We start from the raw sequence: 144,179 nt of genomic DNA, 5'->3' as shown, positions 1-144,179 counted from the left end.
CTCTCCTTCTAATCCTTGAATGGTTCTGATTTCACCTGATTAAAATGGATCCTCAGAGTTTAGCTACAGGATTGTATAATCTCGCTATGAAGGTTCAAAGCTTACAGGATTTCGTTATTCATGCTCCTACATCTGAACCTAGAATTCCTTTACCTGAATTTTTCTCTGGGGATAGATCTCGCTTCCAGAATTTGAAACATAATTGTAAATTATTTTTGTCTCTGAGATCTCGCTCCGCTGGAGATCCTGCACAGCAGGTCAGGATTGTAATTTCCTTGCTCCGGGGCGACCCTCAGGATTGGGCATTTGCTTTGGCACCAGGGGATCCTGCGTTGCTCAATGTGGATGCGTTTTTCCTGGCTTTAGGGTTGCTTTATGAGGAACCTCATTTAGAGATTCAGGCTGAAAAAGCCTTAATGGCCCTGTCTCAAGGGCAAGATGAGGCTGAAATATACTGCCAAAAATTTCGTAAGTGGTCTGTGCTTACTCAGTGGAATGAGTGCGCCCTGGCGGCGAAATTCAGAGAGGGTCTCTCTGATGCCATTAAAGATGTTATGGTGGGGTTCCCTGTGCCTACAGGTCTGAATGAGTCCATGACAATGGCTATTCAGATTGATCGGCGTTTGCGGGAGCGCAAACCTGTGCACCATTTGGCGGTGTCTACTGAGAAGGCGCCAGAGATTATGCAATGTGATAGAATTCTGTCCAGAAGCGAACGACAGAATTTTAGGCGAAAAAATGGGTTATGCTTCTATTGTGGTGATTCAACTCATGTTATATCAGCATGCTCTAAACGTACTAAGAAGGTTGATAAGTCTGTTTCAATTGGCACTTTACAGTCTAAGTTTATTCTATCTGTGACCCTGATTTGCTCTTTATCGTCTATTACCGCGGACGCCTATGTCGACTCTGGCGCCGCTTTGAGTCTTATGGATTGGTCCTTTGCCAAACGCTGTGGGTTTGATTTAGAGCCTCTGGAAGTTCCTATACCTCTGAAGGGTATTGACTCCACGCCATTGGCTAGTAACAAACCACAATACTGGACACAAGTAACTATGCGTATTAATCCGGATCACCAAGAGATTATTCGCTTCCTTGTGTTGTATAATCTACATGATGTGTTGGTGCTTGGATTGCCATGGCTGCAATCTCATAACCCAGTCCTCGACTGGAAAGCAATGTCTGTGTTAAGCTGGGGATGTCAGGGGACTCATGGGGACGTACCTTTGGTTTCCATTTCGTCATCTATTCCCTCTGAGATTCCGGAATTTTTATCTGATTATCGTGACGTTTTTGAGGAGCCTAAACTTGGTTCACTACCTCCGCACAGAGATTGCGATTGTACTATAGATCTGATTCCGGGCAGTAAGTTTCCAAAGGGTCGTTTATTTAATCTATCTGTGCCTGAACATGCTGCTATGCGGGAATATATTAAGGAGTCCTTGGAAAAGGGACATATTCGTCCTTCGTCATCTCCCTTAGGAGCCGGTTTTTTCTTTGTATCTAAAAAAGATGGCTCTTTGAGGCCGTGTATTGATTATCGGCTTTTGAATAAAATCACGGTTAAATATCAGTATCCTTTGCCACTGCTTACTGATTTGTTTGCTCGAATAAAGGGGGCCAAGTGGTTCTCTAAGATTGATCTTCGTGGGGCGTATAATTTGGTGCAAATTAAGCAGGGGGATGAGTGGAAAACCGCATTTAATACGCCTGAGGGCCATTTTGAGTATTTAGTAATGCCTTTTGGTCTTTCAAATGCCCCTTCAGTCTTTCAGTCCTTTATGCATGACATTTTCCGTGATTATTTGGATAAATTTTTGATTGTGTATCTTGATGATATTTTGATTTTTTCGGATGACTGGGACTCTCATGTCCAACAGGTCAGGAGGGTTTTTCAGGTTTTGCGCTCTAATTCCTTGTGTGTAAAGGGTTCTAAGTGCGTTTTTGGGGTTCAAAAGATTTCGTTTTTGGGGTACATTTTTTCCCCCTCTTCCATTGAGATGGACCCTGTCAAGGTTCAGGCTATTTGTGATTGGACGCAACCCTCTTCTCTTAAGAGCCTTCAGAAGTTTTTGGGCTTTGCTAATTTTTATCGTCGATTTATAACTGGTTTTTCTGATGTTGCTAAACCGTTGACTGATTTGACTAAGAAGGGTGCTGATGTTGCTGATTGGTCCCCTGCTGCTGTGGAGGCCTTTCGGGAGCTTAAGCGCCGCTTTTCTTCCGCCCCTGTATTGCGTCAGCCTGATGTTACTCTTCCTTTTCAGGTTGAGGTTGATGCTTCAGAAATCGGAGCTGGGGCGGTTTTGTCGCAGAAAAGTTCCGACTGCTCCGTGATGAGACCTTGTGCGTTCTTTTCTCGTAAATTTTCGCCCGCTGAGCGAAATTATGATATTGGTAATCGGGAGCTCTTGGCTATGAAGTGGGCTTTTGAGGAGTGGCGTCATTGGCTTGAGGGGGCTAGACATCAGGTGGTGGTATTGACCGACCACAAGAATTTGATTTATCTTGAGTCTGCCAGGCGCCTGAATCCTAGACAGGCGCGCTGGTCGTTATTTTTCTCTCGGTTTAATTTTGTGGTTTCTTACCTACCAGGTTCTAAAAATGTGAAGACAGATGCCCTTTCTAGGAGTTTTGAGCCTGATTCCCCTGGTAATTCTGAACCTACAGGTATCCTTAAGGATGGAGTGATATTATCTGCTGTTTCCCCAGACTTGCGACGGGTCTTGCAGGAGTTTCAGGCGAATAGACCTGATCGTTGCCCGCCTGGTAGAATGTTTGTTCCTGATGATTGGACCAGTAGAGTCATCTCGGAGGTCCATTCTTCTGCGTTGGCAGGTCATCCTGGAATCTTTGGTACCAGGGATTTGGTGGCTAGGTCCTTCTGGTGGCCTTCCCTGTCGCGAGATGTGCGAGGTTTTGTGCAGTCTTGTGATGTTTGTGCTCGGGCCAAGCCTTGTTGTTCTCGGGCTAGTGGATTGTTGTTATCCTTGCCTATTCCGAAGAGGCCTTGGACTCACATCTCCATGGATTTTATTTCTGATCTCCCTGTTTCTCAGAAGATGTCTGTCATCTGGGTGGTGTGTGACCGTTTCTCTAAGATGGTCCATTTGGTTCCCTTGCCCAAATTGCCTTCCTCATCCGAGCTGGTTCCTCTGTTTTTTCAAAATGTGGTGCCCTTGCATGGTATTCCGGAGAATATCGTTTCTGACAGGGGAACCCAATTCGTGTCTAGATTTTGGCGAGCGTTCTGTGCTAGGATGGGCATTGATTTGTCTTTTTCGTCTGCTTTCCATCCTCAGACCAATGGCCAGACCGAGCGAACTAATCAGACCTTGGAGACTTATTTGAGGTGTTTTGTGTCTGCGGATCAGGATGATTGGGTTGCCTTTTTGCCCTTGGCGGAGTTTGCCCTCAATAATCGGGCTAGTTCTGCCACCTTGGTTTCTCCTTTTTTCTGTAATTCGGGGTTTCATCCTCGTTTCTCTTCCGGTCAGATGGAGTCTTCGGATTGTCCTGGAGTGGATGCTGTGGTGGAGAGGTTGCATCAGATTTGGGGGCATGTGGTGGACAATTTGAGGTTGTCCCAGGAGAAGACTCAGCATTTTGCCAACCGCCGTCGTCGTGTTGGTCCTCGTCTTTGTGTTGGGGACTTGGTGTGGTTGTCTTCTCGTTTTGTCCCTATGAAGGTTTCTTCTCCTAAGTTTAAGCCTCGGTTCATCGGCCCGTACAAGATATTGGAGATTCTTAACCCTGCGTCCTTTCGTTTGGACCTCCCTGCATCTTTTTCTATTCATAATGTCTTCCATCGGTCATTGTTGCGCAGGTATGAGGTACCGGTTGTTCCTTCCGTTGAGCCTCCTGCTCCGGTGTTGGTTGAGGGTGAGTTGGAGTACGTTGTCGAGAAGATCTTGGACTCCCGTGTTTCCAGACGGAGACTTCAGTATCTGGTCAAGTGGAAGGGCTACGGTCAGGAGGATAACTCCTGGGTGACTGCCTCTGATGTTCATGCCTCCGATTTGGTCCGTGCCTTTCATAGGGCTCATCCTGATCGCCCTGGTGGTTCTGGTGAGGGTTCGGTGCCCCCTCCTTGAGGGGGGGTACTGTTGTGAATTTGGTTTCTGGGCTCCCCCGGTGGTTTCTGGTGGTACTGCACTTGCGTGCTTCATCTCCTCTGTTCACCTGTTTCCATCAGGATGTGGGAGTTGTCTATTTAGCCTTGCTCCTCAGTCATTTCTATGCCGGCCAACAATGTTACCAGAAGCCTTTCTGTTGCATGTTCCTGCTCCTAGACTACTATCAGCTAAGTTGGACTTGTAGTCCTAAGTTTGCTTTGCATTTTTGTTCCAGTTCTCTGTTATTGAATATTTCTGAGGCTGGAAGCTCTTGTGAGCTGAAATTGCCACTCTGGTGTCATGAGTTGATATTAGAGTCTTAAAGTAATTTCAGGATGGTATTTTGAAAGGGTTTTCAGCTGACCGTGCAGTTCCCTTTTCTGTCTTCCTACTATCTAGTAAGCGGACCTCAATTTGCTAAACCTATCTTCATACTTCGTATGTTAATTTCCTCTCAAATCACCGCCAATATATGTGGGGGCTACTGTCTGCCTTTTGGGGAAAATTTCTCTAGAGGTAAGCCAGGTCTGTATTTTCCTCTGCTAGGGTCAGTCAGTCCTCCGGCTGGCGCTGGGCGTCTAGGGATAAAACGTAGGCACGCTACCCGGCCACTGTTAGTTGTGCGGTAGGTTTAGCTCACGGTCAGCTCGAGTTCCCATCTTCCAAGAGCTAGTCCTTTTGCATGCTTTACTACGTTCTCTTGCCATTGAGAATCATGACAGGGGGCCTATGTCAATCCAAGATTTGTTTAAGTGTTTTTAAATGTTTTTATAGTAATGTTGGTCTGCGTGCACACTTTAATAAAGTTTTCATGGTTTACAATTCTGTATATCGCACCGCACTCGCGTGATATCTGAGTGCTGTGCGTTGTGTCACTTGCATTCATAGACTTATATGGGTGAAAGTGAGCCGAGACTGCTGTGATTCGGCATGCTGAGAATGTTCTCGTATGCCGATTCGGCATGAAAAATAATTGCAGTTCTGAGTTGCCCCATAGAGTAACACTGTTCCGAGTGCTATGCGATGTTTTATCATGTTGTACGATAGCGTAACTCAAGCATAACTCCTTGCATTGTTTGTGCTTGTATGGTTGAAGTAAAGCTAAACTTTCGGATCCTGAAAAATGCAGCAAGAAAAGCAGCAAAAAACAGCATTTTGGCTGCAGATTTTTTACAGCCAAGAGATCAGGTTTTGGCTGCAGAAAAAAAAATGCATCAAAAAAGCATCGTGTGAACCTAGCCTGTACTTGGATGTTCCAACATGACAATTATCCAAAACACAAGGCCAAGTTGACCTATCATTGGCTACAGCAGAACAAAGTGAAGGTTCTGGAGGGGCTTTCAAAAGGAAATTCAGAGTAGTAGAAAGGGCAAAAGTGGATTTTCACATAAAATTATATGAATCCTTTATTGAGATGTTATTAAAAATTCCATGTACACATCAAGTAGAGAACAGCAGTATAGATTCAGCTGCCAGCCAGTCTTTGCCGTAACATGTGATACAAACAGAAAATTCATTATGTAAACATAAGCCACTCCCGTTTTTGATGATGTCATGAATAGCCAAATAAAGAAGCATTAAATTCTAACATCTATCATCAAAAAAAAATGTACTGGAAAAGTCAATATCGTCCTTCTTTAGTATAAGTCTTCTATCAATGTGGCTACAAGATGCTGACACAATGATGACCCCCGACGGCACTTAAAATCATCTAGGTAGGGCATTAAGGCATTACTACCAGCTATCTCCCTTATGTTCTACTCACAAAACTGTCAAATGCCTCAAAGTACAAGCAAAGACTAAACCTCAAGAAAGGCAGAGATTGACTTGTCTTGGAAGCAACAAACAGCACCATGAACATGGAAAGAACGCTGCCTACACACCCACTTTGGCTATCAAAGTTCCCAGTCCTGATCCTTCCTAACCTTTGAGGATAAACGGATGATTTATCCTCATGAAATTCCCCAACATTTTCTTTAGGGATATCTGCGATTCCTGCAGCAAGGAGTGCCATAAAAGGTCCTACCATCCTCCCTAATTCGATCTCTGCCATCAGAATTTCCAGGTTACGTCTGAGTGGTTTCTGAATTTAGATTAACTGGGAATTACTCATATAGAACATCCCCACTACCAGAATCTTATGTCCTTACTAGGAGTGTTTCCAAAAAGAGCTGTATGAACCTTATTTGAGTAGAGGTCAAGCTATAAGGCCATCACATGGAAAGACCCCTACCGACCATTTTTGGCTCTACATGTAAAACATATGTGGATGTACAGTACATTGTCTAAAAGACAATCAACATTGTTTTGTTCTATTCCTACAGCGACCATCGTGGTATTGCCAATAAAATGAACCTTTTTTATAGCCACCTGCCAGTATTTGGCCTTCCAAATGCATCACTCAGGAAGAGGGTCAGCCTTAATGTCACCATGAAATGCATCCACAGACTGAGAGGCATTTGACCTAAATGCACTGCCAGAACATGAAAATGGCCTGTTATATCTCAACCCTATAAGTCTGATGAATCTCCCAGAGTCCACAAAGGAACAAAGGAACAAATGAACATGTAGGCACTGGAATTTCTTGTGTCACATATTCTAACAAAAATACGGAATGTCCCTAACCAACTGCAAAATGTTTTTGGATCTTACAAAATCTACAACCATGCTTGCTTTCTCTTCAATTTTTCTATTGTGTCAGTCTCCCTTGTTTACAGAAACTCTTAAATTCTTCCAGCTCCAAGAGAGAAAACTACTACACAAATTCCCTCCCTCCTTTCTATTATTTTCTTATTGCATCACATACATCCTAAATGAGCCAGAGAAAACCACTTAAGAGTCCTGCCCCACAGTGGCCAAATTCTGCGGGAATTATGTACCCACCTAACCTGTTGAATCAAAAAGGAAAGTATTGTACCTTATATCCAAAAGCTGATCCAAACCCCCACCTAGAGATACCCTCTCCATACATTTCTGGGCCTAACTACACATGGGCAACCCTACCATCACTACTATGAGGTATTTGCTATTACCTGATCTTGTACCTTGCCTATCCAGCTATTTCTACAATCCTTCCACTTAATTCGTACCATTTCACATGACACACCAGTTCTTTTTTAAATACATCCAGTACTGTGAACTGTTGTCTATTTGAAAGTGGTAAGTTGACCTAATGTCCCGGCAACACACCAAGGACCTTCTAGATTCTCTGTCACCGATGATAGGATTCAAAACCAATGGAGAAATTCAACTGTTGATCCCAGCCACACCGGTTATCCATACCAGTAATCTATATCTCTTCAGTACGCAACTTACTCTGTACTTTCTCAAAGTGGCACAGGCCTTCCCATCAATGTTCCTCTATAACTGCTGTCAGAGGGATGTGTGAGGTCCAACCACGGATTGGAACATCAGGTCCTCCACCTGCTGCAGATGTGGAAACAAGACACCTTGTTCTAGTTACTGTTCTGCAATCTGAGAGTTTGATTTATTGACTGTAGGCTCACTCTTTCCTCTCCTAATTAAATCACTGCCTGATCTCCTTACCCCAACCTTCACAATTTTGCATTACCTCAGGGCCCTACACCTTTTCCTTCCTGATGCCCAAACAGGACTCAAGCTCAGTCTGAGTTCTTGCTGAACAGGACCTCCTCATTATTGATCCTTCTCCACTGCCACAGCTCTCACAGAAGAAAGACTTCCGTTGTGCATCTCTGTAAAGATTGAGTACGGAAGTTATTGCAATCAGTTTTGTTCTGCGTTTGCTTATGATACATACGCTCTAAAGGGTATTTTTCTTTCACACTACCTTTTTATACAAATGACTTTTCAGCAATCTCATTATTATCACAGACAGAATTTATAATTAAACATAACATTTCTTTATACAGTGGAAAACACTGGATCCATATACACAAAAGGTGATGGTTATAGCTCACCTCCTTTTCTTCCTTCAGAGTGACTTTTACCTAGATCAAATCATGGGTTGAAACTAATTTTATACAACTCAATGAGTCAGAGGCAGTCTATTGTGGATTATTTCCATGTCTCTGCTGAAAAGAACAGGAAGTTTTAGCCTAGTATTAGGGTTAGTGGCCAGTGTAAAAATTGCAAGATTTCTGGTTGTTTTTATATAGATAGTAATATGAACAATTTTAACAAAATTATCCTTTTTTTTTTTTCAAATAAATGCATTCAATGGACACCTGTCAGGTCACCTGAGCGGTTCATACTGCCATTATGCAGTCCTATATGATCACTTTGTCCTAGTAAGGTCTTTTATGTTGCAGACAAACTAATGTTTTAAAAATGGACAATGTTAGTAATAATCATGTGCTAATGAGACAAAACTAGTCTGGCAGGGCATCTCCTTGACAAACTTTCATGCCCTGGATCCTCTAATCACACGTCCCTGGGTATGACAGGGAGAAATCTTCTGTAATGTACCTCCTCGAGTGATTTTATGATTGGTATAATAGGTTGTTAATCACACACAGGGAAACATTATTAGAAGACTAGTCTGAAGAAAGAATTGCACTGCCAGACTAGCCCTGCATCATTAGCATATGGTGATGGGCAAATAAAAATAACTTCTTAAATATGGCAATGTTTATCTGCTACATAACAAACCTTATTAGAGCAAAGTACTTGCTACATAGGACGCTATAGTGTCGGCTTGGAACGTTAGGCGGTTCCCTTTAAATAACCTAATTTCCACAATAGGTAATTATTTTCTGATGACATATTCTTTTTAACAAGTGAATATTGCTGAATACTATTAAGAATACAGGTCATTTTTTTGCAAACTTTATGTCAAAATAAAATTTACTGAGATACTACTTAAAATCTTACCTAGAAAGATACTAATCCCGATTCATCATTTTTTATTTTTCTTTGACAACTTTGCATATCCAAATGTTACAGACAAATTCACAAACTGAGACTTTTACCAAATGTATTTATTTTGGCATGTCTCATTCCAGTCCCTTTAAAAGGTTTCTGGAGGAGTTCCTAATTTGATACATTTTTAGACAAACATGCCACTTTTTAAAGGATTTGTGACTTTTGGTGCTGAAAATCTGCAAAACACTGGCTAAAAAATAACAAAAGGCATTTTTTATTTTGCTTCAAATTCATGAACCACAGGTGCCATTTTGAAGAGTCTGGTGCAAAAAATGTATGCAAATTAAAAAAAACTGTGACGAAACAGTATTTAATCTTAATTATCCAGATGTAAATTCAGGAGGCCCAGAGACATTGGCTATTATCTTTATGTTGACTTTTGAATTTATGTGCTTTTCTTTGATTGGTCAACATACACAGACTATTGTTCGTACGAGCCTGGATTTGACTTTTGAGTTGATGTTTGTTATAACATATTGTCTTATCTCTGGAGGACAGGAACGCAGGGTAATTGAACAATAGATGTTTGCTGATTAAATTCTCAAACAATGAAAGTTAAACTCATCCCACCTCCCCCTTGACCTGTGGATGATGACCTGAGCCACAGATATGGGTATAAAAAGAGATTACTATCGTTCTACAAGAAGAATCAAGAGACTTGACAGAACAACAGTCAGGACACTATAACTCCATAGAGGAACACTCTACCAAGACAACATGGCTCCATCAAGGGAACACAGATTTTGATTCTATAGTGTGCCAGCTTGAGGGAGAATAAAGATCTGCTCTATTGATGATCACAGAACCTATGGATACCTTTGGAAAAGCTAGGTTGGGACCATCCAGTTACTTCGCCTCCATGAGGACATTCGGAGAATCCAGGTTGTGACCCTCTGGTCACCTAGATCCTATGGACACATTTTGAGAAGCCAGGTTGGAACCATCTAGTCACCTGGCTCCATGGAGACATTCGAAGAAGCCAGGTTGGGACCATCAAGTCCCCAGACCTCAATGGAGAGGTTTGGAGAATCCAGGTTGGAACCTTCCGGTCACCTGACCCCCATGAATACATTATGAGAAGCCAGGTTGGGACCATCCGGTCACTTGGCTCCATGGAGATATTCGGAAAAGCCAGGTTGGGACAATGTGGTCACCTGGCCACATGCCTCAATAAACTATCAGCTTCCTAAGTTTCTTACCTGCTCTCTGTGGGTGCCCGCCAAAGCAGGTTGTCACAGGTGGGGTTAATTGGTCCTGAAAGCACCAAATTGCAGCTGCTCTAATCTCGATGAGTAAGAGGATGGGTAAGACTGTAATTTTGCACCATCTTGTGTATTTTGCTGGGACTGTTCTATATGTTGTCTGTAGGTGGTTCAGTAAAGTATTGCCACTCTGTTTTATCCTCACCCTGTGTTGTAAGAGTAGTATTAAGCCTCTGGGAAAGGAGGGCGGGCGTTTAGTAGGATGAGCCCTGATCCATGCGGTCTTGGGCCAGCGGACTAGAACACTGATTCCCTGTGTATCCACAAAGAGAAAAAAGAACATTGACTTCAAGAAATTGCAAATGATGAATTGGTCCCTCTATCCCTGTTTAAAATACAAAAGGTGAGTATAAACAGAAAGAGATTGGATACTGATAATAATAATAATAATTTTATTTATATAGCGCCAACATATTCCGCAGCGCTTTACAAATTATAGAGGGGATTTGTACAGACAATAGACATTACAGCATAACAAAAATCACAGTTCAAAATAGATACCAAGAGGAATGAGGGCCCTGCTCGCAAGCTTACAAACTATGAGGAAAAAGGGGAGACACGAGAGGTGGATGGTTACAATTGCTTTCGTTGTTTGGACCAGCCATAGTGTAAGAATTGGGTGTTCATGTAAAGCTGCATGAACCAGTTAACAGCCTAAGTATGTAACAGTACAGACACAGAGGGCTATTAACTGCATAAAGTGTATGAGAACATGATGCGAGGACCCTGATTATGGTTTAAGTTTTTTTTGTTGTTTTTTTTAATAGGCCACACAGGGATAGTTAGGTTAATGCATTGAGGCGGTAGGCCAGTCTGAACAAATGCATTTTTAGGGCACGCTTAAAACTGTGGGGATTGTGGATTAATCGTATTAACCTGGGTAGTGCATTCCAAAGAACTGGCGAAGCACGTGAGCCAGTGATCGGATGTGGGGGGTGAATGAAAGCTCGGAATCAAGTATGACCCCAAGGCAGCGGGCATGTTGCTTGGGCGTAATGGTGGAACCACACACGGAGATGGCAATGTCAGGCAAAGGTAGGTTAGTAGAGGGAGAGAATATGAGAAGTTCAGTTTTTTGACAGGTTCAGTTTCAGATAGAGGGAGGACATGATGTTAGAGACAGTGGTAAGATAATCACTGGTGTTTTCTAAAAAGGCAGGCATGATATCAGGAGAAGAAGTGTATAATTGGGTGTCATCAGCATACAGATGGTACTGGAACCCAAATCTACTGATTGTTTGTCCAATAGGGGCTGTATACAAAGGGAAGAGGAGGGGACCTAGGACTGATCCTTGAGGAACCCCAACAGTACTGATAACATGATATAACTTCTCTTCATTCCGCCCTTGCAAGATACTTTAAATATCTATTTAATATTGACCAATGTGGTGAGTATCATCATCTAGTGTGCTTATGCCCTAGAATGCCCTATGTGAGCAGGCAGGTGCAGTCAGATCATGGCAGGTCTACAAATTTTATATCCTCCAGTAAGAGTTCTTAGCAACCTTTTTTTAGATACATTAATTCTATGATGGGATATGCTCTATATCTGGATTACTGTCTTCACTATATTTCTTTGTATACTTCTAATCCTTTTTTATTATTCTTAAATCCAGGGGAATGATGTGCTGGATTGTTGTCACTTTTATGTATTATACCTGTAAGAGAGAACAATTCTATTCCTGGAAGAACAGCTGGAACATTTGAGGAGCAGTTTTCCTACTGGCCCCTAATGTTCTTGCAGGTGTAAGTCCCCAGGGGAAGATTACTGGCTTTCAACTAGGAAAATGAAGATGAAAGACATGAATCAGACTCACAAGAATATGGAGCTAAATATGACTTTAAGCTGTAACTGTAAATGCAAAGGATATATGATTTTCTAGGGGACCAAAGGTTTAAGAATTTTAATAATTCTTGAATCAAAAGTATAACATGATTCACATTTTAGTGACAAATGTTAGACCTGTTTCTGGGTGTATTTAAGCTTCTGATGCCCAAAATAGTGCCAGTTTTCCCCTCTAAGGGCTCATTTCCACTTGCGAGAGACAAAACGGTCCGATTTACGGACCAAAAAAACGGAGGAAAATCATGCGATTTTCATGCGAGTGTCATGCGAGTGTCATGCGATTTTTTATCGCAACATCCATATGACATCCATATGACATCCGTATTGCTGTCCGATTTTTACGCACCGGTGTCCTTTGAAAAGCCGGCAAATCAGTGTTGTGTACAGTAAAATCACACTGACAGGTTAGAATAGAATAGATATATACACATAGAATGTGTATATATACATATATATATATGTCAGTGAGACACCTACATATGTATATTTATATTTAATGCAGCGCTAGATAGCATAAGAGCCGCTAATTCAATTGCCGGCTTTTGCTTTCTCCTTCACAAACCCGACAGGATATGAGACATGGTTTACATACAGGAAACCATCTCATATCCCTTCTTTTAACACATATTCCTCTTCACTAATGTAAGAAGTGTCTGTGTGTCAAATTTGGGGGCTCTAGCTATTAAATTAAAGGGTTAAATCGCAGAAAAAATTTGCGTGGGAAGTGGAGTGGGAAGAGAGTGGCCAAGTGCCAGAATAGGCGCATCTTCCAGATGTGCCTTTTCTGGGGTGGCTGGGGGCAGATGTTTGTAGCCAGGGGGGGGGGCAATAACCATGGACCCTCTCTAGGCTATTAATATCTGCCCTCAGTCACTGGCTTTACCACTCTGGCGAAGAAAATTGCGCGGGAGCCCACGCCAATTTTTTCCACAATATAACCCTTTAATTTAATAGCTAGAGCCCCCAAATTTGACACACAGACACTTCTTACATTAGTGAAGAGGAATTGTGAAGGGACAAATTAAGAAAGATTCTCCATTTTGTGCTTTTCGACTCCATTTTGCTGTTTTAAGATACATTTTGTTAGTAGGCTAAAGTTTACAGCTCTTAAGAGACCTTGATTGTTGCAATCTAAACAGAACATGAGACTGAGGGTGTATTGTTCTACGAGACTTTGACGTACAGACTGTTCCTGCATTCTTATAGGTTAAGAACTGTGAGCGTGTTCTTATGCTGATTGGCTGAAGTATAATTTCTATGACTATGAAAAGTCATACACAATAAACGGGGGCCCAGAGATCTGCTTGATCCCCCCCAAACAGAGACACACGTCTCTGTCTGGTCATTTTCAGTTGCCGGCAACGCCCTGTAGATTAATTTGGAAATTACTGAGTTAACCGTGAAGGATCACTTTAGATCCTCCCTCAACAGTTGGCGCCCGAAAACGTGGGGCTCCAAACAGGAACGCCTCTGCCCCCGGAGGACAACAAGACAAAGGACCCTCGGACCGGACACAGTCACTGGAAAATTGGGACTGATCATCCCCCACAACAATCACGGTAAGTTGGCAGTTATACTGTTCAGACTGACCGTTTGGTGTGGTTTTCCTGTGTTTGTTGCTGCAAAGAGGATCTGAGGTTTGTCCCCGATGGTGGGGTGATTCTTGGGTGGAATCATATAGAGGTGTAGTTCCGTTGGGAGCCCAGTGCTCGAACCGTACCTCATAAGGGATGGACACCCCGGATTGACCAGTGATGTAATTCTCTTTATAGTCAAAATATCCTGAATTCCTGATCACTGTTAGAATGAGGTGATCGAAGATGGGTAGGATGCGTAACTCAGGAATATATAGATATATATGTGTATTTCCACAGGTATCCGGAGGGAAAGTCTGAGACGCCCTCCTCCTTTCACTGAGTACCGCGTTTTTGGGTTGTCCCAGAGGGGGACAGGTAGACCCAGTGGAACAAAACTAATACGGCCGCTCTGGTATTGTGCACGACTAAGTAAGGATATTTAGCTCTAAAGGAGAATCAGTTTCCGTGGATGAAGAAAACTTTGAATTTGTGTGATGAATCTGATACTGTTAGTGCAGCGCCCCAGAGTCCTGGTCGTTGCAGTAACGTCGCTCTACCACTAAGGAGAGTGATGGCACGTCTGATTGCACTAAAAGAGTTCACCTGACCAGGTATCACAGTCACACATTACACTTCACACTCCGGCCACCAGGGGGAGCAAAGGGTTCTATGCATTAGGCCACTCCTCACACTCTGGTAAAACTGGGGGTTGGATAGGAAGTTAGGGAGAAGCTGACTGGGTTTTGCCCAGGTAACATCTAGTGAGAGGAGAGCGTTACTTGGGAAGATTCAGGGGGGTCCCTGTCAGGGGTGGGATCCTGACAGAGGCCTAGCGAAAGGACAGAGCGTTACGGAGCCGTGCCTGCACCTCATTGCGGCGGCATCTTAAGAACGGATACGAAGCGAAGGATATTGTGGAGAAGTGAGAAACGAGATTACAGCACAAAGGCGATAGAACCAGTAGGAGTCGTGCCCCGAGATCGGCAACATCCTACTGAGGCGCATAGCCGGCGGCCAGAACGCCGAGGAAGTAATAGGCTCTACGCATTACTTCGAACCAACGGCAGGGCAGTTAACTTTAGGTTGGCTGTCTCACCTTTTACACCTAATGAAGACAACGGAGGCAATTGTGGGAGAGGGGCGTCTCTAGGGTCCCTATAAAATAACTCCAGGCCTACCCCGTCATACGGGTGCGTCCTAGCCATATCATCTGGGGGACGGAGAGAAAGAACAGAAACATACACGATAGTTGTGAGGAGTATCCCGTGGTGCTCAGCAGGGAAGTACTACAACACCCAGGCGCTAGTGGGTAGGCTACTGATATCCACCTGCAAAGGGTACTCTGGATGTGCCTTTGGACCGGCCGGTCTCAGCCAGCCCAGTTAGCAGTGCTCTGGATTGCGGATGCCGAAGCCTTCAGTAAAGAGGTAAAGAGACTGCAACCCTGTGTCCTCGTTATTTCTCGCCACCTACACCATCACCTACACCTTTTGTTGGGCGCCCCTTAGCAGGGCCACGGACCGGGTTGGGCCACCGTGACATCCCTAGAACCGAGAGACCCTGTACCGGGTATCCCGCTGCCCTGCGTCTGGGGGCCGCTCCATTAGCCCAAAGACGGGGAAAGAAATCTGTCAGGAGTGCAGGGACAATATTCTCAATCATTGGTTGTTCTAAGGTGTTCTGGCATGTGAATTGTGTGATGAAGGTTTTGTAGAAATTAATTAAGTCTGAGAACTGCTGTATTCTGTTTCTGTGTGAAATTTCTAAAATACCAGATTGGAGGGGTCAAACAGCTGCGCGATTGCTTTCTCCTTTCTGTGCTGAGGAATGCTGTGATTTTCTTATCTCTGCTGTGTCTCTGGTATGGAGGGGGCACGTAGCTGCGTTCTCTCTGTATTTTCTTGGTGTAGTACGCGCTGGGAGATCTGTGTTTTGTTTAAAGCAACAATATCGTTTTGCAGTACAAAGAAATATTGTAAGTTGAAGTTGGAAGTTGAAAGTGAAATATGGTCCCTCCCCAGGAAATTAAGCCTCTACTCCTGACTGTAAGCCTTATGCCCCTTAACCCCAAGGCACCAATATATCCTGGACTGCCAAGAAGTTCTATGGGCATCTTATGGTAGTATTTAAAGATCTGGGATTCTCATTGTAACAAAAAGCCTATACACACTTTTTTGTAGTAGCTTTAATGTCCGGCCTTAAATCTGAATTGAAAGAGGCAATAATGTCAGTCAGACCCGATATTGAGACTTCCACTCCGGATGATGCATTAAAAGTAGTAAAAAAAAAAAAAGGGTTTTCAGAACTTAGCCCATTCTGCATCAGCAGGGGAATCAAAAGGTTAAGCCAGTAGCCGCAGCGAATCCTGCTCCAATCTCAGCCCCCCCCCCCACAGTTACAAGGACGCAGCTCCGTTCCTTATCAGTGGCACACACAACAGACTTCAGCTCCAGCCCTCCTACCCTACGCAAATTCAGTTCTCCAATATCTCTTTTAACCCTATGTCTGGGAATCTCACTCCCCAGCCCCGCCATGTCAATTCTCAGATCAAGAGCTTGTTTTAATTAGAGTAGATGGCAGACCCAATAAATATACTCTTACAAAACCCATCCCATTGGGACCCTTCCCTGAAGTTACTGCTCAGTTCGTAATCTCTCCCGTATGTCCAGTAAATTTACTGGGGGCGGATTTATTACCACAGGTCCGCTCCAGAATACAATTCCAAGATGATGGTCAGATGGTCCTTACGTTATATAACCCCTATGCAGATGAACACAATGAGATGTGTATCTTACATGCCCTTCCCACGGTTATGATGGCCCTGATAGGCCCAGATCCACCCCCAATAATGCCTGTAGAACCAGTAAAAGTGTTTCTCAAATCTGGTGCCCCTTTTCCCAAAGTCCATCAATACCCTTTGAAACATGATCAGGAGCGGGGCCTCAAGGGTTAAATACAAACGTTACTCGATAATGGTACCGTGTTTCCCCATGTAACACGCCCTTGTTTCCCGTTAAGAAAAAGACCCCACCCGGCCAACCACCTGTGTACGGGCTGGTACAAGATCTACTGGCAGTTAATGCAGCTACTGTTCTGCAAACTCCAGTGCCTAATCCACATACTCTTTTGTCACAGATACCTCAGGATGCTGCTTGGTTCACAGTCATCGACCTTGCCAATGCCTTCTTCAGCATTCCATTACACCCAGATTGCCAGTTTCTGTTTGCATTCACTTATCAGGGACGACAATTGACGTGGACAGTTATGCCACAAGGGGCCCAAAAGAGTCCCAATCAGTTTGCAAAAAATATGGGCGAGTGTCTTTTACCCAGGCAGTTAGAATACCCCTATGTCACGCTGTTTCAGTATGTGGCTGATCTTTTGTTGTGTGCACGGACAGAGCAGGAAGCCATTGTTGCCACTGTTAGCCTCTTCAAGTATCTGGCAGATCTGAACTGTCGGGTTTCGGCCTCGAAACTTCGGTTCTGCCTTGGTCAAGTGATATTTTTGGGTCACTGTCTCCTTCAGGGTGTCAAGACACCTCACAAAAGAAAGAAAAATAGCCGTCAGCTCCCTTACTTTTCGAAAAGATGAGACTGAACTCCAGCGTTTTCTTGGACTATGTACTTATTGTCGTCAGTGGATACTGGATGCATCCTGTATAATGCAACCTCTCTACGATGCCCTGAAAGACGGTTCAAGATATGCTGATGATTTTGGCAGATTCCACACCGGATACGCTGTTACGACGGAAGACACTGTAGTGCACGCAGCTGCACTCACGCCCTCACAGTCAGCACAAGAAGCAGAACTTCAGGCTCTGTCTACTGCATATGTTCTGGCCAAAGACAGGCGGGCTAATATATACACGGACTCACAGTATGAATATGGTATTGCTCATGATTTCAGAGCCCTATGGGCCAATCGAGGGTTTATTACTACCGCCGGGACTCCAGTGAAGAATGCTGAAGCTGTTAAAACCCTCATGGACTCAATCAAATTACCTACCCAGGTGGCCATTATCAAAGTTAAGGCGCACGGTCCTAGGATCAGTCCACAGACTGTTGGTAACGCCTTTGCGGATATGCAAGCAAAAGCTGCTGCTCTCCTACCCATTGAAATGATCATACCAGCTATGGTGACCACATGCTCTCAGCGTAAACAGTTACAAGAAACACTGACTCTACAGGAACCTGATGATCCATGCCAGACTGAGGTTTTCTGTCCCCAAAGGAAGAAGTGAAGCAGTGGAAGGCTGAAGGAGCATGTATGGACAATGGTCTCTGGAAAAAGGACCAACTTGTGTGTCTCCCGAAGCGGATGTACCCTGCTATTGCCATGTGGGCACATGGGCCCACACATCGAGGAAAAAACCAGGCCCTAGCCCTGGTACAAAAATTCTACTTTGCTCCAGGTATTTCTACAGTCCTGACAGCACTCAACCGTGCATGTAATATCTGTCAGACCTGCAATCCCGTCAACTTCAACGTGTACCCCCGAAGCACCTTGCTAAGCCCGACTATCCTTTCCAAAGGCTCCAGGTGGACCACATCATGTTGCCTAAGTCTGGAAGGTATGAATATTGTCTGGTGGTTGTCGACATATTCTCCAGTTGGCCGAAAGCATTCCCCGTTACCAACATGACTGCAAAGACTACAGCGAAGAAACTGGTGATGGAAGTCATATGCAGATATGGTGTTCCAGAAGTCGTCGAAAGTGACCAAGGTCCGTCCTTTTCTTCTCATATGTATCAGGAGGTTCTGACAATGCTTGGATCCACTGTAGCTCTCCATACTCTGTACCATCCACAATCCAATGGGAAAGTTGAGAGGCTGAACTGCACACTGAAGGGACAATTGACCAAAATGATGCAAGAGACTACGGCTCCATGGCCAGAGCTCCTACCCATTGTACTGTACCACATTCGTACTACCTCTAAGGCAAAACATGGCCTGTCCCCATATGAGATATTGTTTGGTGCTAGTCCCCCAGTTGCAAATTTCCAGCCTCAGTAGTTATCAGAAGAAACTGACCGTGCTGTTCAATATGTTATTCAGCTTAGTAAAAATCTTGCTAACACCCATGTTTTAGTTTCTTCTTCCCTTCCAGATTCAGCAGAAACCGACACTTGTCACAATTTAAAGTCTGTTGGTTTTGTGGTCGTGAAAAGCCATGTCAGAAAACACAGACTAGAACCCTTGTATGACGGTCCCTACCAAGTCCTCCTCATTACTCCTATGTCAGTAAAGCTGGAAGGAAGGCCGATGTGGATCCACGCATCGCACTGCAAGCTGGTCCAACAGACTAGTAGCAAATAAGGGGACATAATGTTTTGGTTTTTCGTATTTCCATATAATAATATTGGTAACCGCATGGGACAGCCTAAATTCCCCAATATCCTTAAATAATAAGTTTGTACAATATCATGAAAGATTAGTAGTACAAATGGGTATAGCCAATAAAATTGTCAGTTCTATTTTCATTTACCCTATGATTACACAAATGTGGGATAAATTGCTTAGGGCCACATACTTTCTAGATGATCAAATTTGGAATATATTGGATATACTTAATACTACTGTTGTTGTCCAAAGCCAACTTATCATAGTCACTCAGAGATTAATATAATAAACACAATGACCGTAATAAGGACAGTTGGTGGGCAGACACCTTCTCCTTTCTCAATCCAGCCAATTGGTTTAAGGGACTTGGGGGCTGGATAGCTGGAATCTTGCAAAGTTTGTTATATATTGTTGCCTTTTTCCTTGTCATGTATGTAATACTAAAACTTGTTCTTTGGTGTATTGCTGTATGTATTAGGAAATTCTGCACTAAGACAACTAATGATGAAACCAAAAGCGTTGCCACCCCTGCTCTTCTCTACACCGATTTCACAAAGTTATCTGATGAAGATGTTGAAGCCAAGCGCATGGCTATCTTCAAAAGATCCCCACCACTGTTATCAATAATTGTTATTCGTAAATTCTAGTATACAGGGGGGACGGGTACGCCGCAACAGCCATGGCTGGTAACAAGGCACCAGCCATGTGAAGACCAGTACCCCTCGAGCTTATAGCTTGGGATAGTACCTCTGATGCTGGAAATTAATTAACAAAATTTATCTAGGGGGGAATGTGAAGGGACAAATTAAGAAAGATTCTCCATTTTGTGCTTTTCGACTCCATTTTGCTGTTTTAAGATAAATTTTGTTAGTAGGCTAAAGTTTACAGCTGTTATGAGACCTTGATTGTTGCAATCTAAACAAAACATGAGACTGAGGGTGTATTGTTCTACGAGACTTTGACGTACAGACTGTTCCTGCATTCTTATAGGTTAAGAACTGTGAGCGTGTTCTTATGCTGATTGGTTGAAGTATAATTTCTATGACTATGAAAAATCATACACAATAAACGGGGGCCCAGAGATCTGCTTGATCCCCCCAAACAGAGACACACGTCTCCGTCTGGTCATTTTCAGTTGCCGGCAACGCCCTGTAGATTAATTTGGAAATCACTGAGTTAACCGTGAAGGATCACTTTAGATCCTCCCTCAACAGAATATGCAATAAAAGAAGGGATATGAGATGGTTCACTGTATGTAAACCATGTCTCACATCCTGTCGGGTTTGTGAAGGAGAGAGCAAAAGCCGGCAATTGAATTAGCGGCTTTTATGCTATCTAGCGCTGCATTAAATATAAATATATATATACTAGATTGTGGCCCGATTCTAACGCATCGGGTATTCTAGAATATGCATGTCCCCGTAGTATATGGACAATGATGATTCCGACTGTGCCCGTCACTGATTGGTCGAGGCAACCTTTTTGACATCGTCGCCATGGCAACCATTATGACATCTACGTCGATACTGTGCCCGTCACTGATTGGTCGAGGCAACCTTTTTGACATTGTCGCCATGGCAACCATTATGACATCTACGTCGATACTGTGCCCGTCGCTGATTGGTCGAATCATCGAATGAATAAACGGGACAGACAGACAGACAGAAAAACCCTTAGACAATTATATATATAGATAGGTGTCTCACTGACGTATATATATGTATATATACCTATTCTATGTGTATATATCTACTCAATTCTAACCTGTCAGTGTGATTTTACTGTACACCGCGCTGAATTACCGGCTTTTCAAAGGACACCGGTGCGTAAAAATCGGACAGAACTCGCATGGTGCGAGTTCTGTGCGATTTTTTTCTTGCACCCATTGACTTGAATTGGCGAGTCTCGTCCGAGAATCGCAGCAATACGCAGCATGCTGCGATTTTTTTTCTCGGTCCGATTTCGGCTGAGAAAAAAATCGCAAATGAAAAGACACCTATTGAATAACATTGGTCCGAGTGCAATCCGATTTTTTATCGGATTGCACTCGTCCGTTTTCCTCGCAAGTGGAAATGAGCCCTTAGTTCTAGTTTGAGAGGTACAGAACATATGCCATATACCACTCTTCATTCTGCCTTCCAATACAAAAAAATCTGGATAGTTTAATGCAGTGTTTAAATTAATGTCTTTTAAGCATAAAAAAAAATATTAAAGATGAAAAGAAAATGGTACTACAAGAAAAACTACTTATATTATACTAAAAGCACAGATTTATGATACAACCTTCACAGTCATTCGATACACAAGAAGCTCCTTTTATAAGACTTCTGCATGTGGGTCCTTTTTCGTCTGGAAAAAACGTTCAATGTAACGTTTTTTGTCTGCGTCGGGAAAACGTGTCGCGACAGATCCTGCGGCATATGTCGTTGACTAGAATGGAAGCCAATGGACGCAGGATCCGTCGTGACACGTCGTATGACGAAATCCAGCGCTGGAATCCGTTTTTTTACACTGAGCATGCTCACAATCAGGAATTTGTAGCCAATTGGCCAGACAGGCCCCAAATCTATATAAACCTGGCCTGGGGCGTCACCCCCAAATGTGCCAGCAAGACTCCTGCCAGCCAGAAGACAGCCAGCCAGTCAATATATTGGTTTCCCTATTTTCCAGTAGCCAATCACATTTGGGAGACTCCCATTTTAGGCATGGAGAACGGATCCGTCAAAAAACCGGATGAAACGGATGGTAAAAACGGACAAAACGGATGCAACGGATCCAGTTTTTCGACTGAACCGTCTAGTGGATCCGTCGAAATACTGGATGCGTTGCATCCGTTTTTCACTATTTTTGATGCATCCGTCAATACCTCGAGCCGACGCATTGTGACGGATTAAAAAAAAAACGGAAGTGTGAAAGTAGCCTTAAAGAGCACCTGTCATCAAGAATTTGCATGTTAGATTAAAGGTATGGCCATAATGGCGCGGTTATAAATATTAAGCCTTTGATGAAGAAATCTGAAACTCAGTTCTTTAATCCACGTGAATAACGAACTGAGCTCTATGTGTGCACATGTACCACCACTGGTGCCTTGTTACTGAAGCCCGCCGGGAGATGAATCTGAGCAAGTGTTGCCAGCAGCAAGGAGGCCAATACAGACACCTAAGCCAAACACCCTAACCACAGTCCTGCCCCTATCCACGGAAAGTGTTATGGACTGACCTGAGTTGGATAGTGGTATTGTAACCACTAGGGACAGCAGCAGGTAGCATAGTCAGGAAATAGCCAGAGGTCAGTACACGGAAAAGAAATGTAGTTGAAGAATCATCAAGTTGCATAGTCAGGAAATAGCCAGAGATCAGTACACGAAGCAGCAGTACAATCTTGTAATGAAAGCAGCAGGTGAAAAGGAAGCTAGACTAAAGACTGGAAGCTCAATAATCTCTCAAGGAAGGAAGTGCAATGCCCGGTTTAAAGGGACTCTGTCACCTGAATTTGGAGGGAACAATTTTCAGTCATATGGGCGGGGTTTTCGGGTGTTTGATTCACCCTTCCATACCCGCTGGCTGCATGCTGGCTGCAATATTGAATTGAAGTTCATTCTCTGTCCTCCGTAGTACATGCCTGCACAAGGCAATCTTGCCTTACGCAGGCGTGTACTATGGTGGACAGAGAATGAACTTCAATCCAATATTGCAGCCAGCGGGTAAGGAAAGGGTGAATCAAACACCCCCAAACCCCGCCCATATGACTGAAAATTGTTCCCTATAAATTCAGGTGACAGAGTCCCTTTAAGGATGGTTTTCAATCAGGGTGGAGCCAATCAGGAACTCAGGGTGGAGCCAATCAGGAACCACACAGGTTCTAGTATCTGGGATAGCAAGGAAGTGTCCAGCAAGCTGAATAGCTCAGAGAGAAGAGTTGCCGCCTGGTGCGCAAAGAGCTACTGGGTTCCAGTCCTGACAGAAAGGTTATTACACCCAAACTTCAAATGCGGATTAAAGAGCAACCAACATGAAGATGTCTTCACTAAAGATATGGTCATGCCTTCACATTAATATGCAAAATATTGGATGACAGGTTTCCTTTAATGAGACTCTATCAGCACATAATGACTATTGAAACCAAGTACAGGTGCTCCGTGCTTCATGGCAGGGCCAAACAAATAGCTGCACCTTCCCACCAGATTGTTTTCCCTCCATCTCCACCCCCTCTTCTTTGATTGATAGCTACTCACTTCATAGAGCCGGAGGAGTGTGGAGATAGATGGAGACAGTCAGAATCTGTGAGAAGAATTTTGCTGTTTAATCTGAGAGCATAATAGTGTGTGGCAAGAAAGACTGACTCCAGAGATGTGTCACTTATTGGGAAGTGTTGTAGTATCAATACAATGAGTGTTTTATCAGTTGGAGATTATCACTATAGCAGTACATCTCACGTGCACACCAATTAGGCTAATCTGTGTAACCTTAACCCCACCAATGATTGGCAGATTGCTGACAATTCATAGAGTGCAATGGAAAATGCCAGTCAGGGATGCGGGTGGAGTAATATGCAGAGCAGAAGACTTCGCTCCACTACATCTACATCAGACAAGACAAGGATTCTATCAAAACTACATCAAGCAATCTAGTAGGTGAAACATCCTTGGAATCAGGCTTTCTTGTCCTATATTACACTGCATATATATGTGTGTATATATATATATATATATATATATATATATATATATATATATATATATATATATATATATATATATATATATATATATATATATATATATATTCTGATGCAGTGACCCCTGTTACAGGTAGGAGGCGCTGCATGGTCTTCCCAGAATACGCATGGAGGCGTATTAAGGCTATCGGAATGCATGGCAGTCGCAGGCATAACTATGGTGATGAGACAAAGTCCGGCATTATTGTGAATGGCGGGTATGTGTGTCGCAGAGGAAGATACTCTGCGCTGTAAGCCTGAAGTAAGGTTGTTCTGGGACCTGTAGTCCTACAAGTAATTTTGTTGTTTTAGAGGGAGTCTGGCAGGGCTAGTTCTGAGATCTGGGAGGGTGGAACTAGCCACACACACACACACGCCACCCATCTATGGGAGTGGTTACAGCTTGATAATGTGAACAGGGTTTGGGTCACATGGTTCCTCTGTATGGATCTGAATTCTTCTTGGCTGGAAGGTCTTGTGAGGGGAAAGGCCTGGGTGTTAGGAGGTCCAGAGTGTGGACCGGATCCTTGAAGAGCACCTGGTGAGGCCGTGATTATGAGTGGCCTGGGTGATGGGAGGTCCAGATTGTGGACTGGATCCCTGAAGAGCCCCTGGTGAGGCCATGGTCTTGAGTGGCCTCTGTGTTGGGAGGTTCTGTGTGTTGACCGGATCCCTGAAGAGCACGGGGTGAGGCCAAGGACCTTCAGAGCTGGTGACGGCTACTGTGTTGGGGAAGATACCGTCCTTCAGTGGGTCTGGAACTTACTGGTGTATGCCTGTCAGGCAAGTTGGTGATCCCCATAAGGCAGCTTTCCCAGGGAGAGAGGACTGACAAGGAGTCAGCAGTTGGAGCAGGAGCTCCCGTAAGGTACCTCCACAGACTGCTGAAGCTTATTATGTTCTATGAACTGTGTGGTCACTCAGGGCAACTGGTCAGAGGAGGACCAGCATGTTTAGTTGCCGCAGACTAATGATGTGACACCTAATGTCATGTCCCGATACAGTGTGTAATGGACTGTTCGTGGTATGGTTTATGACTAGTGATGAGCGAATATACTCACTATATATATGCGGCACTAAAAACTAAATCTCCGAGTACTTACAAATACTCGGAGGATGTCCGAGCGTGCTCGGGAAATCTCGAGTACCGAGTACATTCGCTCATCACTATTTATGACTCTATAATATACCGCATAGTCTGTTTAAGTGGAAAAGTATTCCTATGTACCTTGAATCCCGTTGCTATACGAGTATTCCCCTACCCGTTAGTGAGTGCTATTTCACAATATGTTGTGAGGCATTGACTGGTGTTATATGCGAGGGTCGCTATGTGTCCCCCAACATGCGCACAGAAGCGTATTGAGGCCATGGGAGTGCATTGCAATCACAGGCATATCTGTGATTGCAGTGCAAAATAAAAGTAAGAGTTGGTCTTGGGCAAGCTATTTTCCCAAGGCAGATTTTAAAAAACCCGTCATGGACTTTTATTTTTGAAACGGACTACAGGAAGGTAGTGGGGCGGCCAGGTCTTGCAAGGTACCTATGGCCACAGGCTTTTTTGTAAAAGCCCTGTAGCAAAGGGTGGGGTGTGTCAGTTTTGGTTTACAAGCGTTCAGAGCAGGAGACTCTGCAGAGCTCAGCCTGTGTGAAGCAACACGGAGCCAAAAGGCCTGGCACCCCTGAGCGGATAAGGCGGTGCAGTCGCCCATGGCAACTGGTCTTGGTTGCGGACGGATGTGTTTTTCCCTGCTGCGATCCAGAGAATATCTGAGTTCCAGTTGTAAGTTTTCTTTGGACATTAAAAGACGTTCCTTTTGAACTTTCTGTGGTCACTGCCTGTCTGTCACACTGCATCAACCATGCTGCACTACAATGTATACACACACACTATATATCTATCTATATCTATCTCTCTCTCTATCTCTCTATCTCTCTATCTCTCTATATATCTATATATCTATATATATATATATATATATATATACATACACACATATGCATACACATACACCTGGTGAAATAAGTATATAAGTACTGCACAAGTCACCAATCTACTATATAATTGTCTAAGGGTCACTTCCGTCTTTCTGTCTGTCACGGATATTCATTGGTCGCGGCCTCTGTCTGTCATGGAATCCAAGTCGCTGATTGGTTGTGGCAAAACGCCCACGACCATTGCCACGACCAATCAGCGACGCGCACAGTCCGGAAGAAAATGGCTGCTCCTTACTCCCCGCACTCACTGCCCAGCGCCCGCATACACCCCTCCGGTCACCGCTCACACAGGGTTAATGCCGGCGGTAACGGACCGTTTTATGCCACGGGTAACGCACTCCGTTACCGCTGCTATTAACCCTGCGTGACCAAGTTTTTTTTACTATTGACGCAGCCTATGCTGCGTCAATAGTAAAAAGATCTAATGTTAAAAATAATTAAAAAAATAAAAAATGATTATGTACTCACCTACGCCGCCTTTCCCGCTCCTCGCGATGCAAGCGGCACGTTCTGGTGGCAAGGATGGTCTGGCAGAAGGACCTGCCATGACGTCACGGTCATGTGACCGCGACGTTATCACACCCTAGGACCGGAAGCTGCCGCCTGCACCCCACACAGGCGACAGAGCTACAACGCGCCTGCGGAAGGTGAGTATATGTTTATTTTTTATTTTTTTAACCTGTGTCATACGTGACTGGGCAATATACTACGCAGCTGGGCAATCTACTACATGGGCTGTGCAATATACTACGTGGCTCTGTGCTGTATACTACGTCACTGGGCAATATACTACATCACTGGGCAATATACTACGTAACTGGGCAATATACTACGTAACTGGGCAATATACAACATGGCTGGGCAATATACAACGTGGATATACATATTCTAGAATACCCGATGCGTTAGAATCGGGCCACCATCTAGTATATTTATAAAGGTGCTATTGAGATGGAATTCTCTCCAGATGTCGTTAACAACTCGTCCAATTCACACAGGCAAAGAAATCAAATAATTGATGTCTATAAATTAAGTTATGTGCAGTACTGAGAAATGACACAGGAAAAATGATTTAACACAAAGAGAGCGGTGCAAAAAGCCATGGAAAGTCATTACAGCAGCTGAAATCTATCAACAGTTAGAAAGCAATCCTGCCACTTGGGCTACTTTCACACTAGCGTTAACTGCAATACGTCGCAATGCGTCGTTTTGCCGAAAAAACGCATCCTGCAAAAGTGCTTGCAGGATGCGTTTTTTCTGCATTGACTAACATTAGCGACGCATTTGCGACGCATTGACACACGTCGCAACCGTCGTACGACGGTTGCGCCATGTTGTGGCGGACCGTCGGGAGCAAAAAACGTTACATGTATCGTTTTTTGCTCCCGACAGTCCGCTTTTTCCGCCCCCACCTCCCCGCACTTCCCGGCACCTCACAATGGGGCAGCGGATGCGCTGGAAAAATGCATCCGCTGCCCCCGTTGTGCAGCGGAGACAACGCTAGCGTCGGTGACCTCGGCCCGACGCACTGCGACGGACCGAGCCCGACGCTAGTGTGAAAGTAGCCTTAGTCAAAAATAAGTCAATACTGTCCCAAAGGCTTAAAAAGCAAGTATACTTTGTGTAGCCACTGTGAGAGCTGAGGTGATATATCCAATGCAATCTTCTGAATCAGTGAGCCAAACAACAGCCAGTAACAGGCCTAAAAACCAAGATTTTTGTTGTTGTTGTTGTTGGGATGCATTACAGCTTTATTTTAATAGGGTACATTTCTTAGGGTAACGATAGGAATCTTCTGGTTCCATCTAACCATGTTTACATGGATGTGTAGAATCTAGGGCTGCAGGCTGGTAGCACACAAACCACCCATTAATTTAATAGAAGCACAACACTTTTTCATTTCTGGTGCATCCATCGCAGTGAGGTGTTCCAGGCAATAATGTAGTCTAGATTTTTCTTTCTTGGCATCCTAGGTCACATGTAGCTAGTTGCACAGTGATATGTGTAGTGCCCGCACTGGAGTTGCCCTCCTAGGTGGATACAGACCAGAAATTTGAGAAGGTTCATGCCTCTGAAAACTAAACCATGTTAATGGACATTACGGTAGCTAATTTTTTTTTTTAGCTAGTGAGAAAGTCAGTTTGCCTGCCTGCCTGTTTCTAACCCTAGGAATCTCTATTAAACCCTCATTAGGCTACATTCACCCTTTAGTTTTTGCTTTTGCACACATGAAACGTGATAATTTTTTTGACAAGAGTTTTGCATCCTTTTTTTCATCCATTTTTTTTAAACTCAAGCCAGGAGACGGTCTGAATTTGTTTTCCATTGACATCTTCTTTTATCCAATTACATTATCTTAGCAACGTATCAGTCAAAAACGTAATGAAATAGGGATAAAAAACACAAGTACAAAGGGCGTCCTCCGTTTTTAACAGATCCCTGTAGACTTTTATGTCATAGTCTGATCCACAAAGCTGATCAGAATAGGACATGCCCTGAGTCTGACAGATCAGACACAATCCTATTTAAAGGGACACTGTCACCTGCATTTGGAGGGAACAATCTTCAGCCATAGAGGCGGGGTTCAGTTTTTTTCCCTTCGTTTTTAAAAACAGAAGGCAGTAAAAGGGACAGATTTAATAAAAAATCATAAGCTGTGAAGCCCATGTTTCCCATCATATCCGTACCCCGCTCTGTGTGCATGCTCAGGTAGGCGTTGTACACTATCTGCTGAGCTGCACACTGTTTGAACGTCTATTGAAAGATCACAGAAGCTGGAACCCCATTTATCAACAGGCAACTAAAGAGTCTGCTAAATATAGAAAAACAAAGTTTAGCCACTGTTTCAAATCTTTTTAAAGATACGGACATGTATTACACGTATTGCAACAATTATACAGTAATTGTGTCCCTTTAGTGTTCTAACCTACTACAATAACTCTGTCATGGTCCCCATAAAGCACATATGTTAAACTCTGGCCCGCAGAATGCGTATATTTGGCCTGTGACCTCGGCCGGGTACACCGAATATTTTTTGTCCCTCAACGCAGGGTAAGTTCCTCGCCTGACATCGCACTTTAAACGATAATTGGCATTCTGGATGCCTATACAGTTGAAAGCAATGATGTAGGAGAATTAGCTGACACTCCCTCACCCATCATTCCCCCTCTGTGTTTGATGTCTCAGCGCAGCGGGCGCAATAATATTACAACTCAACCGCTGTGCTGATATGTGCAGAGGTTCTAAAGACACCATGAAGAAACCAGAGAAGCGGTGGAATAGGCAGAGGTGAACAATTATTTTTTAAATGTGTGGCCCATTATACTGTATGGAGCACTAATTGGGGTGCATTTTAGTGTAAGGAGTTCTATGTTAGACCATTATGCTGTACACAGCACTATATGGGCTCAATATACTGTATGGAGAACTATGTGGGATCCATTATAGTGTATGGAGCACTATGTGAGGCCATTGTACTGTATGGAGCACTATATGGGGCCCTTTATACTGTATGAAACACGATGTGAAGTCATTATACTGTACGGAGAACTATGTGGGATCATTATACTGTACGGAGAACTATGTGTGGCCATTATACTGTACTGAGCACTATGTGGGCCATTATACTGTACAGAGCACTATGTGGGGGTCATTATACTGTACAGAGCACTATGTGTGGCTATTATACTGTACAGAGCACTATGTGAGGCAATTATTCTGTATGGCGTACTATGTGAGTCCATAATTCTGTATGGAGGAGTGTTCCGGGGGTTAATGTGCCAGGAGCGGTCCGTGACTGCTCCTGGCATAGTGCCGGATGTCATCTGCGATAGTCAGCTAACACCCGGCCGCGCTCCCCCCCGTGAGCGCGGCCGATCGCATATGACGTACTATCCCGTCGGTGGTTATACGGGCCCACCCCACCTCGACAGGATAGTATGTCATATGGGATTAAGGGGTTAAAGACTCCATAATAACAGGGTCTGTACCAGAGGACTGGCGTTTAGCAAATGTGGTGCCAATATTCAAAAAGGGGACAAAACTGAACTCGGAAATCATAGGCCAGTAAGCTTAACCTCTACTGTGGGTAAAATCCTGGAGGGCATTCTAAAGGATACTATGCTGGAGTATCTGAAGAGGAATAACCTCATGACCCAATATCAACATGGGTTTACTAGGGACTGTTCCTGTCAGACTAATCTGATCAATTTCTATGAAGAGGTAAGTTCCAGACTGGACCAAGGGAACCCAGTGGACGTAGTGTATATGGACTTTTCAAAAGCTTTTGATACGGTGCCACACAAAAGGTTGATACATAAAATGAGAATAATGGGGATAGGGGAAAATATGTGTAAGTGGGTTAAGAGCTGGCTCAGGGATAGGAAACAAAGGGTGGTTATTAATGGAGCACACTCGGACTGGGTTACAGTTAGCAGTGGGGTATCACAGGGGTCAGTATTGGGCCCTCTTCTTTTTAACATATTTATTAATGACCTTGTAGGGGGCATTCAGAGTAGAATTTCAATATTTGCAGATGACACTAAACTCTGCAGGGTAATCAATACAGGGGAGGACAATTTTATATTACAGGATGATTTATGTAAACTAGAAGCTTGGGCTGATAAATGGCAAATGAGCTTTAATGGGGATAAATGTAAGGTCATGCACTTGGGTAGAAGTAATAAGATGTATAACTATGTGCTTAATTCTAAAACTGTGGGCAAAACCGTCAATGAAAAAGACCTGGGAGTATGGGTGGATGACAAACTCATATTCAGTGGCCAGTGTCAGGCAGCTGCTACAAAGGCAAATAAAATAATGGGATGCATTAAAAGAGGCATAGATGCTCATGAGGAGAACATAATTTTACCTCTATACAAGTCACTAGTCCGACCACACTTAGAATACTGTGTACAGTTCTGGTCTCCGGTGTATAAGAAAGACAGCTGAACTAGAGCGGGTGCAGAGAAGAGCGACCAAGGTTATTAGAGGACTGGGGGGTCTGCAGTACCAGGATAGGTTATTACACTTGGGGCTATTTAGTTTGGAAAAACGAAGGCTAAGGGGTGATCTTATTCTAATGTATAAATATATGAGGGAACAGTACAAAGACCTTTCTGATGATCTTTTTAATCATAGACCTGAGACAGGGACAAGGGGGCATCCTCTACGTCTGGAGGAAAGAAGGTTTAAGCATAATAACAGACGCGGATTCTTTACTGTAAGAGCAGTGAGACTATGGAACTCTCTGCCGTATGATGTTGTAATGAGTGATTCATTACTTAAATTTAAGTGGGGACTGGATGCCTTTCTTGAAAAGTGTAATGTTACAGGGTATATACACTAGATTCCTTGATAGGGTGTTGATTCAAGGAACTAGTCTGATTGCCGTATGTGGAGTCGGGAAGGGATTGGAGCTTACTCTTTGCCACATGGGTTTTTTTTGCCTTCCTCTGGATCAACATGTTAGGGCATGTTAGGTTAGGCTATGGGTTGAACTAGATGGACTTAAAGTCTTCCTTCAACCTAATAACTATGTTACTATGTTGGAGTTCAGATTTTGCTGGAGTGGTTTGAGGGTGCCAAGTCACATTGGCAAAGCCCCTGAGGTACCAGAACAGCAGAACCTCCCATCTTACAAATTACACCTCATTTAATTCATCTACAGGTGCAGTGATCATATTGACACCATAAGTGGGCCACAGAATTGGGCAGTGAAGAAAAAAAATTAAATTTTTACCACAAAAAAAATGTTGTTTTAGCCTCAGATTTTACATTTTCACAGTGGGAAACGGGTAAAAATTGTGCCAAAATTTGTCCCACAATTTCTGCTGAATCTAGAAATAGCCTATATATTGCTATACAGTACTGCTTCGCCACACGGCGAGACTCGGGAGGGATGGACAGAGCACCATTTTCCTTCTGTAGAGCAGATTTCCCTAAAAAAAAAAAAGTTTGCGGACTCCTTATACAGAGCCCTTAAGTGCTAAAAGAAGAACCCCCTAAAGTTACCGCATTTTGTAAATCATAACCCTTTGGGAATTAATCTACAGATGCAGTGACGATTTTGACTGCATGTGTGTTGTCCAAAAACAAGCAGCAGTGGATGTTGCCGAGTGGAAATTGTGGTCACCAGTATGTTGTAGTAGTGACCAGTACATTATGCCCAGCACATGCTTCTAGATACAGGCACCCATAAATTAGGCGGACTTCATTGCTACAGAAATGCCAAACATGTGTACGCTAAATGTGGTTTAGGCACACAGGGCTCGGAAGGGAGGAGGACATTTGTATTTGGTGATGAAGAATTTGCTGAATTTCTTTTGGGGTAGCGAGAAGCCATTTTGCTTTTCCAGAGCCTTTGTGCTACCAGTAATGTCATGTCCCATTTGGAGAGCCCCTGATGTGCCTAAACAGTGGAAACTCCCCACAAGTGACCCCATTTTGGAAACTACACCCCTCAAAGATTTTATTCAGTGGTATAGTGAGCATTTTGAAACCACAGATACTACAAAGAATTTGATAACATTAGGTAGTCATATTGAAAATGTTCACAAAAATGATGTTTTAGCCCCAAATTTGTAAATTTCACAATGGATAATAGGGGAAAACGGACCCCATAATTTGTTATGCAATTACTCCTGAAAGTGAAGATATCCCATATGTGGTCTAAAACTTCTATTTGGGCACAACATTTTAGAGGTAAAAAAATAATTTTTGTATTTGCTGCAAATTTGTACACAAGGGTTAGATGAACCTGGCCCCCATAATTTATTACACATCTTCTTCCAAATGTGGTAATGTCATCAAATTACTGTTTGGTCACACGTCAGGGCTGATAAGGAAAAAGCGCTATTTGGCTTTTGGAGCACAGATTTTGCTAGAATAGTTTACTGGCGACATTTGCAGAGCCCCAAAGGTGACAGAAGAGCAGAAAACCCTACAAATGACTCCATTGTGGAAATTGCACCTCTCAATGAATTCATCTATGGCTGCAGTGACTATTTTGTAACATTCACACCAGGCTTTTTTCTGGAGAATTGCCACTACAATAATACCAAACATATGGTCACTTATGGTAGTTAAGGCACAGTGGGGCTCAAAAGGAGGGAAGCATTTGGACTTGGGAGCACAGAATTCGCTGGATTTAAATTGAGGGGGTGGGAGCCATGTCACTTTTCCAGAATCTTTGTTCTAGCAGTAATGTGGGAGCCCACGATAGTTCCAGTGACAGATGACGGATATGATTGGGTGCTGGTATTGTGCGGGATAAATTAGAGTTTTTATTGGTAACATTTTGGGGTAGATATTTTTCAATCGCTTCCAGAATAAGGCTGGCTCACAATCTTGTGTTCTACGCTGAGCACTTACGTCTGGGTTTTCGTGTACATCCCACACAAATGCAATTCAGACGAAACCCCCAGCGGAACCACCCACAATAATGAAGCAGGTGAAGACACTTTGTACTCCATTTGGCATCTACTCCAGTAGTATCCATCTTTTTAGGTGTGCACAGATCTGTGGTGGACCACACTTGTGCGCTAAAAGGACGCCGAAAATGATGGGACATCACTGGAACACAGACCTGTCCAAAGTGACTTTATCTGCGTCATAAATGAGTGGTTCCATATGGGGTTTTTTTCTGAATCGCTGTTTTGTGGACTTTACACAGAAACCCCAATGTAAGCGCAGGATAAATTTAAGCCGATCCTTATTCAGATTTTTGGGAGGTAGAGTATAAATGATAAGGTGGATTTATTCTTTGGGTCGGTGATTCCAGAAATACCAGTTGTATATAGGTTTTTCTTTTAGGTTTTGGTACTATCACACAGTAAAAATGCTTTTTATATAAAAGTCTTTTTTTTTCATCTCCATATTGTAATAGCTAACTTTTTATTTTTTTGCAGAACAGAGCTGTATGAGGGCTTATTTTTTGCAGGACAAGTTGCTGATTTTTGGGGTACCATTTTGGGGTATATAATATTTTTGATCACTTTTTATTTATTTTATTTCAGACACAGAATGAACAAAAACAGCAATTCAGTTGCCCTTGGTCATCCACCGTGCAGTAAAAGTGATGACTGATTTGTCCGTCAGGTCGGTTCGATTACAGCGATACCAGATTTATATAGTTTTTTTATGATTTGCTATTTTTACACACCAAACAAGATATTACTAAAATGAATTTGTTTTTGCATTGCCATATTCTGAGAGCTGTAACTTATGTATTTGCCGAAAAGGTCAAATATAAAGGCTTGGTTTTTTGCGGAACGGTTTGGCTTTTTCGTTTATACCATCTTTTTTTTTTTTCATTTCTTCATACGACTTTTAGACCACTTTTTATTCACTTTGTGAGTCAGTATGATGAAAAAGTGACATTTTCGGTATGTGGTTTTGTTTTTTTTTACGGCGTTCTGACATATGGAATAACATACCAGTTTTATAGAGCCGGTTGTTCCGGACGTGGCGATACCATTAATGTATTTTTTTTGTTGTTTATTTTTGTTTTGATCACAAACGCTGAGTTTTGAGTAGCTAAACAGATTTGTGTGAGCTTTAGTTTTTTATATATGTTATTTTACTTTTTATCTTCGGTACTTAGTCTCACTGTGGGATATGTATAATTTTTATTTTGATTGCTGGTCTCATACACTGCAGTACACAAGACCAGTCAGTGAGACCTAGCTTATAAGCCACCGTACACTGGGATCATCACATGATGGTACCATGGTAACCATCAGCACCCATGATTCTCATTGTGGGGGTCCGATGGTTACAAAGCGGGTCTTGTAACCCCCTTGCAAATAATTAAATACCCCCGTCACGAATGACACCAGCTGACAACCGAGGGAATTGCGGCTGCAGGGCGGCACTGTACCCTTATAAAGCTCCTTATTTGCATTAAAACAGCGGTCGTTAATGGGTTGAAAAGGAAAAGTAAACAACAGTACCTAACCATGGTCCAAAATAGGAAAACATCTCAAATGTTGATACTAGTTTGAATGATGTTTTTTTTGCATGTACACAAAAAAAGCAAAACAAAAGCTGGGGTGATTTACATTTTCTTACAAACCTATTAAGTTCAAGAAAAAACTCAAGAGCAATTAACTTCACAGCAAGATTTATTAATACATCCAAAAAAAGAAAGAAAAGAATCATTTGTCACACTATATACAGATAATACACATTTTTATACACATATTACATTGGGGATTGTATCTTTTTACCCATTTTTCCTTTTTTCTTACACAAGAAAATATACATAAAAATGTAAACTTCTGTATACAAAAACCCTTAAACGACTAAACAAAGACCATATAACAAAAGGATTATTTTCAGCTATTTTTGGGATTCACATGGCACGATGGTACATTCGCTGCCAGAATAGTCGTGAAATGGTCAATAACTTGCATTACAAAGCAAACTGTAGGAAGAATATTTCACACTTCCTTTATGAACAGTGTTATGCAGGCCAGGTGCGAAAATGAAAGAGGACACAATTTACATTAACCCCATTCACTGTCTGCAGGGAAACTAACCATTGTCCAACAAAAGAGGCCAAGTAAAGCCAAATGAAGCTTTAAAATCTTTAAGAATTATTTACATTATACTTAATGCAGTTATATTTAAAAAAAAAAAAGGTGCTTAAAGTAGTTCCCCAAAACGCCAACATAGGCCTCTTATGTTTCAAGACGCAGAATGCTACAACGCCAAGTGGCCCAGCCAGGTCAATACGGGACTCGTGTGAAGGATGTCTGCACACGTGCGTCCATACATAAGAGGGAATCTGTATGGAGAGGGTCTAAGCTTGTACGCCAGAGGCCTGGAAACCCCTTTCATTTTAGTTTTGTGACCCACATATTTCTCATTACAAAATTAAATCACAAAACCTTGTGTTAAAAAAGTACATAAAAATATATGTATATATATATCCTAAAACGCCATCAGTGAATGGGTTAAATAAAATATAATCCCCTCACTTAGCCATCTGTATACATGAGTCTTTGTTAGGAAATGAAATGTTTCAGTATATGAGCCTATCACACACCGGTGCGTCATAGGCTATATCTGGAAATTGAATGGTTAACACATTAAACTGCAGCAGACAAGTGTGACATTAAACAGAAATGTGCTGTATCCTTGCTACCATGCAGCTTTTTCACAGAATAATAAAGTCATAGGAGCCCATCAGTGCCACTTTCGGTTATGTGTCCCTTTCAGAGGAAGCCATTTTTCTGCAATATATATATTGGATGAAGTGTTGGACAATGACAATCCCCATAGGTTTCTGAATGTTGTATTCTAAGAAATGGGGAGATGGTCCGAGAGTGCCACATTGGTTTCCGCCTAGAATCGAACACTACGATAGACTTCTTCTTGAGGCACAGGAGAGGCCAACCCTCCATCCAAAACCCTTTCCCTGGCGTATTTTTGAATAAACATTGACTAACCAGTGAAATCTCTCCAAAAGACCACCTTCAGACCAGACTGTGATGGTTTTAGTGCCGCCATATAGTTTACCTATGGCCATTGCCCTTGATAAGACCCCCGTCCAACCTTGGTAATTTACACAAAGTAACATTAGGACTCATTCACATGGCAGGAAGCCTGTACAGAGGCACACTCTCCATGTGCTTTTGTAGCTTGCTCCTTAGAGTGGTTCTGCCATCTCACCAAGTGATGGTATAGTGCCAAGATATGCCACCGTTTAAGGATCGTTATTCACCTGAACCCGGGGACCCTCACCAACTGGGAGAATAAAGGGGGCAGTTTAAAGTTCTACTGTGCAGGTAAAGAGGGTAAAGGGGAAGCAGTGCTGCCTCTATTTTTAGGATGAGACCTAAAAGGTCAAAAACCCATGAGCACTGAGGGGAAATCCTAGCAAAATGCCATAACTTTCTAAGATGAGAAGCCCCTTTAAAACGGCATATGATGGAGTTATTCTTCTCTAGAAACAATGCACCCAGCAGAGACACGCTCCAGAATACAGCGCCATTCTGAGCGTGTCACAATTACTTTCTGACGGATACATAGAAAATCTGAAAAAGCCCTCAGGGTGAAAATCAGAGGCTTGTAAGATGGTACAGCAAGGTCCTGTAGAAGCACATGGATGCCGTATTATGGCTCTGTACAACTTAGAGACGGTGCACCATGTGCATGAGCCTGAATGTGACTGGGCAACAATGGCGCTGTAACCTAGAGCAGCCAATCCTTTATACATCTGGAATGAAGGATAAAGGCAGTTTATATCCAAGCTGATGCCACAGATTAAGGCACTTCTTTCTGCAGTTAAATGCCCCCGCTCTCTTTAGATTGCTAGAGAGAACCTGTGCACTGAATACTGCCGTGATAACATGGGATATTTCAGGATTTGGCACATCTATTGAAGGCCGTGCTCTGGAAATAACCTATACATGTACAAGTCACACATACACCCATCAGCTAATACTCTCACTACCGCACATACGCACAACACATTAGATCTACTGTTTCCAATACTTGTCACATACTCTATATATTTTGGAGTTTCCAATGGAACACAACACATTCTCACAGAGCTTCTATAACGGCCTTTATACATTGCATCCTTCTGCGTCTAAACCCAGCTGAGCCCCCGACAGATGTGCTAAAAACCGATATAAGCCACATAATAATTAGCCCATTTTATCTCCATACATAGTGACAGGTACGGATTTCCCAAGCAGATCTGCAAGGTAGCAAGGAACGCATTTACACCTTCAGCACGGTATTCCGGAATTCCAGTGTAAAATTCTCTCTTAAAAGTAAAATAAAAGCTTGTATATAGATATTTTTATTATAGCTATCAAGTACACATATGCAACATAATTCGGTACATCAATACAGCTTTAGTATAAAATGTATAATTTACGAGGCAATGTTAGCATAAATTAATATAACTTTTCTCTTAAAATCTAAAATTTAGGATATCAGAAAGCTTAAGACAGGGGAACATACAGGGGAGGGGGATCATTAAATTAAACATTAAAGCTCAGAGGGGGGAAAAAAAAAATATAGAAAACTTTACTTACATGTTAACCTGAAAAAGAGCAGGGGTAAAAACACAGACACGCAATGGACACACTCATACGATTCTTAATAAAAGGACTTGAAAGATTTGTGTTAACTTTATAACTGCCCTTGTTTCCACCAAGGGAATCCCTGAGACATACGAAATTCTACGGCAGCTACTGGGGCACAACAGCTGGACCTTTGATACCCTGGGAAGATGCAGATCATTGGAAAATGCAGAACACGGCGCTCTGGCCACGGACAGACAAATCAGAAGCGACTCAGGACCCCAGTCGATTCACCGTCAGACATAGTAAAGAAACACTCCACATAACTGCCGCAACCCTTCCTCCTAAATGCTGTATCATGCCTATATGACGTTCCTTTTCCGCTGAGCTGTGATTGGCTGCAGCAAAGTCAACGTGACATCAGCGCTGCAGACAATAACAGAGACTGGGCGTGCAGAGAGTAGGTGCTGGACCAGGGGAGGGTGAGTAAAGTACAGTTTGTTATTTTAGAACAAACTGCAGCAGGGGACAAGGGTTTTCCGAAAATGGAAAAACCTTTTAATAGTAATAAATATACGGTATCTTGTGCATCAGATTTTACTGTTATCTGTACCACACTGGAGACAAAAAGGGTGAAACGTTAATAAAAATGTTCAAAGTGAAACAAACTAGTGTCTGCTGCGCCTCCATTCTAGAGACAAAGCGATGTTGACATCTGCATCATAGGCGCCAACGAATGAAGAACCAGATGGACCCCAATTATAAGTCAGTAGGGCACTGATGCTCTGCATAGTATAAAAGATACAGCATTGCGGTTTCTGTTATGGAAGCCATGATGAAGATGTGAACAGAGCCTTATCTTCATTTCATGTGATAGCTTTATATAGAACACACAATATATGTTCAATCAAGTGAATGTAAAACGCATTGTTGTCTTATCAACACGGCCCATAAATTTGCATGTCATATGGTTTCCAAGCTCCACATTCTACACCAAATTTTTAATTTCCTTTAATAAATGTATAATTTGCAATTCAATTAATCTCTTTAGTCTACAATCTCTTCTATCTGTACATCTGCAGTAGAGAGGATCAGTGCCTCCAACCTAATATTATCGCATTATAAACTGCTGCCTGTCTACAAGAAAATATGTGCACGGGTGAAGTCACAAACAGAGCGAAAGGGTCTTATGTGCCAATAATACAATATTGGTAGTCAGTCTTCGGTTGTAGTTGCAACTAGGACTCAATCCAAAGTCATTTATACTAACTATAGAGTAAAAATGTGTCTGAATATTTCTTCCTTACACCTTCTAGAGTACGCCACTTCTGCTCAGCGAGGGCTTCCTCCACTATACAACTCTCTTAAAAAGGAGTACCCGTCAGTGGAACAAGACTGTTGAAACCAGGCACAAGCTCTTTCCGTCCCTTTGTCCTACAGATCAGTGCCCCCTTGCCCTAAGTGAAAAGATCTTCAGGTAAGGGCATCACCATTAGATCAGAGACGATTTAACTACCAGTATGCCAAGAGAAGAGCTAATAAAAAGTGCCACAGGACTTCAACGTGGGCTAGGTGCACATTGTAGTATACGTCAGGAGCTTTTCTTTCCGACAATACTGTAACGATCCCATAGACCCCCATTTTTAAGACTGAGGCTTCAGTCTTGTAGGTTTGATTAACAGTATAGAAAAGTGTTGCAGACTGTGCTTTCATATACAGAGGTCTACCGGAAATTTTTTATACAGTCAGTCCCTATGATGGACAGATACCTAGACATCCATCCTGACAGCTGCCACCATTGGGCGCATACCTCCATGCCTCCTGAGAGTATGCACCTGATATAGGGCACAATAATGCAGCTCAGACCCATTTACTTGACAGTGCCTTAGTTCATGAACAGAGCCGCAGTACCTGACACATCAACCCCTGAAATGTAAAGCACTGTGCCTGGTAAGCAATAACGTAGGGAGCACTGTGCCCTCTCCTGCTGATTTTGATGTTCTGGATTGTAGAAATGAAGTGAATCCTGGTAATTCTTCCGCATTAATCACCAGTTCTTTTCCTAGGTTATCAATCAAAGACAATCTGGGGCTGTAATATGTGACTGTAGCCTAACTGAGCAACAATGGTGATAATTATAGAAGAAAAATTCCTTGAAGGAAGATCTAAGGGTACCGTCACACAGTGGCATTTTTATCGCTACGACGGCACGATTCGTGACGTTCTAGCGATATCGTTACGATCTCGCAGTGTCTGACACGCTACTGCGATCAGGCACCCAGCTGAGAATCGTACGTCGTAGCACATCGTTTGAAACTTTCTTTTGTCGCTGGATCTCCCGCTGTCATCGCTGGATCGTTGTGTGTGACAGCGATCCAGCGATGCGTACGCTGGTAACCAGGGTAAACATCGGGTAACTAAGCGCAGGGCCGCGCTTAGTAACCCGATGTTTACCCTGGTTACCAGCGTAAAAGTTAAAAAAAAACAAACCGTACATACTCACATCTGATGTCCGTCAGGTCCCTTGCCGTCTGCTTTCCGCTCTGACTGTCTGCCGGCCGGAAAGTGAGAGCAGATCACAGCGGTGACGTCGCCGCTGCGCTCTGCTCTCACTGTACGGCCGGATCTCAGTCAGAGCAGGAAGCAGACGGCAAGGGACTTGACGGACATCAGATGTGAGTATGTACGGTTTGTTTTTTTTTACTTTTACGCTGGTAACCACGGTAAACATCGGGTTACTAAGCGCGGCCCTGCGCTTAGTAACCCGATGTTTACCCTGGTTACCCGGGGACTTCGGCATCGCTCCAGCGCCGTGATTGCAACGTGTGACCGCAGTCTACGACGCTGGAGCGATAATCATACGATGCTACGACGTCACGAATCGTGTCGTCGTAGCGATGTAAATGGTACTGTGTGACGGTACCTTAATATGTAAGGATTCTCAATCAGTAACGCTTACTTTACTTACTAGACAAACACGACCTTGGTTACTTTGTTCATCTACATATCGTAAGTAGTGATGAGTGAATGTGCTCAGTTAACATGTTGTCCGAGCATGCCTGGGAGTTATGCGCACATGCTCGGATAAGGCTACTTTCACACTAGCGTCGTGCACTGCACGTCGCTATGCGTCGTTTTGTAAAAGTGCTTGCAGGATGCGTTTTTTCTTTATAGACTAGCATTAGCGACGCAGTGTGACGCATTGCCACACGTCGCAACCGTCGTGGGACGGTTGCGTCGGACCGTCGCCACCAAAAAACGTTGCATGTAACGTTTTTTGGTGCGTCGTGTCCAGCATTTCCGACTGCGCATGCGCGGCCGGAATTCCACCCCCGCCTCCCCGCACTTCACAATGGGGCAGCGGATGCGTTATAAAACTGCATCCGCTGCCCCCGTTGTGCGGCGCATTCACTGCTAGCGTCGGTACGTCGCAACGACGCAATTCGTCGTACGCTAGTGTGAAAGTAGCCTCATATGTTCAAGTCCCTGTGGCTGCATGTTTTGCGGCAGGAGACAGCCACAACACATGCAGGGATTGCCTGTTTGTTTGGCAATCCCCACGTGTGTTGCATCTGTCTACCACTGCAAAACAAGCAGCCACAGGGACTTGAATATGTTGTCTAAGCACGTTCGCACATCACTAACAGTAAGCAATGCCAAGAGGCATCAAAAAGGAGCATCTGCCGTACAACACAGCTTTTATTTTGGTGTACCTACCACACTAAGTTTAGAAGCCAGTATGTAAATCATCAGAAACAAATAAGACACTTCAAGAAATTGCACATAGTCCCATAAGCCTTAGTATATGACAACACCTCAAAGCTGCTGCTAGGTGTAAACTAGCATATATGGGATTCCAAAGAATCCACAAAAATAATAATGGACAGAATACTGTGGATGCAGTTTTATCATTGTAGGAACCAAATTCATTTTTCAAGTAGCAGGCAATGACTTTTATACCAATAGAGAACCATACAGAATCATGGGTGACGGGAGAGTTTTCCATCATACTGGCTGCATATGTAAATATTAGAGAAGTACAATAATGCTTTTATCTGATTCTCCTCATGACCAACGAGGCCATTGACTGACTGCAGGGTAAGGAGACTCACGGGATGGGGTATCATTACATCCAGGTCTCAACAGAGACCACTGGAGCAACGAGGGTGGTACTCATCTCCTTATTTTATAATAAATCCTGGAAAACCTCAGTTTTTTTAGAAATGCATTTCAAATTGTAGTTTATTTCTATAATTTGCTCAGCATCATCAGAAAGAGTAAACTTTTTTTATGGGGACAGTGTCAGATTTAGTTTCTCACATTCCAAAATGTGGTGCCATATGCACACGCTGCGGATTTTGCTGCGGGTCCGCAGCGGTTTCCCATGTGTTTACAGTACCATGTAAACCTATGGGAAACGCAATCCGCTGTGCACATGCTGCGGACAAAAAAAGCGCGGAAACGCAGAGGTTAATTTTCCGCAGCATGTCAATTCTTTGTGCGGATTCCGCAGCGGTTTTACACCTGCTCCATAATAGAAAACCGCAGGTGTAAAACCGCAGTAGAAACCGCACAAAAACCACAGTAAATCCGCGATAAATCCGCAGGAAAAAAGCACTGTTTTTGCCCTGCGGATTTATCAAATCCGCTGCGGAAAAATCCCCAGTGGACATTTCTACGTGTGCACATACCCTTAATGTTTTGTTCAAATTACCGTAGTTTTCACTTTTGCCTTGTGAAATGGCCTCCAGCATGCTAAAAAAGCATGAATGTCCCCAAGCAAGAATGGGTTGTTATGGTCTGTCATCGGTCAGTATTTGGCCGATATCCAGCTGCCAGGGTGAATTGCAGAAGTCTTCAAAAATAAGGGACAACACTGTCGAGTCTGTGCATAAACTTCATATTCTTGCCAAAGAAAGTAAAAAAAAACTTCATTAACCAGAGAAGAATCTAATTCAGTTGGATTACTCTAAAGATCGGTCTCTTCAAGAAATTCATAATTTACCATATTTTCCTCATATCATATTGTTCAGGCTTTCACATAGGCCACTCCCTTCAATATTCAAGTTGTATAGCTTGCTACTGCTAATTTACTGGGACAGTCTGGAAAAGGTTATTAACCCTACCTCTTGAGGAAAAAAAGTTTTCAGAATTTTAAGAAATAAATTGAGCTCCAGTAAACTACACTGAGTGCACAATTATTAGGCAAGTGAGTATTTTGACAATTTCATCATGGTTTTCCAATTCCAAGCTGTATAAACTTGAATACTTATTGGTTGAAGCCGATCAGGTGACGTGTATTTGTGCGATGATGGAGTGTGAGGCCTATGGTTATCAACACCCTTTATCAAGGTGTGCAGAATTATTTGGCAGCTTGTTTTACTCAGGCAAACTGAAGAGAATGATTCTTGAAGAACCAGATGGATGGGCCTGTGGCTGGATCAGTAACGGGCACAGACCTCTGCTTCGACAAAGGCACCAGCAAAGTGCAGGTCGGGTACTGCTATGGGGGCTGCTATTATTAAAGATGAGTAGTTGGACCTTTCCAGGTTGAAGATGGACTGAAAATCAACTCCCGAGTCTACTAACAAATGTTAGCAGACACTTTTTTCAAGCAGTGGTACAGGAATAAGTGAACATCATTCAAGAAAATCATGATTTTTATGCAGGACAGGTCTCATCACATGCATCGAAGTCTCCACTGCTTGGCTGCCAGTAAAGGCCTTAAAGATAAATAATAAGTACTTGTGGATCCTTCTTAAAAATGGGAGATTTAAAGTGAAGGAAACCAGTCTCACCTCTGAACAGTGTCCTGGAGGCTGTGGTTGGTGCTGCCCAAAAAGCTGATCATCAACAGATTAAGAAACTGACAGATTCCATGGATGGAAGGAATAGGACCATTAGTGAAAAGTAGGGTGGCTAAACTGGTCACTGAGATTTTCTAAGAAATATCTGAAATGTATTTTTGTATATTGAGTTGTTTGGTTTGGTTATTCTCATTTTAACAAAAGAAAATAAATAACTGTTATATTTTTTAATTTGGTTGCATAATAATTCTGCACACAGATATTCTCCAAAGAAAGACAAAACCTCACTTTTACTTTCTTAAATATACAGGTTTCAGGTTTATTAGCCTTTTGGAGTGACCGACAGTACTGCAGTAATTCAATAATAAAATTAATCATCAAAAATACAAATTGCCTGAAAATTGTGCTAAGTGCGTGTGTGTACACACATTTATTTATTTTTTTTAAGTCGAGAAGTTCTGTGTAATTTGAATTTCAAAGTGAATATTATAAAAATTACTTCAAATCATAAGCATCTGATCAAATTGAAAAAAAAAAAAGCAATCTTGATTGGTTCAAAAATGACATTTTAGGATCAAATAGGAACTGTATTTCATAGATATGAACAGATTTAAGATTATCCAAATATTCTGACACAAAGCGACCACCAACATCTGTAACCTGAGAACAGGCTTCATCACATCTACCAATCTACCATTCGACAACCAATACGTTTAACCATCGACACCATTAATCTGCAATTGTATCCCCCCTCCCCTCCCCCATGCAGGAAGTCCACCTAAAAAGATGGATTGAAGAGCCAAGGTAAATCATTGTATCCTTCCATCAACTGAATTGTTTACATCCTTATCTCATTTACTAAAAAATTGATGTGGGCTAATGGCAAAAATCATAAAGCAGCCCCCATGCCAAATATCGTGGTGGAATGAGAACTAAAAATCTTCCAATGCATCGGCTCCTAGTTAATGGAACCAAATAGGACATACTCTGCGGCTCTTACATCTTTTCTGCCCTGTCCATACAATATAGGTATATTTCACATGTGTAAGGCCAACAGAAAACATGGAATGGAGCTACCGCAAGCAATGCTTCATGCGGATGCAGCCCAGAACTGCAAGACTTTTCTAGATTTTAATTAAAAAAAACCATACAAAAAACAACCATACTCACACAATGGAGCCAAGATCATAATGGCTTAATATGTCAGGAAAGACATTGGGTTCTTTCTGGATTAAATATAACAGACTTAGCTTAGTGGCTTAATCTACCGACATAAAACCCCCTCCCCACAACTCAAAAGGGACAATGGATCTCAGGTAGTAACAGCATGAGGCATTCATCCTGGTATCAGAATTAATGTAGGGGCCCAATATCACTCCTTGAGATGAAGACAGTAAAGCAGACAAACAAGTATAGGAGCACCAGTGCTATTACAGCACAAAGAGGACACTGTGGTAAGCAAAGCCCTCCTTCAAAAGGGCATCCAGGGGAAAATGTGGTAAGAGCAAGGGGTATAAAGCAGGAGTCACTTCCCATCCAGCCTTTTCCTTTATGCAACAAGGAAAGATATCAATTAGGATTTGGGAAAGAGGAGGTGGAGTTGTTGGTACTAGTAGCGGTGGCACCTGTCACAGTAAATCCCGCAGGAGGTGCAATTGAGCTATGGCTGGGTTGCAGGTCTTTGGGGATGCCACTGTGAGCAGATAACTGATGACCAAATGCTGCTATGAATTGAGGAAGCTGCAGTTTTGGAGATGTGGAGTCCATGAGTTCTGTAGAAGGGGGGCTTAGGCCGCTGAAACCTGTCTGCGGTAACCCCGGAAGCATGTTGGAGCTATTTGGGGTCACAGTGGAGAAAGTAGGCTGTGTAACCTCTGAATGAGAGGCAGCTTGTGGGGTGGATAAAGATGTTGAAAGTAGGTGTCCATCAGAACTTATGAAGGTGCCAAATGTTGATGGGTCACTAAGGTTGACAGGAAGGTTCCCCCAGTGAGTTCGGGGATTTACAACCCCACTTAGTGGTACATCCAGCTGGGTGGTGAGCAAGTGCTGAGTAATAATGGGTACCTCAGAAGAAAAAGTTAATGTTAAACCGTCACCAGAGAAGGAGGTGGTATGAGGGGATGTAGTTTGGTCACTGTATGGTGATGGCACATGCTCACTATCGTAATGGCTTCCATGCGGGGACGAATGTGAATGGTCACTGCTATATTGCTGTTGTGAGGTGATCCCATCTTCTCCTTTACCCAATATCTCTCCTGGGAGAGGCCTCAGGGATACATGGCTGCTTTCTTGTAGTCCATGGTATGAACCCGTGTAAGACCTCTCTTCAAGAGAGCTGTGGCTTATTAGAGTGGTAGAAGTAAGGCCAACATTGGCAGAGGATGAAAACTGCCTCTGAACATGCCCACTCAGAGGTGCAGACGAGCTAGATAAAGCAGCACGGCCAAGGAGGTTTTCATCCAATTCCAGACTGGTAAAGTTTTCGTGGACCATTCGCCCATTGAGTAGCTCTCCAAGATCTGTGTGATCGTCTCTGGTCAACTGTTGGATTTCTGAACTTCCAGCACCTGAGGAGAAGGCTGTTAGGCCACGGTCTGAGAGGTCATGACTATTAACACTATCAGCCTGGGCCAGCACCGCAATAGAACTCAGACATTCCAGAGATGTAACAGCTTGAAGGGCCCGTTCCAACTCCTCCGCCTCTTCGGTAGTAGGGAGAAGTTCTCCGTTCTTACCTTTACAGAAAATAAACAGAAAAAATTGAACTGGTACAGCAGAAAAATATTACTTTTCATGCAAGCAAGATGTCATTCATTCCATACCCTTGAAAACTGTTGTGTTTTAAAATTCTTCATCAGTATTTTTTTCAGTAACATTTTTGTATCAAAATTTTTGCCAACATGTTACTCAACCAAAAACTTCCACAGAACGAGAGTCATAATTGTGAATAATGTCTGAGCATATTAGGTTAGGCTATGGGTTGAACTAGATGGACTTAAAGTCTTCCTTCAACCTTAATAACTATGTTACTAATATTTAGATCCTGCACATCATAAACAATAAAGCAGGCACTAGATCACCGGAAATATATTTGGAGCCATGAAGAATTTTTCTTTTTAACCCCTTCACCCCGACGCCTGTTTTAACCTTCCAGATTTTTAGAATTCTGACTACTGTCACTTTATGAGGTCATAACACTGGAACGCTTCAATGTATACCTTGGATTCTGACACTGTTTTTGTGACATATTGTACTTCACGATAGTGGTAAAATTTATTTAATATGACTTGAATTTATTGGTGAATAAAATCGGAAATTTGGCACAATTTTGAAAATGTTGCAATTTTCAAACTTTTAATTTTTATGCCCTTAAATCAGACAAAATTGTTAATAAAAATAATAATAATTTTTGAAACATTTATTTTTATTAGGAAGTTATAAGGGTTAAAAGTTGACCATCGATTTTTCATTTTTACAGCAAAATATACAAACCATTTTTTTAAGGACCACCTCACACTTGAAGTGACTTTGGGGGACCTATACGACAGAAAATACCCAAAAGTGACACCATTTTAAAAACTACATCCCTCAAGGTACTTAAACATTCAAGAAGCTTATTAACCCTTCAGGTGATTCACAGGAATTAATGGAATGTTGAAGGAAAAAATGAACACGTAACTTTTTTTATTTTATTTTATTTTTTTTTCACAAAAAAATTCCTTTAGACCAATTTTTTTATTTTCATAAGGGTTAAATTGCGCCATAAAAGTTTGCTGTGCAATTTTTCCTGAGCATGCCGATACCCCATATGTGGGGGAAAAAAATCACTGTTTGCCATTTGACTTTTTGAATGTAAAATTTGCTGGAATATGTAGCGGACACCGTGTCATGTTTGGAGAGCCCCTGATGTGCCCAAACAGTGGAAACCCCCCACAAGTGACACCATTTTGGAAACTCAGGGAACTTATCTAGATGTGTGGTGATCACCTTAAACCCCCAGGTGCTTCACAAAAGTTTATAACGTTGAGCCATGAAAATAAAAAAAATCCCATTTTTCCCACAAAAAATGTTTTTTTTTTAATCCAAAATTTAGTATTTTCACCAGGTAAAAAGGAGAAATGGACCCCAAAATTTGTTGTGCAATTTCTCCTGAGTTCACCGATACCCCATATGTCGTTGAAAACTACTTCTGAGGCACAGTGCAAAGCTCAGAAGGGAAGTAGCGCCATATTACAGTGCAGATTTACGGTAGCTACACAGGTTTGAGGGTGCCATGTCACATTGGCAGTGCCCCTGAGGTGCCAGAACATAAGAACTCTTCATAAGTGACTCCAAATTACTGTATTTTCTGGTGTATAAGACGACTGGGCGTATAAGACGACCCCCAACTTTTCCATATAAAATATGGAATTTGGGATATGTCCGCTGTATAAGACGGGGGTCATCTTATACGCCCAGTCATCTTATACGGCGTGTGGTTCCCAGGGTCTGAAGGAGAGGAGACTCTCCTTCATGCCCTGGGATCCATATTCATGTAAAAAATAAAGAATAAAAATAAAAAATATGTATATACTCACCCCTCCGAGAAGCCTGGCTGTCACCGCTGCAAGCGTTTGCCTCCGTTCCTAAGAATTGCAGAGCGTGAAGGACCTTCGATGATGTCACGGTCAGGTGACCGGTCACATGAGCGGTCACGGACCAATCACAGGACTGCGACGTCATCGAGGGTCCTTCATGCTCTGCAATTCTTAGGAACAGAGGCAGACGCTTGCAGCCGTGACAGCCAGGCTTCTCGGAGGGGTGAGTATATCCATATTTTTTTTTTTTATTCTTTATTTTTTACATGAATATGGATCCCAGGGCCTGAAGGAGAGTTTCCTCTCCTTCAGACCCTGGGAACATCCAGGATCGCTCCCTGCAAACGCCGTACCCGGCGTATAAGACGACCCCCGACTTTTGGGACAATTTTTAGGGGTTAAAAAGTCGTCTTATACGCCGGAAAATACGGTACAAGCTAAACCGCTCAATAAATTAACCTAGGGGTGCAGTGATCATCTTGACACCACAGGCGTGTCAGAGAATTTTATACCATTGGGAAGTGAAGAAAAAATAATTTACATTTTTACCACCAAAATTGTGTGCTAACCCCAAATTTTACATTTTCAGAATGGAAAAACGATAAAAATGGCAGCAAAACTTGCTCCACAATTTTTGTTGAATGTAGAAATACCCCATATGTGGCTGTACAGTACTGCTTAGCCATAGGTCGGAGTCACACTAGCGTAGAATACGGACGAGTGCTATGCGAGAAAACATCGCATAGCACTCAGACCAGTGTTAATCTATGGGGCAGCTCCCATCACCATTTTTTTCTTGGGTGTATTCAACGTGCGAGTGAAATCGCAGAATGCTGCAATTGTACGCGTATATCGCCCAAGTCTCACAAATGCAAGCCTATGGGTACGAGAGAAAACTCGGACACCACACGGACCATCTGTGTGACTTGCGAAAAATATGCACACATTTTCCTCCTTTCAGCACATTGAGCCATTAAATTCACTGGAAAAGAGCAGTGAGAAACGTAAAGCCATACGCAGGTCATACAGATTCCATATGGATACATAGATGCAAGTAGCCCCTAAGTGCTAGAAAAGCAGAATCCCCCCTAAATGACCCCATTTTAGAAATTAAACCCCTTTGGGAATTTATCTACAGGTGTGACGATTTGACTCCATGAGTGTTTTCCAGAAAGACAGCAGTGGATGTTGCTGAATGAAAATTGCAAACTGCCATTGTAGTGACCGTACATTATGCCCAGCTCGTGCTTCTGGAGACACGCACCTGTAAGTTAGGCAGGTTCTCATCACTGCAGAAATGCCAAACATGTGGGCGCTAAATGTGGTTTATGCTACTTTCACACATCAGGTTTTCGCTGTCAGGCTAAATAAAAAAAAAAAACGGATCAGGCGAATGTTGTCGCCGGATCAGTTTTTTTCCCCATAGACTTGTATTAGTGCCGGATGACATTGCGCTTCATCCGGTTTTCGCCGGATCCGGCAAATCTGCCGTTTCTGGTTTCTGTAAAAAAGTCCATAGCAACGTCTTTTGTCTCCAGGGAAAAAGCCGGAAGCGCCGGATCCGGCTGTTTGCTAGAATGGAAGCCTATGGGAGCCGGAAGGTGCAGATCCGGAAAAGCATTAAGCTACTTACGGGTAGCGGCATTTTTCGGAGGCCCATGACAGCACTACGAGAGAGGGGATCCGCCCTTCAGGAACAGGAAACCTACAGAGATACAAAAGGGCGGCACCTCTCCCTATGCATCAGTTGTATATTAGAGCCCGAGAGGACTACCGCGGTTAGTAGCACACAAATATTATATATAGTTTATATACAAAACTAATCCAATACAAATACCACACGTGAGATCTATATATATCTCATTATATACATTATAGGAAGTGCAACCCCCACGTGAATAGGGAGGGAACTAAGGGTGCTGTCATGGGCCTCCGAAAAATGCCGCTACCCGTAAGTAGCTTAATACTTTATTCGGACTCCCATGACAGCACTACGAGAGAATTACAGAGATGTAAAACTACCTTAGGGAGGGACTATAGCTTGCAGCACCCTTAACCCGAAGGTGAGATCAGAGGAGCACCCCAAGTCCAACCGATAGTGCTTGAAAAAGGTGGAAGGGGACGACCACGTAGCTGCCTTACATATCTGGTCGATTGATACTCCAGATCTTTCCGCCCAGGATGTAGCCATGGCCCTGGTGGAATGCGCCCTCAGATTCTGCGGAGCCGGACCTCCACCTGCAGTATAAGCCAGAGAGATAGCCTCCCTAATCCACTTCGCTAGTGTGAACTTCGAAACTCTAAGCCCTTTCCTAGGACCTTGGAAGGATAAAAATAACGCATCCTCTCTCTTCCAAGCGTTAGTGACTGTGATGTATTCTAACAGGCATCTCCTAACATCTAATGTATGGAGTAGTTCTTCTTTAGCGTTAGAGGGGTTAGGGAGAAATGATGGTAACACTATCTCCTGTGATCTGTGAAAATGTGAGGCGACTTTTGGCAAATAGGCGGGGTCCGGTTTTAGGACTACTCTGTCCTGTAAAAACTCTGTATATGGGGAGAGTCTAGAGAGCGCTTGAATGTCCCCTACTCTACGAGCAGATGTTATCGCTACCAAGAACGCTGTCTTGAGGGACAATAATTTAATTGAAGCAGAATGTAAGGGCTCAAACGGTTCTCTAGTCAAGGCTGACAGGACTAGGTTGAGATCCCAAGGTACCGACCTGTTCTTGTGTATAGGTCTAGCTCTACTAGAAGCTTTTATAAACCTTGATACCCAATAGTTATTAGCAACGTTACAAGAAAACAGGGCCCCCAGGGCTGAGACTTGTACTTTTAGTGTACTCGTGGATAGGTTTAGCTCTAACCCTTTCTGCAGGAATTCTAAAATTTGGTTAATTGGTAACCCTTCTTCAATTCTGAAATCTGAAGAGGCCAAGAACTTCCTCCAGGTTCTAGAGTAGATCTTTGTTGTTATATTTTTTCTACTCTTCATAAGGGTATCAATTAAGTTTGGGGAAAAACCTCTGTTTTTTAATAATGACCTCTCAAACACCATGCCGTCAAATGGAGCCCCTTCACCTGCGGATGGGTGATCGGACCTTGATGGAGTAAATTGGGAATGTCCGGAAGTACCCAGGGGTCTTCCATCGACATGGTCCTGAGCCACGCGAACCAAGCTCTCTTGGGCCAGAAAGGGGCGACCAGTATGACCCTTGCTCGGTCCTCCCTTATTTTCCTGACCACAAGAGGTAATAGGCCCAGCGGGGGAAACGCATAAGCCAAACGGAAGTCCCATTTGATCAGGAATGCGTCCACTGCCAACGGATTCTCCCTGGGATTCAGAGAACAGAATTTTTTTGTTTTTCTGTTGTCCCTGGTGGCAAACAGGTCCACGTCTGGATGACCCCACATGTGGACAATCTGACCGAAGATGTCTCTGTTCAGGGACCATTCCCCTTGTTTTAAGGTGTTGCGGCTTAGAAAGTCCGCTTTTATGTTTTCTTTCCCTTTTAAATGTAGAGCAGTTAAAGATAGTAAATTGCTCTCTGCTGTCTGGAGAAGGCGGTCCGCTACCTCCATCAGAGATTCGGAGTGTGTTCCACCCTGGTGGTTTACGTAGGCTACTGTCACCTGGTTATCGGAGAGGATCTTGACATGGTGACCCTGTAGATACATGAGGAGTTTTTTAACTGCTAGTTCGATAGCCATTAACTCTCTCTGATTGGAAGAAGCTGACGTTTGAGGGTCCCATAGCCCTTGAACTACGATGTCACCCATGTGTGCCCCCCATCCCGTAGGGCTGGCGTCAGTTGTTATTACACGAGTCACATGGGTCACCCAGGGAACTCCTGCCGACAGATTGTCTTCTACTAGCCACCATCTGAGAGATATAAGTACTACTGGACTTAACGTCACCTGACCCTGCAAGGATCCCTGTAAGGCTCTATCATTGTCCAGAACCTCAAACTGCAAAGGTCTGGTATGGAATTGGGCTCAACGGACAGCAGGAATGCACGAAGTTAGGGATCCTAACAGTGACATAGCCTGTCTAAGGGTCATGGATGGTTTATTGATCGCCTTTAACACCTGTTGTTGAATGTGGAGTAATTTATCAGGCGGCAGACAGCATTGTTGGGTCTCTGAATTTAATAACAGTCCGAGGAATCTTTGAATTTTTAGGGGCTGTAAACGGGATTTGTCATAATTTATAATCCAGCCCAGATGTTCTAGTTTGGCTATGGCTGTCATTGCTTGCGAAAGGCAATGATCTGCTGAATTCCCCACAATAAGGAAATCATCCAGATAAGGTATTATGAGGATATCGGATTCTCGCAAATATGCCATAACCTCAGCGACTACCTTGGTAAATACCCTAGGAGCTGCAGAAATGCCGAAGGGAAGGGCTCGATATTGAGAATGACGAACAATTCCCTCTATAGACACCGCCACCCTCAGGAACCTCTGGAAGTTCTCATGGATAGGAACATGATAGTATGCGTCCTTAAGATCTACAACTACCATAAAGCAGTGTTTGAACAACATCTTTATTGTAGTACTGATAGACTCCATTTTGAAGGTTTTATTAACCAGGAATTCATTAAGAGATTTAAGATTAATGATGGTCCTAAATGACTTATCTGGTTTTTGAATCAGAAATAGAGGAGAGTAGAACCCTCTTCCTCTTTCTGAATCTGGGATCTCAATCAGCACCTTTTTAAGACATAAATTGGTGACTTCAGCTTCCAAAGCCGTTTGTTCAATAGAGGAGGAACGTAAGGGGGTTAATTTGAACTTATCCCGAGGCCAATGGTCAAACTCCAGTCTCAGACCGTCTGATATAATGCCTCGGACCCAGTCACTATTAGTGATGTCAGACCATGCGGAAGAGAAGGCTGACAATCTCCCTCCCACAGGGATTGCTAGTCATTGGTCTGACTTTTTACGTTCTTTTGAGGAACGGCGGAACATATAGCCCGTACCTCTCTTGCGTCTATCCTCCCATCTGAAATTATCTCTCGAGGGTGAGGACGCGCGTTTCCTTCCGCGACCAAACCTCCTTCTGTTGAAGGGGCGACGGTAAGATGCTGATGCCAGATTAGGGAACTTCTTCTTATCATCACCTGCTTTTTCAAGCAAGTCATCCAGAGTTGGTCCGAAGAGATATTCCCCTTTACATGGGATAGCGCAGAGCTTGGATCTTGATTGGATGTCACCAGACCAACATTTTAACCATAAGGCTCTACGAGCCGCGTTGGAAAGACCTGCTGCTCTGGCCGCCATTCTGACGGAATCCAGTGAAGCGTCCGACAGGAAGGCCGCAGCATCTTGAATCACTGGGAGCGCATTCAGGATTGTATTCCTGGATGCACCTTCCTTAAGTTGTGACTCTAACTGATCCAGCCAGACCATTAAGGATCTGCCTGTACACGTTGCGGCCACCGCTGGTCTCAGAGATCCGGCCGCCATCTCCCAGGTACCTTTAAGGAAGGTGTCTGCCTTCCTATCGAGCGGATCTTTAAGGGTCCCCATATCCTCAAAGGGTAATGAGGCTTTTTTGGATGCTTTCGCCACCGCCGCATCTAGCTTAGGGGCCTTGTCCCAGGTATCAACGGCTGCATCCTCAAAGGGATACCTGCGTTTTAAAGCTGGTGGTAACGAGCCTTTTTTCTCCGGCTTCTTCCACTCTCGGAGAATTAAATCTTGAACTTTATCTATCACCGGAAAGGATCTGCGTTTCTTATGGTCTAATCCGCTGAACATTATTTCCTGCCTGGAAGGTTGTGTTTTAGGCTCTTCCAGGCCCATGGTACCCCTGACCGATTTAACTAGTTTGTCCACTCGGTCCAGCGGTAGACAAAACCGGCCAGAGTCCTCTTCCGATGACGAGGAAGAGGGAATAGAGCCATAGGAACCTTCCTCTCTTTCTTCCTCCGAAGATTCAGAGATTAAGGGAGTTTTAGGTTTTGAACTTCCCGCCTGGGATAGAGACCGCAGGGATTCCCTTACTTCCATACGGATCATCTCTTTTAAGTTAGCCGTATTTGCAGATTCTTCCGCTACCTAGGGGAGGACAATAAGGTGATACCATCTATCCGACCTGATGTCCCTTAACCCCTACCACACCTGTAGACCTCACCGTCTGTTGTATACAGGGGGCACATAATTTTTTGGGATAAGAATCTGGTAAAGGGATTCCACACAGGGCGCACTCCTTATGTTTCGTCTTTGCACTTCTCTTCCCCTAGAATGACAAAGTATAAGGGGGCCCGCGTCACTGAGTGAACATTCACGTAGATCACTTACCAGTGTACGCCAAATCAAGGTACCGGAACACGAGGGGGTTCTTTCCCAGTCGAAGCTCTCGATCCCTGCTTGGACGAGCTTTTACGGCTGGACTGGTCACTCCTGACATGCTCCTTCTCCAAGGGCTTCTGTCGCACATCCAGTAGCTGAGGCTGCTCACCATCACTCTCCATGATGGAAGTGTGACCAAAAGCAGGGTTCTAAATCCGACACCTGCTTAAATCCCCCCTGGGTTCCGGTCAGCAGACTGCCTGGCGTCATCCCATTGGTTTCTGCTGACCAGACCGCAGCTGGGAGGTCAGCGGTAGTTAGTGGGGAATCCGGTGTCCAGGATCGATGGGCGCCGCCATCTTGGATAGACTGCGCATATTCAGTGGCCAGTGTCAGGCAGCTGCTACAAAGGCAAATAAAATAATGGGATGTATTAAAAGAGGCATAGATGCTCATGAGGAGAACATAATTTTACCTCTATACAAGTCACTAGTTCGACCACACTTAGAATACTGTGCACAGTTCTGGTCTCCGGTGTATAAGAAAGACATAGCTGAACTGGAGCGGGTGCAGAGAAGAGCGACCAAGGTTATTAGAGGACTGAGGGGTCTGCAATACCAAGATAGGTTATTACACTTGGGGCTATTTAGTTTGGAAAAACGAAGACTAAGGGGTGATCTTATGTTAATGTATAAATATATGAGGGGACAGTACAAAGACCTTTCTGATGATCTTTTTAATCATAGACCTGAGACAGGGACAAGGGGGCATCCTCTACGTCTGGAGGAAAGAAGGTTTAAGCATAATAACAGACGCGGATTCTTTACTGTAAGAGCAGTGAGACTATGGAACTCTCTGCCGTATGATGTTGTAATGAGTGATTCATTAATTAAATTTAAGAGGGGACTGGATACCTTTCTGGAAAAGTATAATGTTACAGGGTATATACACTAGATTCCTTGATAAGGCGTTGATCCAGGGAACTAGTCTGATTGCCGTATGTGGAGTCGGGAAGGAATTTTTTTCACCATGGTGGAGTTACTCTTTGCCACATGGGGTTTTTTTGCCTTCCCCTGGATCAACATGTTAGGGCATGTTAGGTTAGGCTATGGGTTGAACTAGATGGACTTACAGTCTTCCTTCAACCTTAATAACTATGTAACTATCCAGTAACCCGGAAGCGCCTGCCGACTCCGCCCCCGGCGTCACAGCACTCCGGAAACGCTCCTGGGAGCGGTGCAGGACGCCGGAGATGTGCGACAGCGCTCCGGTCGGCGCCGCTTTCCCGTCACCGCTACCCCACTCCACCGCTGCATCGCTGCAAGAACCAAGGGGGGCATATACTTACCAACGCCGGCATAGAATGGAGATCAGGCAATCCTCCGGACCCTGCTCCCTGCTGCCATACGCCACCGACGTGCAGTCCAGCCAGGACCACCGTGGCGCCTCCAGGGACATCCGCACCGGCCGAGGTAGGAGACCCCCCCCGCTACCAGATTCGGCCGGCCGGCCTGGGATCCACTACGGAGATTTTCATCTGTAGGATCCTGTCCCTCCAGGAACAGGAAACCAACTGATGCATAGGGAGAGGTGCCGCCCTTTTGTATCTCTGTAGGTTTCCTGTTCCTGAAGGGCGGATCCCCTCTCTCGTAGTGCTGTCATGGGAGTCCGAATAAATGACGGATTCCGGTTTTTTTAAACTGAGCATGCTCCAAATTTTTTTTTTATCCAATAATCTAGATATGCTAGCCGGATCCGTCGCATCAGTTTTTCACAATCTGCGCCAGATCTGGTTTTTCCAACATTCACCGGATTGTGCCTGATGCAAAGAACCTGATGTGTGAAAGTAGCCTAGGATACACTGGGGCTCAGAAGGCAGGGGAGCATTTGGAATTGGGAGCGCAGAATTTGCTGAATTACTTTTGAAGGGAGAGGAGCCATTTCGCTTTTCCAGAGCCTTTGTGCTACCAGTAAAGTTGAAGCCTGCTGTATTTCCATTAACAGCCCTGAGTGGGGATTTGCTTTTAAGTTGATTGTGTTGACACTTTTTTGGGAACATTTTACATAACGTTTGGGATCACATTTATCCAGCGCTCTACGCTGAGCATTTACTTTGTTGTTTCCATCGAAATCTCTGAGACACGTGATTCAGATCAAACCCTGGAGGGATCCTTTCACTATAATGAGGCAGCAGAGTTACTCTGGAGTCCATCTGGCCTCTGTTCAGGGGTGTCTCTCTTTTCAGAAGTGCACAAACTGGGGCCGACAGCACTTTTATGCAATCCTAAAAGACAGACATTGTTGGATCACAAGTCCTATGGCGTTCACAGTGCCTCCATCTGCCTTATTATAGGGAATCTTCTGCCGGGGGTTAAGTCTGAAGCACGTATTGCAGAGATTTACACATAAACCCTGGTGTAAGCAATCAGCGCAGAGCACAGGATAAATGTGCGCCGAGCATTACTGTGATTTTTCAGAGGCAGAATGAAAAAAATCAACAGATGAAGAATTGGTTTTATTTTTTTACACCATTCCATGTGCGGTATAAGTGATTAGACGACATTATTCTTCGGGTCAGTGCGATTACAGCGATACCAAATTTATATTTTTTTTTTATGTTTTGGCACTTTTTACACAAAAACTACGTTCTAGAAAAAACATACACCTTTTATTGCAAAAACTAGCATCCCCATATTTTGAGAGCTATAATTTTCCCATATTTCGGCAGACAGTCATGTGATGGCTAGTGTTGAGCGATACCTTCCGATACTTGAAAGTATCGGTATCGGATAGTGTCGGCCGATACCCGAAAAATATCGGATATCGCCGATACCGATACCCGATACCAATACAAGTCAATGGGACTCAAGTATCGGAAGGTATCCTGGATGGTTCCCAGGGTTTGAAGGAGAGGAAACTCTCCTTCAGGCCCTGGGATCCATATTAATGTAAAAAATAAAGAATTAAATATGGATATACTCACCTCTCCGGCGGCCCCTGGACCTTACCGCTGTTAACCGGCAGCCTCCGTTCCTAAGAATGAGGAGTTTAGGACCTTCGATGACGTCGCGGCTTCTGATTGGTCGCGTGACTGCTCATGTGACCGCTCACGCGACCAATCACAAGCCGTAACGTCATCGAAGGTCCTAAACTCCTCATTCTTAGGAACGGAGGCTGCCGGTTACAGCGGTAAGGTTCAGGGGCCGCCGGAGAGGTGAGTATATCCATATTTTTTATTTTAATTCTTTAATTTTTACATGAAGATGGATCCGATTCCGATTTCCGATATCACAAAAGTATCGAAACTCGGTATCGGAATTCCGATACCGCAAGTATCGGCCCATACCCGATACTTGCGGTATCGGAATGCTCAACACTAGTGATGGCTTGTTTTTTTGAGGGGCGAGTTGAAGTTTTTATTGGTATCATTTTCAGACATGACTTTTTTGATTGTTTTCTATTCTGATTTTTGGGAGGTAGAATGAACAAAAACCAGCATTTTGGGATTTATTTTTTTATTTTTGTTATACCATTCCGCATATGGTAAAATTGATAAGGCAGCTTTATTCTTCGGGTCAGCACGACTACATCGATACCCAATTTATATTGTTTTTTTATGTTTTGGCGCTTTTACACAATAAAAACTGTTTAGAAAAAAAAACTTTTTGCATTGCTTTATTCTGAATAATATAGAGCTATAACGTTTTTATTTTTCTGCTGATGGAGCTGTATGGTGGCTTGTTTTTTTGCGGGACATGATGACATTTTCAGCGGTACCATTGTTATTTACATTTGTCTTTTTTATCACATTTTATTGCACTTTGTTCAGCGGTGTGATGATAAAGCAGTGTTTTTTGCTTTGTTTTTTATTTATTCTTTTTTTTTTTTTTAAGGAGGCGTCAATACCAAATATGTGCACTTTTTATGTTTATTATTTTACATAAATAAATCTATTTATTGGAAAAATATTTGTTTTCTTGTTCTTTATTTGTTTTGGGTTTTTTTTTAAATATTTTTAAACATTTAAAAAAAAAAAAATTTAACTTTTTTTTTTTTACATTGTCCTAGGATGGGACATCACTGTATAGTATCAGATCGCTGATCTGATACTCTGCAATGCTTCTGCACTTAAGAGCATCAGATCAGCATCTGACAAGCAGGGAAGGAGGTGTCTCTGCTCCTGCGCTGAGCACGGAGACACGCCACCTTCCCTGAAGGATCCCGCGGCCATCAGAACAATGCGATCGCATTACGTTGTTCTGAAGGAAGCACTAGGGAGCTCCCTCCCTGTGTGCGATCTCCTCAATGTCGCTGTCGCTATTGACAGCAGTATCAGAGGGGCTAAACGCCCACGATTGGTGCTAGTACAGATCGTGAGCATTGCTGCAGGGTGTCAGCTCTCACACAGAGCGGACACCAGCACCCAATCATCGCAGCGCCGTATATCTACTACTGTTTGTGGGAATGCAGCTCCCGCAGAGAACTATATATGTCACATGTCGGGAAGGGGTTAAACAAAATAAATGATTAAAAATGTCTTTATTGTGTGCAGTGGTGTTCTTCTGGATCAAAACTACAAAATAGGTGAATTTAGATGAAGCGGGTTTTCCTTAACAATATCCACTATGTTACGATACTAGATGTAAAATGCCCACAGTTATAACATTACAAGATAAAAAATAACACATAAGATTATTGTGTTAAACATAAAAAAAAAAACTCCAGCTGCCTTTTCCACGTCTGTCACTCCAGCTCTATTCCCTACACATACAAGATATTCCTGGACTCGTCTCTGAAAGAGCTACATGGACATATAAATAGTTAGTGGGTGAAATAATCCCGACAGATTCCCTTTTAGCAGTCACAATCAAATGAATGGAACCACGATTCAGTTACAGAAATTTTCCATCTGTATTGTAATCCATATGGCATTACTTTTTATACATCAGCAGTTGATAAAACCTGTACCAAGTACAGTTTCCTACACTAATAGTGGCAATGTATAAAAAAAAAAATCTAATTCTATACGGTCGATTGCATGGGATTCGACTTTTTTCTTTTACGCAACCATAGACTTGAATAGCTGAGTCCCAACCAAAATCCAGAAGAAAGTAGGAAATGCTGCAATTTTATTTTTTTCAGACATTCGATACATATGAAAAGAAAATGATCTGAACAACCCTATTTATGATCAGTGGTCCGAGCGGTCAATGTTTTCCATGGACAGCATCCAGGCCAAAAATTTGGTACTGTGAACATAGCCAGAGTTGTATTCTACTAAAGAGTAGCTAAAATACATAAAGTTTAGGACAGAACAGTGAATAAATCTAAAATTATAATAGAAAAATACCTTCAAAAAAATCGAAGTCCTGCAGATCATCAGGCAAACGTGGGAGAACGTCAGAAAAGTCTTCCTGATTCAGCTCTAAATCATGGGGAATGTCTGTAATCTCACTAGTGATGTCATCAGGTAGCTCTTCTGTGCTCAGGTCTGGTGTGGAAGGACTCCTATAAACCAGCAACATACACAAGGATAAATTAAAAATTACCAAGAAAAGGCTACTGCCACATCAAAAGTAACAACATGTTCTGACGTTGAACAGAGTTGGTCGAAGAAGAGGCTGCTCACACTGCTTCCAACCCAGTCTATCTGATGTAACACTGGAGATATCAAGGGAGCTCAGGTAAGAAGAAACAGTGGACAGCAGTGAGAAAGACCTCTGTCCTCAGCAACCCTGGTATCTCCAGAATTAGATCAGATAGACAGGGCGGACAGCAGTGTGAGCAGCCTCTTCTTACCTCAGCACTCCTGGTAACTCCAGTATTAGATCAGATACCGTATATGATATTGCCTAAACCTGTGTGAATGTATATGTAATGTAGTGTAATTGCAGTAATATACTCACCGATCGCCATCTTCTCTGGTTTCCAGAGCAGCTCTGGTCCTCGTCTGACTCACACGAGGTCTGTTCTAACTGGCGGGGTCACAGTGGGGATTGTGTGTGCGCCGGAATCACTTTATACAGTGCAAGTCTATGGAGCCTAGTCCTGACAATCCATAGGCTTACATTGTGAAAACAACTTCCAGGAGATTTCGGAGTATATTACCGCACTTGCAGTACACTATATACATACTTACACATGTTTAGGCAATACAAAGTTTTGTGGGAATGCTTCTTTAACATCCGATGGCGCGTTATTGTCAGTGTAAAGAAATGGCGGATATTTTTAATATACTCCAATAATTATTTTAATAGATAAAACAAACATGATTTGCTAATTAAAGACATTTAAGAATGAATAATTTGTTTTTCATTTATTTTTTTCTTCTATTCCTTAACCCCTTTCTGACCTCGGACGGGATAGTACGTCCGAGGTCAGAAGCCCCGCTTTGATGCAGGGCTCCGGCGGTGAGCCCGCAGCAAAGCCGGGACATGTCAGCTGTTTTGAACAGCTGACATGTGCCCGCAATAGCGGCGGGTGAAATCGCGATTCACCCGCTGCTATTAACTAGTTAATAGCAGCCGGCCGGGCGGCCGGAAATGAGCGCATCGCCGACCCCCATCACATGATCGGGGGTCAGCGATGCTTCTGCATTGTAACCATAAAGGTCCTTGAGACCTCTATGGTTACTGATCGCCGGTAGCTGTCAGCGTCACCCTGTGGTCGGCGCTCACAGTACACCTGCATTTCTGCTTATGATCGCTGCTATGTAGCGGAGCCGATGGCGTTGTGCCAGCTTCTAGCCTCCCATGGAGGCTATTGAAGCATGGCAAAAAAGTAAAAAAAAAAGTTAAAAAAAAATGTGAAAAAAAAAAAAAAAACATATAAAAAGTTTAAATCACCCCCCTTTCGCCCCAATCAAAATAAATCAATAAAAAAAAAAAAAAAATCAAACCTACACATATTTGGTATCGCCGCATTCAGAATCGCCCGATATAGCAATAAAAAAAAGCATTAACCTGATCGCTAAACAGCGTAGCGAGAAAAAAAATTGAAATGCCAGAATTACGTTTTTTTGTCACCGCGACATTGCATTAAAATGCAATAACGGGCGATCAAAATAACGTATCTGCACCAAAATGGCATCATTAAAAACGCCAGCTCGGCACGCAAAAAATAAGCCCTCAACCAACCCCAGATCATGAAAAATAGAGACGCTACGAGTATCGGAAAATGGCGCCATTTTTTTTTTTTTGGTTTAGCAAAGTTTGGAATTTTTTTTCACCACTTAGATAAAAAAAATAACCTAGTTATGTTAGGTGTCTATGAACTCGTACTGACCTGGAGAATCATAATGGCAGGTCAGTTTTAGCATTTACTGAACCTAGCAAAAAAGCCAAACAAAAAATAAGTGTGGGACTGCACTTTTTTTGCAATTTCACCGCACTTGGAATTTTTTTCCCGTTTTCTAGTACACGACATGGTAAAACCAATGATGTCGTTCAAAAGTACAACTCGTCCCACAAAAAATAAGCCCTCACATGGCGAAATTGACGGAAAAATAAAAAAGTTATGGCTCTGGGAAGGAGGGGAGCGAAAAACGAACACGGAAAAATGGAAAATCCCAAGGTCATGAAGGGGTTAAATACATGATTAGAAGTGGAGATGCCAAATCCACTGCTAAAGTACCGTATATACTCGAGTATAAGCTGACCCGAGTATAAGCCGACCCCCCTAATTTTGCCACAAAAAAACTGGGAAAACTTATTGACTCGAGTATAAGCCTAGGGTGGGAAATACAGCAGCTACCGGTGAATTTCAAAAATAAAAATAGATGCTCCATACCGTTCATTATTGCCCCAAAGGAGGTTCCATATAAAGCTGTGCCATATATAATGCTCCATACCGTTGATTATTGCCCCATAGATGCTCCATATATAGCTGTGCCATATAGAATGCTCTGCACCGTTCATTATGGCCCCATAGATGCTCCTTATAAAGCTGTGCCATATATGCTCTGCACTGTTCATTATGGCCCCATAGATGCTCCTTATTAAGCTGTGCCTTATATGCTCTGCACTGTTCATTATTGCCCGGTAGATGCTCCATATAAATCTGTGCCATATATAGTGCTCTGCACTGTTCATTATGGCCCCATAGATGCTCCTTATTAAGCTGTGCCATATATGCTCTGCACTGTTCATTATGGCCCCATAGATGCTCCTTATTAAGCTGTGCCTTATATGCTCTGCACTGTTCATTATGGCCCCATAGATGCTCCTTATTAAGCTGTGCCTTATATGCTCTGCACTGTTCATTATTGCCCCGTAGATGCTCCATATAAAGCTGTGCCATATATGCTCTGCACTGTTCATTATGGCCCCATAGATGCTCCTTATAAAGCTGTGCCTTATATGCTCTGCACTGTTCATTATTGCCCCGTAGATGCTCCATATAAAGCTGTGCCATATATGCTCTGCACTGTTCATTATGGCCCCATAGATGCTCCTTATAAAGCTGTGCCATATATGCTCTGCACTGTTCATTATGGCCCCATAGATGCTCCTTATAAAGCTGTGCCATATATGCTCTGCACTGTTCATTATGGCCCCATAGATGCTCCTTATTAAGCTGTGCCTTATATGCTCTGCACTGTTCATTATTGCCCCATAGATGCTCCTTATTAAGCTGTGCCATATATGCTCTGCACTGTTCATTATGGCCCCATAGATGCTCCTTATTAAGCTGTGCCTTATATGCTCTGCACTGTTCATTATTGCCCCGTAGATGCTCCATATAAAGCTGTGCCATATATGCTCTGCACCGTTCATTATGGCCCCATAGATGCTCCTTATAAAGCTGTGCCATATATGCTCTGCACCGTTCATTATGGCCCCATAGATGCTCCTTATTAAGCTGTGCCTTATATGCTCTGCACCGTTCATTATGGCCCCATAGATGCTCCTTATTAAGCTGTGCCATATATGCTCTGCACTGTTCATTATTGCCCCGTAGATGCTCCATATAAAGCTGTGCCATATATGCTCTGCACTGTTCATTATGGCCCCATAGATGCTCCTTATTAAGCTGTGCCATATATGCTCTGCACTGTTCATTGTTGCCCCATAGATGTGCCATATAAATCTGTGCCATATATAATGCTCTGCACCGTTGCCCCATAGATGTGCCATATAAATCTGTGCCATATATAATGCTCTGCACCATTGCCCCATAGATACTCCACATAAATCTGTGCCATATATAACGCTGCTGCTGCAATAAAAAAAAAAAAAAAAACACACATACTCACCTCTCTTGCTTGCAGCTCCTCAGCGTCCCGTCCCGGCATCTCTCCGCACTGACTGTTCAGGCAGAGGGCGGCGCGCACACTATATGCGTCATCGCGCCCTCTGACCTGAACAGTTAGAGCCAGAGGATGGGAAGACAGAGTGGCGCCCGGCGTGTGGAACGTGGACAGGTGAATATACAATACTCACCTAGTCCCGGCGCTCCCCCTGCCTGTCACACTGTCTTCGGGTGCCGCAGCTCTTCCCCTGTCAGCGGTCACCGGCACCGCTGATTAGAGAAATGAATATGCGGCTCCACCCCTATGGGAGTGGAGTCCATATTCATTTCTCTAATGAAAGGTCCCACGTGACTGCTGAACAGGGGAAGAGCTGCGGCACCCGAAGACAGTGTGACAGGCAGGGGGAGCGCCGGAACTAGGTGAGTATGCGACAATCCTCTCTCCCCCTCACCCGCCGACCGTGACTCGAGTATAAGCCGAGAGGGGCACTTTCAGCCCAAAAATTTGGGCTGAAAATCTCGGCTTATACTCGAGTATATACGGTATCACCTAAGCAGACTCCAACAATCATGAGATGTATAGGTATTTAGGGGTTTATTTATCAGGACATTTTCTCTCTTGGGGAGTATACACCAATAATTTCTTAACAAAGTGCCAATACGGACCTTATACTAGTGACCTCCACTGGCAGTGATAGGCTGCTGGGCATACAGAGGTTGCCTTGGGGCACTGCAGGTGGAATGGGTTTCTGAGGTCTTCTGGGTCCCCGCCGCCTCTTTTTCTTGTGTTTTTTGGTAAGAGCAGGAGGCTTGGTCTTTTTCCTGGGTTTCCTCTGCTGCTGGTGCTGAACCTTACGTGAATTGTCCCCGCGTAGGAAATTATCCTGATAACGACACAAAAGACAGATGTAATAACCGTAACGGACAATGATTTACAGGGAAAAGTATTTCCAAAAACCTCTTGTAATCTCTGACAATATTCCGTGGGACAGCAATAAACACATCTGTATGCCTTACATATGAGTCTATGTCTCTGTGGAATAAGAGCACGATCCATGGTTACTGAGCATGAAAGCATCTCATCCCTCCACACCATATGTACATTATCCCAGTATGGAGGAACCAGCGGCTCCATTACAGCCTTGTGTGGTTACATTACACTATATCTGTAATGTCAGTATGGACCTCCTCATACTGCTACCTTGTGCTGGGTGGGGTTACGCCAGCAATTTAACCATTAAACACTGGGGTTTTCTTGGATAGAAAATGCAATTTTTAGCAAAATAAAAGAAAAAAAAATTATCTTCCTAAAAAGTCTCTAAATTCCGTACAGAGAAGCCAGGGAGAGCTTGCAGGTGTTCCTCGGAGAGCTGTAGACAGAATGACAACCGAGGAAGTGTTGAGTATCATGAAATATTGCTTTTCCTTTTTGGATGTACTTTTGAACGAAGCTTAACCCTAACCCTAGCTAAAGGCAAAGAAAGAAAAATTATAAAAGAAAAAAAATAATCTGACTAGGGTGATGACAAATATTGAGCGTGATAAATCCTATCACAGTGATCAAAAGCCAGGAACCGATAGAAAAAAAAATCCCTGCTGTTGCCGGCTGGCAGATGTCGGAGGGCTCACTGTTACTTTACTAAAAAATGATGCTGATGTAAAGTAGACATATGGGAAATGTTATTTATTATTTTGTGTGGTATAATCATCTGATTTAAGGGCTAAACTTTGAAAATTGTGACATTTTCAAATGGTCAAAATTTCTAGTTTCATAAATGTACATAAATCATATTGACCAAAATTTACCATTAACATGAAGTACAATACGTCCCGAAAAAACAACCTCAGAATCAGTGGCATATGTTGATGCGTCACAGAGTTATTACCACGTAAAGTGACACTGTCAGATTTCTAGAATTTGGCTTGGTTATTAAGATCAAAATTGGCTCAGTCACTAAGGGGTTAAGGGACCAAAATCAATCATGCCGGATCCTTATGTCCCCCGACATTATCTATTGGGGGAAGGGGAGGGGAGGGGGGGGGGGGGGAGGGGGGAGTCGGTGGTCTCAATACACATTAGACCGTAGGCTGAACTAGTCAATATCAGTGGGTTCAGCTAAAGGGGATTCTAACGTGTTATTGGGGGGTTAAGGCTCTTTAAAGTTGCATTCATTAAATCAGGGGTATGACATATGGTTTTAATAGATTTGTGTATGACATGTTGTAGAAAACCACCCTTCCCCTGAGACAGGCCTAAAGAACAAACGGCCCGCCAAAGGATTCCTTGCGGTCTGCGGAGAACCTGGAGACGCCTTTCTCTTGTTCCTTGTATGGTGTGTTGGGAGTATGGGGGGACAGTATAGAGAGGTAGGGAGACAGTATTAAGAAATGGGAGGCAGTATGGACTGGTGGTAGCGTGGGGGCAGAATGGAGTGGTGGGAGTGTGGGGGGACACTATGGAGTGGTGACAATCTAGGTGGACAATGAAGGACAGTGTTGAGGCCATAGTTCGTAAGGAAGGACAGTGTAGTAGTTATAGGGTATAAGGGAGGACTGTGTTTACAAGGGAGGATATTGCTGTGGTTATAATTTATAAGGGGGGACAGTGTGGAGGTGTATTAATGGAGGTTCTGGTGATGCATTTATGAACTGATGGTAATTCTGGTACTGCATTAATGTATGGTCGGAGGTTCTTGTGATGTATTCATGTTCCGATAGCGGTTCTAATCTTCTACATATGTAGCAATCCATAACTGGTCAGATGACATGATTCATGGCTATGTTAAAACTAAAAATTCTTCAAAACTTGGGCATTTTGAGATTATGAGGAAGAATGCAGTTTCTGGTCCAAAATCTCAATTTAAGTTAGGGTGTGTTGACACTGATGTTTTTTCCAGCAGAATCTCTCCAAATCCTTCTCAAACACACAAAACTTGGTTCTAGTGATGTAATTTTATACTCACAGTAGTTCTGCGGATGCATTCATGGAAGTACCCCTTTACATATTTTTGTGGCCCTTGGGATTGGTTTCATATATTTGACAATGTGACCCTCGGACCAAAAAAATGTTATGCACCCTGCCCAAAGACATCTGAAAATGGCTCTGTCGGAACTAAAATTTAAGACAACCATCTCTCTTACCATTTTCTTGGCATGTTCTTCACATAGAGGCGTTTGATGAGTAACGTCAAAAACTGGTACAGAGCACTGTTGTCCATCTGCAAATTTTGCTGTGCAGCTGGTAAAAAGTTGCTGAGAGGTGTTTGACAAGATATCTTTACCATCATTAAGGAAAATTTGTGGATGAAACAGAAAAAGCATTACCACAATTTAGAAAATATTCAGAACATATGATGAACAGCCAAGAGTAGTAACCGTAAGACAGACATAAAATGGAGAAGTACTGGATAAATAGTAATATATTCATGCTGGACCTTAAATTGGAAAGCTAAGACTACATCCTGAAAACTACGAATATACCGTACATGTGTACATGTGTGGTTATACAGGAAACGTCAGCAAAAACCCAGGAGTTTCTCATTTTAATACTTTAGCATTCTTTAGGAATCTGTCACCCCATTTTAGGCCTATAAGCTAAGGCCACCACCATCAGGGGCTTATCTGCAGCATTCCATAATGCTGTAGATAAGCCCCCGATGTAATCTGAAAGATAAGAAAAAAGGTTACATTATACTCACCCAGGGGCGGTCCCGCTGCGGTCCGGTCCGATGGGCGTCGCGATCCGGGGCCTCCCATCTTTATACGATGACGTCCTCTTCTTTGCTTCTTGCCACGGCTCCTGCGCAGGCGGACTGATTTGCCCTGTTGAGGGCAGAGCAAAGTACTGCAGTGCACAGGCGCCGGGCCTCTCTGACCTTTCCCGACGCCTGCGCACTGCAGTACTTTGCCATCAACAGGGCAGACAAAGTACACCTGCGCCGGAGCTGCGACAAGAAGCAAAGAAGAGGACGTCATTGTATTAAAATACTGTAGGATGCGCCGGACCCGGAGTGCGACGCCCATCGGACCAGACCGCACGGGGACCGCCCCTGGGTGAGAATAATCTAACTGGTTTTTCTTATCTTGCACGTTACATCGGGGGCTTATCTACAGCATTATAGAATGCTGTAGATAAGCCCCTGATGGCGGTGGGCTTAGCTTATAGACCTAAAATTACAGCGTGGCCAATTTCCATTGTTTTGTTTTAGTTTTTTCCTTCCCTTCTACTAAGAGCAATCATTTTTTTTGCGGGACGAATTGTACTTTAGAATGACACCATTCATCTTATCGTGCCAAAATTCTCAGTGTATCAAAATTGCAAACATGTGCAATTCCATAATTGGTATTCAGGCTTTTTATTTACCATGTCCACTATACAGTAAAACTAATTTGGCAATATGATTCTCCAGGTCAGTACAATTATGCAAATACCAAATGTGCATTTTTTTTTTATTTAAGCGCAAAATTGGAAATTTGGAAAGAAACATTTTTTTTTTACGCTTGGAAAAGTCAGTCAAAATAGAAAATTAATTCAATTCGATAATCGGCGTAATGAGAGAAAAAAAAATGAAATTCCAGCATTACACAGCAATACCAAATTTGTGCATTTTTATTTTTTTATTGCTTTATTCTTGTATGGGGCAAAAGAGGGGTTATTTGAACTTTTAATTTTTTTTAAACTTTTTTTTTTTTCACTTTTTACTGTATTTCTTAGCATCCTTAGGGGACTTGAAACTGTGATCATCTGATTCCTTGTACTATGCACAGCATTAGTACAGCACTGCTATATATCGTGAAAGTCACAGCTACCGGCTGGTTTTCACAGAAGCACCATGACGACAGGCACAGGGGTCTTCAGGAGACAATCAGTTGTTATGGCAACCCAATGGCGCCCCGGGTTCAGGTCAACGGTGCGCCGATGGACACATGGAATGACGGGCTCCCTGCCTGTAAGCGTTAAATGACAGCGGCGTTTAACAAAGTTATTCCATCCACAGCTGAATAGTACAGCCATCATCAGTTGGGAAACGTGGGCTCGGCTTGCAAGACTGCAGTAAAGTCAGGAACAAAACATATGATGTAACTGTACATCATATGTCGGGACGAGTTAAAGGGATTGTCTGGTGAACATAATTTCTCACCGATCCAACAGGATATGGGACAACAAACTGAGCAGTGGGAGTCTGATCGCTGGGCCCTAAACCGTTCAACAGAGGGTTTTCTTTATTCCCAATGGAGAAAGATTATTCATGCTACAATGGAGCAGCAGTGCGTATGTTCATCTGCCACTTCATTCATTCTCTATGACGCTGCTGGAAAAAGATGAGCACAATGCTCAGCAGCCAGCCATCCTGTTTCCCTATAGTGTTTTATCACATCTTGGTCCTTGTCTCTCTGCAAAAACCATCTGTGAGCCTGATGAAGGTCAGAGTCGATGACAGAAACGTTGTGCACTCAATTTTGGATTATTTCCTTCCTCATGTCTACGAGTGCTTAGTTCTTTGGTTTACAGAATACAAAGGCTTGGCCCCTACTAGTACAATATCCCATGGTTTAAAGGGATTGTCGGCACTGACTCTCCTGGGGATCGCAGGACATTGAGCTCAGCGGCCAATTAGCGCTGGCTTCACTCTTCCCTCCTTTGGACAAATCAATAAATCTAGAGGAACAGCTTTCATTTCCTTTTGATGTTAATTAGGTCTGTAGGAGAGAAGAGTGAAGCCAGAACTGATTGGCCATAGGGATCATCCGGAAGAACAACGTAATGTGATCCCTGGGACAGCAAGTTCCGACACCACTGGAATGCTCCAGGCACCGGAAATTATTATTTTACTGGGGCTCAGAAGTGGATGTCAGAGTAAATTGACAACTCCTTTAAAAAGAAATTGCAAAAATACTCAAGCGGTTCATTAGCAACATGTCCATGATCCAGATTCACTACGGATCTTCCCTATCTAGTCCTATTTGTTTTAGATACTAACTACTGTCACCCTTGATTGCTCGCCTGGACTCAGGCCACAGAGCAGGCACAGCTGAGTTAGTCCTCATCTAGAGTACTGGACAGTGGTTCAGAGTCGCATTATTCAGGTTCCTTCCATCTTAGACAATTGGGTAATCCAACATCCAATTTGTACCTTATACTAAGGGTACTGTCACACAGTGGCACTTTGGTCGCTACAACGGCACGATCCGTGACGTTCCAGCGATATAGTTACGATATCGCTGTGTCTGACACGCTACTGCAATCAAAGACCCCGCTGAGAATCGTACGTCGTAGCAGATCGTTTGAAACTTTAATTTGTCGTCAAGTGTCCCGATGTGGCGGCATGATCGCAGCGTGTAACAAAGGTGTGCACGATATTCCCAATGTCCCGTATGACTTCTACATCGCAACTACGTCATGAAATTATCGCTCCAGCGCCATGCATTGCAAAGTGTGACCGCAGTCTACGACGCTGGAGCGATAATCAAGCGACGCTGCAACGTCACGGATCGTGCCGTCAGAGCGATCAAAGTGCCACTGTGTGACAGTACCCTAAGTCTAAAGAGCAAATATGACATCTGCTATGCAAAAAGGATACGCTGAAAACAATGTCTTGAATACGGGAGGGCTCTGTTTGTGCAAGACACACTCCTCACCGTGGCACTGCAAAGTGCTGTTTCTGTACCTCTGAGCTCATGTTGAATAGTTCTGCAAGTAAAACAAAACAAAAAAGGTTATTTATTTTCAAGAAAATTCTATAAGAACCGGAAAAAAAAAAAAACCCAAAACTTTTTTTCCCCCAAGAGGAGCAGTCCCCACATCAAAAGTGGCGAGTTTTCAGTCTTATTTTATTACTGCTGCTCCCCTGAGTATTCCTTTTCCTTAATCCACCATACGGTTCCAGTGACTTTTCATTTAGTGCCTATTTTATGGCGTTTTCGAAAGCAGCGATTCTCACAGAATTCTTTGGGGAATAACGGATCCTGCATACTTATTTGTGAGCAACGCCCCATTCCTAAAGCCTATAACATGAACACTAAATAAAAAGGCCCATATCTCTGGAACCATATGGCGGGTTAAAAAAATAAAAATTACTGTAAAAGGATTACTTGCGAGTGCAATGCGAGAAACTCACGCGAGTCTCTCGCCTCAACACCCGGCACTGCCGCCGGCACTCGGGACCGGAGTGTGCGCCTGCATGTATTTCTATGCAGCTGAACACTCCGATGCGAACCGCCGGCGGCAGTGCCGGATATTGATGCGCGAGTTTCTCGCATTAAACACGCAGCTGTGACCCCGGCCTTACTCAGGGAAGCAGTGGAGTAAAATAAAAGCAAAACCTGGACTTTAATTTGGTTACAGAGCCTATAAAACTACACTGCTCGAAATATCACAGGGAACTTAATTAAGCATCACAGCATAAACCAAAGTCAATTAAACTTCAGGGACTTCAATGTGCCCAGTCGGGAACTATAAGTGACCATAAGGTCACCTGCATTGGGGTAAATGAAAGTGACAGCAGGTACACTGGAGAGGCAACAGCAAGACAACCCCCACAAAGGGATGGTTTTGTGGGTGCGGGCCACAGACAAATACTCTCCTTGGCCATCCTGGATGATTCGTCTCTAGTTTTGCTAGTGTCCTTATCACTACTGGTAGTCAGGCGAGGCAGTAACTGCAGCCCAACCAGTATGACACATCCATAAGTCTCATCACAAGAAGGCTAGCTCCCAACAGTGTTAAGAGCATGCAGCAGATACCAAGACATGGCCGGTACACGAAAAGCACCAGACGGGACAGTAAAAGGGCATCAACCCAGCAACAGGACCAGTATTTACTCCAAAGTATAAAGAAACAAGAGAACTGCCAGAGCCGTACAAACTAACGGGATTATGGTGTGCAGGTCTCTGACCTAACTGTGAGAAACAGGCTCCACGAGAGCCTGAATGCTGTATTAGAACCAGTGGTTAATGTCCAACAGAAAACCAGCCGCCGTCAATACTCCATTCTTCTCACAAATGAGAGCAGGTTCACACTCAGCACCTGTGACAGATGTGAAAGCGTCTGGAGACGCCATGGTGAAGTCACGCTGCCTATAGTAACATCCTGTATCGCCGGTTTGGTGGTGGCTAGGCGATAGTCTGGAAGACATATCCACACAAATTTCCACATGACAGCAAATGGTACCCTGACTGTTATTAGGAGATGGGATGAAATCTTCAGAGCCAGTGTCAGATCTTACACTGGTGCAGTGGGCACTGGGTTCCTCCTGTGCAGGACAAGGCCCGGCCTCGTGCAGTCAGAGTGTGAAGGTAGATCCTGGATGATGAAGTCATTGATGCCATCCACAGGTTATCGTGTTCCACAGATCTGAATCTATTTCTGAACCTCTGGGACATTATGTATCAGTTCATCCAACATCACCAAGTAGTGCCACAGACTGATGCCCTGATCTAGGTCTGGGATCCCCCACCATCCGCCATCTCATCAAAAGCATGGCCAGACAATGTCAAGGTGCATACAAGGACATGTGGTGCCACACACTACTGAGCTACATTAACAGATCGCACAACGAAATTTGTGAAAACCTGGACTGCCTGGGATTTCCCCGTTGTACTTCAATTTTTCGAGTGATTTGTAATACAGCTCAGATGGTTGATTATACTAGTCCCCACTGACCAGGTGAGTTTGCACTGAAGAAATTCCACAATACTTATCAGTAAGGGAGAACTTGAATCTTTCATTCATGGAGTTGTGTGATTTAAATTGAAAACCTTTATTTCTTTTTGAGCTGTGTATTGCCGCCTCTTGAATATAAGAGTAGATTACAACTCATTTGCCAAAGATTATTTCCACAGAGCTCGGAACTCACTACTAGTTATTAGCAAATTGACTAGGTACTCTTAAAAGTGTCCCTTGTGTAGTTGGAGTGGGCCATTCACAGAGGGGAGGGAGAGTCCCAGACGAATAGCCCAAGAATTGGAGGCATAAGCATGGAAAAGGAGGCACTTGGGAACTTTACCAACCATTCCTTACTAAATATTATAATTTTACATCCTTTTAGGGTTGCTTTACGAGATGTAAAACGAACCCACAAGACTTCAGATTTAATTTTTTTCTCTAAAAACCTCTCATTTACTAATTCAAGTAAGAACCTAAATTCACAAAATGAATAAAGCTTTTCCTGGATTGTACCTTCTGCTTTCACACATACTGACTGCAGGTTAGCACTGTCAACTGGCTTCTTCATCATTTTCTAACACCGCGTAGTCACCTGGGCTGTGGAGTCGGTAAGCTAAAACTCCAACTCTTGACTCCCCAGCACTGGTCACTACTCAGCATGTACATAATAAAGTGCAGCACAGGTTCTTCTCTACTAAAAGCCGAGATCCTTAGATCAGGAATAGAACAGACATTTATAGGACATTGTATGACTTTCCCAAATTAATATGAAAACATTTATAGCACATCCTGAACTGAACTACTGAACCCAATTTATTACATATTTCAGGAGTAAGTCCATTTTATTCCAACTCCAACCCCACTAAAATGGACACCGGATCCACAGTCCTGGTGCCGGTCACATCACATGCATGCGAGTCCGTATTGCCATAGAATGATATAGTAGTTTGCTGTAACTCGTTCTTTGTCATTCCTTACCTGGACCTCATGCATGTAGTTTTCCGCAATTCTTGCATTAGCTGCCCTGCTGATTCGGGATCTCTGAGGGCGGCTTTCAGCAAAGTTTTCCGGAATGTGTGGCGGTATTTCCGCTGAGAGGAATCTGCTCGCTCCAGGCGGCAGAGGTGCTTGTATTTTTGTTGAAAATAAGTGCAAAGTTGTGCAACCCTGGAGCTCCTGCTGTGTGCAACCTCTGCATCATACCTGGAATCACAAATGACAGCATAAATTGACTGATCAAGCATGGAGTGGGTGCAGACATAAAACAAGACATGTTAGGAGAAAGGTCACCTGCAAAAAGGCTCTTCCACTGTAAAACCTCACCCTGCTCTTACTGTCTAGAAGAAATGCTATAGACAGACTATAATGAAAAGGAATACTGAAGAATTGTGCCCTGTCACTTGTTGAAGAGACTCCATCTACAACAACGCAACTGGAGTTCTAACGGCAGAGTTGAAACAAACGTCGTGGAGAGCCATGTGCCTGCAAACTTGACATATTGGAGCCGAATCATCAAGACCTGCATTGTTCACTTTGGTGTTGAGCAGATATGATGGAGTCCCGTCCCCCCCGCCCCCTCACACAAGAAGAGGTGCACACCTCTCCATGAATCTGGAGCTTCTGATGAGTGGTGTGCGCCTCCATGCCCCAAGTCAGAAATCTTATTCCAGTCAGGTACTGGAGTGATATTTGGAGTAGGGAACGCCAAAGCTCGTTATGAATTAGATGAGCTGTGGCATCCCGCCCCTGGCTCGCAAACATCCGGCTCAAGATCCATCGATTTTGGCAGAGCTGGGAGAAACTGGTATGAAAGGGTCAAAATACGCAAAATTTTGTTGGAACTCTGAGTTGCATCTAAATTTTGCGACTTTTTAAAGCTTTTGTGCCAGAAATCTGTATGAAGGCTAACTGAATCAGGCCCATTGTGTTGCATTGATTGTATTCCTTTGACAACAAGTTATGGAGGTCGGGTTGGTGGCTGTGAAGAACAGGAGGAGAACATATGCATCAATAGAAGACAGGAGGGTACAGTGAGGCAATATTTCAGCCATTTTGGCCTTTCTCAAATCTCAAAGTGCAGTGTTATAGGCTTGAGAATAGCAAATATGGCCGAAACTTGTCTCACTGTGCCTCCTCACCTTTGTGATGTCTTTTTAATTATTGGGAATAACGATTGACATTTTATTTCAATTATCCTATGGTGCCTTTGACTTCTCTAGATTTCTACAATTCTTTTTGGACCTGGTGGAAGGCCCTGCCGAGCAAGCACAGTAGTATGAATGGTGCATGGGAATATTATACTGGACTGCATACAGAGACAATATTTACTTTTTGCAGTCATATTGGAGATTCTCGCGGAATGACCATGCAACTTGGTAAGGAGATGCCTGATCAAAGTCATCTTGGTCTTCTCCACTGTCTTCAGACCAGTCAAGCCCTATGGAGAAAAAGGATCAGAAGTAATTAACAAAAAGTTCTCATATGTCTAGCATAGCAAGCCTAGCAAAGTAGTTCAAAAAGCACTCAACAGTGCACAGGTGACAGCCGCAAAGCAAAATCCCCAAAAAAGGTCTGAGGTTACAATAGTCCCTATGCATGAAATAAAAAGCTGCCTCATATAGTTATGTATCTGGCGGAGAGTTACCATATTTTTCGGACCATAAGACGCACCTAGGTTTTAGAGGAAAAAATTAGGGGAAAAAAAAACTGAAGCAAAAAAATGTGGTCAATTCTGTACTGAAGATCAACTATCCTGGTAAATAGGGTCCCCTCATCGCCAACCTAGTATACATGACCCCATCCTTATCCTGGTATGCATGGCCCCATCCTTATTCTGGTATGATTGGCCCCATCCCAGTCCTGGTATGCATGGCCCCAATCTTATTCTGATATGATTGATTGGCCCCATCCCGTTCCTGGTAGCAGCCTGCTTCCTACTGCTGCCGGCGGTCACGTGTCCCAATACTTAAGAGAAATGAATATTCATTTCTCAGGAAGCAGGCGGCTGACAGTGAGCGCTACTGAAGAGGAATGGATACTCACCGCAATCTCTGATGAACACCCGGTGAGTGTTCCGGCTGCTGTGCTCTGCTTGTGAGCAGCGCATGATGTCTCTGCCATGCGTTGATTACAAGCATTGAGCAGCTGCTGGCACTGGAGCAGGACGCTGCGACTGCGAGGGATCGGAGGAAGGTAAGAGTAAAGGTTTGTTTTTTTAATCTTTTCTGATGGGGCCATGTATACCAGGAATGTGATGGGGCCAATCATACCAGCATTCGTGATCCGCCCTCGCATATTAACTAGTTAAAAGCCGCTGTCAGAATTTGACAAGTGCTTCCGGTCATCTAAAACAATTAAAAAAAAAAAAAAAAAAAAAAAAAATCAAACCTACACATATTTGGTATCCTCGCGTTCAGAATCGCCCGATCTATCAAAAAAAAAAAAAGGATTAACCTGATCGCTAAATGGCATAGCGAGAAAAAAATTAAAATGCCAGAATTACGATTTTTTTTGGTCGCCGCGACATTGCATTAAAATGCAATAACTGGCGATCAAAAGAGAGTATCTGCACCAAAATGGTATCATTAAAAACGTCAGCTCGGCACGCAAAACATAAGCCCTCGCCTGTCCCAAGATCAAGAAAAATGGAGACGCTACGGGTATCGGAATATTGCGCAATCTTTCTTTCTTTTTTTTTCATAGCGAAGTTTGGAATTTTTTTCCACCACTTAGATAAAAAAAAGAACCTAGACATGTTTGGTGTCTATGAACTCGTAATGACCTGTAGAATGATAATGGCAGGTTTTAGCATTTAGTGAACCTAGCAAAAAAGCCAAACAAAAAACAAGTGTGGGATTGCACTTTTTTTGCAATTTCACAGCACTTGGAATTTTTTTCCCGTTTTCTAGTATAAGACATGATAAAACCAATGATGTCCTTCAAAAGTGCAACTTGTCCCGCAAAAAACAAGCCCTCACATGGCCAATATTAATGGAAAAATAAAAAAGTTATGGCTCTGGGAAAGAGGGGAGCGAAAAAGGGAAAACGCAAACCCCCCAAAAAAGCTCCGGGGTTAAGGGGTTAAAGAAGTTTATAACGTTGAGATCTGAAAATGAAAAAAATACATTTTTACACAGTTTGTTATGCAAATTCTCCCGAGTACGCCAACATCCCTACATGTGGTTGAAAACTACTTTTGAGACACAGTACAAAACTCAGAAGGGAAAAAGCGCTGTACTGGAGTTCAGATTTTGCTGAAATTGTTTGAGAGCGTCATGTGACGTTGGCAGAGCCCCTGAGGTGCCAGAACAACAGCACACCCCCATATGTGACCTCACCTCACACACTACACTTCAATGAATTCATCTAAGGGTGCAGTGAGGACCATTGGGCGGGGAAAGAAAAAATAAAACCTTTCCCGGCGCCTGCGCACAGCATTACTTTGCTCTGCCCTCAACAGGGCACCGAATACAAGAAGAGGACATGATCGTAAGAAGATGGGAGGCCCCGGACCAGACCGCCCGCCCAGGTGAGTATAATCTAACCTCTTTTTCTCATCTTTCAGGATACATCGGGGGCTTATCTACAGCATTCCAGAATGCTGTAGATAAGCATCTGATGCCTGTTTGCTTAACTCAACTTCCATTTTGGGGGTGACAGGTTCCCTTTAACCCCTTTCTGACCTCGGACGGGATAGTACGTCCGAGGTCAGAAGCCCCGCTTTGATGTGGGCTCTGGCGGTGAGCCCGTATCAAAGCCGGGACATGTCAGCTGTTTTGAACAGCTGACATGTGCCCGTAATAGGCGAGGGCAGAATCGCGATCTGCCCGCGCCTATTAACTAGTTAAATGCCGCTGTCAAACGCAGACAGCGGCATTTAACCACCGCATCCGGCCGGGTGGCCGGAAATGATGGCATCGTCGACCCCCCGTCACATGATCGGAGGTCGGCGATGCTTCAGAATAGTAACCATAGAGGTCCTTGAGGCCACCCTGTGGTCGGCGCTCACAGCACACCTGATTTTCTGCTACATAGCAGTGAACAGCAGATCGCTGCTATGTAGCAGAGGCGATCGTGCTGTGCCTGCTTCTATAGGCTATTGAAGCATGGAAAAAAGTAAAAAAAAATGTGAAAAAAATAAAAAAAAAATATATAAAAGTTTAAATCACCCCCCTTTCGCCTCAATCAAAATAAATCAATAAAAAAAAAAAATCAAACCTACACATATTTGGTATCGCCACGTTCAGAATCGCCCGATCTATCAATAAAAAAAAGCATTAACCTGATCGCTAAACGGCGTAGCGAGAAAAAAATTCGAAACGCCAGAATTATGTATTTTTGGTCGCCGCGACATTGCATTAAAATGTAATAACGGGCGATCACAAGAACGTATCTGCACCAAAATGCTATCATTAAAAACGTCAGCTTGGCACGCAAAAAATAAGCCCTCAACCGACCCCAGATCATGAAAAATAGAGACGCTACGAGTATTGGAAAATAGCACAATTTTTTTTTTTTTAGCAAAACTTTGGAATTTTTTTCACCACTTAGGTAAAAAATAACCTAGTCATGTTAGGTGTCTATGAACTCGTAGTGACCTGGAGAATAATAATGGCAGGTCAGTTTTAGCATTTAGTGAACCTAGCAAAAAAGCCAACCAAAAAACAAGTGTGCGACTGCACTTTTTTTGCAATTTCACTGCACTTGGAACTTTTTTCCCGTTTTCTAGTACACTACATGCTAAAACCAATGATGTCGTTCAAAAGTACAACTCGTCCCGCAAAAAGTAAGCCCTCAAATGGCCATATTGATGGAAAAATAAAAAAAGTTATGGCTCTGGGAAGGAGGGGAGTGAAAAACGAACACGGAAAAACGGAAAATCCCAAGGTCATGAAGGGGTTAAGGGGTTAAATCTGTCACTGTAGTGCCCTGCTACTGCTTCAGGAGACACGCACCTCGTAAATTAAGTGGGCTGTCATCACTATAGAAATGCCAAACATGGGTACTAAATGTGGTTTAGGTACACTGTGGGGCTTAGAAGGGAGGGAATTCAGAATTCGTTGCATTTCTTTTGGGGGGCAAGGAGCCTACGCTGAGAACTTACATCAGGGTTTCCATCTAAATCTCCTAGTGACGTGATTCAGATGAAACCCCTGAGGGATCCATTCACTATAATGAGGCAGCAGAGTTAGGCCGGGGTCACACTTGCGAGTGTAATGCGAGAAACTCACGCGAGTCTCTCGCATCAATACCCGGAACTGCCGCCGGCACTGGGACCAGAGCGTGCAGCTTAATGGAAATACATGCAGCCGCACGCTCCGGTCCCGAGTGTATGTGGCAGTGCCGGGTATTGATGCGAGAGACTCGCGTGAGTTTCTCGCATTACACTCGCAAGTGTGACCCCGGCCTAACTCAAGACTCCGTCTGGCCTCTGTTCAGCGGTTTCCTTCTTTTCAAAAGTGCACAAAATGGTTGTCAACCACGCTTTTATGCATGCCTAAAAAGACAGACACTGCCAGATCATAGGCCAGGCAGCGTCCACAGTGCCTCCATCTGCCTCATTATAGGGAATCTTTTGCCAGAGGTTCTGTCTGAATCAAACATTTCAAAGATTAACACAGACCCGCTATCTAAGCGCTCAGCGTAGGATAAATGTGTGCCGAGCCTTAGGGTACTGTCACACTCTGCAACTTTCCAACGATCACGACCAGCGATACGACCTGGCCGTGATCGTTGGAAAGTCGTTGTGTGGTCGCTGGGGAGCTGTCACACAGACCGCTCTCCAGCGACCAACGATGCCGAGGTCCCGGGTAACCACGGTAAACATCGGGTTACTAAGCGCAGGGCCGCGCTTAGTAACCCGATGTTTACCGTGGTTACCAGCGTAAAAGTAAAAAAAACCAAACCGTACATACTCACATCTTGGTGTCCTTCAGGTCCCTTGCCGTCTGCTTCCCGCTCTGACTGACTGCTGCCGTAAAGTGAAAGCAGATCACAGCGGTGACGTCACCGCTGTGATCTGCTCTTACTTTCCGGCCGGCAGTCAGTCAGAGCGGGAAGCAGACGGCAAGGGACCTGAAGGACACCGGAATGTGAGTATGTACGGTTTTTTTTTTTTTTTACTTTTACGCTGGTAACCACGGTAAACATCGGGTTACTAAACGCGGCCCTGCGCTTAGTAACCCAATGTTTACCCTGATTACTAAAAAAAAAAAAAAAAAAAAGTTTTTAAAAAGGAAGGTTTAAAATTTTTTAAAAAATAACCGTTTAAATCAAGCCGCATTCAAAATATAAAAAAAAAAAAAAAAAAAAAAAAAAAAAAAAAAAACAACCCATTTGGTATCGCCGGGTTCAGAATCAGCTGCTCTATCAATATATAAAAAGAATTAATCTGATCGGTAAACAGTGTACCGAGAAAGGAAGAAAAGAAAAAAAAAAAATCAAATTATGTTTTTTTGGTCGCCGCAATGTTGCATGAATAAAATGCAATAACAAGTGAACAAAAGATTGTATCTACACCAAGATGATATCAATAAAAACGTCAGCTCGGCAGACAAAAACTAATCCCTCAGCCAACCCAAGATCATGAAAAATGGAGATGCTACAAGTCTTGGAAAAAAGGCGACTTTTTTTTTGTTTGTTTTCAAAACTTTGGATTTTTTTTTTACCACTTAAATATAAAAGAACTGTTTTTAGTGTTTACGGACTCCTAATGACCTGAGGAATCAAAATGGCAGGTCAGTTTTAATATTTAGTGAACATGGTGACAGAAAAAAATTGTAGAATTGCACTTTGTTTTGCAATTTTACCGCACTTGGGATTTTTTTTTTCCAGTTTTCCAGTACACTATATGGCAAAACCAATGGTGTAGTTGAAAAGTACAACTCGTCCCACAAAAAATCATATGGCCATATTGACAGAACAATAAAAAAAGTTATGGCTCTGGGAAGAAGGGGAGCAAAAAACGAATACGCAAAAACGGAGAAACCCAAGGGGGTGAAAGAGTTAATGTCTAAACCGATGGCAACTAAAGTGAATGTACCCCTAATGGAAAATTACCAAATTGTGATAAATTTTACCATTTTTCCTCTCTCGACCTGCGATTCATTAGTGTTACAAGGTCTCAGGTGTGAATGGGGAGCAGGTGTGGTAAATAAGATAGATTCCACTCAATACTGGCCTCACCATGGTCAACCAAAGAAGTGGAGTTCACGAGCTCCGCGTCACATCCTTTTTAGAATAGACGCATGCCTGCTGCCAGCATTGCTGCAGACGTTACCTGGGTGGGGGGTCAGCCTGACAGTGCTCAGACCATACGCCACACACTGCATCAAATTGGTCTGCATGGCTATCATCCTCGAAGGAAGCCTCTTCTAAAGATGATGCACAAGAAAGTAAGGAAACAGTTTGCTGAAAACAAGCAGACTAAGGACATGGATTACTGGAACCAAGCCCTGTGGTCTGAGGACACCAAGATAATTGGTTCAGATAGTGTCAAGCGTGTGTGGCGGCGATGAGGTGAAGAGTACAAAGACAAGTGTACCTTGCCTACAGTCAAGCATGGTGGTCAGAGTGTTATTGTTTGGGGCTGCATGAGTGCTGCCCACTGTGGGGAGCTACAGTTCATTGAGGGAACCATGTATACCAACAAGTGCTATGATATACTGAAGCAGAGCATGATCCTCTCTCTTTAGAAACTGGGCTTCAAGGTAGTATTCTAACATAACCCACCTTCTAGACGACTACTGCCTTGCTAAAGAAACGGAGTGTAAAGGTGCTGGAATGGTCAAGCATGTCTCAAGATCTAAACTATTGAGCATCTGTGGGGAATCCTCAAACGGAGGTGGAGGAGTGCAAGTTCTCTAACATCTACCAGCTTTGTAATGCCGTCATGGAGGAGAGAAGTGGACTCCAGTGGCAACCTGTGAAGCTCTAGTGAACTCCATGGCCAAGGGAGTTAAAGCAGTGTTGAAAAATAATGGTGGCCACACAAAATATTGACACTTTGGGCACAACTTGGCCATTTTTACTTAGGGGTGTACTCCCTTTTGATGCTAGTGGTTTAGACATCAATGGCTGTGTGTTGAGTTATTTAGAGGGCACACCAAATTTACACCGATAGGGCTCACTCCCACTTGTCATCCATTCAGACGAGTGCAATGCAATAAAAAAAAAAAAAAAAAAAAAATCAGACTGCACTGGCCCCAATGTTTCTCTACGGTGCAGCTCACATCTGTGATTATTTTCTCATGCCGAACTGGCATGCGTAAATAATCGCAGCATTCTGCAACTGCCGCCGAGATGGCACGCACCCATACAAGTCTCTATTCCCAGACGCCGACCGCAGAGGAGATGGAGAGATTACCTTCTCCGTCTCCTCCACAGCTGTGCTCCGATTCTCTCATGTGGTAGGAGCGGCACACAGACAGACATTGGGCTCACGCTCGTAGCAGCTGAGGGTCAGCATGTCACCTCCGATGCGCTCACATGAGAGAATCATCGGACGCCACACGCTAACGGGAGCCCGGCCTCAGACAAGCTGTACACGGACTACGTCACACTGTATCCAAGTGTCAGATCTGCAGTGTTCTCCTATGAAAAGACACCATGCAATATTTACAGAAATGTGAGGGCTGTACTCACTTTTGTGATCACTGTATAAATAGATTTTAGGTATGGCTGCTGTCACAAGCAAAACATTTTTAATTTTTTTTTTTTTTTTTTTTTAGAAAAACGCTGTGTCGGGCATGATCCAACAGGCCTCTGTAGCTGCAAAACAACAGAACGGAGTATACAAGTCCCAATACGCATTTTATTTAAAAATTGTATAATTTTATTTATATTATCAAAATATATAATTCAAACTGAGTAATCAAATATAAATACAATACATATAAATAACAGGATTAGTGGAGGAGGAAACACTATAATAGTGGCGGAGCGGATGACAACACCTATCACATCATATCACAAGGACTGCTATTGTGGGAGCCATAGTATGAAAAAAAATAAAATAAAATAAAAATAAAAAAAGATGCAACAGTGCAGGTTATATCACTAGCTAAAGTGCCATAGTGCCTACAGGACTCATCACCTCATATCATATAAAGCAGCTTACCCATTAGGTCTGAGATGTCTCACCACGCTCCACACACCACCCCCTTGACGCACGTTTCGCGGTCGCTTTCTCAAAAACCCCTGCACTGTTGCATCTTTTTTTATTTTTATTTAATTTTTATTTTTTTTCATACTATGGCTCCCACAATAGCAGTCCTTGTGATATGATGTGATAGGTGTTGTCATCCGCTCCGCCACTATTATAGTGTTTCCTCCTCCACTAATCCTGTTATTTATATGTATTGTATTTATATTTGATTACTCAGTTTGAATTATATATTTTGATAAAATAAATAAAATTATACAATTTTTAAATAAAATGCGTATTGGGACTTGTATACTCCGTTCTGTTGTTTTGTATTTATTGGGGAGTTTCCTAGACTGTCCTATTGTTTCGGACAGAAATATTGGGAGAGATATAACAATCCTTGTCTCTCGGCCACGCATATGTATTAATTTTTGTGAGTTTTGTATTGAGGCCTCTGTAGCTGACAGACCAGGGGGTCATCATGTGACCTTGGGTTGCCATGACTACCACTGGCCCTTGTGACGTACAATTATGTCAGAAGTTGTGAAAAAAATCGTATCATGTTCTGCATCAGTATTTGGACAGTGTGTCCGCTGTTACCATCATTGTCATCAGTGTTTTTCATGGACAGATAAAGAAACAAATGACAAAGCTTCTCCTATACTTTACACTGTTAAATACGGACGGCGCACGGACTGTACACTGATGCCACCCGAGTGCTGTACGTGTTTTTCACGGACGCATAGACTTGTACTGGCCATTGTCATTTGCGCTTAGAAAAAAATAGATATGCTAATAGCACCATAGATTATAGTTGGTACGTGTTGTATCTGTGACAAAAAAAAAAACCGGATACAAACCATACGTGCAACGCGGAAGCCTGAATGAGGCCGTAGATGAATGAGAACAGACGCCAAGAATAAGTTTACACCGAATACACAGCAATGCAAATAAGAAAGCAACCACAAGATGGCGCCAGCTCCCAGCACAGTAAAAATGACAGGAGGGTGAAGTGTATGAAGTGTTCTGCTGCTCAGTCACATAACTGTGTAATAAAGGGCAGGAGCATATAATGGGGGTCTCCATTACCCTAAGAATGAAAGGAGGATGTAAGAAGTATTTTGCTCCTTAGTCACATAATGGAGTAATAAAAGGCAGGAGCTTATAATGGAGGTCTCCATTATCCTAACAATGAGGAGGGTAAATTGCATAATGTGGGGCTTCATTACCCGAGTGTTCCACCTAAGCATGAAAATGGGTCATACAGCTGCTTCTCACAAAATTAGAATAGCAAGAAAAAGTTGATTTCTTTAAGTTCTTTAATACAAAAAAGAGAAACTCCTATTACATAGAGTCATTACAGGCAGAATGATCGATTTCAAGTGTTTATTTCTGTTAATGTTGATGATTATAGCTTACAGCCAATGAAAACCCAAAAGTTGTTATGTCAGTAAATTAGAATACTTTGTAACACCAGCTTGAAAAATTATTTTAACATCCGAAATGTTGGCCTCCTGAAATGTATGTTCTGTAAATGCACTCAATACTTGGTCGGGGTTCCTTTTCCATCAATTACTGCATCAATGCGGCGCGGCATGGAGGCGATCAGCCTGTGGCACTACTGAGGTGTTACGGAAGCCCAGGTTGCTTTGATAGCAGCCTTCAGTTTGTCTGCATTGCTGGGTCTGGTGTCTCATCTTGCACTTTACAATACCCCATAAATTCCCTTTGGGTCAGGCGAGTTTGCTGGCCAATCAATCACAGTGATATTGTTGTTTTTAAACCAGTTATTGTTACTTTTGGCAGTGTGGACAGGTGCCAAGTCCTGCTGCGCTGACTTTGGTCTTGATAAATCACAGTGGACCTACACCAGCAGATGACATGGCTGCCAAACCATCACGGATTGTGGAAACTTCACACTAGACCTCAAACAGATTGGATTGTGGCCTCTCCACTCTTCCTCCAGACTCTGGGACTTTCCAAATGAAATGCAAAATTTTCTTTCCTTCTGGAGTGTGTCAATTCAGCAGTCTTCCCCATCCATGATTGTGAAGGCTACTGAAACAGACTAAGGAACCTTTTGAACAATTAGGAAGCCTTTGCATGTGTTTTTGTTAACTATTCTAATTTACTGAAATAATGACTTTTGGGTTTTCACCGGCTGTAAGCCATAATCATCAACATTAACAGAAATAAACACTAGAAAAAGATCACTTTTTTTTGTAATGCCTTTACATAATGAGATTCACTTTTTGTATTGAAGAACTGAAATAAATTAACATTTTGATGATATTCTAAATATATATATATATATATATATATATATATATATATATATATATATATATATATATATAAATATATATATATTATATATACACACACACACACACACACACACGAGATAGATAGATAGCTAGCTAGATAGATAGATACAGTAGATATGTGTAAGTTTGGTACTCGTGCTGTGAAAAAAAAGTGTACAAGTTTGTAAAAATCATTGAAATTATTTTGTTTTGTGTCATCATTGTCCAAGACTCGTAACATTTTAATTTTTCTGTTGAGCTGACTGTTTTATTCTTATCAATTTGGGGAGGAGGGTTGAGCAAAAAAAAGAAAATAAAATAAAGAAAAAAAAAAAAAAACCCAATTCTGATGTTTTCATTTTTTTTTCTTTCTTTATGGCATCTATTTTATGGGCGAATTCATTTTTTATATTTTCATTAACCGGACTTTTAACAAACGCAGAGATGCAAATATTCATGGACAATCCATAGGACAAGCCTTGAATTTCAGATGGAAGAGGGTCTGAATTCTGCCACCTTCAAGGATCAGCTGATTGAAGGGGTCGCGGCAATCCAGTGAGCTACACATCGCCTTCATAATTTCCCAGGAACAGCGCGGTACATCCTGCAGTGGCTGTGCCTGGTACTGCAGTCCAGTCCCATATAAGTGAGCTGCAATAACAGGCACAGCCACTACAAAACAAAGGCGCTGTGCCCAGCAAACAATGAAGTGAAGGAGGATCTTGGTGCCTTCAATCACCTTATTAAAGGGAATCTATCACCTACTTTTTCATATATAATCTGCGGCCACCGCCATCAGGGGCTTATCTACAGCATTCTGTAATGCTGTAGATAAGCCCCGGATGTATCCTGGAAGGTAAGAAAAACAAGTTAGATTATACTCAACCAGGGGCGGTCCCGCTGCGGTCCGGTCCGATGGGCTTTGCTGTCCGGGTCTAGCTCCTCCCATCTTCATACGATGACGTCCTCTTCCTTGCTTCTGTCGTATCTCCTGCGCAGGCGAACATTATGTGCCCTGTTCAGGGCAGGGTAAAGTACAGCAGTGCGCAGGCGCTGGTCTTCTCGGACCTTTCCTGGCGCCTGCGCACTGCAGTACTTTGCTCTGCCCTCAACAGGGCAGATAAAGTATGCCTGCGCAGGAGCCGCGGCAGAGCAAGGAAGAGGACGTCATCACATAAAGACGGGAGGCGGCGGACCCGGACCGCGACGCTCATCGGACACGGACTGCACCGGACCGCCCCTGGGAGAGTATAATCTAACCGGTTTTTCTTATCTTTCTGGATACATCAGGGACTTATCTACAGAATGCTGTAGATAAGCCCCTGATGGCGTGGCAGCAGGTTATATACAAAAAAGTAGGTGACAGATTCCCTTTAATGGGGATGAGGGGGTGACAGGGACAGCAGACCCAAGGTCATCAAGATTAGCGTCCTATAAGATGCTCTATCCTACATTTCTAGTCAATATTTCCATCAGGATTTATTCAAATGTTTATTGTTCCCTGATATTAGTGGAGGACATTATAGGTCTATAGAGGAATTAGTAATTCACCACTTATAGAGCGATTATGTAATAAGTCGGATATATGGACTTACCCAAATGTGGAAATAAATCCGAATCCAGTTGGCGCTTTTGCGTGCACAGTTTCATTAGTCTCTGCAGCCGGCTAACACAAGATGAGTACGTTGGTAAGGCGGAGGCTGTCACCTGAATCCTGTCCGAGTGTGGCGGATCTGTGGAGGGTGGAGGGGCAGGGAGTGGTCTCTTATTAGACAGAGTCTTTATTTGTGCTAATGTGTGCGCTATGGGCGACGCTCCCTGTACTGGTAAGCTGGTGTTCTGAGGCTGAGGCGACGTACATGCCAGGCTTGGCGTTAGCCCGCTGGATTTCAGTGATGTCGGTGCCGGTTGCACCAGCATCTGCTGCTCTTGGAGAGACAGAGGTTGCAGCTGAGAAGGTGCAGGTTGAGGGCTAAAGTGCTCTTGATGAACTTTAATAATCTCGGTCTCTTTTTGCCGCTGCCGGTTCTGGGCCAACTTGCTCTGTAGTTTCTTTTTAATGCATGCGCCTTTCTTAACCTCTTCATCCTCTTCTTCAAGCGTGAAGGAGTCATCCAAGTCCGTCTCCAGGTAGTGGAGAGGGAGCCTGGCTCCAGGAGGAGATAGCGTCATACCATCCAGTCCATTGGGCATCTTCAAGGCCAAGGTGGGCACTGTTAAGCTGAAGGCCACAGTTTCCATTTGATGCCTAGGCTTTACTTCCTCCAGTGCATCATTCTTTTTCTTCCTTTCCTTTTTGGGGATAAACCCCAGTACCTGCAGGTGACTGTTGCAGTACCTTGCAGAAAGAAAAAGAAATTCATTAGTCCAAGACATAAAATTAAAACTCAGGACTTAACTGGGGTTTACAAATGGTAATTACGGCACTCCTGTGGCAGGTGCCCAGATAAGACCTTATGTAAATGTTCTACATTATATGCTGTGCTGCACATGCTGAGCGTTCGTTTCTGCCTGTCTAAAGGTACCGTCACACTAAGCGACGCTGCAGCGATAGCGACAGCGATGCCGATCGCTGCAGCGTCGCTGTTGGTCGCTGGAGAGCTGTCACACAGACCGCTCTCCAGCGACCAACGATGCCGAGGTCCCCGGGTAACCAGGGTAAACATCGGGTTGCTAAGCGCAGGGCCGCGCTTAGTAACCCGATGTTTACCCTGGTTACCAGCGTAAAATGTAAGTACATACTTACATGCGTCCCCCGGCGTCCGCTTCCTGTAATGACTGAGCGCCGGCAGTAGCAGGGCACAGCGGTGACGTCACCGCTGTGCTGTGCTTTCACTTTCAATTTGCGGCGCTCAGTCAGTGTGGGAAGCGGACGCCGGGGGAAGCATGTGAGTATGTGCTGTTTGTTTTTTTTTACATTTTACGCTGGTAACCAGGGTAAACATCGGGTTACTAAGCGCGGCCCTGCGCTTAGTAACCCGATGTTTACCCTGGTTACCAGCGTAAAATGTCGCTGGTATGGTTGCTTTTGCTGTCAAACACGGCGATACACGGCGACCTAGCGACCAAATAATGTGCAGACCTTCTAGCAGCGACCAGCAATTTCACAGCGGGATTCTGATCGCTGCTGCGTGTCAAATACAGCGATATCGCTCCCTAGGACGCTGCAACGTCACAGATCGCTGGCGACGTTGCTTAGTGTGACGGTACCTTAAGCGCGGCCCTGCGCTTAGCAACCCGATGTTTACCCTGGTTACCCGGGGACCTCGGCATCGTTGGTCGCTGGAGAGCGGTCTGTGTGACAGCTCTCCAGCGACCACACAGCGACGCTGCAGCGATCGGCATCGCTGTCGCTATCGCTGCAGCGTCGCTTAACCCTGTGCACACTGCAATCTGTCTGACTGATGAAGGTCATTGTAGGACATTGTATTTTTGGATTCCCTTCACAAAATAAAATTATCTGCTTACATTTACCTGAGTGCCAAGTTTTCTACAAGATTACCATAACTGGAATTTAGACATTAAGATTTTGAGGTCCAATTGGACAATCAGGTCATAAACAGAAGATACTGACTGCACATAGAAATTGAAAGTGCATATGTCTAAAAATGTAACGTCACGGCAAACAACGAAAAAAATAACACACCCCTATTCACTGAGTGACTATTGTGTCAGCAAAAAGACCAAAATAAAACTGCTAAGCACAGACAACGCTTGCCGGTTTTGGGATGTAAAATGCTACACAACATACAACCAATGGAGCTGGTCTGGGGATCAGTAGATGCATGTAGGCCCAGCTCCCTACACTAAAATCGCAGCAGATTGTCGTTTTCCCTGTAGTGACAACTGAAGGAAAAATTGAGGATTCCCTGCGAGATTTACACGTTAAAGGGGCTTGGACAACCCCTTCTCAATCACTATGTTTCCGCCCAGTAAAGTAACACCACCTATACTCGCCTCTAGTGCCATCACTGTTCCAGCGGTGTTGGCACTGCCTCTCCCTGGGATCACCTGACACTTATGTCACGCAATCCCTGTGGCCAATCAGCACCGGCTTAACTCTTTCCTCTTTTGGACAAATCAAGACATCTGAGGTAGTGAGAGAGAAGCCACAGCTCTCACGTCCTCTGGATGTCTATTCTGTCCATAGGCGGGGAGAGAACTGATTTCGCTCGCGATCCCTGCAGCCAATGCTCGAGAGATCCAGTGCTGACATCACTCGAACAGTGAGGGAAACATAGCGATTCAGAAGGGGATTGTCCGAGTAGTGAGAAACCGCTTTAAATGTCCAACCATGTAATTGGTCACAGGCAGAGTGTGCCAAGGTAAGAGACACACTTATTATCAGCGCTCACATATAAACAGAAGGTGGCAGACTCCAGCTCCAATTCTCTTATGCCTAAAGCCGTATTCAGACGGGAGTGGCTCACTTACCTCCGGTCCTCAGATTTTGGGATGGGATTAGTGCAACGCTGGCTATTATACTTGGCCACATATTCACATTGCTTGAAAGGGGCAGTTTTGTCCTCCAAAACGTGTCGGATACAGAACGCGTAGCCGTTAAGTCTTCTCTGCTTGCAGAGTTTGGGACTGTAGGAGCATAGGGGCTTATTGTCAACCTCAGAGAAGTGTATGTGTTTGCCTTCATACATCACGTGACTCTGTTCCTTGTGAACATCAGCTGGAAGAACAATAATTGGAGTCAATAATGGCTTCATTGTGGGAAATGTCCTCATGCACAAGATGATATTGGTGCCATTAGGAAATATGGCATCTTACCTGATTTCAAACTTTATGCATTTTATCTGCTTATTAGGTGCGTGCCCTCCAACAAGCCCTCTACAACAGTGAGCTAGGAAAGGTACCCTGGAAAAAAAAAAAAAGAGCGAGAAATGTAAATGACGTACATCAGAAAATATCACATTTTCTTGTAGCAGAGCTAAATGGCAAAGAATAGTATTAGTGTGAAAAAGCGGAGAATATTCTCATCCATTACGTAAAGGACAGAGCCCAGAAAACGTGTCCTGGCACTCAGTGGTAACAATAGAGTGGTATGCCTCTCACTGCATCCAGAATAACGTTTGTGCTCATCCTCAGAACATGCTGACTGTATAGAGAAACCAGAAAAGAGATAACACACAGCTCATCTTCATCAGGTAGACTGTCTGAACTTTGACTTATCCATAGATTCTTCACAATGTATCAATTAAAGAGGAGTTGAAGGTGTAGTCCGGTCTCCTAGATCCTATTCCAACATGTGGTAGGTGTAATAATAATACTAGAAAATACCTCCAGTTAGAAAGGTAGTATAGTTTTTCAGATTCGCTAGGTCTTGTCCCTCATGTGCAGGCATTGCAATAACTTAGGTATCCATGGTTACGATCACTGACATAGTAACAATTAGCTAGTTGCTAGTGGTCGTAACCATGGATACCTAAGGTCCTGCCATGACTGCACATGAGGAAAGACATAACAAATCAGAAAAACTATACTCCATTTCTAATTGAAGGTATTTGTTAATATTATTTTACCGACTACATATTGGGATAGGATCTTGGCGATGGAAATACCCCTTTAAATGTGTAAGGAGCGCTGACGTACAAAGTCTGTCTTTTGTGTGTCATTCATTTTACATGGATCCTTATAGAGTTTAATGGCCGAGTCTGATCCACAAAACGAATGAGAATAGGACATGCTCAGAGTCTCACAGACCAGAGAGATGGAGCCATTTTTAATACTAACATGTATGGGTTGAGGAATGTCTATGGGTCAGTGTGCGGTCAGAGAAAAAAACAACAGCAACATGGTGTCACATGAATGCAGCCTTATGTTGTCAGGGGGATTTAAAGGGTCTATAACAATGACCAAAATGTACAAAACTTAATTTAGATGCACTGACAGAGTGCCCATCCACATAGAGGTGGAGAGCCAAATGTATGGAACTGTGTGGAAACAAGTGGTCTTACCACACCTTACCACGGTTTTCCTGTTTTTGGCCAAGTGGCTTGTACAAGTAATTCAAACCCATGTACTTCACTTATCTGAGCCACAAGGACAAAAAAAAAAAAAAAAAAAAACTGCCTTGATGTGTTATGGCTCCCACTGCGATGTGTGAACACAGCAAGTAAAAGACAACATGCAGGTTTACCATTGTTTTTATAGGTGATACACGGAGTAAGATTGTGTAAAAAAGCCACACTGAAAATCACTGCATGCAGAGGAACAGGCCAAGGGACAATGGGGGAGATTTACTGGGCCTGGACCTAGCAAGGAGAAGCTGCACCAACTGTGTCCAGAGGCTCCAGATGAGACAGATGTGCGTGCTGCTGATCACACAAGACGCTTTGTGCCCCTTACATCAACTCTAGGTGAACTGAACCCCAATATTCAGTGCCGGAGACTGCGTGTGAGATGGCAGCCGGACCATGAGCGGCATCCCGCCCAGCGCTAAGTGCGTCGGCCTGTGGACGAGCAAAGACATCTGCTCATGGGTCCAATCACATCAAAGAATGGCACAGTATCCTTTATGCTCACACATGTTCTTTTCATTATTTTCCAAGTGGATCAGCTCAAAAATCTATAGTGTGGCCGTTATATGACTGAAAGCCATGGCTGCAAGTAACCGGGAAATACCTACCGGCCCCGATACCATAAGTAAAACCTTAGACAGCCTAACTGCAATGTGAAATGTTGAAATGTTTAACTATTCGTTCATTATTACTATTATAATACAATAATATTACAAATGCTTTAAAAAAAAAAATGGCCAAGACCTCAGATCCCAGCTGCATTACGAGACAGGTAGGAAGGCTGTTACCCTGAGACATTCTATTGCTGGCTAATTAGGTATGTAGTAATGGAGCAGATGGGATGGCGGCTACAATAATCAATTGGCCAGGGTACGGCAGGAGCATAGCTAACCCCATGGCCTCCTCTCACCGCACAAGAGATCTAACCATTTATACACAATTCCTCCTGCTCCCTCCTCTATATGTAAGGCTATGTTCATATTTCAGTATGGGAACCATTTTGTAATGGATGCAGTTTAATACAAAAATGGAAAGAATTAAATATAGATGCAAAAGGAGATAAAAAGGGCAAGGGCAGGGTCCTCTCCTGTCTGTACCAGTCTGTCATTGTTAGTTTCCTTACTGTAAGTGATATATCTGTCATTTGTATGTAACCCCTTCTCATGTACAGCACCATGGAATCAATGGTGCTATATATATATATATATATATATATATATATATATATATATATATATATATATATATATATATATATAAATAAATAATAATAAAATTAATAATATGTACCCATTTCTACACAGATCCATGTAAAAACAGGAGGCATGGACTCACCATTTGCAATTTACTGAAGTTGCTTTTCTTTCTTTTTTTTTTTTTGTCTTGTGGGTTTAACATTAAAAGTCGCAAATCCTTAAAAAATTTGCACATTTGCCTTAAAATGCATCATATTGAAAACTCTTTGAGAAATCTTACTCCAGGCAGGACTGGAGTGAGATGTGACAAAATAAAACCAGGCATTTGGTAAAAGTCGCAATTCATGAATCTGCCTGAAATATCTGGATAAGCACATTTGGGGAGGGAAAAAACAAAAAAACAAAATCATATCAAGAATAATAATAAAGACACTAAAAAGGGCAAATTACTCCAGAAAAGGGAAGAATTCGCAATGATGAATCAGGACCAAAATCTTTGGTATCTGTAAGATCCATTCTGAAAGAATCCACTTTTTTACTGGACATCTGAAAAACTCTGTTCTGGGCAAAGCATGATGCTTACAAATGGACCAAGGGACAGTTCCATTAAGCCCATCAGCCCATATACCGGTAGTTTTAAAAAGAGACAGCACAGGTATAAGAAACCCTGATGTGTGAATATGCCCTCAGGCCACTTCCCATTTCGTTTTGTATTTCATCTCATTGAGGTGCAGTAAAACGGAAACAGAACATTCAGTTACAGGACCCATTGCTTTGTCTATATTTCTCAGCTTGTGTCTGTTCTGTCTGCTATCTGAATTTTGGAAAAAAAAAGAAAGAAAAAAAAAAGGGACATTCAAATAACTGTGTCCTGTACCTGATCACTTAATTTCTGCTTTACTGCTCCTCACACCAAGTCAGAGTCAAAGAAATACAAACAGTAACATGACTTAAAGCGAACTAGTCAGCAGGATTTTGCTAAGTAAACTACAGACAGTGTCAGTTCGGCGCCGTTATACTGAATAAAAGGATACCTGGTGATAAAATCCGTCTTGTGGTTGTTGTGTAATCTGTGTTTGCAGTTTTGAGTTAATGAGATTCTTGTGCTTTTGGGCAGCCTGTGGGCAGGTCTTTTTTTTTTGTGCTCTGGCATCATCATCATTTTGGCTTAACCCCTTCCCAACCTCCGCCGTACTATTACAGCAGAGGTCAGGTCCCCTGCTTTGATGTGCGCTCCGGCGATGAGCCCGCATCAAAGCCGGGACATGTCAGTTGTTTTGAACAGCTGACATGTGCCCGCAATAGCGGCGGGTGAAATCGCGATTCACCCGCCGCTATTAACTAATTAAATGCTGCTGTCAAATGCTGACAGTGGCATTTAACTGGCACTTCCAGACGCGCGGCCATAAATGCCCGCATCGCCGACCCCTGTCACATGATCGGGGGTCGGCGATGCGTCAGGATAGTAACCATAGAGGTCCTTGAGACCACCCTGTGGTCGGTGCTCATAGCAAGCCTGCAATTCAGCTACATAGCAGTGATCTGATGATCGCTGCTATGTAGCAGAGCCGATCCAGTTGTGCCAGCTTCTAGCCTCCTATGGAGGCTAGTGAAGCATGGTAAAAGTAAAAAAAAAAAAGTTAAAAAAATGTGAAAAAATAAAAAAAAAAATATATAAAAGTTTAAATCACCCCCCTTTCGCCCCATCCAAAATAAAATAAAAAAATAAATAAATAAATCAAACCTACACATTTGGTATCGCCGCGTTCAGAATCACCCGATCTATCAATAAAAAAAGGATTAACCTGATCGCAATGGCGTAGTGAGAAAAAAAAAACTGAAACGCCAGAATTACGTTTTTTGGTCGCCGCGACATTGCATTAAAATGTAATAACGGGCGATCAAAAGAATGTATCTGCACCAACATGGTATCATTAAAAACGTCAGCTCGGCACGCAAAAAATAAGCCCTCACCCAACCCTGAAACATGGAGACGCTATGGGTGTCGGAAAATTGCGCACATTTTTTTTTTTTTTTTTTAACAAAGTTTGGAATTTTTTACCACCAGATAAAATGTAACCTAGACATGTTTGGTGTCTATGAACTCGTAATGACTTGGAGAATCATAATGGCAGATCAGTTTTAGCATTTAGTAAAGCTAGCAAAAAAGCTAGCAAAAAAGCCAAACAAAAAATAAGTGTGGGATTGCACTTTTTTTTGCAATTTCACCGCACTTGGAATTTTTTTCCTGTTTTCTAGTACACGACATGCTAAAACCAATGATGTTGTTCAAAAGTGCAACTTGTCTCGCAAAAAACAAGCCCTCACATGGCCATATTGACGGATAAATAAAAAAGTTATGGCTCTGGGAAGGAGAGGAGCGAAAAACGAGAACGCAAAAACGGAAAAGGGCAAGGTCTTGAAGGGGTTAAATGAAAAAAAATTGCTTCAACAAAATAGCGCATGAGCAGTAGCATCTATCGAAAAGCAATGTTCTCATTCTCGCCGCCTACTGTGTTGCGAAGACCAATGCGGGAGCACGCACAAAAAGAGGAAATTGTCGCTGCTCAACAAGGCAACGTTCCCGCACTGGTCCCGGGAACACAGTGGGTGGCGCACGTGCAGATTGAGAGCATCACTTGTCTATAGATGCTACTGCACATGCGCTACCATTTTGTTGTTGAATCCACTTTTTTTTTTAAGCCCAGAATATTAAAAGCGCCGGCACAGTATTTAAAATAGGAGGCAGATCACAGAACCTTCAGTGACCTGACATCCAAGCTCACAATCCTGAAGCATATTTTTTTAGCATGCTTTGGATATTTCCTTAGCACTTTTACAATGTTTTGACTGCCGATTTTTGAAGAATGAAGAAACCTCTGGTAGTTTATCCAAGCAAAACTACTGACAAAGATCTGAAATATGGAGGATTTCACTGATGCATTGCTCAGGTCCATTCACCAATGTTGCGCTGACCTCCACAATAGCCAGATCTAACACCCTGAGAACTCTTCCTGTAGGACTAGATCAGTAAGGTTACTTTCACACTAGCGTCGGGCTCGGCCCGTCGCCGTGCGTCGGGCCGACGTTCCCGACGCTAGCGTTGTCGCCGCCGCACAACGGGGGCAGCGGATGCATTTTTCCAGCGCATCCGCTGCCCCATTGTGAGGTGCGGGGAAGTGCGGGGAGGTGGGGGCGGAGTTCCGGCCGCGCATGCGCGGTCAGAAAAAGCGGACCGTCGTGAGCAAAAAACGTTACATGTAGCGTTTTTTGCTCCCAACGGTCCGCCACTGCACGACGCATCCGTCGCACGACAGGTGCGACGTGTGGCAATCCGTCACAATGCGTCGCTTAATGTTAATCAATGGTGAAAAAACGCACCCTGCAAACACTTTTGCAGGATGCGTTTTCTCGGCAAAACGACGCATTGTGACGGAATGCAGTTAACGCTAGTGTGAAAGTAGCCTTACTCTGCCCCCACCAGCCACAGGTTCGGCATGACTGGAGACATCACATCATTGAAACAATGGAGTCCAAATCCGAGGACATGATGGCACATGTCATGGAATTCATGCTGAACCTAAGTTTAGGCTATGTGCAGACGATGCGGATTTAGTGCAGATCCGCAGCGGACCCGCACTGTGATTTACAGTACAATGTAAATCAATGTGAAAAAAAAAGCTGTGCAGATGGTGCGGCAAATTCCATGCCGAAACGCTGCGGATTTAAAAGAAGTGCATGTCACTTTTTTGTGCGGATCTGCAGCATTTCAGCACCCTTCCATTATAGAAATCCGCAGTGGTAAAAAAACGCAGAAAATCCGTGGCAAATCTGCAACTGCTGTTTCTGCCAGGAGATGCAGATTTTGTGCAGAAAATTCTGCACCCCATTCCACATCGTGTGCACATAGCCTTGTAGTGGATGGATAAAACTTAGCGAGTCTTCTCATAATACAACCCCTGGCAAAAATTATGGAATCACCGGCCTTGGAGGATGTTCATTCAGTTGTTTAACTTTGTAGAAAAAAAGCAGATCACAGACATGGCACAAAAGTAAAGTCATTTCAAATGGCAATTTTCTGGCTTTAAGAAACACTAAAAGAAATCAAGAACAAAAAATGTGGTAGTCAGTAATGGTGACTTTTTTTAACCAAGCATAGGGAAAAAAATTATGGAATCACCCTGTAAATTTTCATACCTAAAAATGACACCTGCATCAAATTAGATCTGCTCGTTAGTCTGCATCTAAAAAGGAGTGATCACACCTTGGAGAGCTGTTGCACCAAGTGGACTGACATGAATTATGGCTCCAACATGAGAGATGTCAATTGAAACAAAGGAGAGGATTATCAAACTCTGAAAAGAGGGTAAATCATCACGCAATGTTGCAAAAGATGTTGGTTGTTCAGTCAGCTGTGTCTAAAATCTGGACCAAATACAAACAACATGGGAAGGTTGTTAAAGGCAAACATACTGGTAGACCAAGGAAGACATTAAAGCGTCAAGACCGGAAACTTAATGCAATATGTCTCCAAAACAAGAAATGCACAACAAAACAAATGAGGAACGAATGGGTGGAAACTGAAGTCAACATCTGTGACCGAACTGTATGGGATTTACATACAGAAAAGCTAAACGAAGGCCATCATTAACACTTAAGCAGAAAAAAACAAGGTTACAGTGGGCTAAGGAAAAGCAATCCAGGACTGTGTATGACTGTATGAAAGTCATATTCTGTGATAAATCGCGAATCTGCATTGGGCAAGGTGATGATGCTGGAACTTTTGTTTGGTGCCGTTCCAATGAGATTTATAAAGATGACTGCCTGAAGAGAACACGCAAATTTCCACAGTCATTGGTAATATGGGGCTGCACGTCAGGTAAAGGCGCTAGGGAGATGGCTGTCATTACATCTTCAATAAATGCACAAGTTTATGTTGATATTTTGGACACTTTTCTTATCCAATCAATTGAAAGGATGTTTGGGGATGATGAAATCATTTTTCAAGATGATAATGCATCCTGCCATAGACAAAAACTGTGAAAACATTCCTTGAAAAAAGACACACAAGGTCAATGTCATGGCCTGCAAATAGTCCGGATCTCAATCCAATTGAAAATCTTTGGTGGCAGTTGAAGAAAATGGTCCATGACAAGGCTCCAACCTGCAAAGCTGATCTGGCAACAGCAATCAGAGAAAGTTGGAGACAGATTGATGAATAGTCTTGTTTGACACTCATTAAGTCCATGCCTCAGAGACTGCAAGCTGTTATAAAAGCCAGAGGTGGTGCAACAGAATACTAGTGATGTTTTGGAGTGTTTTTTTGTTTTTGTTTTTCATGATTCCATAATTTTTTCCTCAGAATTGAGTGATTCCATAATTTTTTCCCTATGCTTCGTTATAAAAAGTAACCATTAAAGACTACCACAATTTTTGTTCTTGATTTCTTTTAGTGTTTGAACTGACTTTAGTTTTGTGCCTTGTCTGATCTGCTTTCTTTCTACAAAATTAAACAACTGAATGAACATCCTCCAAGGCCGGTTATTCCATAATTTTAGCCAGGGGTTGTAGATGTGTTCTGCTGTATGGATTATGAATACCGAGGCTATCATTTTGCACTCTCTTTCAGAATCACCCTACATAGAGTGTCTTCAGAGTCTAAGACGCCTTTGGCTATGTGCACACAATGCGGATTTGCTGCGGATCCGCACTGTGATGTACAGTACAATGTTATTCAATGGGATAAAAAAAAAAGCTGTGCAGATGGTGTGGAAAAATCAGTGTGGACTTGCTGCGGATTTCAAAGAAGTGCATGTCACTTCTTTTGTGCAGATTTGCAGCGTTTCTGCACCCCTCCATGATAAAAATCCGCAGTGGCAAAAACCGCAGAAAATCCGCACAAAATCTGCATCAATTCCGCACAAAATCCGCAGCTGCGGATTCTGCCAGGAGATGCAGATTATGTGCAGAAAATTCTGCACCTTTTTTCCTACGTGTGTGTGCACACGTTGCTGATTTTTCGCAGTTTTTTTCGCATTTTTTCGCTATAAAACCGCAAAAAACAGCATACATTATGCATCCCATCATTTAGAATGAATTCCGCAATTTTTGTGCACATGATGCCTTTTTTTCCACAAAAAAAGCATTGCGGTAAAAAACGCAGCATGCTCATTAATTTTGCGGATTTCCCACTATATAATGCATTGGGAAATGTCCGGAAAAATCCTCACCAAAAACGCGCAAAAAAACGCATGCAGATTTTTTGCAGATTTCTTGCAGAAAATTTCCAGTTTTTCTCAGGAAATTTCTGTAAGAAATCCTGAACGTGTGCACATAGCCTAAGAAGGCCAAATCCTTTAACGGCTTGACCTGAAGGTATTAAAATAGCCTGAACACATGAACAGCAAGTCGTATTTACATAGAAATGTATATGTTCATTCTTTTAAATATTTTATTACCACTTTTTCAGGTAGCTTTCAGAGCAGATCCACGCTAAACCTGCCTGAAACAAATGTTGGTTGAGGTAATAAGAGGACTTATTTGTCATGTCATTATATAACAAGGTGTTGGACAAGCCCTATAACTAGGACCTGAAAGACATTTTAAACACAAAAATAATAATTTAGTTTGTAGCTATAATGGCATTTCATAGCTTTAACAAGTGCTGCCGGGAGCACGACCCCATACCAGAGCTGCCGGGCGCACGACCCCATACCAGAGCTGCCGGGCGCACGACCCCATACCAGAGCTGCCGGGAGCACGACCCCATACCAAAGCTGCCGGGCGCACGACCCCATACCAGAGCTGCCGGGCGCACGACCCCATACCAGAGCTGCCGGGAGCACGGCCCCATACCAGAGCTGCCGGGCGCACGGCCCCATACCAGAGCTGCCGGGCGCACGGCCCCATACCAGAGCTGCCGGGCGCACGGCCCCATACCAGAGCTGCCGGGCGCACGACCCCATACCAGAGCTGCCGGGAGCACGACCCCATACCAGAGCTGCCGGGAGCACGACCCCATACCAGGGCTGCCGGGCGCACGACCCCATACCAGAGCTGCCGGGCGCACGACCCCATACCAGGGCTGCCGGGAGCACGACCCCATACCAGAGATGCCGGGAGCACGACCCCATACCAGAGCTGCCGGGCGCACGGCCCCATACCAGAGCTGCCGGGCGCACGGCCCCATACCAGAGCTGCCGGGCGCACGGCCCCATACCAGAGCTGCCGGGCGCACGGCCCCATACCAGAGCTGCCGGGCGCACGGCCCCATACCAGAGCTGCCGGGAGCACGACCCCATGCCAGAGCTGCCGGGAGCACGACCCCATACCAGAGCTGCCGGGCGCACGACCCCATACCAGGGCTGCCGGGCGCACGACCCCATACCAGAGCTGCCGGGCGCACGGCCCCATACCAGAGCTGCCGGGCGCACGACCCCATACCAGGGCTGCCGGGCGCACGACCCCATACCAGGGCTGCCGGGCGCACGACCCCATACCAGGGCTGCCGGGCGCACGACCCCATACCAGGGCTGCCGGGCGCACGACCCCATACCAGGGCTGCCGGGCGCACGACCCCATACCAGGGCTGCCGGGCGCACGACCCCATACCAGAGCTGCCGGGCGCACGACCCCATACCAGAGCTGCCGGGAGCACGACCCCATACCAGAGCTGCCGGGCGCACGGCCCCATACCAGAGCTGCCGGGCGCACGGCCCCATACCAGAGCTGCCGGGAGCACGACCCCATACCAGAGCTGCCGGGCGCACGACCCCATACCAGGGCTGCCGGGCGCACGACCCCATACCAGGGCTGCCGGGCGCACGACCCCATACCAGGGCTGCCGGGCGCACGACCCCATACCAGGGCTGCCGGGCGCACGACCCCATACCAGGGCTGCCGGGCGCACGACCCCATACCAGGGCTGCCGGGCGCACGACCCCATACCAGGGCTGCCGGGCGCACGACCCCATACCAGGGCTGCCGGGCGCACGACCCCATACCAGGGCTGCCGGGCGCACGACCCCATACCAGGGCTGCCGGGCGCACGACCCCATACCAGGGCTGCCGGGCGCACGGCCCCATACCAGAGCTGCCGGGCGCACGGCCCCATACCAGAGCTGCCGGGAGCACGACCCCATACCAGAGCTGCCGGGAGCAAGACCCCATACCAGAGCTGCCGGGAGCAAGACCCCATACCAGAGCTGCCGGGAGCACGACCCCATACCAGGGCTGCCGGGAGCACGACCCCATACCAGGGCTGCCGGGCGCACGACCCCATACCAGGGCTGCCGGGCGCACGACCCCATACCAGAGCTGCCGGGCGCACGACCCCATACCAGGGCTGCCGGGCGCACGACCCCATACCAGAGCTGCCGGGCGCACGACCCCATACCAGAGCTGCCGGGAGCACGACCCCATACCAGAGCTGCCGGGAGCACGACCCCATACCAGAGCTGCCGGGCGCACGACCCCATACCAGGGCTGCCGGGCGCACGACCCCATACCAGAGCTGCCGGGCGCACGACCCCATACCAGGGCTGCCGGGTGCACGACCCCATACCAGAGCTGCCGGGCGCACGACCCCATACCAGAGCTGCCGGGCGCACGACCCCATACCAGAGCTGCCGGGCGCACGACCCCATACCAGAGCTGCCGGGAACCCGCCCCACTTACAGTGCAATATTTTGTAAATGTATTAAACATTTCAAAACGAAGTAGTGCTCTCAGAGCGAGCCCAGAATGCAGAGGTTATAAAAGGCATAAGAATCTGTCAAAAATATCTGGTCAGGACAAGGAGGTGGCGCCACTTGGGCAGGTTGTACTGTATCTTAGTATTTCACAGCAGATCCGCTTTCCTGACTGGCACACCCAGTACATGTTATGGTAACGTGATTACATGTGAGACACAACATAGTGCTTGTTTAGCATAGAAGAGATAGCACAGGATTAGATAACATCCTGCCAGAGAAGGTACTTCCACTGCGATTCTTTGACCTGCATCCAAGCCTGAAGGGGTCAGTCCACAAACATCATCCTACGTACAGCAAAACCGAAGTGGTGAGCCGGATCATAAGGTGATATACGTGCAACGTGCAGGAGCATGCTCACACTGTGGCCATTCCATAGTCCAAACCCACCCACCCCTCCCCACCCCCCAAAAAATAAGCAGATACCCTGCAGCAACTAAATAGTAATAGTACATGTAAATAACATAGGGTACATAGTTAACACTGCTTTGACCGACCTCAATATAGAGAAGAGCATAGAGCAGGACTGGCCATAGTCTGAACGTGCTCCTACACATTGCATATACCGTATATACTCAAGTATAAGCTGAGATTTTCAGTCCCATTTTTTTAGGCTGAAAGTGCCTCTCTTGGCTTATACTTGATTCATTGTCCCAGGGGGTCGGCGGGGGAGCGGCAGGAGTCGACGGCTGTCACATCATACTCACCCCCTTTTGGCGCGGTCTCTGCACTTCCCTGCTTTTCTGATGGTGTCCAGCGCCGGAAGCTCTTCCTGTGTTCAGCGGTCACGTGGTAACGCTCATTAAAGTAATGAATATGCATGTGACTTCACTCCCATAGGCGTGGAGCGCATATTCATTACTATAATGAGCGGTACCATGTAACCGCTCAGCACTGGAAGGAGCTGCCGCCTGGGACAACGGAGAACCAGGGAAGTGCAGAGACCGCGCCTGGAGGGTGAGTATGACGGGGGAGGGTGAGTCATGCGATATTCACCTGTCCTCGCTCCACCGCTGGGTTGTGTCTTCCGCATTATCTGGCTGTGAAGTTCAGGTCGGAGGGTGCGATGACGTGGTTAGTGCGCGCCCTCTGCTTGAACAGTCACTGCAGAGAGACAGAAGACAGCAGTGCGGCGGGAGAACGGGGACAGGTGAATATCGCAAGTGCCGGGGGCCTGAGCCAGCGGCGACACCAGTACCTGGCCCCCATAGCGCGCCGGTGTCCCCGCCTGCTCAGGACACCGGCACCTGGCCCCCAGCAACGAGAGGCAAGTATGATATTTTTTAATGGCAGCAGCAGCAGCATATGGGGTGCCCATATTATTCTATGGAGCATCTTATGGGGCCATCAACCTTTATAGAGCATTATATGGGAAATATTATTCTATGGAGCATCTTCTGGGGCCATCATTAACCTTTTGTGCATCATTATATGGGGCATCTTATGGGGCCATTATTAACCTTTGTGCAGCATTATATGGGGCATATTTTTTGTATGGAGCATCTTATGGGGCCCATCATGAACTGTATGGAGCATCTTATGGGGCTCCTGATTCAATATGGATGTTCAAAAAACATTTAACCTACTGATGTCTCAATTAATTTAACTTTTATTAATATCTATTTTTATTTTTGAAATTTACCGGTAGCTGCTGCATTTCCCACCCTAGGCTTATACTTGAGTCAATAAGTTTTCCCAGTTTTCTGCGGCAAAATTAGAGGCCTCGGCTTATACTCGAATATATACGGTATACCAATTTATGATCTGGCTCATTTCTTTGGTTTTGCTGTAGTTTCTTGCACTTTGTACTAACTGGGGGCATGGCTGCTCTTTTATCAGCTACAGGAAAGATATATATCTTGGTACCGCGTTAGCAGTTAAAAGGATAATATTTAGAATGGAGAGTCCTCAGTGGTTACATTTCATCTACATAGCTTCCCATGGGCAGGTGCCTGAACAGTAGGGCCTGGATACCATGCTGCCCTTATCTACAGTTAAGGTCCATATATATTTGGACAGAGACAACATTTTTCTAATTTTGGTTATAGACATTACCACAATGAATTTTAAACAAAACAATTCAGATGCAGTTGAAGTTCAGACTTTCAGCTTTCATTTGAGGGTATCCACATTAAAATTGGATGAAGGATTTAGGAGTTTCAGCTCCTTAACATGTGCCACCCTGTAAAGGGACCAAAAGTAATTAGACAATTGACTCTAAGGCTACGTTCACACGATCCTTTTTTCACTGCGGATTTTTCAGGTCCTTTTTTTGGCAAATCCGCAGTGAAAACCGCAGTGCTTTTCACTGCGGGTTTTGATCCTTTTTCTACTGCGGATTCCACTGCGGGTTTCCAACTGCAGTTTCCTATTGGTGCTGTTGGAAACCCGCAGCGGAATCCGCAGAAAGAATTGACATGGTACTTCTTTTTTCCGCAGGCAAATCCGCGCTGATTTTCCTGGGGAAAAAAGGATCGTCGGCACAGCGGGTTTTGTTTTCCATTGGGTTACATTGTACTGTAACCTGCATGGAAAAAGGATGCGGATCCGCAGCTGCAATTCCGCTGCGGATCCACACCAAAAACCGCACCGTGTGAACGTAGCCTCAGGCTATTTCATGGACAGGTGTGGGCAATCCCTTCGTTATGTCATTCTCAATTAAGCAGATAAAAGGCCTGGAGTTTATTTGAGGTGTGGTGCTTGCATTTGGAAGGTTTTGCTGTGAAGTAAACATGCGGTCAAAGGAGCTCTCCATGCAGGTGAAACAAGCCATCCTTAAGCTGCGAAAACAGAAAAAACCCATCCGAGAAATTGCTACAATATTAGGAGTGGCAACATCTACAGTTTGGTACATCCTGAGAAAAGGGAAGCACTGGTGAACTCATCAAGGCAAAAAGACCTGGGCGCCCACGGAAGACAACAGCGGTGGATGATCGCAGAATAATCTCCATGGTGAAGAGAAACCTCTTCACAACAGCCAACCAAGTGACCAACACTCTCCAGGAGGTAGGCGTATCAATATCCAAATCTACCATAAAGAGAAGACTGCATGAAAGTAAATACAGAGGGTTCACTGCACGGTGCAAGCCACTCATAAGCATCAAGAATAAAAGGGCTAGACTGGACTTTGCTAAAAAACATCTAAAAAAGCCAGCACAGTTCTGGAAGAACATTCTTTGGACAGATGAAACCAAGATCAACCTCCACCAGAATGATGGAAAGAGAAAAGTATGGCGAAGGCGTGGTACAGCTCATGATCCAAAGCATACCACATCATCTGTAAAACACGGCGGAGGCAGTGTGATGGCTTGGGCATGCATGGCTGCCAGTGGCACTGGGTCACTAGTGTTTATTGATGATGTGACACAGGACAAAAGCAGCCGAATGAATTCTGAGGTATTCAGAGACATACGGTGTGCTCAGAGCCAGCCAAATGCAGCCAAACTGATTGGTCGTTGTTTCATACTACTGATGGACAATGACCCAAAACATAAAGCCAAAGCAACCCAGGAGTTAATTAAAGCAAAGAAGTGGAATATTCTTGAATGGCCAAGTCAGTCACCTGATCTCAGCCCAATTGAGCAGCATTTCACTTGTTAAAGACTAAACTTCAGACAGAAAGGCCCACAAACAAACAGCAACTGAAAACCACCGCAGTGAAGGCCTGGGAGAGCATCAAAAAGGAGGAAACACAATGTCTGGTGATGTCCATGAGTTCAAGACTTCAGGCAGTCATTGCCAACAAAGGGTTTTCAACCAAGTACTAGAAATTAACATTTTATTTAAAATTATTGAATCTGTCCAATTACTTTTGGTCCCTTTAAAAACAGGGTGGCACATGTTAAGGAGCTGAAACTCCTAAACCCTTCATCCAATTTTAATGTGGATACCCTCAAATGAAAGCTGAAAGTCTGAACTTCAACTGCATCTGAATTGTTTTGTTTAAAATTCATTGTGGTAATGTCTATAACCAAAATGAGAAAAATGTTGTCTCTGTCCAAATATATATGGACCTAACTGTATATTGAGGTCGGGTAACACAAGGTGAGGTTTTAACCCCTTTCTGACATCTGACGTACTATCCCGTCGAGGTGGGGTGGGCCCGTATGACCACCGACGGGATAGTACGTCATCACCGATCAGCGGCGCTCACGGGGGGAGCGCGGCCGAGTGTCAGCTGCATATCGCAGCTGACATCCGGCACTATGTGCCAGGAGCGGTCACGGACCGCCCCCGGCACATTAACCCCCGGCACACCGCGATCAAACATGATCGCGGTGTACCAGCGGTATAGGGAAGCATCGCACAGGGAGGGGGCTCCCTGAAGGCTTCCTTGAGACCCCCGGAGCAACGCGATGTGATCGCGTTGCTCCGAGGGTCTCCTACCTCCCTCCTCGCCGCAGGTCCCGGATCCAAGATGGCCGCGGCATCCGGGTCCTGCAGGGAGGGAGGTGGCTTACCGAGTGCCTGCTCAGAGCAGGCGCTGGTAAGCCTGCAGCCCTGCACAGCAGATCGTCGATCTGACAGAGTGCTGTGCACACTGTCAGATCAATGATCTGTAATGTCCCCCCCCTGGGACAAAGTAAAAAAGTTTAAAAAAAATTCCCCACATGTGTGTAAAAAAAAAAAAAAAAAAAAAAAAAAAACCTAAATAAAGAAAAAAAAAAATATATTATTCCCATAAATACATTTCTTTAGCTAAATAAAATAAAAAAAACAATAAAAGTACACATATTTAGTATCGCCGCGTCCGTAACAACCCAACCTATAAAACTGCCCCACTAGTTAACCCCTTCAGTAAACACCGTAAGAAAAAAAAAAAAAAAAAACGAGGCAAAAAACAACGCTTTATTATCATACCGCCGAACAAAAAGTGGAATAACATGCGATCAAAAAGACTGATATAAATAACCATGGTACCACTGAAAACGTCATCTTGTCCCGCAAAAAACGAGCCGCCATACAGCATCATCAGCAAAAAGATAAAAAAGTTATAGTCCTGAGAATAAAGCGATACCAAAATAATTATTTTTTCTATAAAATAGTTTTTATCGTATAAAAGCGCCAAAACATAAAAAAAATGATATAAATGAGATATCGCTGTAATCGTACTGACCCGACGAATAAAACTGCTTTATCAATTTTACCAAACGCGGAACGGTATAAACGCCTCCCCCAAAAGAAATTCATGAATAGCTGGTTTTTGATCACTCTGCCTCACAAAAATCGGAATAAAAAGCGATCAAAAAATGTCACGTGTCCGAAAATGTTACCAATAAAAACGTCAACTCGTCCCGCAAAAAACAAGATCTCACATGACTCTGTGGACTCAAATATGGAAAAATTACAGCTCTCAAAATGAGGGAACGCAAAAAATATTTTTTGCAATGAAAAGCGTCTTTCAGTGTGTGACGGCTGCCAATCATAAAAATCCGCTAAATAACCCGCTATAAAAGTAAATCAAACCCCCCTTCATCACCCCCTTAGTTAGGGAAAAATAAAAAAATTAAAAAATGTATTTTTTATTTCCATTTTCCCATTAGGGTTAGGGCTAGAGTTAGGGCTAGTGTTACGGCTAGTGATAGGGCTAGGGTTATTGCTAGGGTTAGGGCTAGGGTTATGGCTAGGGTTGGGGCTAGGGTTGGGGCTAGGGTTAGGGTTGGGGCTAAAGATAGGGTTAGGGTTTGGATTACATTTACGGTTGGGAATAGGGTTGGGTGTGTCTGGGTTAGAGGAGTGGTTAGGGTTACTGTTGGGATTAGGGTAAGGGATGTGTTTGGATTAGGGTTTCAGTTATAATTGGGGGGTTTCCACTGTTTAGGCACATCAGGGGCTCTTCAAACGGGACATGGCATCCCATCTGAATTCCAGCCAATTCTGCGTTGAAAAAGGAAAACAGTGCTCCTTCCCTTCAGAGCTCTCCCGTGTGCCCAAACAGGGGTTTACCCCAACATATGGGGTATCAGCGTACTCAGGACAAATTGGACATCATCTGTTGGGGTCCAATTTCTCCTGCTACCCTTGGGAAAATACAAAACTGGGGGCCAAAAAATAAGTTTTGTGGGAAAAAAAAGATTTTTTGATTTTCACGGCTCTGCGTTATAAACTGTAGTGAAACACTTGGGGGTTCAAAGTTCTCACAACACAACTAGATAAGTTCCTTGAGGGGTCTAGTTTCCAATATGGGGTCACTTGTGGGGGGTTTGTACTGTTTGGGTACATCAGGGGCTCTGCAAATGCAACGTGATGCCTGCAGACAAATCCATTTAAGTCTGCATTCCAAATGGCGCTCCTTCCCTTCCGAGCTCTGTCATGCGCCCAAACAGTGGTTCCCCCCCACATATGGGGTATCAGCATACTCAGGACAAATTGGACAACAACTTTTGGGGTCCAATATATCCTGATACCCTTGTGAAAATACAAAACTGGGGGCTAAAAAATCATTTTTGTGAAAAAAAAAAGGAATTTTTATTTTCACGGCTCTGTGTTATAAACTGTAGTGAAACACTTGGGGGTTCAAAGCTCTCAAAACACATCTAGATAAGTTCCTTAGGGGGTCTACTTTCCAAAATGGTGTCACTTGTGGGGGTTTTTAATGTTTAGGCACATCAGGGGCTCTCCAAACGCAACATGGCATCCCATCTTAATTCCAGTCAATTTTGCATTGAAAAGTAAAATAGCGCTCCTTCCCTTCCGAGCTCTGCTATGCGCCCAAACAGTGGTTTACCCCCACATATGGGGTATCGTCGTACTCAAGACAAATTGCACAACAACTTTTGTGGTCTAATTTCTTCTCTTACCCTTGGGGAAATAAAAAAATGGGGGCGAAAAGATCATTTTTGTGAAAAAATATGATTTTTTATTTTTACGGCTCTGCATTATAAACTTCTGTGAAGCACTTGTTAGGTCAAAGTGCTCACCACACATCTAGATAAGATCCTTAGGGGGTCTACTTTCCAAAATGGTGTCACTTGTGGGGGGTTTCAATGTTTAGGCACATCAGGGGCTCTCCAAATGCAACATGGCGTCCCATCTCAATTCCAGTCAATTTTGCACTGAAAAGTCAAATGGCGCTCCTTTCCTTCCGAGCTCTGCCATGCGCCCAAACAGTGGTTTACCCCCACATATGGGGTATCAGCGTACTCAGGACAAATTGTACAACAAATTTTGGGGTCTATTTTCTCCTTTTACCCTTGGTAAAATAAAACAAATTGGAGCTGAAATAAATTTTGTGTGAAAAAAAGTTAAATGTTCATTTTTATTTAAACATTCCAAAAATTCCTGTGAAACACCTGAAGGGTTAATAAACTTCTTGAAAGTGGTTTTGAGTACCTTGAGGGGTGCAGTTTTTAGAATGGTGTCACACTTGGGTATTTTCTATCATATAGACCCCTCAAAATGACTTCAAATGAGATGTGGTCCCTAAAAAAAAAAATGGTGTTGTAAAAATGAGAAATTGCTGGTCAACTTTTAACCCTTATAACTCCGTCACAAAAAAAAATTTTGGTTCCAAAATTGTGCTGATGTAAAGTAGACATGTGGGAAATTTTACTTATTAAGTATTTTGCGTGACATATGTCTGTGATTTAAGGGCATAAAAATTCAAAGTTGGAAAATTGCGAAATTTTCGCCAAATATTCGTTTTTTTCACAAATAAACGCAAGTTATATCGAAGAAATTTTACGACTATCATGAAGTACAATATGTCACGAGAAAACAATGTCAGAATCGCCAAGATCCGTTGAAGCGTTCCAGAGTTATAACCTCATAAAGAGACAGTAGTCAGAATTACAAAAATTGGCCCGGTCATTAACGTGCAAACCACCCTTGGGGGTGAAGGGGTTAATATTAGATAGGACCTGAATGGGTACATCTTGTCGCTGTGGGGCGGCTTTTGTGCTTTTTGGATCAAAATAGCGTTAAAAAAGTACCCAGTGTTTATTTACATGTATCATTTTTTTTTTCTTGTGATCCTATGTTCAGGATAGGTGATGAATGCAAGATCATTGGGTGGTCCTACACCAGTGGTCCCACCCCGTCTACAGTTATAAAGCTGCACCTGTTTTTTTGTCTCTCAGAGACATTGAATAAAGTGTAGTGGGAATGTGTGACCTCTGATTTATTGTAAAATGGGACATAGAACGCTTATTCTCATGACTAATGGGGAGGTCAGTGTTTATGCAGCTATAACTTATCCTGTGGATTGGTGATAAACGCTGTCCATGGGACAATCCCTTTGATGGCATACCTGCGTGACGACCTCAGTTACCTTCATTAGTAGAATTACCCATCACTACAATCTCCATAGGGTCCAGTGTACAGGTCCTTCTCAAAAAATTAGCATATAGTGTTAAATTTCATTATTTACCATAATGTAATGATTACAATTAAAGTTTCATATATTATAGATTCACTATCCACCAACTGAAATTTGTCAGGTCTTTTATTGTTTTAATACTGATGATTTTGGCCTACAACTCCTGATAACCCAAAAAACCTGTCTCAATAAATTAGCATATTTCACCCGACCAATCAAATTAAAGTGTTTTTTAATAACAAACAAAAAAACCATCAAATAATAATGTTCAGTTATGCACTCAATACTTGGTCGGGAATCCTTTGGCAGATATGACTGCTTCAATGCGGCGTGGCATGGAGGCAATCAGCCTGTGACACTGCTGAGATGTTATGGAGGCCCAGGATGCTTCAATAGCGGCCTTAAGCTCATCCAGAGTGTTGGGTCTTGCGTCTCTCAACTTTCTCTTCACAATATCCCACAGATTCTCTATGGGGTTCAGGTCAGGAGAGTTGGCAGGCCAATTGAGCACAGTAATACCATGGTCAGTAAACCATTTACCAGTGGTTTTGGCACTGTGAGCAGGTGCCAGGTCGTGCTGAAAAATGAAATCTTCATCTCCATAAAGCATTTCAGCCGATGGAAGCATGAAGTGCTCCAAAATCTCCTGATAGCTAGCTGCATTGACCCTGCCCTTGATGAAACACAGTGGACCAACACCAGCAGCTGACATGGCACCCCACACCATCACTGACTGTGGGTACTTGACACTGGACTTCAGGCATTTTGGCATTTCCTTCTCCCCAGTCTTCCTCCAGACTCTGGCACCTTGATTTCCGAATGACATGCAAAATTTGCTTTCATCAGAAAAAAGTACTTGGGACCACTTAGCAACAGTCCAGTGCTGCTTCTCTGTAGCCCAGGTCAGGCGCTTCTGCCGCTGTTTGTGGTTCAAAAGTGGCTTTACCTGGGGAATGCGGCACCTGTAGCCCATTTCCTGCACACGCCTGTGCACGGTGGCTCTGGATGTTTCCACACCAGACTCAGTCCACTGCTTCCTCAGGTTCCGGTCACCTCTTCTCGTTGTACAGCGTTTTCTGCCACATTGTTTCCTTCCAACAGACTTACCATTGAGGTGCCTTGATACAGCACTCTGGGAACAGCCTATTTGTTGAGAAATTTCTTTCTGGGTCTTATCCTCTTGCTTGAGGGTGTCAATGATGGCCTTCTTGACATCTGTCAGGTCGCTAGTCTTACCCATGATGGGGGTTTTGAGTAATGAACCAGGCAGGGAGTTTTTAAAAGCCTCAGGTATCTTTTGCATGTGTTTAGAGTTAATTAGTTGATTCAGAAGATTAGGGTAATAGGTCATTTAGAGAACCTTTTCTTGATATGCTAATTAATTGAGACAGGTTTTTTGGGTTATCAGGAGTTGTATGCCAAAATCATCAGTATTAAAACAATAAAAGACCTGACACATTTCAGTTGGTGGATAATGAATCTATAATATATGAAAGTTTAATTGTAATCATTACATTATGGTAAATAATGAAATTTAACACTATATGCTAATTTTTTGAGAAGGACCTGTATATACATACACAGTCATATGAAAAAGTTTGGGCACCCCTATTAATCTTAAGCTTAATGTTTCATAAAAATTGTTTTTTTGCAACAGCTATTTCAGTTTCATGTATCTAATAACTGTTGGACACAGTAATGTTTCTGCCTTGAAATGAGGTTTATTGTACTAACAGAAAATGTGCAATCTGCATTCAAACAAAATTTGACAGGTGCATAAGTATGGGCACCCTTATCATTTTCTTGTTTTAAAACTCCTACCTACTTTTTACTCACTTACTAAAGCACTTTTTTTGGTTTTGTAACCTCATTGAGCTTTGAACTTCATAGCCAGGTGTATGCAATCATGAGAAAAGCTACTTAAAGTGGCCACTTGCAAGTTGTTCTCCTGTTTGAATCTCATCCGAAGAGTGGCATCATGGGCTCCTCAAAACAACTGTCAAATGATCTGAAAACAAAGATTATTCAACATAGTTGTTCAGGGGAAGGATACAAAAAGCTGTCTCAGAGGTTTAACCTGTCAATTTCCACGGTGAGGAACATAGTAAGGAAATGGAAGAACACAGGTACAGTTCTTGTTAATTCCAGAAGTGGCAGGCCAAGAAAAACATCAGAAAGGCAGAGAAGAAGAATGGTGAGATCAGTCAAGGACAATCCTCAGACCATCTCCAGAGAGCTGCAGCATCAACTTGCTGCAGATGGTGTCACTGTGCATCGGTCAACTATTCAACGCACTGTTTTTTTGCCGCCATGCATAACACCTTTTTGTATTACCAAACAACTCAATCTTGGTTTCATGAGTCCACAGGACCTGCTTCCAAAAAGAAATTGGCTTCTCCAAATGTGCTTTTGCATACCTCAGCCGACTCTGTTTGTGGCATGCTTGCAGAAACGGCTTCTTTCGCATCACTCTCCCATACAGCTTCTCCTTGTGCAAAGTGTGTTGTATAGTTGACCGATGCACAGTGACACCATCTGCAGCAAGTTGATGCTGCAGATCTCTGGAGGTGGCCTGAGGATTGTCCTTGACTGATCTCACCATTCTTATTCTCTGCCTTTCTGATGTTTTTCTTGGCCTGCCACTTCTGGCCTTAACAAGAACTGTACCTGTGTTCTTCCATTTCCTTACTATGTTCCTCACAGTGGAAATTGACAGGTTAAACCTCTGAGACAGCTTTTTGTATCCTTCCCCTGAACAACTATGTTGAATAATCTTTGTTTTCAGATCATTTGACAGTTGTTTTGAGGAGCCTATGATGCCACTCTTCAGAGGAGATTCAAACAGGAGAACAACTTGCAAGTGGCCACTTTAAGTAGCTTTTCTCATGATTGCATACACCTAGCTATGAAGTTCAAAGCTCAATGAGGTTACAAAACCAAAAAAAGTGCTGTAGTAAGTCAGTAAAAAGTAGGTAGGAGTATTTAAAACAAGAAAATGATAAGGGTGCCCATACTTATGCACCTGTCAAATTTTGTTTGAATGCAGATTGCACATTTTCAGTTAGTACAATAAACCTCATTTCAAGGCAGAAACATTACTGTGTCCAACAGTTATTAGATATATGAAACTGAAATAGCTGTTGCAAAAAAAAAAAAACAATTTTTATAAAACATTAAGCTTAAGATTAATAGGGGTGCCCAAACTTTTTCATATGACTGTATATATATATCCCCCTCTCCCTGTCTCCCTGGGAGCACGTCAATAACTGGAACCTATAAGGCCTTGTTCACACTATCCTTTTTTTGCTGCGGATTTTTCAGCTGCGGATTTGGAAAAACCGCAGTGCAAAACCGCGGTGGTTTTCACTGTGGTTTTTTGTGCGGTTTCTACTGCGGATTCCACTGCGGGTTTCCAACTGCACTTTCCTATTGGTTTAGGTGGAAAACCGCTGCGGAATCCGCAGAAAGAATTGACATGCTACTTCTTTTTTTCCGCAGAGAATCCGCGCTGATTTTCAAGCGGAAAATGCAAAGTGGGCACAGCGGTTTTTGTTTTCCATAGGGTAACATTGTACTGTACCCTGCATGGAAAACGGCTGCGGATCCGCAGCTGCAAATCCGCTGCGGATCCGCAGCAAAAAACGCAAAGTGTGAACATAGCCTAAGGGAAGCATTTCCGGCAACCTTTTGTGCAGTTCCTTGACTGACCTGGGGCAAGTGGTGGCGCCAGAGATACGATCCCTGTTGGGTCTTTCTCTCCCCTCCCCAGAGGTGAGTGAAGGCGACACACCCCTTTCCCTGTGAAATCCGTCACACACAATAAGTGGTGTATATGCAGTATGTAATATAAACTGAATAGTTAAAGTCTACAAACCCTTGACAAAATTTCCAGGTCTTGCCATTAAAAAAAAAAAAATATATATATATACATACATAAAAAGCATTACAGAATGCTGTAGATAAGCCCCTGATGCCGGCGGCCTTAGCTTATAGGCGAATTTTGTGGTGACAGATTCCCTTTAAAATGCAGGCAGTCCCATTTAGGACAAAGAGCCCCTGCAGTGAAAAAGGAGATGTCGATTGAACGTGAACAAAGTGTTATAGATTGGACAAATAATTAAGACAAGAAAAGGACTTTTCAGAGAGTTTGAACAGAGGTACTCGTGTTTACCCATAGGTAGCAAAATGGAAACGGCTTTGTAAACAGACACTGCTGTTTCCTGCAAGGCAAATGCTATACTTTGATCCAGGCGTATGTCTCTGGAAGAACGTTAGAAATATTGGAATCATATAGATCTGATAGTGATGGGACATACATTTTCAGCTTCAGAACGAATCAGAGAAAAAGATGCATGTTTTTTCATAATTAACACCTGCCTATAAGCCACATTTAAATAGTGGGCAGACCGCTGTCCTACTCACCCTCTGTCACCGCATCTCCGTTGTCCCGGCGGCTCTCCTCTGCTCAGCGGTCACGTGGTACAGCTCATTAAGGTAATGAATATGTGCTCCATGCCTATGGGAGTGGAGACGCGTACAAATTCATTACCTTAATGAGCGGTACCACGTGACCACTCAGTACAGGAGATGAGAGCTGCCGGGACAACGGAGATGCAGGGACGGAGGAGGAGTATGATCTTTTCTGTTAGCCGGCGGCTGCAGCTGTCACTGTGCCACAGCCGCCGGCTCCTGATGCTGCTCCGCCGCTCCCCCTCCCCGGCCAGCTTTCTGGACAATTGACTCATGTATAAGCCGAGGGGTGAGTTTTCAGCACACAAAAAAATCTCGGCTTATACTCGAGTATATACAGCACTTATTTCCGCCAATGTATATTGTGCCCTATGTGCTGTGTATATGTATCCCACACAGGGCACAGTATAAACATACGACTCCCACACATCGCACATTATACACACACACACACACACAGCTCCTACACAGGGCACAGTATACACACACGGCTCCCACACACGGCACAGTATACACATGCGTGCGAGCCTCCCACACAGAGCACAGTATACACACACACGCACGCGCCTCCCACACAGGGCACAGTATACACACAAGCGAGCGCGCCTTCCACACAGGGCACAGTATACACACACACGCCTCCCACAGGGCACAGTATACACACACGCCTCCCACAGGACACAGTATATACACACACGCCTCCCACAGGACACAGTACACACACACACACACACACCTCCCACAGGGCACAGTATACACACATGCGTGCGCGCCTTCCACACAGGGCACAGTATACACACATGCGTGCGCGCCTTCCACACAGGGCACAGTATACACACAAGCGAGCGCGCCTTCCACACAGGGCACAGTATACACACACACGCCTCCCACAGGGCACAGTATATACACACACGCCTCCCACAGGACACAGTACACACACACACCTCCCACAGGGCACAGTATACACGCACACACCTCCCACACAGGGCACAGTATACACGCACACACCTCCCACACAGGGCACAGTATACACGCACACACCTCCCACACAGGGCACAGTATACACATCCATCACACACTGCATAGGGGCACGGTATACACATCTGTATCACACACTGCACAGTATACACATCTGTATCACACACACATACACACACACACTGCACAGTATACACATACACATCACACTGGACAGGAGGCACAGTATACACATATGCATCACAAACTGCACAGGGGCACAGTATACACATGCATCACACTGCACAGGAGGAACAGTATACACATATGCATCACACACACTGCACAGGAGGCAGAGAATACACATAAGCATCACACACACTGCACAGGAGGCAGAGAATACACATAAGCATCACACACACTGCACAGGAGGCAGAGAATACACATAAGCATCACACACACTGCACAGGAGGCACAGTATACACATCTGTAACACACACCACACACACACGGTGCACAGTATACACATCTGTAACACACACACACACGGTGCACAGTATACACATCTGTAACACACACGGTGCACAGTATACACATCTGTAACACACACACACACGGTGCACAGTATACACATCTGTAACACACACACACGGTGCACAGTATACACATCTGTAACACACACACACACGGTGCACAGTATACACATCTGTAACACACACACGGTGCACAGTATACACATCTGTAACACACACAGTGCACAGTATACACATCTGTAACACACACACAGTGCACAGTATACACATCTGTAACACACACACAGTGCACAGTATACACATCTGTAACACACACAGTGCACAGTATACACATCTGTAACACACACAGTGCACAGTATACACATCTGTAACACACACAGTGCACAGGGGCACAGTATACACATCTGTAACACACACAGTGCACAGTATACACATCTGTAACACACACAGTGCACAGTATACACATCTGTAACACACACAGTGCACAGTATACACATCTGTAACACACACAGTGCACAGTATACACATCTGTAACACACACAGTGCACAGTATACACATCTGTAACACACACAGTGCACAGTATACACATCTGTAACACACACAGTGCACAGTATACACATCTGTAACACACACAGTGCACAGTATACACATCTGTAACACACAGTGCACAGTATACACATCTGTAACACACACAGTGCACAGTATACACATCTGTAACACACACAGTGCACAGTATACACATCTGTAACACACACAGTGCACAGTATACACATCTGTAACACACAGTGCACAGTATACACATCTGTAACACACACAGTGCACACATCTGTAACACACACAGTGCACAGTATACACATCTGTAACACACACAGTGCACAGTATACACATCTGTAACACACACAGTGCACAGTATACACATCTGTAACACACACAGTGCACAGTATACACATCTGTAACACACACAGTGCACAGTATACACATCTGTAACACACACAGTGCACAGTATACACATCTGTAACACACACAGTGCACAGTATACACATCTGTAACACACACAGTGCACAGTATACACATCTGTAACACACACAGTGCACAGTATACACATCTGTAACAGTGCACATGGGCACAGTATACACATCTGTAACAGTGCACAGTATACACATATGTAACACAGTGCACAGGGGCACACTATACGCATATGTATCACACACACTGCACAGGGGGCACAGTATACACATATGTATCACACACACTGCACAGGGGACACAGTATACACATATGTATCACACACACTGCACAGGGGGCACAGAATACAAATATCTTACACACTGCACAGGGGCACAGTACACACATATGTATCACACACACTGCAAGGGGGCACAGTATACACATGTATTACACACACTGCACAGGAGGCACAGTATACACATATGTATCACACACACTGCACAGGGGGCACAGTATACACATATGTATCACACACACTGCACAGGGGGCACAGTATACACATATGTATCACACACACTGCACAGGGGGCACAGAATACACATATGTATCACACACACTGCACAGGGGGCACAGAATACAAATATCTTACACACTGCACAGGGGCACAGTACACACATATGTATCACACACACTGCAAGGGGGCACAGTATACACATATGTATTACACACACTGCACAGGAGGCACAGTATACACATATGTATCACACACACTGCACAGGGGGCACAGTATACACATGTATCACACAGTGCACAGGGGCACAGTATACACATATGTATCACACACACTGCACAGGTGGGCACAGTATACACACATCTCACACACACTGCACAGGGGCACAGTACACACATACCGTATGTATCACACACTGCACAGGGGGCACAGTATAATAATAATAATAAATAATCTTTATTTATATAGCACCAACATATTCCTCAACGCTTTACAGTTTAACAGTTTCAAACACAACAGTCATAGGTAACAATACAGTGATAAAGCAAAACAAGACAAAATAAGACGACCCTGCACATATGTATCACACACACTGCACAGGGGGCACAGTATACACATATGTATCACACACACTGCAAGGGGGCACAGTGTACACACATCTCACACACTGCACAGGGGGCACAGAATACACATATATCTCACACACACTGCAAGGGAGCACAGTATACACATATGTATCACACACTGCACAGGGGGCACAGAATACACATATATCTCACACACACTGCAAGGGGGCACAGTATACACATGTATCACACACTGCACAGGGGGCACAGAATACACATATATCTCACACACACTGCAAGGGAGCACAGTATACACACATGTATCACACACACTGCACAGGGGGCACAGTATACACATATGTATCACACACACTGCACAGAGGCACGGTATACACATGTATCACACACAGTGCACAGGGGCACAGTATACACATATGCATACCACACACTGCACAGAATACACATGTATCACACAGGGGCACAGAATACACATGTATCACACACACTGCACATATCACACACTGTGCACAGTATACACACATGTATCACACATATATCACACATATACACTGCATAGGGGCACAGCATACACACACAGTGCACATATGACACACAACATACACCGCACACACCGGTGACAGGGCAGTGACACCGGCGCCCAGCAGTCTCCGGTGAGCAGTAGAGCAGAGCGGCCGCTCCTCCCGGCCTCCGCGGGATAACCCCGCTACTCCAGCCGGCACAGCACACAGGAGCGGGTCTGTGTCTCCCGCCCCCCCGGAGAGCAGAGGCCTCGTCCGCTCGGCCGGAACCGGCGCTTCTGTGCTGTGAGATTTGCCGGCATTCTCTGGCCCGCTGCGGCATTACTAACTCACAGCAGAAAATGAGCGGAGCAATGTGGGGGAATGAGGAGACGTCCCATCTCCCGGCCTAGTGAGGCCCACCGGAGCCTCGGCCTGTCCTACATTTAGCGCCCAGCAGCAGTGTGCCACCAGCCGGCACGATCGCTTCACTGCAGGCCGAGGCCTCGCTCTGGCCCAGTGTTCTCCACTTACCTTTCCAAGCTGCTTTTTTTTTCTCTCCTCCTTTCTCCCCCCTTTTCTGTTTGGCTGTCAGATCCCAGGACCTCCCCAGCCGGCTGCGATCCGGACCGGGGGCGCTGTGCCGCTCTGGATCTCCTCCTTCCAGCCAGGACCCCAGTAATAACTGTACGAAGCGCATTAATTTCTACGGGGGAAGGAGGGAGGGGGTGGAGGTCATAAAAAATCTCGTAGTAACAGAGCGGGGGCCGGAGCCTGGAAGGGAATCCCTGGATGTATTCTCCAGCAGGGAAGGCTGGGCTGCTCCTCCTGCGGCTGCCTCCGACAGCACCACTACCGGCGCTCAGAGGACATGACACCGGGGCGCTGCTCTGCCCTCAGCGGCCACCGCCGCTCTGCAGCATCTCTGTGTCCAGCCTCAGTGTGTGAGAATACCCAGCGGTATAGTGATGATGTGCAATAATGGATAATACTCTGTATGGTAATAATATGTCATAATCTGTGTGTAATAATGGACACTACTCCTATATCAATATACTACTCTGTATAGTAATAATGTATAATACTCCTATATCCTGTCTAGTAGTAATGTATAATACTCCTACAGCTATATACTCTGTATAGTAATAATGTATAATACTCCTATAGCTATATACCCTGTATAGTAATAATGTATAATACTCCTATAGCTATATACTCTGTATAGTAATAATGTATAATACTCCTATAGCTATATACTCTGTATAGTAATAATGTATAATACTCCTATAGCTATATACCCTGTGTAGTAATAATGTATAATACTCCTATAGCTATATACTCTGTATAGTAATAATGTATAATACTCCTATATCCTGTCTAGTAGTAATGTATAATACTCCTACAGCTATATACCCTGTATAGTAATAATGTATAATACTCCTATAGCTATATACTCTGTATAGTAATAATGTATAATACTCCTATAGCTATATACTCTGTATAGTAATAATGTATAATACTCCTATAGCTATATACTCTGTATAGTAATAATGTATAATACTCCTATATCCTGTCTAGTAGTAATGTATAATACTCCTACAGCTATATACCCTGTATAGTAATAATGTATAATACTCCTATAGCTATATACTCTGTATAGTAATAATGTATAATACTCCTATAGCTATATACTCTGTATAGTAATAATGTATAATACTCCTATATCCTGTCTAGTAGTAATGTATAATACTCCTACAGCTATATACCCTGTATAGTAATAATGTATAATACTCCTATAGCTATATACTCTGTATAGTAATAATGTATAATACTCCTATATCCTGTCTAGTAGTAATGTATAATACTCCTACAGCTATATACCCTGTATAGTAATAATGTATAATACTCCTATAGCTATATACTCTGTCTAGTAATAATGTATAATACTCCTATAGCTATATACTCTGTATAGTAATAATGTATAATACTCCTATAGCTATATACTCTGTCTAGTAATAATGTATAATACTCCTACAGCTATATACCCTGTATAGTAATAATGTATAATACTCCTATAGCTATATACTCTGTCTAGTAATAATGTATAATACTCCTATAGCTATATACTCTGTCTAGTAATAATGTATAATACTCCTATAGCTATATACTCTGTCTAGTAATAATGTATAATACTCCTATAGCTATATACTCTGTCTAGTAATAATGTATAATACTCCTATAGCTATATACTCTGTATAGTAATAATGTATAATACTCCTATAGCTATATACTCTGTATAGTAATAATGTATAATACTCCTATAGCTATATGCTCTGTATAGTAATAATGTATAATACTCCTATATCCTGTCTAGTAGTAATGTATAACACTCCTATAGCTATATACTCTGTATAGTAATAATGTATAATACTCCTATAGCTATATACTCTGTATAGTAATAATGTATAATACTCCTATAGCTATATACTCTGTATAGTAATAATGTATAATACTCCTATAGCTATATACTCTGTATAGTAATAATGTATAATACTCCTATATCCTGTCTAGTAGTAATGTATAATACTCCTACAGCTATATACCCTGTATAGTAATAATGTATAATACTCCTATAGCTATATACTCTGTATAGTAATAATGTATAATACTCCTATAGCTATATGCTCTGTATAGTAATAATGTATAATACTCCTATATCCTGTCTAGTAGTAATGTATAATACTCCTACAGCTATATACCCTGTATAGTAATAATGTATAATACTCCTATAGCTATATACTCTGTATAGTAATAATGTATAATACTCCTATAGCTATATACTCTGTATAGTAATAATGTATAATACTCCTATAGCTATATACTCTGTATAGTAATAATGTATAATACTCCTATATCCTGTCTAGTAGTAATGTATAATACTCCTACAGCTATATACCCTGTATAGTAATAATGTATAATACTCCTATAGCTATATACTCTGTATAGTAATAATGTATAATACTCCTATAGCTATATGCTCTGTATAGTAATAATGTATAATACTCCTATATCCTGTCTAGTAGTAATGTATAATACTCCTACAGCTATATACCCTGTATAGTAATAATGTATAATACTCCTATAGCTATATACTCTGTATAGTAATAATGTATAATACTCCTATAGCTATATACTCTGTATAGTAATAATGTATAATACTCCTATATCCTGTCTAGTAGTAATGTATAATACTCCTACAGCTATATACCCTGTATAGTAATAATGTATAATACTCCTATAGCTATATACTCTGTATAGTAATAATGTATAATACTCCTATATCCTGTCTAGTAGTAATGTATAATACTCCTACAGCTATATACCCTGTATAGTAATAATGTATAATACTCCTATAGCTATATACTCTGTCTAGTAATAATGTATAATACTCCTATAGCTATATACTCTGTCTAGTAATAATGTATAATACTCCTATAGCTATATACTCTGTCTAGTAATAATGTATAATACTCCTATAGCTATATACTCTGTCTAGTAATAATGTATAATACTCCTATAGCTATATACTCTGTCTAGTAATAATGTATAATACTCCTATAGCTATATACTCTGTCTAGTAATAATGTATAATACTCCTATAGCTATATGCTCTGTATAGTAATAATGTATAATACTCCTATATCCTGTCTAGTAGTAATGTATAATACTCCTACAGCTATATACCCTGTATAGTAATAATGTATAATACTCCTATAGCTATATGCTCTGTATAGTAATAATGTATAATACTCCTATATCCTGTCTAGTAGTAATGTATAATACTCCTACAGCTATATACCCTGTATAGTAATAATGTATAATACTCCTATAGCTATATACTCTGTATAGTAATAATGTATAATACTCCTATAGCTATATACTCTGTATAGTAATAATGTATAATACTCCTATAGCTATATACTCTGTCTAGTAATAATGTATAATACTCCTATAGCTATATACTCTGTCTAGTAATAATATATAATACTCCTATATCTATATAATCTTAAACCAAAGTTGATACACAATACACAGTGTGTCTTAAACAATACACCTGTGCCTATATAAGGGATTACTTACAAAGAAATCCCATGCAATTACAACAGATAAACCCTACATAGAAATATTGCACAGAAAGGGATCATATTAAAAACATCTTTATTGGAAAAAACACAATATTAAAAATTACATCAAACACTAGATGGAATACTCTGAAAGGTGACAACTAGGGTTGAGCGACTTTTGCTTTTTTAGGATCGAGTTGGGTTTTGTGAAACCCAACCTTCTCGAAAGTCGGATTGCGTGAAATCGGCCGATTCTACTGTAAAGTCGGGTTCCGGACCGGAACACAAAACCCAATGCAAGTCAATGTGGATTATATTTTCTCTCTCTCTCTTCCGTGCAAAGCATATGTTGTGTTTGACTGCGGAAATCACTGCAGCCCAAACGGTAATATGGCTCTATGACGCCGCAGAAACCAGACCGGAACCTATGTCATCATGCTGCCCACACTCCTTAATTGACTGAAAAAATGGCGGGGAAGGCGTCATACAAAACGCGACTTTGGCGCCAAGATCGCCGACCACGTGGCCGATCCCACGCTGGAGTCGGGTCGGGTTTCACGAAACCCGACTTTGCCAAAAGTCGGCGACTTTTGAAAATGAACGATCCGTTTCGCTCAACCCTAGTGACAACTACACCAAGGCCGCAGGTAAGAGGATAATAGCATGCTATGAAAAAAAGTACCGTCCTTATAGTAAACATAGATGTGCTAGTGATCCTTATAGAATGAGGTATATAACACTAAGCTGGTAAAAAGCGTCCAGCAACCACATCCAAGCAAAGTACAGGACAATGGAAAAGGTTATTAAAGCATAATTACCTCAGACCTGCGGCGCCACCCCTACGCGCGTTTCGGCTTGCGTGCCTTCTTCCGGGGAGTCCCCCGGAAGAAGGCACGCAAGCCGAAACGCGTGTAGGGGTGGCGCCGCAGGTCTGAGGTAATTATGCTTTAATAACCTTTTCCATTGTCCTGTACTTTGCTTGGATGTGGTTGCTGGACGCTTTTTACCAGCTTAGTGTTATATACCGTATTTTTCGGACTACAAGACGCACTTTTTCCCCCCAAAAAAAGGGGGGAAAATGGGGGGTGCGTCTAATAGTCGCAATGCAGGCTTACCGTGGCGGCAGAGGTACGGTGGCAGAGGTGTGGTGGCAGAGGTGCGGCGGCAGACGTGCGGGGATGAGGAGGCGCAGTGAGCGGGGTCCCTTTCCCCGGTGAGGTGATGCAGCAGCCCGGTAATCAGCAGAGCCGGGTGAATCCTGTTGTTAGCGGTGGTGGCGGCCATCTTCCGGAGGCCGCGCGTGCGCAGATGGAGCGCTCTGCTTCCCGGGGCTTCAGGAAAATGGCCGCGCGTGCGCAGATGGGGATCGCGGCGGCCATTTTCCTGAAGTTCGTGGCTTCAGGAAAATGGCCGCCGCGATCTCCATCTGCGCACGCGCGGCATCCCGCGGCCATTTTCCTGAAGCCCCGGGAAGCAGAGCGCTTCATCTGCGCACCCGCGGCCTCAGGAAGATGGCCGCCACCACCGCTAACAACAGTATTCACCCGGCTCTGCTGCTTACCGGGCTGCTGCATCACCTCACCGGGGAAAGGGACCCCTCTGACGCCATACCTCTCACTGCGCCTCCTCATCCCAGCACCTCCTCATCCCAGCACCTCCTCATCCCAGCACCTCCTCATCCCAGCACCTCTGCCGGTAAGCACTGCTGCAACCCTCCCATGGACACCAGGCCGTGGCGTCGCCCATCTAAGCAGGAAGGGACCCTGCTCAGGTGCACGCCGTACCACATCACCCCACCTCTGCCGACACCATGCCTCCTGTGACCCTGCTCTGCCACCGCCAGCCCTCAGGTAAGATACTGTAAATTCGGACAATAAGATGGACCCCCATCTTATAAAAAATCTTTTTTTCTGCAATTTTCACCCCAAATTTGGGGTGCGCCTTATGGTCCGGTGCGTCTTATAGTCCGAAAAATACGGTACCTCATTCTATAAGGATCACTAGCACATCTATGTTTACTATAAGGACGGTACTTTTTTTCATAGCATGCTATTATCCTCTTACCTGCGGCCTTGGTGCCTTGGTGTAGTTGTCACCTTTCAGAGTATTCCATCTAGTGTTTGATGTAATTTTTAATGTTGTGTTTTTTCCAATAAAGATGTTTTTGATATGATCCCTTTCTGTGCAATATTTCTATGTAGGGTTTATCTATATAATCTGTATAGTAATAATATATAATACTCCTATAGCTATATACCCTGTATAGTAATAATGTACAATACTCCTATAGCTATATAATCTGTATAGTGATAGTGTATAATACTCCTATATCTATATAATCTGTATAGTGATAGTGTATAATACTCCTATATCTATATAATCTGTATAGTGATAGTGTATAATACTCCTATATCTATATAATCTGTATAGTGATAGTGTATGATACTCCTATATCTATAAACTCTGTATAGTAATAATGTATAATACTCCTACATCTATATACTCTGTATAGTAATAGTGTATAATACTCTGTATAGTAACAGTGTATGATACTCCTATATCTATATAATCTATATAGTATTAATATATAATACTCCTATAGCTATATACCCTGTATAGTAATAATGTACAATACTCCTATAGCTATATAATCTGTATAGTAATAATATATAATACTCCTAGCTATATACCCTGTATAGTACGAGGCTGAAGTTGTTTTTTTATTTGGCAATTTTTAGATTAGTTATTTCGTACACTCAAGTACTATGGGTATGAAAAGGACGACTTAGTGTTCCAATAGGGCAACAACACGAAGCATGCGTCGAGATTGGCGAATAAATGGTTCAATGACAATTAAGTAAAGAACCTGGAATGGCTCCAACAGTCCCCAGACCTCAACCCAATCAAACACTTGTGGGTAGAATTGAAGCAAACACTCTATACATACCCAAGTGAGTCTATCAGTATGCACCAACTTTCGGAACGTGTGGCTAGGATACGGCTAAAGTTCCCACCCCGAAGGTCCATACGGACACCATACTCTTAACCCGAAAACCAGTGGGATCACATATATGATACTGTTTAAAATGCCTGGGTATACTTTTAAGCAAATCAACATTGTCTTCCTCTTTAGCAGCCAGTATGTCTCTTATGTGCTCTCTTATTCCCACTTTAAGAACTCGTGTCGTCAGACCGATATAGATTTTCACACAAGAACAAGATGCATAATAAACCACCGCTGTTGTTGAACAAGTGATGGCGTGTGTGATTTTAAAAATATGTCCTTGGATTTATCAATATTAGGGCATGCCACACATTTCCCACATGGTTTGCAACCCCAAATAGATTGCTGGCTTTGATGTCCAGTGGAAAAAGGTGGAGAGGGGGGCCTTAGGTGTATAATAGCTCCTGACCAAGATGTCACCCAACTTTTGGGATCGTCTGGCTGTAATAGAAGATTTAGATGGAAGGTATTGTTTTAGTACCCGGTCAGCTAGTAGAATAGACCAATGTTACTTCACAATCTCAAATATCCTATTCCATTGTGAATTGTATGTAATCACCAATCTTACCTGGATCGTAGATTCATTCTTTTCAGAGGAATATAGCAGCAGATTATGATCCGTTTTTCTGGCCCTATTGTACGCTTTTTTAATTGACCTTTTGCTGTATTTTCTCTCCAAAAATTGGGCTTTCATTTCCGTTGCTCGGGTTTCAAAATCTGTCATACTGGAATCTATCCTTCTAATGCGAAGGAACTGACTGATGGGTACAGAGTTTACCACATGGAGAGGATGTGCAGAACTTGCATGGAGGACGGAGTTCACCGCTGTGTCCTTACAGAAGGCATCGGAAAGTAAAAGACCATCATGGACTCTCTTGACCAAGACATCCAAAAGTATATAGTCAGTGACCAATTGTGCAAGTTCTCCCACTTAAAAAGATGAGAGAGGCCTGTAATTGACATCATAGGTAGACCACAACTATGAGAGGCAAAATGAGAAAACAAATCCAGAAAATCACCTTGTCTGATTTGGCAAGATTTATTTTGCAAATTATGGTGGAAAATAAACATTTGGTCATTAACAAAAGTTAATCTCAATATTTTGTTATATATCCTTTGTTGGCAATGACAGAGGTCAAACGTTTTCTGTAAGTCTTCACAAGGTTGGCACACACTGTTGGTGGTATGTTGGCCTAGTGCTCCATGCAGATCTCTAGAGCAGTGATGTTTTGGGCCTGTCGCTGGGCAGCATGGACTTTCAACTCCCTCCAAAGGTTTTCTATTTGGTTGAGAGCTGGAGACTGGCTAGGCCACTTTAGGGCCTTCATATGCTTCTTACGAAGCCACTCCATTGTTGCACTGGTGGAGTGCTTGGTATCATTATGGTGAAAGACCCATCCACGTTTCATCTTCAATGCCCTTGCTGATGGAAGGAGGTTTGCAATCAAAATCTCACGATACATGGCCCCATTCATTCTTTTATGTACACAGATCAGTCGTCCTGGTCCCTTTGCACAGAAACAGCCCCAAAGCATGATGTTTCCACCCCCATACTTCACAGTAGGTATGGTGTTCTTTGGATGCAACTCAGAATTCTGTCTCCTCCAAACACAACAAGTTTTGTTTCTACCAAACAGTTCTACTTTGGTTTCAACAGACCATATGACATTCTCCCAATACTGTTCTGGATAATCTAAATGGTCTCTAGCAAATTTCATACGGGCCCGGACATGTACTGGCTTAAGCAGCGGGACATGTCTGGCACTGCAGAATCTGAGTCCCTGGAGACGTAGTGAGTTACTGATGGCAGCCTTTGTTACGGTGGTCCCAGCTCTATGCAGGTCATTCACTAGGTCCCCCTGTGTGGTGCTGAGATTTTTGCTCACCATTCTTGTGATCATTTTGACCCAACGGGGTGAGATCTTGCGTGGAGCCCCAGATCGAGGGAAATTATCAGTGGTCTTGAATGTCTTCCATGTTATTATTGCTCCCACAGTTGATTTCATCACACCAAGCTGCTTGCCTATTGCAGATTCAGTCTTCCCACCCTGGTGCAGGGCTACAATTTTGTTTCTGGTGTCCTTCGACAGCACTTTGGTCTGCACGATAGTGGAGTTTGGAGTGTGACTGTTTGAGGTTGTGGCAGGTGTCATTTATACTGATAAGTTAAAACAGGTGCCATTACTACAGGTAATGAGTGGAGGACAGAGGAGCCTCTTAAAGAAGAAGTTACAGGTCTGTAAGAGCCAGAAACATTGCATGTTTTTAGGCAACCAAAAACTTATTTTCCACCATAATTTGCAAAATAGATCTTGCCAAATCAGACAAGGTGATTTTCTGGATTTGTTTTCTCATTTTGACTCTCATAGTTGTGGTCTACCTATGATGTCAATTACAGGCCTCTCTCATCTTTTTAAGTGGGAGAACTTGCACAATTGGTGGCTAACTGAATACTTTTTTCCCCCACTGTAAACTCTGTTTAGTCATATCTGTAGCCCCCTAATACTCTTACATAATAATACTCTGTGTAATAATACTCATACTCATATATAACTCTATATGTAATATTACTCTATATACTTCCATAATACTCTTTATACTCATAATAATACCTCATACTCTATATACTCATATAATATTCGGCATACTCGTATATAATAATACTGTTTATATGCATAATAATACTCATACTAATAATCATACTCTATATATTTGTATCTAATAATGCCTATATTCTGCATACCATATATAATAATGGTTATACTCTGTGGTAACACAAAACCTATATATTTGTAAACTTGGGACAATGCACAACTCGATAAATCAATATCAAACTACCATATAGAAAACAAGCAGAGTATATGTGCCATACAAGAAAAAAATATTGTATATATTAAAATAATTCTAAAATACAATTATAATACCAAAGCCTGCTAAGCTCAAAATGCAAGGATTCCTTCCAATTTAACCCATGGTGAGCCTTATGCATGTATATACAGTTACATATAAATTCACAGAGCCTAAAAAGTGCATTAGTTACTAAGTACTTACATCCAAATGGATTTGCTAAAGGCATGAAAATAAATACCAAATACAGACTTACATATGCTGCCCAGGTGATAATGGTGGTTATCGTGCCGCCTCAATGCACGTTTTGTATAGTAACTTTCTCAGGAGGCGTGTGTTTGGGAGGGGGGTCGTAGTTAAATAGACCAAACTGGTCAGTCATGAGCTTCAAATGTGGAGGTGTGTGTCATTTAACCCTGTCTGCAGTTCCGAACATAGTGAATGCGAAAATGACGTGTCTATAAGATGTGGCGCATGTGCAGCGTGAACAGGCAAGGCAAACATGATCATGGGATGCATTAAAAGAGGTCTGGATACACATGATGAGGGCATTATACTGCCTCTGTACAAATCCCTGGTTAGACTGCACATGGAGTACGGTGTACCGCTTTGGGCGCCGGTGCTCAGGAAGGATATAATGGAACTAGAGCGAGCATAAAGGAGGGCAACAAAATTAATAAAGGGGATGAGGAGCTACAATGCCCAGAGAAATAAGCAAAATTAGGATTATTTAGTCTAGAAAAGAGATGACTGAGGGGCGATCTAATAACCGTGTATAAGTATATAAGGGGACAATACAAATATCCAAGGATCTGTTTATACCAAGGAAGGTGACGGTCACAAGGGGGCATTCTCTGTGGAGGAGAGAAGGTTTTTCCACCAACATAGAAGATGATTCTTTACTGTTAGGGCAGTGAGAATCTGGAATTCCTTTCCTGAGGAGGTGGTAATGGCAAACTCAGTCAAGGGGTTCAAGAGAGGCCTGGCTGTCTTCCTGGAGCGTAGCAATATTGTATCTTACAGTAATTAGGTTCTTTAGAAGGACTAGGATTTGGGGATTTTTTCTGACGGAATATAGGCTGAACTGGATGGACAAATGTCTTTTTTCAGCCTTGCTAATTATGTTACTATGAATCAGTGATAGAAGGTGTTTCAGTTTGCGGCCCAGTAGAGCGAAAGCACAGCCGCGTGGACATAGAGACAGCGCCTGCGCAGATGACCCAGTGCATCACTTGCCGAAATGCCAGCGAGACACATACCACACAAATGCGCATAGGCACACTGGATAATATGTAAGAACATATAATGAAGGGTCTACAGTATATATATTGTGACAGGGTCACTGGCACAGTGTATGAAGGGAGATATGTGTCATTGTGCATATTAGCTTCAGTGATGTGAAACCAGAATAGTTTTCCTCCAGCACGCTATGTGTTGAGAGGGTTAAGTTAATATGGGCTGATTTTAGCAGACTTTCATAGAGCGGGTGGGAGGAGGTCCACCGTATCTCCACCTGCAGAGTCCTGACAGACCTGTGTGATGTCAGGATCATGTGATCATCACATGTGTTAAATACCTGGCCATGAGAGTCAGTGGGTGTGGTGTGTTGGGAGAGGTGGAACTCCCACATAGATCCCGGAGCAGCTAAGGAAGCAGTGCATGTTGCCTGCAGGGCAAGGACTCTGTTTAAACTTTACCTTTTGGTTTTGTTTTTTCGTTATTCCAGAAAGGCTTTGGTTATTTTTCCTGACCCCTGCTGAAGTTTATGCTGTTCATAATAAACAAGCAGGTGAACTACCACCAGTGATCACCGGTGACATTATACACAGGAGCTCTGTGTATAGTTTACAGTGTATAGTGTCAGTGTACAGATAATACAGTGATCACTGGTGACATACACAGGAACTCTGTATATAGTGTTAGTGTACAGGTAATACAGTGATCACTGGTTATACACAGGAGCTCTGTATATTGTATACAGTGTATAGTGTGCGTATACATGTAAAACACTGTCATTTACACCTTTTTCTTTACTGTCTATCGCTTTCGTCCACAGCAAGGGCTCACCATTTCCCGGATACCCTGCCAGGCCAGTCCGACCCTGATGTTAGTTATTTAAAAAAAAAACCAGTGGAGAGGGGAGGTCCTCTTCTCTTGTAGTCAGCACCTGGTGCCTGGGAATAGCGCTAACTATACTGCTTTTCCCAGCCGGTGGAGCATTTAATTCCAGTATGTGTCACACGGATATCATCCGTGTGTCATCAGTGTGCATGACGTATTGACGTCCGTGCTCCCGGAAGAAAACGGACATGTCCACATTTGGGTCATGCGGATACACGGTCTATGTGAACACAGAGATGTATGCAACCCTATAGATTTAAATGTGTTGACATGTGTACATGTACTGGAGACACTGATGTGTGAAGGGGGCCTTATACTAAAATCTCCAGTGTCTGGTAGTCTGATCACTACATGTTTTATGTGTTTGTCATTTCAAGTTATTTGGTAATTATTATTTAGTATTGTTGGCCGATTTTGCAATAAATCACGATTAAATTTCCTTAGACCACCTGTATGTTTCCCATAGCCTGCCCACCTCTCATTTTTATAAGACTGTATGCACACAGAGTTTTTTTTTTAAGAAGTATTTTAGAACAGGTCCACTCCAAAAGATTCGTGAAAAATAATTCAAAAAAATGCTTGAAAGATCCATCTTGTTCATTTCTATTCAAAAACAACTGAACGGGACCGCAGGAATAAGGTGCGCCAAGTTCGTAAAGAGGTGCACTCTATAGCTGCCATGCACCTCCACAAAGATTTTTCTCCAGTCTTTAAAATGGCATCAATTTTGATTAAATAGGCGGGTAAACTTTGCCATGCACCATCTTAGCTCCATTCACTTTGGTGAAGTTTCCAGTGTAAAACAATCAAAAGTGGCACAACTTGAAGTTCTGCAAAACCACACAGGGTTTTTTTTATTCTGAATGCTAAAAAATACAAGTTTTTCAAGAGCAACTCACTTCTAGAAACACTGCCTTTTTTTACATGCTTTTTCGCCGTCCCTAAGGTGTGTTCACACTGCATCTTTTTCCGCCGTATTAAAAAACCCCTCTGTTTTTAAAGCATAAAGTGCTTCACGAAACTCCTTTTCACCTGCATTTTATAAACCTGAAGTATTTTTTTCTCCTTTTTTTTGGCCATTTCCTGAGTATTTTGCCATAAACGGGTTTTTTTGTGCTTTTTCTGGCATTTTTTGAACATCTATTAGGTTGTGTTCCCATGTAGCATAAATTCTGTATTTTTTCCACTATGTTTTTTCAGAATATCTGCATTTAACCATCCCAGTAAAGTCATTTCATGAAAAGTCATGCCCACTGTACATCTACAGACGTTGATCTGTGTGTTTTTTGTTTTGCAATTTTTCTCCATAGGCGTCTGGTGGCTGAAAAAAATACTTGAAAAAAAAGAGTTACAGTTATGGGTGCAGAATCATAGTTTTTCTACAGAAAAAAAGTCAAATCTACACCAATAACACTGTACAGTAGAGGTATACGGCACTCCCAGGTTCATAGAGGAGGTACTTAAGTATAATTTGTAAAGCGCTGCGGAATATGTTGGCGCTATATAAATAAAAATAATAATTATTATTATTATTAGTGTTCCAACCCGTTGATAAGAAACTTGGCACTCAAAATGCAGTGAATTAAATAAATCCTTTAACGGCAATCCAAGCAGCTGTTGTTACCGTTTCGGTGTTAACATTGGACCTTCATCAGAACTAATTGCCTTGTTGAATTTTTCTTATTTTCTGCCAGGTTGCAGTGCTGTGTTAATTGCGACTGGCGTCGCTGAGGAGTGGCGCTCGCTCAGGGGTCTTTTTAAATTTCTATATATTTTAATCTTCTTTATTTTGTGCCTGCTATGTTCTACTATATGGTGTTACGTTAGAATATATGATTACTTTGGGTTTATAGCCTTGCACTGAACTTTACATATGTTGCTAATTTGCTCTGGAGGATCTGTCATCTTTCATAATATGTGCAAACTGTAAAGCGCTGCAGAATATGTTAGCGCTATATAAAAATAAAGATTATTGTTATTTATCTTTATCTGCCTATTATTAGATTACTAGATGGTGGCCCGATTCTAACGCGTCGGGTATTCTAGAATATGTATGTATGTATGTATATAGCAGCCACATAGTATATAGCACAGGCCACTTAGTATATAGAAGCCATGTAGTATATAGCAGACAAACAGTACGTGGCCTGTGCTATATACTATGTGGCTGCTATAAACATACATATCCGATACGTTAATACAGGCCACGCAATGTATAACAGTGGCCACACAGTATATAACACAGCCCAAGTAGTATATAGCACAGCCCACGTACTATATAACAGCCCACGCAGTATATAGCAGCCACGTAGTATATAACACAGCCCACGTAGTATATAACACAGGCCACGCAGTATATAACACATCCCACGCAGTATATAACACTGCCCACGTAATATATAGCACAGCCCACGCAGTACAAAACACAGCCCACATAGTATCTAACACTGGCCACGTAGTATATAGCAGCCACGTGGTATATAACACAGCCCACGTAGTATATAACACTGCCCACATAGTATCTAACACTGGCCACGTAGTATATAGCAGCCCACGTAGTATATAACACAGCCCACGTAGTATACAGCAACGTGGGCACCATATCCTTGTTAAAAAAATAATTAAAATAAAAAATAGTTATATACTCACCCGCCAGGATCCAGCGAAGCTCTGGCGATGCGCACGCGGCTGCCGCCATATTCTGTTCCCGTGATGCATTGCAAAATCACCCAGATGACTTAGCGGTCTCGCGAGACTGCTAAGTCTTCTGGGTAATTTCGCAATGCATCTCTGGGAACGGAAGCTGGCGAAGGTGAGAATAGCATGTTTTTTGTTTTTTTATCATTTTTAACATTACATCTTTTTACTATTGATGCTGCATAGGCAGCATCAATAGTAAAAAGTTGGGGACACACAGGGTTAATAGCAGCGATAACGGAGTGCGTTACCCGCGGCATAACGCGGTCCGTTACCGCTGGCATTAACCCTGTGTGAGCGGTGACTGGAGGGGAGTATGCGGGCGCCGGGCACTGACTGCAGGGGAGTAGGGAGGGACTAATTGGACTGTGGCCGTCGCTGTTTGGTCGCGGCAGCCATGACAGGTAGCTGGCGAGACCAATCAGCGACGCAGGATTTCCGTGACGGAAGTTGCCGACAGAAAGACGGAAGTACCCCTTAGACAATTATATATAGACTAGATGGTGGCCCGATTCTAACGCATCGGGTATTCTAGAATATGCATGTCCACGGAGTATATTGCCCAGCCACGTAGTATATTGCCCAGTTACGTAGTATATTGCCCAGTGACGTAGTATATTGCCCAGTTACGTAGTATATTGCCAAGCCACGTAGTATATTGCCCAGTTACGTAGTATATTGTCCAGTGATGTAGTATATTGCCCAGTTACGTAGTATATTGTCCAGTGATGTAGTATATTGCCCAGTTACGTAGTATATTGTCCAGTGATGTAGTATATTGCCCAGTTATGTAGTATACAGCACAGAGTCAAGTAGTATATTGCACAGCGACGTAGTATACAGCAGAGCCACGTAGTATATTGCCCAGTTACGTAGTATATTGCCCAGCCACGTAGTATATTGCCCAGCCACGTAGTATATTGCCCAGCCACGTAGTATATTGCCCAGCCACGTAGTATATTGCCCAGTGACGTAGTATATTGCCCAGTGACGTAGTATATTGCCCAGTTACGTAGTATACAGCACAGAGCCACGTAGTATATTGCACAACGATGTAGTATACAGCACAGAGCCACGTAGTATATTGCCCAGCCACGTAGTATATTGGCCAGCTATGTATGTCACAGGTTAAAAAATAAACATATACTCACCTTCCGAGGGTACCCTTGTAGTTCTGTCGCCTGTGTGCGGTGCAGGCGGAAGCTTCCAGTGCCAGGGTGTGATGACGTCGCAGTCACATGACCGTGACATCATGGCAGGTCCTTCTTGCGCAGGTGCGCAGGGCCTGTGATGACATTGTGGTCACATGACCGTGACATCATGGCAGGTCCTTCTTGCGCAGGTGCGCAGGGCCTGTGATGACATTGTGGTCACATGACCGTGACGTCATGGCAGGTCCTTCTCGCGCAGGGCCTGTGATGACATCGCGGTCACATGACCGTGACGTCATGGCAGGTCCTTGTCGCATACCATCCTTAGCACCGCAACCTGCCGCTTGCATGGACCGGTCACCGGAGAGTCGCGAGGAGCGGGAAAGGCAGCGGAAGGTGAGTATATAATGATTTTTTATTTTTTTTAACATTAGATGTTTTTACTATTGAGGCTGCATAGGCAGCATCAATAGTAAAAACTTGGTCACACAGGGTTAATAGCGGCGGTAACGGAGTGAGTTACCCGCGGCATAACGCGGTCCATTACCGCTGGCATTAACCCTGTGTGAGCCGTGACTTCGGGGAGTATGAAGCAGGCGCCGGGCACTGACTGCAGGGGAGTAGGGACTAATCGGACTGTGGCCGTCGCTGATTGGTCGCGGCAGCCATGACAGGCAGCTGGCGAGACCAATCAGCGACTTGGATTCCATGACAGACAGAGGCCGCGACCAATGAATATCCGTGACAGAAAGACAGACAGAAAGACGGAAGTGACCCTTAGACAATTATATAGTAGATTACGTTTGATGATCTTAACCCTCGCACTTTATTCAGCCTTTTGCATTGCACTTTATTCATATGACCAGATAGTTTTAATTTATTGATTACTTGGCATTTCTTTAAGTAGTCTGTGCCTTTCATATTTTTACAGAATATTTGTTTTTAACCCCTTTACCCCCACCTCCCCCCTCCAAGGTGGTTTGCACGTTAATGACCTGGCCAATTTTTACAATTCTGACCACTGTCACTTTATGAGGTAATAGCTCTGGAACGGTTGCGGATCCCGCAATTCTGAGAATGTTTTTTTGTGATATATTGTACTTTATGTTGATCGTAAAATTTCTTCGATATGACTTGCCTTTAATTGTGTAAAAAACGGAAATGTGAAATTTTAGCAATTTTCAAACTTTGAATTTTTATGCCCTTAAATCAGAGAGATGTGTCACACAAAATTATTAATGAATAACATTTTTCAGATGTCTACTTTACATCAGCACTATTTTTGAAACAAAATTTGTTTTTGTTAGGAAGTTAGAATCGTTAAAAGCTGACCAGCGATTTCTCACAACAAAATTGAGAAAACCGTTTTAGTTAGGGATCACCTCCCATTTGAAGTCACTTTGAGGGGTCTATATGATAGAAAATACCCAATTTGACACCATTCTAAAAACTGCACCCCTCAAGGTGATCAAAACCACATTCAAGAAGTTTATTAACCCTTCAGGTACTTCACAAGAATTTTTGTAATGTGAAAAAAAAATGAACATTCAACTTGTTTTCACAATTTTTTTTTACTTCAGATGCAATTATTTTTTTTTATTTTGACAATGGTAACAGGAAAAAATAGACCTCCTGAGCATGCTGATACCCCATATGAGGGAGAAAACCACTGATGGGTGCACGACAGAGCTCGGAAGGGAAGGCGCGCTATTTGACTTTTTAAATATAAAACTTCCTGGAATCATTAACAGACGTTATGTCCCGTTTGGAGAGCCCCTGATGTGCCTAAACAGAGTAAACCCCCCCCACCTTGTTCACCTGATCTGAACCCCATAGAGAACCTGTGGTCCCTCATAAAATGTGAGATCTACAGGGAGGGAAAACAGTACATCTCTCGGAACAGTGTCTGGGAGGCTGTGGTGGCTGCTGCACGCAATGTTGATCGTAAACAGATCAAGCAACTGACAGAATCTATGGATGGAAGGCTGTTGAGTGTCATAAAGAAAGGGGGGCTATATTGGTCACTAATTTTTTGGGGTTTTGTTTTTGCATGTCAGAAATGTTTATTTCTAAATTTTGTGCAGTTATATTGGTTTACCTGGTGAAAATAAACAAGTGAGATGGGAATATATTTGTTTTTTATTAAGTTGCCTAATAATTCTGCACAGTAATAGTTACCTTCACAAACAGATATCCTCCTAAGTTAGCAAAATCTAAAAATAAAAAAACACTCCAACTTCCAAAATTATTAAGCTTTGATATTTATGAGTCTTTTGGGTTGATTGAGAACATAGTTGTTGATCAATAATAAAAATAATCCTCTAAAATACAACTTGCCTAATAATTCTGCACACAGTGTACAATTTGTTGTGCAATTTCTTCTGAGTATGCAGATATGTGGGGGAATACTATTTTTGAGGCGCAGTGCAAAGTTCAGAAGGAAAGAGGCGCCATATTGGAGTTCAGATTTTGTTGGAATGGTTTGAGGGTGCCATGTCACATTAATGGAAACCCTGAGGTGCCAGAACAACAGAAACCCCCTATATGTGAACTCATTTTAAATACTACCCTCCTCAATGAATTCATCTAGGGGTGCATTGATCATATTGACACCAAATGTGCCTCACAGAATTTTTACCATTGAGCGGTGAAGAAAGAATAAATTACATTTTTCCTACTAAAATGTTGTTTTAGCACCAAGTTTTTAATTTGTATAAGGGATAATAGGAATTTTTTTTTACAACAAACTGAGGTCCATTTTTTCCTGAGAGCACCAAGACCCTACATGTAATTGGGAAATATTTTTCAGGCACAGTGCAAAATCAGATGGCAAGGAGCACCAGATACCACTGTTGTGGATTGTAGGTGCCATGACCCACTGGGAGAGCCCATGAGGTGCCAGAACAGCAGAATCCCCCATAAGTGACCCCACTTTACAAGCTAGACATCTCATTGAATTCATCTAGGGGTGCAGTGATCATATTGACACCACGGGTGTGTCACAGAATTTTATACCATTAGGCAGTGAAGAAAAAATAACTACATTTTTACCACCAAAATTTTGTTTTAGCCCCAGATTTTACATTTTCAAACAAGAAGTGGGTAAAAATGGCACCCTAATTTGTCCCACAATTTCTACTGAACGTGGCAATACCCCATATGTGGCTTTACAATACTACTTAGCCACACGGAGAGACTCGGGAGGAATGGAGCGTTATTTGCCTCCTGGAGAACAGACTTTCCTAGAATAGTTTGTGGACTCCATATACAGAGCCCCTAATTGCTAGAAGAGCAGATTCCCCCCTCAAGTGACCCCATTTTGGAAATTATACCCCTTTGGGAATTTATCTACAGGTGTATCACCGATTTTGACTCCATGGATATTTTCCAGAAACAAGCAGCAATGAATGTTGGCGAGTGAAAATTGTAGTAACCAGTACGTTGCAGTCACAAGTATGTTATGTCCAGCTCATGCTTCTGGAGAAATGCACTCGTAAGTTAGGCGGGCTCTCATCACTTAAGAAATGCTAAACATGTGGACAATATATGTGGTTTAGGTACACTGTGGTGCTCAGAAGGGAAAGGGGCATTTGGATTTGGGAGCACAGAATTTGCTGAATTTCTTTTGGAGGGTGAGGAGCCATTTCGCTTTTTCATATCCTTTGTACTACCAGTAACATGGAAGCCCCCTATATTTCCATTAACAGATGACAGACTTGAGTGGGGACTTGCTTTTCTTCTGGATTGAGATGAAGCTTGTATTGTGAACATTTTACATAACATTTTGGATCACATTTATCCGGTGCTGTACGCTGAGCATCTGCTTTGGGGGATTCCATCAAAATATCTGAGTAACGTGGTTCAGATGAAATCCCCAAGGGGGCCATTCACTATAATGAGGCAGCAGAGTTACTCTGGACTCCTTCTGGCCTCTGTTCAGTGGTGTCCTCCTTTTCAGAGGTGCACAAAACTTTGGACAACGGCACTTTTATGCAATCTTAAAAGGAAGGACACTGCCGAATCACTGGTCAAATGGCGTCCACAGTGCCTTCATCTGCCTCATTATAGAGAATCTTCCACCAGAGGTTCCGGCTGAATCACGTATTTCAGAGATTTATACAGAAACACCTGTGTAAGCGCTCAACGCAGAGCGCAGGACAAATGTGCACCGAGCCTTACAGCGATCTTTGGGAGGCAGAATGAAAAAATCAAGAGCAGATGAAGAATTGATTTTATTTTGTTACTAGACGGTGGCCCGATTCTAACACATCGGGTATTCTAGACTATGTATGTAGTTTATTTATGAAGATTTCAGAATAATGCAATGAATACACAGGATTCGGCCGGCCGGGCATGACCAATTAGTGAAGGGTGGTTCAAATCCTGCGCCACTTCGCGGCTGGACTGCGCCTGTCGCTGATTGTTCATGGCCGGCCGCGACCAATCAGTGAAGCCAGGGCCAGCTGCAGGTTTTTGAGGGCCCCAGGCGAAAGAGTCTCACAGCCCACATAGCATATAACACAGGCCACGTAGTATATAACACAGCCACGTAGTATATAGCACAGGCACATAGTATATTGCACAACTACGTAGTATGTAATAGCCACGTAGTATATAGCACAGCCCATGCAGTATATAACACAGCCACGTAGTATATAGCACAGCCACATAGTATATAGAACAGGCACGTAGGATATAGCACAGCTAAGTAGTATATAACACAGCCACGTAGTATATTGCAGAACCACATAGTATGTAGCACAGCCCACGCAGTATATAACAGCCCATGTAGAACATAGCACAGCCCACATAGTATATAGCAAAGCCCACGCAGTGTATAACATAGCCCACACAATATATAACAGCCGATGTAGCTTGTAGCACAGACCACGTAGTATATAGCACAGCCCATGCAGTATAACACAGCCCACATAGTATATAACACAGCCACGTAGTATTTTGCACAGCCATGTATTTTGCACAGCCACATTTTATATAGCACAGCCCACGTAGTGTAGAGCACAGCGACGTAGTATATAACACAGCCCACGCAGTATGTAACAGCCCATGTAGTATATAACAGGCCAGGTAGTATATATCACAACCACGTGGTATATAGCACAGGCATGTAGTATATAGCACAGGCACGTAGTATGTAACACAGCCATGTAGCATATAGCACAGCCACGTATTATATAGCAGCCATGTAGTATATAGCACAGGCACGTAGTATATAGCACAGCCCATGCAGTACATAACACAGCCATGTAGTATATATAGCACAGCCATGTAGTATATAGCACAGCCCACGCAGTATATAACACAGCCCATGTAGTATATAGCACAGCCACATAGTATATAGCACAGCCCACGTAGTGTAGAGCACAGCGACGCAGTATATAACAGCCCACACAGTATGTAACAAAGCCCACGTAGTACATAACACAGGCCATGTAGAATATAGCAATGTGGGCACCATATCCCTGTTAGAAAAAGAATTAAAATAAAAAGTTATATATTCACCTTCCGGCGGCCCCCGGATCCAGCCCAGGCCTTTAGTGATGTTCCTCGCGATGCTCCGTTCCCAGTAATGCTTTGTGGCAATAACCCATGATGATGTAGCGGTCTTGCGAGACCGCTATGTCATCACGGGCCGTTGCCGCAATGCATTCTTGGGACCGGAGCGTCGCGAGGAGCAGGAAAGGCTGCCGCGGACGCCGGAAGGTGAGAATAAAAAGATTTTTTTTTTAATTATTATTTTTAACATTATATGTTTTTACTATTGATGCGGCATAGGCAGCATCAAAAGTAAAAAGTTGGTTACTCTTACATGGTTAAGGGCAGCGTTAAAGGACTGCTAAACCGCGTTATGCCACGGTGTAACGCAGTCCGTTTAACGGACTGCTAAAACGCTATGTGGGAGCTGACTGGAGGGGAGTATGGAAGGGGCACTGACTGAAGGGGAGTAGGGAGGGGCCAATTCGCAGCCGGACTGTGCCTGTCGCTGATTGGTCGCACCCAATCAGCGACGCGGGATTTCCATAACAGACGGAAGTACAAACAGACAGACAAACAGACGGAAGTGGACCTTAGACGATTATATATATAGATATCATTCCTCGTGTGGTATAAGTGATAAGGGGACTTTATTCTTCAGGTCGGTGCGATTACTGCGATACCAGATGCCGGATTTTTATCTGTTTTTTATGTTTGGTTGCTGTCACACACTAAAATACACTTGCTATTGCAAAAATAGTTTTTGCACCACTATATTTTGAGAGCTATAATGTTTCCATATTTTGTCCAACAGAGTTATGTAAGGGCTTATTTTTTGTGGGACAAGTTGATGTTTTTATTGGTACCATTTTCAGACATGACGTTTTTTGATCACTTTCTATTCCAAATTTTGGGAGGCAGAAAGAACAAAAAACAGTAATTCAGGATTTTTTTTTGGGGGGGGGCAGTTTGTCGTTCCACTTGTGGTAAAATTGATAAGGCAGTTCTATTCGTCTGGGCAGTATGATTGCAGCGATATTACATCTATTTTTTTATGTTCTGGCGCTTTTACACAAAAAGTATTTTACAGAAAAAAATATTTTTGCATTGTTTTATTCTGGGAGCTATATCTTTTTTTTTTTTCTGCTGATAATAATAATAATAATAATTTTATTTATATAGCGCCAACATATTCCGCAGCGCTTTACAACTTATAGAGGGGACTTATACAGACAACAGACATTACAGCATAACAGAAATCACAGTTCAAAACAGATACCAGGAGGAATGAGGGCCCTGCTGCTCGCAAGCTTACAATCTATGAGGAAATGGGGAGACACAAGAGGTGGATGGTAACAATTGCAATTGCTGATGGAGCTATATGGCAGCTTGCTTTTTTGCGGGACAAGATGATGCTTCAGCAGTACTATATTTATACTCATCTTTCTGATCGCGTTTTATTTCACCTTTTGTTCAGCATTGTGTTTTGCCTCCTTTTTTTTATTTTTGATTGTGTTAACTAAAGGGGTTAAGTAGTGGGACAGTTTTATAGATCGGTCATTCCGGATGCAGTGATGCCAAAAATGTGTACTTTTATTGCTTACTAGCTGAAGTGCCTGGCATTGCCTGGGCATAGTAAATATCTGTGGTTAGTTATAGCACTTCACTTCTCTTATTTTCCCATCACACCTTTCATTTTCTCCCTCACGCCTCTCGTTTTCCCCCTCACTCCTCTCATTCCCCCCTAACACTTGTCATTTCGACCTCACATTGGTCATTTTCCGATCACTTCACTATTTTCCCTCACTCCTCTCATTTTGCACTCACACCTTTTCGTTTTCACCTCACACCTCTCATTTTCCCCTCAGTATATACATGTTTGTCATCCCCCTTATATATAGTATACACCTGTATGTCATCTCCTGTATATAGTATATACCTGTATGTCATCTGCCCTGTATATAGTATACACCTGTATGTCATCTCCTGTATATAGTATATACCTGTATGTCAGCTCCTGTATATAGTATATACCTGTATGTCATCTCCCCTGTATATAGTATATACCTGCATGTCATCTCCCCTGTAAATAGTACAGTATATACCTGCTGTATGTCATTTCCTCCTGTATATTGTATATACCTATGTGTCATCTCCTCCTGTATATACAGTAGTATATACCTGTATGTCATCTCTTCTGTATATACCTGTCATCTCCTCCTATATATAGTATATACCTGTATGTCATCTCTGTATATAGTATATACCTGCTGTATGTCATCTCCTCCTCTATATACCTATGTGTCATCTCCTCCTGTATATAGTATATACATGGGTCATCTCCTCCTGTATGTAGTATATACCTGTATGTCATCTCCTCTTATATATAGTATATACCTGTATGTCATCTCCTCCTGTATATAGTATATACCTGTATGTCATCTCCTCCTGTATATAGTATATACCTGTATGTCATATCCCCTGTATATAGTATATGCCTGTATGTCATCTCCTCATATATAGTATACACCTGTATGTCATCTCCTCCTGTATATAGTATATACCTGTATGTCATCTCCTCCTGTATATAATATATACCTGTATGTCATCTCCCCTGTATATAGTATATACCTGTGTCATCTGCTCCTATATATAATAATTAAAATAATCTTTATTTATATAGCGCCAACATATTCCGCAGCGCTTTACAGTTTAACAGTTTCAAACACAACAGTCATAGGTAACAACGTTAACAATACAGTAATAAAGCAAAAATAAGACAAAATAAGACGACCCTGCTCGTGAGAGCTTACAATCTACAATATACTGTATATAGTATATACCTGTGTCATCTCCCCTGTATATAGTATGTACCTGTATGTCATCTCTTCCTGTATATAGTATATACCTGTGTCATCTCCTCCTGTATATAGTATATACCTGTAAGTCATCTCCCCTGCATATAGTATATACCTGTATGTCATCTCCCCTGTATATAGTATATACCTGTATGTCATCTGCTCCTGTATATAGTATGTACCTGTATGTCATCTCCTCCTGCATATAGTATATACCTGTATGTCATCTCCCCTGTATATAGTGTATATACCTGTGTCATCTGCTCCTGTATATAGTATATACCGGTGTCATCTCCTCCTGTATGTAGTATATACCTGTATGTCAGCTCCCCTGCATATAGTATATACCTGTAAGTCATCTCCTCCTGTATATAGTATATACCTGTGTGTCATCTCCTCCTTTATATAGTATGTACCTGTATGTCATCTCCTCCTGTATATAGTATATACCTGTATGTCATCTCCCCTGCATATAGTATATACCTGTATGTCATCTCCCCTGCATATAGTATATACCTGTATGTCATCTGCTCCTGTATATAGTATGTACCTGTATGTCATCTCCTCCTGTATATAGTATATACCTGTATGTCATCTCCCCTGCATATAGTATATACCTGTATGTCATCTCCCCTGCATACAGTATATACCTGTATGTCATCTGCTCCTGTATGTAGTATATACCTGTATGTCATCTCCTCCTGTATATAGTATATACCTGTATGTCATCTCCCCTGCATATAGTATATACCTGTAAGTCATCTCCTCCTGTATATAGTATATACCTGTATGTCATCTCCTCCTGTATATAGTATGTACCTGTATGTCATCTCCTCCTGTATATACATTTCAAAGAAAGATCAAAAACGGAAGTCAATGTCATAAGATCTATAAACTTTATTAAATATTTAAAAACATAGAATCCAAATATTAAAAAAAATTCCTAACAATGGAGACAACATATGCAAAAAAAACGCACAGAAACAATCACTTAGCACGTATAGTATAAATATGTATATATGAAAGTCTATACACCTGCATGGAATGCCTATTTTAATGGTTTTTATCCCTTTTGCTGTTACTGAGGTGCTGGATATAGAAATTAATTTGCTCATATATATAGAGCTATCTCAGCACTGAAGTGGCGCTGCACCACTCCTATGGAGGTATAATGGTTGTACATACAAAATAAAGTGCGTAGTGCATTGCATCCAACTATTGCCACCACATGACCACCACAGAGATGGAAATACCGCTGCTAATGAGGGAATATATTGATAACCAGCAATCTATTGGCCCCATATACTTATAGTTCATACACAAGTAATAGACAGAGGGTAAATATATAAGATAACTGTGCTACATAACCTAATTGTGCGGTCCAGAGCCCCAACACGCGTTTCGCGTTAGCTTCGTCCGGGGGAATGTATGTTGAAATGTAAAATGTAGTGCTTTTTATAGTGGTTGGTTAATCAGGCCGTTATTGTGTTAGCGATGTTGGATCCGGCCACCGCGCATGCGCAGGTCGGCGTCCTACGTCACTTCCTCGCTCCCTGCCTGAGACATCAGAGTAGGGGGCGGAGTCAGCAGCGTCATGGACGCGTAACCATAGCAGCGCGGTGAACCACGCGGCGACAGGTAATAATCACCGCTGAAGCGAATCAAGGAGATGGAAGAAGGGAGAAAAGTAAGTGGGGAATAGCTGTGCCTCTTATGTGGCTCTTAAATGGTAGTGGCACTCCGCCGCCACCTCACGCCACCGCGCACGCGCAGGTCAGCGTCCCACGTCACCGCCACACCCCCTAGTCCGACGCGTCAGGACCGGGGGCGGAGTCAGTGGCGTTACGGACGCGTTGCCACGGCAGCGCGGTGACCAGATCAGCGGCGGACAAACCACCACCAGTAAGAAGACCACAGAGAGAGGACTGTTATAAGAGTACGTGTCATAAATCTCTCAGTGGATATAGCGGATATGTAAATAGTATATGTAATAGGGGGCTTAAATAAAGTGAACAGTATATGATATTATAGGATTAAATTTGTTCCAATAAATGGACTAAAACCAAAACACGAATGTGTAGTTAGTGATAGGGAGATAATACCCCCAGTGAACGTACCGTGAATCTAAAAAAAACTTTTGTGTATAGAGGTCCACACAGAACCATGACCCATACTTTCACGGGGACAATATTCCCACCATATATAAGATGAGATTCAAGAATCTTGTTATATATACAGGCCCCT

The 144,179-nt window shown here is 43.2% G+C and overlaps 1 protein-coding gene across 2 annotated transcripts; it reads right to left on the bottom strand.

Annotated features, from left to right (window-relative positions):
- Window positions 1-42,537: 42,537 nt before the first annotated feature.
- On the bottom strand, window positions 42,538-118,572 carry INO80D (INO80 complex subunit D). 2 transcript variants are annotated; one of them, XM_077275758.1, is made up of 11 exons: window positions 118,172-118,572; window positions 89,621-89,707; window positions 89,276-89,522; window positions 86,437-87,179; window positions 74,720-74,828; window positions 73,370-73,594; window positions 70,308-70,417; window positions 66,868-67,001; window positions 64,393-64,610; window positions 59,828-59,985; window positions 42,538-46,338 (listed from the first exon to the last, which is right to left on the bottom strand). In XM_077275758.1, exons 3-11 carry the CDS (start codon window positions 89,491-89,493, stop codon window positions 45,170-45,172), a joined length of 3,084 nt encoding a protein of 1,027 aa, XP_077131873.1. In that variant the 5' UTR covers window positions 89,494-89,522; window positions 89,621-89,707; window positions 118,172-118,572; the 3' UTR covers window positions 42,538-45,169. The 2 variants fall into 2 exon arrangements, with proteins under 2 accessions (XP_077131873.1, XP_077131874.1); XM_077275759.1 differs by lacking the exon at window positions 66,868-67,001 and having other exon boundaries at window positions 70,366-70,417.
- Between the last annotated feature and the right edge of the window lie 25,607 nt (window positions 118,573-144,179).

This window comes from Ranitomeya variabilis, chromosome 7 (genome assembly GCF_051348905.1).
Source record: "Ranitomeya variabilis isolate aRanVar5 chromosome 7, aRanVar5.hap1, whole genome shotgun sequence".
Lineage (NCBI taxonomy): Eukaryota > Metazoa > Chordata > Amphibia > Anura > Dendrobatidae > Ranitomeya > Ranitomeya variabilis.
The sequence above is the reverse complement of the archived record's forward strand: the minus strand, read 5'-3'. Positions and strand labels throughout refer to the sequence as shown.

Excerpts from the sequence above, each read along its gene's own strand:
- INO80D (XM_077275758.1), bottom strand. The coding sequence starts at position 89,493 with ATGTATGAAGGCAAACACATACACTTCTCTGAGGTTGACAATAAGCCC. Across the intron at positions 70,418-73,369 it reads ACTACATGCATGAGGTCCAG|AACTATTCAACATGAGCTCA; the intron begins GTAAGGAATGAC and ends TTTTACTTGCAG. Across the intron at positions 59,986-64,392 it reads GTGGAGGTCACTAGTATAAG|GAGTCCTTCCACACCAGACC; the intron begins GTCCGTATTGGC and ends GCTGGTTTATAG.